Consider the following 144,179-nt stretch of genomic DNA (forward strand, 5'->3'; position numbering starts at 1 on the left):
TCCTCTCTCGCTCTCTTCGTTTCCGAGTGATGGAAGTGAACTCAGGTTTCGTCCCCAGTAACGATTCTTGCAAGGAATCCATCACCTTCTTGTTCAAAGCACCGAAGAAGTTCTTCACAAGCGTCAACACGTCGTTCTTTCATTTCAGGAGTCAGCTGCCGTGGCACCCATCTTGCAGACACTTCGTGAAACTGGAGCACATCATGCACAATGTGGTGTGCTGACCCATGACTAAGCTGTAAACATGCTGTAATGTCATTCAGTGTCACTCGGCGGTTTTCCTTCACTATTGCTTCAACTGCTGCAATGTTCTGTTGAGTCACAACTCGTTGTGCCTGACCTGGACGAGGAGCATCTCCCACACCATTTGCGAACTTCCTACTCAATTCGTAGACTTGCTGCTGTGACGAACATGCAGCACCGTACTGAACCTTCATTCGACTATGAATTTCAATAGGTTTCACATCTTCACTACGCAAAAACCGAATAGCAGAACGCTGTTCTTCCCTGGTGCAAGTCGCAAGTGGGGCGGCCATCTTTATACTGATAACTGCGACAGCATGTGTGCATGTGCACTATGGTGCCACCTACAGGCCATCCTGCACGATGTTGGTAGCACGCTTACCAACTTACAGGATAACGGCGCGAAATTTCGATTTGTTATTACAAATTTAAGGTTTTCATTTGATTCTCCCTCGTTCATCACCACGAAGATTGTGGTACGTACTTCCAGTTACTGGGATAATGGTATTCAGGTATCAGTTGAAATTAAATTAGCAAATGACCTTGAAATAGAGATGGAGGTTTTACTTGAATTCTGCTTGGGATCCTGCTCTCTTCTTAGTCAAAAAGTAGGGGGACAGAGTTAATGCTACCCAATTTTCACCACCGATAACTTCTGACATTGGTAATCTTTGAATATGTGATGCCGCTAGTGTTTACACTGTGTGTTTATGTTTTACTTTCGGAACTGCCCTGCAAACATAGTTTTAAATTCCCTTGCATGACGCTGCAGTTTTGCCTTGAAAATGACAAGGTATGCGCCTGCCGAAATATTGGCGGTTGTCACTCGGCTGCTATGCCGTTTGTTATTTGAACATCGCAGCGCCGGGAGACACTCAAGTGTCGCATGGGCGGCTTATATTGTCGCACGCACCTGTCGGTAGCGTGTGAGAAGGGCACGCCCAGCTCACGACATCTGCCGTTGTGGGCGGCCGGTGAGTGGATAACCGCGCTCACAGCACGATGGACGCTTACGAGAAGCGGCCGACCGTCTACGCCCTGGGCGACAGCGACTCCGACCCCACCGGCGTCGTTCGGTGAGTACGCAGTCCGCACTGCACGTAACAACGAGCAGTAGAGACTCAAAGAGACTCCAAACAGCCGGTACTCGAATGGACTGAATTTATTTTATGGTACATTAGTCTTCTGACTGGTTTGATGTGTGTGTGTACTCTCTTGTTCCAGGCTCTTCATGTCTAGTAGCACGTATTTAATTACTTGTTGTATATAGAGGGCTTAACGGCTATAAGTGCATATATTTCTACTGGTGACTGTGTACGGTGTATTGAACAACGTTACATCAGTATTTACGTCACTTACAGACTAATAATTATAGCTAAAACAAATCGTATGTTTTTGGATTGGTTAGTACCTCCAAGTGCATGTGGCAAGGGTAAACCATTAATGCTTATTTTCCCCTGGACACCAAGTCAGGTGGTGAAGTGTGGTCACGTGGACGCAAAACGGTTAGTCTATTCTAAAGGGTGTTGTCCTCTTAATGGCGCAGTACGACCGTGGACAATACATCAGGTCGCAAGCTTTGTGACGTGTTTGTGAGAAGATTACGGCGCAGAGCAAAAGCAGCCAACTCACTGATGTGTGTACATATTAAGGTACCACATATAGAAATATCTGCACCTGTATCTTTACTTATACCTGTTTCGATCTCTACTAGCAGCTACAGTTTTTGCCCTTCGAGGCTCCCTCTACTCCCATGACAGTTTTCCGCTGATGTCTTAACACATATCCTATGTTTATGTCCACTTTTCTAGTCAGTGTTTCCATATATTTCTCTGCTACCGATTTTGCGGAGGACCTCTTCATTTCTTATTTCATCAATCAGCTTAATTTTCGGCATACTTCTCTAACACCACACGTCAAACTCTTTGGTTTTCTTCTCTCCCGGTTTTCCCACAGTCCTTGATTCACTTTTGTACAATGCAGTGATCCATGCACACATTCTCAAAAATTTCCCCCTCAAATTAAGAACTACGTTTGGTGCTAGTAGATTTTTGTTAACTTTTACCCGTGCCAGTGTCATTTTTATGTAGTTGCTTCGTCAATCATATGTCATTTTGTTTTCAAGGCATCAGTATTCCTTTACTTCTTCCTCAACGACTTGGTCCATAATTTCGATAAGTTTCTCGCTATGCTCGTTTCTGCTGCTCTCCATTACCTTCATCTTGGTTTGGTTCACTCTCAATCCCTAACATGAGGTCAGTTGTCTGCTTATTCCATTTAACAGTTTTTATATCTTTTCTGCTTTCACCAAAGGTAGTTATGTCATCAGTGAATCCTATCATTGGTACTCTTCCACTTCTAATTTAAGTGTCACTCTTTATTTTTTTGAATTTCGGTAATTTTGTCTCTGTTACTGGTAGCATGGGGTTGTCAGGTTCAGTATATAATGCAGTGGAATATCTAAGATCAGTGCACACAAGCAATCTCAGTAAAATGGAATTGACACTTACTTCACCAAAAGAAATAGAATCTATCATAAAGTCCTTGAAATTAAAGCAGTTTAGTGGTTATGATAACATATCAACAAAGTCAGTAAAAGAGTGTTCATGTGAGCTTAATCATATCTTAAGTTATTTGTGCAATCAATCACTTCTCACAGAAACATTCCCAGACTGGCTTAAATATGCTGAAGTTATACCTTTCCACAAGAAAGGGGACAAAGAAATGCCGTCAAATTACCGACCGATCTCACTTTTGCCACCTTTTTCAAAAATCTTTGAAAAGGTTATGTTCAAGCATCTACTTAAGCACCTTAGTGAAAATAACATACTGTCAAAGTCACAGTTTGGGTATCTTAAGGGTTCTGATATTGAGAAGGCTATTTACACTTAATTGAAAATGTCCCTAATTCATTAGACAACAAATTAAAGGCAACTGGCATATTCTGTGAACTGTCAAAGGCTTTTGACTGTGTGAATCACACCATTCTTTTAAGTAAATTAAAACATTATGGCATCACTGGTAGTGCTGCAAAGTGGTTTCAGTCATATCTTACTAATAGAAAACAAAGGGTGTCATTATGTGACACTTAAGCAGTAGGCGATCAGACATCATCTGACTGGGAAGAAATTACATGTGGTGTTCCCCAAGGTTCCATACTAGGTCCACTACTTTTTCTTGTGTATATTAATGACCTGCCATCTGTTACATTACCAGATGCCAAGTTTGTCATATTTGCAGATGATACAAACATTGCAATAAATAGTAAATAAAAGGGTAGCTAGAAAGGGTAGCTAATCAGATTTTTACTGACATTAATAAGTGGTTCATAGCCAATTCACTGTCATTAACTTTGAAAAGACCCACTACATACAGTTCAGAACTCCCAAGAGATTTCCTTTTAGTCGGTGTACAAAATATGATGACATGGAAATAGGAGAAGTTGAGAGTGTAAAATTCTTGGGATTACAACTTGATAATAAATTCAGTTGGGAGCGACATATTAACGAACTGCTAAAGTTCCTAAACAATTCTGTGTTTGCAATGCAAATGATGTCAGATGTAGGAGATATAAACATAAAAAATGGCATATTTTGCTTATTTTCACTCCATTATGTCGTATGGTATATTTTGGGGTAACTCCACAAACTGAGAAAATTTTTTAGAGTACAGAAGCGTATAATAAGAGTAATGTGTAGTGTAAATCCAAGAACATCATGTCGAAACCTATTCAAAGAATTGGGCCTACTAACCACAGCTTCTCAGTATATTTATTCCTTAATGAAATTTGTTGTAAATAATACATCTCTTTTTCCAACTAACTGCTTAGCACACAGTATCAGTATAAGAACAATATACATAAATATTTAAAATCACTTACTCTTGCCCATAAAGGAGTCTAGTATTCAGCAACGCATAATTTCAATAAGTTACCAGCAACCATTAAGAGTTTAGTTTCAGACAAGGCACAATTTAAACATAATTTAAAAGAATTTTTGGTGGCCAGCTCCTTCTATTCCATTCATGGAATTCTCAACAAGTGCAGAAGACCATTTTAATGAAAATTTATTATACTTTAATTTTTGACATGTAAGTTGTAAGTCTGTAAATAGTGAAAGTTTAATTTTAAATCTTGTACATAATTTGACTGTTCTTAACTGAGGATCATTGAAATTAATAATTTACTTTAATTTTTGACAATAGTTGGTTGTAATAGCCAAGTAACTAGCTACTGTGTGAATAGTGGATTTAATGAAAGCAGATGTAAATATTAAACGAGTAAATATTAGAAGTTCAGTTTTAATTCATGTACATAATTTTACTGTTTATTGAGTGAGGATCATTAAAATAAATGAAACTGAAGTTTTCTTAATTACATATTTGTAATGTGTTTATCTGACATGTTCCACACCCAGAGAATTCCCTCTTTTGTGTGTCTATGGAATGAATAATTAATTAAATCAAATCAAATCAGTATCTTCGCAGTTGCATGGGTGATATTCTTTGGGCTTTGAGCACTATGGGAGTTAACAGCTGTGGTCATCAGTCCCCTAGAACCTAGAACTACTTGAACCTAACTAACCTAAGGACATCACAAACATCCATGCCCGAGGCAGGATTCGAACCTGCGACCGTAGCAGTCGCGCGGTTCCGGACTGAGCGCCTAGAACCGCTCGGCCACCGCGGCCGGCGGTGATATTCTGCCAAAGGTCCGACGCTATCTCTCCTACCTCATTGATTGTATTACACTTGCCTGAATAACTTTTCGTAGGCTCTCTCAAACACTGACTCTAAATACAGTATTCCCTATGTCTCCAAATAGATACCATATCTTTCTTCTATAACGTCAGCAAACAGTTCCTTCTCCTCGTAAAGGTTCTCAGTGTAATCTTTACATATCAATGTAATCTTTACCTCTTTTTTACACTCGTAATGATGACACCCTCGCTTTAAATTTGGTCGAAAGTTGTTTTGACTTTTCTTGTTTCTGAAACAGCCCCTCTGACCACCATTTCCTTTGCAGTTTCTTCACATTTTCCTGCAGACATTTTGCTTCAGCTTTCCCTCTTCCTCCCAGCGAACAGCATTCAGTACGCCACTCTCTATGGAGAAACATCTAAAGATATCATTGTAGTGTCTAGATACCCGAAGAAAATGTGATTAGCCTTTACTGTCTATCACAGCTATGCCATACAGGGTGTTTGAAAATTCTCGTTACAAATTGCGAGGCCTTGTAGAGGGGAGTGAGTAGAAAATATTTTGAACTGGAACCCACGTCCGGTAACGTACCGTTTTCCTGCTACAGCCATTCGATGCCGTGTTGGTAAGGTGACCAATTTTACAAGCAATCGATTAGACGTCACCCAGAACGTCACTTGTTTTACAGTTCCATTCTTCATTAATGGCCAAAGAAGACGGATTCTGTTCAACGTGATGCAGTACAGCGCTTCCACTTCGGGTGTTCGGCGTCTTCTTAGGACACCACAGTCACGCCTGCTGACGGTGAAGTTATACATTCTCGAAGCTGTTGCGTAACTGTGGTGAGAAGGGCATGTGATGCAATGAGACGTTGTGGACCGATCCGACGTAAGCACCCCCAGCTATGGCTACCCTGTTACATGCCTACCTAGTAAACATGTTTTCAGTCGCCTATAGCACGGAGACAGTACGTTTCCGAACATGGATTTCTGTCCAAATTATTATGTACTCACTTGCCTCTTCAAGTCCTAGACGTTCGTAATGATAATGTCCAAACATCCTGTATAAAGTGCGAACCTTCAATATTATATTAATAGCTCGAGGTGTTGTAAAGCGGTTTCAAGCATATGGTAATAAATAAGGGGCGAGTATTTCTGCTGCTCTTTTCATAAACATAACTTTTTTGCCTATCAAACGAACAAATGTTTTCTCAAAATTCAATATATATACGAGGGTGAGTCAAATGAAAACCTTAAATTTGTAATAACAAATCGAAATTTCGCGCCGTTATCCTGTAAGTTGGATAAAGGTGGCCGTCCCAATTGCGACCAGGGAAGAACAGCGTTCTGTTATTCGGTTTTTGCGTAATGAAGGTGTGAAACCTATTGAAATTCATCGACGAATGAAGGTTCAGTACGGTGATGCATGTTTGTCACAGTAGCAAGTCTACGAATGGAGTAGGAAGTTCGCGAACGGTGTGACTTCAGTGGAAGATGCTCCTCGTCCAGGCCAAGCACAACGAGTTGTGACTCCACAGAACATTGTAGCAGTTGAAGCCATAGTGAAGGAAAGGGATACCATTATACGCCGTGTATTCGATCTGCTGACGATAGAACCCTACTTTTTTGGGCTTGCTCCAGCCTGACGTGGGACATAGCTGGCTTCTGAAAAGGTCATGTGTGTCGGCAAGCCTCCGTTACATTTTCAGCAGGACCAGCACCTCAGAATTATTAATTATCGAGATCAGTGTCGCACCCTATGTTTTCTCTGGTCCCAGTCTCCATTGTATAGAGCACGTAGACTTACCGCTGGCCCACCACTCACAGTAAAGTCGACGAACGGTGAAGCGCCCTTTATTGCCTGCAGAGCAGATAGTATCCGCAGAACACAGTCGTTCGCATCAGCTTCCAATCACTTGACAGCAGCTGCTTACGTACAGCAATTTACTCATCCCGTCCCCAAGAAGAGCGCCGACAGTAGGGGAACATTATGACGGGTGGAATATTTTTGTGAACAAAGAACTTAAAATTAACCTCACCGATTGAAGGGGCTGTGCAGCATCAAGGATTGCAAGAACTGGAGCTGCAGAGTCATTCTCAGCAGCTAACTTTGTCTATTGAAAGTTATGCTCACTAATAGACTCGCATAGCAGACATTAAAACAGTGGCAATTTGCGACAAAGTACACAGCTGTTGAAGCGGAACCTAACTGTAACATGATAGGACAGTTATAACATACACAAAAAACAGTATTACGTGACAGCAGTCGCCTTTGTGCATATGCTTTCAACAATGCCCTTAACAAACAGGTCAGTGAGCGGAGTACAGTGTAACTGTTGCACTAATCACTTAAACATCTACACTGTAACTGCGAGAAAATGATTTTCTCAACAAGAAATTGTAGCTAAAAATGTTTAGAATACGCAGCCGTAGCTCACAGTCGTTGATACTACAAATATGTTACAAGCAACATGCGTGGGCATCCGAAAATTCTGAAAGAAGTGTTTTAAATTACCTAGATACCGTACATATGTATAAATCAGGAGAACGACGGTCTGGGCGAGGATTTAAAAAGACAAATTTTATTGAAGCACAAGTGTAGTTTACGATTGATGATATGTGCTGAAGCGCCAAAGAAACTGGTATAGCCACACGTATTCAAACGCAGAGATATGTAAACAGGCAAGAATGAGGAACTGCGGTTGGCAACGCCTATATGAGACAACGAGTGTCTGGCGCAGTCGTTAGGTCGGTTACTGCTGCTACAATGGAAGGCTACCAAAATTTAAATGGGTTTGAACGTGGTGTTATAGTCGGGGCACGAGTGGGATATTCCCGTACGACCATTTCACGAGTGTACCGTGAATATCAGGAATCCGGTAAAACATCGAGTCTCCGACATCTCTGCGGCTGGAAAAAAATCCTACAAGAACGGGACTAGCGACGACTGAAGGGAATCGTTCAACGTGACAGAGGTGCAACTGTTCCGCAAATTGCTGGAGATTTCAATGCTGGGCCATCAACAAGTGTCAGCGTGCGAACTACTCGACGAAACATAATCGATCTGGGCTTTCGGAGCCGAATGCACACTAGTGTACCCTTGACGACTACATGACTCAAAGGTTACCCATCGCCTGAGCCCTTCAACACCGACATTGGACTGTTGATGATTAGAAACATGTTGCCTGGTCGGGCGAGTCTCCTTTCAAATTGTATCGAGGGGATGGACGTGTACCGGTACGGAGACAACCTTATGAATCCATGGACCCTGTATGTCACCAGGGCACTGTTCAAGCTGGTGGAGACTCTGTAATGGTGTGGAGCGTGTGCAGTTGGAGTGATGTGGGACCCCTGATACGTCTAGATACGACACGTACGTAAGCATCCTGTCTGATCACCTGCATCCATTCATGTCCAGTGCATTCCGACGGACTTGGGCAATTCCAGCAGGACAGTGAGACACACCAGACGTCCAGAGTTTCTACAGAGTGGCTCCAGAAACACTCTTCTGAGATTAAATACTTTGGCCACCAAACTCTCCAGACATGAACATTATTGAGCATATCTGGGAATGCCTTGGAACGTGCTCTTCAGAAGATATCTCCAGCCCATCGTACACTTACGGATTTATGGAAAACCCTGCAGGAATCATGGTGTCAATTCCCTCCATCGCTACTTCAGACATTAGTCGAGTCCATGCCACGTCGTGCTGCGGCACTTCTGCGTTCACGCGGGGGCCCTACACGGTATTAGGCAGGCGTACCAGTTTCTTTGGCTCTTCAGTGTAGAAATCAGAGGAACGCTAGTCTGAATAAGGATCCAAAAAGCCAGATTTTGTAGAAGCACAAGTGTATTTTGCAACCGATGATATAGTGTGAACTATGTTTTTCATGGCTCTCAATATTCGGAACTATACAATACTTCACGATGCACACAGAGTTTTGAAGCGACCAGTAAAACATAGGGGCGAAATAACACAACCAGTTCATTTAGGTTGAACGTAAAATGTAAGAACCTAAATGTTCGAAGAGAATTTGTCTGACATGTGATCTCACACGAATATAAAAGGAAAACGCAGACGTCGACCAATATGTATACATAAACGTAAGGTTTGCACGTGACAGCTTCTACAATGGCATGCCAAAGATGAACACTGCACCGTCCGTTTATCCCACAAAACAGGCGAAAATCGTGAAGTGCCGACAAAGCACGTCTTCCCCTTGGGGCGGCTAACAAGGATTGGTCTTTGGAGATCGTTTCAGACTTCTTCTTTGCGAGACAGGTACGAGGGTGAGTCAAATGAAAACCTTAAATATTTTTTTAAATATTATTTATTGTGCAGAAGTGGTACAAAGCTGTATCACTTTTGAACATAATCTCCCCCACACTCAATGCAAGTCCTCCAGTGCTTACAAAGGGCATAAATTCCCTTAGAAAAAAATTCGTTTAGTAGTTCGCGCAATCACTCATGCACCGCGTGGCGTACCTCTTCATCAGAACTGAATTTCTTTACGCCCATTGCGTCTTTGAGTGGTCCAAACATATGGAAATCACTTGGGGCAAGGTCTGGTGAGTATGGTGGATGAGGAAGACACTCAAAATGCAGGTCTGTGATTGTTGCAACTGTTGTACGGGCCTTGCACTGTCATGTTGCAAAAGGACACCTGATGACAGCAATCCATGTCGCTTTGATTTGACTGCAGGCCGCAGATGATTCTTTAGGAGATCTGTGTATGATGCACTGGTGACAGTGGTTCCTCTAGGCATGTAATGCTCCAAAATGACGCCTTCTTCGTTCCAAAGCAGAGTCAACATAACCTTCCCTGCTGATGGTTCTGTTCGAAACTTCTTTGGTTTTGGTGATGAGGAATGGCGCCATTCCTTGCTCGCTCTCTTCGTTTCCGGTTAGTGGAAGTGAACCCAGGTTTCGTCCCCAGTAACGATTCTTGTCGTTCAAAGCGCCGAAGATGTTCTTCACAAGCATCAACACGTCGTTCTCTCATTTCAGGAGTCAGCTGCCATGGCATCCATCTTGCAGACACTTTGTGAAACTGGAGCACATCATGCACAATGTGGTGTGCTGACCCATGACTAATCTGTAAACATGCTGCAATGTCATTCAGTGTCACTCGGCGGTTTTCCTTCAGTATGGCTTCAACTGCTGCAATGTTCTGTGGAGTCACAACTCGTTGTGCCTGACCTGGACGAGGAGCATCTTCCACTGAAGTCACACCATTTGCGAACTTCCTACTCCATTCGTAGACTTGCTGCTGTGACAAACATGCATCACCGTACTGAATCTTCAATCGTCGATGAATTTCAATAGGTTTCACACCTTCACTACGCAAAAACAGAATAACAGAACGCTGTTCTTCCCTGGTGCAAGTCGCAAATGGGGCGGCCACCTTTATACTGATACTGCAACAGTATATGTACATCTGCACTATGCTGCCACCTACAGGCCATTCTGCACGCTGTTTGTAGCAGGCTCACCAACTTACAGGATAACGGCGCGAAATTTCAATTTGTTATTACAAATTTAAGTTTTTTCATTTGACTCACCCTCGTAAATGCGCAGACGCAGTGCTACAGTTCTTTTTCCAGCTGACACTGGTCTCGCCCCTGTTAAAGCGAGCTCCTTCCACCTGTCTCCAGGACGCGCGGCGGCTGCCTGCTGAGGGTCTGGGACTACTTCAGGGAGTTCTGCGAAAGCACCAGCCTGCACGGCCTCAAGTACGTGGGGGAGCCGGGGAAACCGCACGCTCAAAGGTACCGTGTCTCCTGGAAACTACTGTTAACCTTCTTCCTGTGTTTACAACTGTGACATTTATCAATTGCTAAGATTCTGCCCACAGGTGCACGCAGATATTCATCCAAGAAAGGACAAGATACTGAAATTGATATTTTTGATTTAACTAATTCGGGAAGTTTGAGAACATGTCATGCTGCAAGAACTTTATGTGATGGGCGGTACACAAAACGGTCTCAAACCTTTATTTGTTATCCATTCAACATACAGTACTGGCCATTGAAATTGCTACACCACGAAGATGACGTGCTACAGACGCGAAATTTAACCGACAGCAAGAAGATGCTGTGATATGCACATGATTAGCTTTTCAGAGCATTTACACAAGGTTGGCGCCGGTGGCGACACCTACAACGTGCTGACATGAGGGGAGTTTCCAACCGATTTCTCATACACAAACAGCAGTTGACCGGCGTTGCCTGGTGAAACGATGTTGTGATGCCTCGTGTAAGGAGGAGAAATGCATACCATCACGTTTTCGTCTTTGATAAAAGTCGGATTGTAGCCTATCGCGATTGCGGTTTATCGTATCGCGACACTGCTGCTCGCGTTGGTCGAGATCTAATGACTGTTAGCAGAATATGGAATCGGTGGGTTCAGGAGGGTAATACGGAACGCCGTGCTGGATCCCAACGGCCTCGTATCACTAACAGTCGAGATGACAGGCATCTTATCCGCATGGCTGTAACAGATCATGCAGTCGCGTCTCGATCCCTGTGTCACAGATGGGGACATTTGCAAGACAACAACCATGTGCACGAACAGTTCGACGACGGTTTCAGCAGCATGGACTACCAGCTCGGAGACCATGGCTGCGGTTACCCTTGACGCTGCATCACAGACGGGAGCGCCTGCGATGGTGTACTGAACGACGAACCTGGGTGCACGAATGGAAAACGTCATTTTTTCGGATGAACCCAGGTTCTGTTTACAGCATCACGATGGTCGCCTCCGTGTTTGGCGACATCGCGGTGAACGCACATTGGAAGCGTGTATTCGTCATCGCCATACTGGCGTATCACCTGGCGTGATGGTATGGGGTGCCATTGGTTACACGTCTCGGTGACATCTTGTTCGCATTGACGGCACTTTGAACAGTGGACGCTACATTTAAGATGTGTTACGACCCGTGGCTCTACCCGTCATTCGATCCCTGCAAAACCCTGCGTTTCAGCAGGATAATGCACGACCGCATTTTGTAGGTCCTGTACGGGCCTTTCTGGATACAGAGAATGTTCGACTGCTCCCCTGGCCAGCACATTCTCCAGATCTCTCACCAATTGAAAACGTCTGCTCAATGGTGGCCGAGCAACTGGCTCGTTACAATACTCCAGTCACCACTCTTGATGAACTGTGGTACCGTGTTGAAGCTGCATGAGCAGCTGTACCTGTACACGCTATCCAAGCTCTGTATGACTCAAGGCCCAGGCGTATCAAGGCCGTTATTACGGCCAGAGGTGGTTGTTCTGGATACTGATTTCTCTGGATCTATGCACCGAAATTGCGTGAAAATGTAATCACATGTCAGTTCTAGTATAATATATTTGTCCAATGGATACGCGTAACGCACTTCTTTTTATATTGATAATATCAATACGGGTGCAACTTTTTTGATTTAACAGCCAGAAATCATATCATCATTTGATTAAATCCAGGACAGCCAATGAGTTACACGGTGACAATTATTGAACATATGAAAAAAAAAAACATAAATTAGTTACAAACTACGGAGTGCATATACTTTATTCAACATGTAAACGTCACTACAGATATTCGGATTTAGGTAATGACATATTCGATATGTCTGCCATCATTGGCGATTATATGCCGTAGATGAATAGCGAAATTCTGTATGATCCGCTGAAGTGTCGGAACATCGCTGCTGTCGATGGCTTCCTGAATGGCAGTTTTCAGTGGTTTCGGTGATGTTGCTGTCCACCTTGTCTTTAATATAGCTGCACAAAAAGGAGTCGCATGTGTTCAGATCCGGAGAATACGGCGGCCAATCGAGGCCCATGACAGTGGCCTCTGGGTGTCGCGGATTCTATAAACTGTGGCATCTAGTTCACTTAAGGTACGTGTTGTTGAGAGGCATATGTTACTGTATGATATGTCATTGGCCATTTGTTTGTCTGACTACCAAGTTAGCAGTACATTTATCTGTAAGGTTATGTTACTGTGGTGTAGTGTGAACAGATATAAGGAAAGAGTTTAGGGTGTGTGTCAAGGAATGTTAGGTTATCCTTAGCACTGCCTACTGCTTTATTATATTGCTTGATACAAGAATGCCTAAGTAGGCTGGCGACCAATATCAATATGTAATATTACAATTTGCTTTTGTGCTGTAAGAACGTCTGTTCCTGACCCAATTTTTTACGCCGGCCGAAGTGGCCGTGCGGTTAAAGGCGCTGCAGTCTGGAACCGCAAGACCGCTACGGTCGCAGGTTCGAATCCTGCCTCGGGCATGGATGTTTGTGATGTCCTTAGGTTAGTTAGGTTTAACTAGTTCTAAGTTCTAGGGGACTGATGACCTCAGCAGTTGAGTCCCATAGTGCTCAGAGCCAATTTTTTACTGTTGGTTATACTGTCCTGGAGTGTTTTGGAAATGAATCTCAACCTGATTCTTCTTTTCCCATTAGGTTATCTCAAGGACGCAACTTTCTCAAACATTCATAGCAGAGGTTTAACGTTAGCGTGGATTACCGTTTAAGGTGGTCGGTGTTACCGTTACAATGTGTGCGTAGACATGTAATGCTACATACCTTCATAAACCCGCCAACAAACAGTCGGATCCCTGATATGCAGTATCAGTGAGGTATTTCGTTCCAAAGACGGACAAACAAGCTATTAAACAGGTGGTAATAACGTTTTGGCTGATCAGTGTACAAGAGAAAAGCGTTAGGGCTTTATCTAGACTGAAAACGTACACCTATTCAAACACTGAAGCTCCCAGCGACAGTGAAGAGCTCCGCTAACCAACTGGGGCTCATCCTGAAAGTTTCTTTCAAACTCTTGTTCGTAAGTGTCAAGCTGGAATTTCAGAAATGTGTAAAAATTATTTATGTAAACTCAGTGCAGGGCAACAGAATAATGTGAAATATATGCGGAGCTCAGACTACGAGATGTAAAATCCAGACTAGCCGGTACATCGAACAATTCGTTGTGGGAAAGCAAATTGTTTTCAACCAAATTTACATAAGCCATCTGAATACAAAACAAAATGACTCAGTTTAAAATGTCGTCCCTGAATACTGCTAATCTGTATCTTTAGTCTTGCAAACAGTAACTGTACAAGAACTGTCATTACAGTTACATAGCGAATGAACATAAAAATTAACGCATCTGACTTTCTGATAAAATTGCTTTAAATTCACAAGACAGCACTTTACCAAATTATTTTACTGATGTTTAACCTCTGAACTGATACTAACATTATTTTCACAAATACACACTACCCATCACTGGCCTTTACAATGGACATCAACATTGTTGTTGTTGTTGTGGTCTTCAGTCCTGACGCTGGTTTGATGCAGCTCTCTATGCTACTCTATCCTGTGCAAGCTTCTTCATCTCCCTGTACCTACTGCGATCTACATCCTTCTGAATCTGCTTAGTGTATTCATCTCTTGGTCTCCCTATACGATTTTTACCCTCCACGCTGCCCTCCATTACTAAATTGGTGATCCCTTGACGCCTCAGAATGTGTCCTACCAACCGGTCCCTTCTTCTACTCAAGTTGTGCCACAAACTCCTCTTCTCCCCAATTCTATTCAATACTTCCTCATTAGTTGAGTGATCTACCCATCTAATCTTCAGCATTCTTCTGTAGCACCACATTTCGAAAGCTTCTATTCTCTTCTTGTCCACACTATTTATCGTCCACGTTTCACTTCCATACATCGCTACACAAAATCAAATAGGGGTAATGCAGGAGTAGGTTTAATAATGAATAGGAAAATAGGAATGCGGGTAAGCTACTACAAACAGCATAGTGAATGCATTATTGTGGCCAAGATAGACACGAAGCCCACACTTACTACAGTAGTACAAGTTTATATGCCAACTAGCTCTGCAGATGACGAAGAAATTGAAGAAATGTATGACGAAATAAAAGAAATTATTCAGATTGTGAAGGGAGACGAAAATTTAATAGTCATGGGTGACTGGAATTCGAGTGTAGGAAAAGGGAGAGAAGGAAACATAGTAGGTGAATATGGATTGGGGGACAGAAATGAAAGAGGAAGCCGCCTGGTAGAATTTTGCACAGAGCACAACATAATCATAGCTAACACTTGGTTTAAGAATCATGAAAGAAGGTTGTATACATGGAAGAACCCTGGAGATACTAGAAGGTATCAGATAGATTATATAATGGTAAGACAGAGATTTAGGAACCAGGTTTTAAATTGTAAGACATTTCCAGGGGCAGATGTGGACTCTGACCACAATCTATTGGTTATGACCTGTAGATTAAAACTGAAGAAACTGCAAAAAGGTGGGAATTTAAGGAGATGGGACCTGGAAAAACTGAAAGAACCAGAGGTTGTACAGAGTTTCAGGGAGAGCATAAGGGAACAATTGACAGGAATGAGGAAAAGAAATACAGTAGAAGAAGAATGGGTAGCTTTGAGGGATGAAGTAGTGAAGGCAGCAGAGGATCAAGTAGGTAAAAAGACGAGGGCTAGTAGAAATCCTTGGGTAACAGAAGAAATACTGAATTTAATTGATGAAAGGAGAAAATATAAAAATGCAGTAAGTGAAACAGGCAAAAAGGAATACAAACGTCTCAAAAATGAGATCGACAGGAAGTGCAAAATGGCTAAGCAGGGATGGCTAGAGGACAAATGTAAGGATGTAGAGGCCTATCTCACTAGGGGTAAGATAGATACCGCCTACAGGAAAATTAAAGAGACCTTTGGAGATAAGAGAACGATTGGTATGAATATCAAGAGCTCAGATGGAAACCCAGTTCCAAGCAAAGAAGGGAAAGCAGAAAGGTGGAAGGAGTATATAGAGGGTCTATACAAGGGCGATGTACTTGAAGACAATATTACGGAAATGGAAGAGGATGTAGATGAAGATGAAATGGGAGATATGATACTGCGTGAAGAGTTTGACAGAGCACTGAAAGACCTGAGTCGAAACAAGGCCCCCGGAGTAGACAATATTCCATTGGAACTACTGACGGCCGTGGGAGAGCCAGTCCTGACAAAACTCTACCATCTGGTGAGCAAGATGTATGAAACAGGCGAAATACCCTCAGACTTCAAGAAGAATATAATAATTCCAATCCCAAAGAAAGCAGGTGTTGACAGATGTGAAAATTACCGAACTATCAGCTTAATAAGTCACAGCTGCAAAATACTAACACGAATTCATTACAGACGAATGGAAAAACTAGTAGAAGCCAACCTCGGGGAAGATCAGTTTGGATTCCGTAGAAACACTGGAACACGTGAGGCAATACTGACCTTACGACTTATCTTAGAAGAAAGATTAAGGAAAGGCAAACCTACGTTTCTAGCATTTGTATACTTAGAGAAAGCTTTTGACAATGTTGACTGGAATACTCTCTTTCAAATTCTAAAGGTGGCAGGGGTAAAATACAGGGAACGAAAGGCTATTTACAATTTGTACAGAAACCAGATGGCAGTTATAAGAGTCGAGGGACATGAAAGGGAAGCAGTGGTTGGGAAGGGAGTAAGACAGGGTTGTAGCCTCTCCCCGATGTTGTTCAATCTGTATATTGAGCAAGCAGTAAAGGAAACAAAAGAAAAATTAGGAGTAGGTATTAAAATTCATCGAGAAGAAATAAAAACTTTGAGGTTCGCCGATGACATTGTAATTCTGTCAGAGACAGCAAAGGACTTGGAAGAGCAGTTGAATGGAATGGACAGTGTCTTGAATGGACGGTATAAGATGAACATCAACAAAAGTAAAACGAGGATAATGGAATGTAGTCGAATTACGTCGGGTGATGCTGAGGGAATTAGATTAGGAAATGAGGCACTTAAAGTAGTAAAGGAGTTTTGCTATTTGGGGAGCAAAATAACTGATGATGGTCGAAGTAGAGAGGATATAAAATGTAGGCTGGCAATGGCAAGGAAAGCGTTTCTGAAGAAGAGAAATTTGTTAACATCCAGTATTGATTTAAGTGTCAGGAAGTCATTTCTGAAAGTATTCGTATGGAGTGTAGCCATGTATGGAAGTGAAACATGGACGATAAATAGTTTGGACAAGAACAGAATAGAAGCTTTCGAAATGTGGTGCTACAGAAGAATGCTGAAGATTAGATGGGTAGATTACATAACTAATGAGGAAGTATTGAATAGGATTGGGGAGAAGAGAAGTTTGTGGCACATCTTGACCAGAAGAAGGGATCAGTTGGTAGGACATGTTCTGAGGCATCAAGGGATCACCAATTTAGTATTGGAGGGCAGCGTGGAGGGTAAAAATCGTAGAGGGAGACCAAGAGATGAATACACTAAGCAGATTCAGAAGGATGTAGGTTGCAGTAGGTACTGGGAGATGAAAAAGCTTGCACAGGATAGAGTAGCACGGAGAGCTGCATCAAACCAGTCTCAGGACTGAAGACCACAACAACAACAAACAACATCGCTACACTCCATACAAATACTTTCAGAAACGACTTCCTGACACTTAAACCTATACTCGATGTTAACAAATTTCTCTTCTTCAGAAACGCTTTCCTTGCCATTGCCAGTCTAGATTTTATATCCTTCCTACTTCCACCATCATCAGTTATTTTGCTCCCCAAATAGCAAAACTCCTTTACTACTTTAAGTGTCTCATTTCCTAATCTAATTTCCTCAGCATCGCCCGATTTAATTCGACTACAATTCATTATCCTCGTTTTGCTTTTGTTGATGTTCATCTTATATCGTCGTTTTAAGACACTGTCCATTCCGTTCAGCTGCTCTTCCAGGTCCTTTCCTGTCTCTGGAAGAATTACAATGTCATCGGCGAACTTCAAAGTTTTTATTTCTTCTCCATGGATTTTAATTCCTACTCCTAATTTTTCTTTTGTTTCCTTTACTGCATGCTCAATATGCAGATTGAATAACATCGGGGATAGGCTACAACCCTGTCTCACTCCCTTCCCAACCACTGCTTCCCTTTCATGCCTCTCGACTCTTACAACTGCCATCTGGTTTCTGTACAAATTGTAAATAGCCTTTCGCTCCATGTATTTTACCCCTGCCACCTTCAGAATTTGAAAGAGAGTATTCCAGTCAACAATGTCAAAAACTTTCTCCAAGTCTACAAATGCTAGAAACGTAAGTTTGTCTTTCCTTAATCTTTCTTCTAAGATAAGTCGTAGGGTCAGTATCGTCTCACGTGTTCCAACATTTCTACGGAATCCAAACTGATCTTCCCCGAGGTCGGCATCTACCAGTTTTTCCATTCGTCTGAAAAGAATTCGTGTTAGTATTTTGCAGCCGTGGCTTATTAAACTGATAGTTCGGTAATATTTACATCTGTCAACACCTGCTTTCTTTGGGATTGGAATTATTATATTCTTCTTGAAGTCTGAGGGTATTTCGCCTGTCTCGTACATCTTGCTAACAAGATGGTAGAGTTTTTCAGGGCTGGCTCTCCCAAGCCTATTAGTAGTTCTAATGGAATGTTGTCTCCTCCCGGTGCCTTATTTCGACTTAGGTCTTTCAGTGATCTGTCAAACTCTTCACGCAGTATCATATCTCACATTTCATCTTCAATTACCTCCTCTTCCATTTCCATAATATTGTCCTCAAGAACATAGTTTTTGTATAGACCCTCTATATACTCCTTCCACCTTAGTTCTTTCCCTTCTTTGCTTAGAACTGGGTTTCCATCTGAGCTCTTGATATTCATGTAAGTGGTTCTCTTTCCTCAAAAGGCCTCTTTAATTTTCCTGTAGGCAGCATCTATCTTACCCCTAGTGATATACGCCTCTACATCCTTACATTTGTTCTCTAGCCATCCCTGCTTAGCCATTTTGCACTTCCTGTCGATTTCTTTTTTGAGACATTTGTATTCCTTTTTGCCTGCTTCATTTACTGCATTTTTGTATTGTCTCCTTTCATCAATTAAATTCAATACCTCTTCTGTTACCAAAGAATTTCTATTAGGCCTTGTCTTTTTACCTACTTGATGCTCTGCTGCTTTCACTATTTCATCTCTCAAAGCTACCCATTCTTCTTCTACTGTATTTCTTTCCCCCTTTCTTGTCAGTCGTCCCTAATGCTCTCCATGGGAGTCTCTACAATCTCTGGTTGTAGAACATGATGGCAATTAAATTTATTGGCCTACCTGTGCGCACGGAGCTCTCGTCTGCTCTGCAACTTGCTGCTGTTAGGAATAATAATGTGGCTATCAAAACTCAAATTTCAGTTTCCGTACTTGTGACGTGGCGTGCAAGGCGGTATCTCACCAGTTTTCATAATTGTTTCTCACAAGGGAAACTCCCTATAGCACCTCTCTCAGATTAAGTGGTAAGATGGCCCCATGGACAGCCCGCGGACACAGATCAAGCACGAAAACAGAAAGAAGTTGTACTGAACTACAAAACAAGCGTAATAGAAACAGTGAACGCTCCTTGCTTTACATGTGCAACATAGAGACAAAACAGACGCCGCGTATTGGTTACGTGGTTACGGTGTTGAACTGCAAAGGGAATATCTGTGCTCCAACCTCCCTCGTGCCCAATATTTTTTTTCTCACAAAGTTGTGAACTGTCCGTCCGTTCATTGACGTGTCTGTTCTCTGTATTCCAATTTGTGTCTTTCTCGTGGTGCAACGTCCGTTTGGAACAGCGACTTGTAACGAAGGGATCTCAATATGTACGGACCTCCTATTTGTTCTACTCATATACCACATGTTATGGCTCTTGCGTTCCGTTTTGGAAGTTTTGACTCTTGAATTCCTTTATTGTAACACAGTTCATACCTGTTTATTTGTTGTTTTCATTTCTGTGAGAGGTCTACAGGGCATCTCGCCTGCTCTCATTAGTCATCACATTTACTTGCGAGGATAATACACACATCTCGGTTCCGAGAGTTTCAGAGGCTGTACAGAAAACTTGAATAGATATCAACATAAACATCATTTCCGCGCTTTTAATTGATCTTGAAAACCACACATTGCATGTTGTACCACCATACAGCGAGACCTTCAGAGGTAGTGGTCCAGATTGCTGTACACAACGGTACCACTAATACACAGTAGCACGTCCTCTCGCATTGATGCATGCCTGTATTCGTCGTGGCATACTATCCACAAGGCGCTGTTGGTCCAGAATGTCCCACTCCTCAACGGCGGTTCGGGGTAGATCCGTCAGAGTGGTTGGTGGGTCATGTCGTCCATAAACAGCCCTATTCAGTCTATCCCAGGCATATTCGATAGGGTTCATATCTGGAGACCATGCTGGCCACTCTAGTCGAGCGATGCCGTTATCCTGAGGAAGTCATTCACAAAATGTGCACGATGGGGGCGTGAATTGTCGTCCATGAAGACGAATGGCCCGCCAATATGCTGCCGATATGATTGCACTATCGCTCGGAGGATGGCATTCACGTATCGTACAGCCGTTATGGCGCCTTCCATGACCACAAGCGGTGTACGTCGGCCCCACACAATACCAACCCAAAACAGCAGGGAACCTCCACCCTGCTGCACTCGCTGGACAGTGTGTCTAAGGCGTTCAGCCTGACCGGGTTGTCTCCAAACACATCTCCGACGATTGTCTGGTTGGAGGCATATGCGAAACTCATCGGAGAAGAGAACGTGATGCCAATTCTGAGCGGTCCATTCGGCATGTTGTTGGGCCCATATGTACTGTGCTGCATGGTGTCGTGGTTGCAAAGGTGGACCTCGCCATGGACGTTGGGAGTGAAGTTGCGCATCATGCAGCCTATTGCGCACAGTTTGAGTCATAACACGACGGCCTGTGGCTGCCCGAAAAGCATTATTCAACATGGTGGCGTTGCTGTCAGGGTTCTTCCAAGGCATACTTCGTAGGTAGCGGTCATCCGCTACAGTAGTAGTCCTTGGGCTGCCTGAGCGAGGCATCTCATCGACAGTTCCTGTCTCTCTGTATCCCCTCCATGTCCGAACAACATCGCTTTGGTTCACTCCGACACGCGTTGTTGACAGCCCTTGTTGGCACATAGTAACAATGCGGACGCGATCGAACCGCGATATTGACCGTCCAGGCATAGTTGAAGTATAGACAACACGATCCGTGTACCTCCTTCCTGGTGGAATGACTGGAATTGATCGGCTGTCGGATCCCTCCGTCTAATAGGCGCTGCTCATGCATTATTGTTTACATCTTTGGGAGGTTTAGTGACATCTCTGAACAGTCAAAGGGACTGTGTCTGTGATACAATATCCACAGTCAACGTCTATCTTCAGGAGTTCTGGAAACCGGGGTGATGCAAAACTTTTTTTGATGTGTGTGTATTCTTACCGCATGATTCTTGTTCTATAACCAACATATAGCATGACCATTGCCAAGGTTACAGAAGGAGAACAGACACGCTAATGACCTGACGGACAGCTCATAATTTGAAAAAAAAAAAAAAGAGTTGGGCATCATGGGGAGTTGAACACGGATCTCCCCCTGGGCAGTCTAACATCGGGACCACACAAGCACGACACAGCGGTTCTTGTAACTCCTTCGATGTTGCACATCTTGTGCTTGGACCCTTCACTGTTTCTATTTTGCTTCTTCTCTCACAGTTCAGTACACAATCTTCCTGTTTTCGTGCTTGATCTGTGTTCGGTTTTCGACGGGCTACCCAATGGACTCTGAAGGGAGAGGAGCAGAGGGTGCGATGGGAACTTTCCCTTGTGAGTACAAACTCGTGATGAGCAAACAGAGTCATGAAAGTAACTTGAAATGGGCTTCATTAACCAATAACAACTTTTTCATAAAGTTCTCATACCTAGACAAGTTAGCAATTCTTAATAACTCTCCTGTGTACAACTACCTCCCCTGACACTTGTTTCTACTATAATACAAGAATATATGCTTCATTAAAAAATTTCTACAGCGAAGTTCAACCATACGCAGTGTTCTAACAATGACAAGCTACACAGTTACAAATATTAAGAAAATGGATGTCTTAAAAGTTAGCTGTTATTAGTCTTCCATTTCTATAATCTCATTTGCTCAATATGTTTCCTCAAAACATATTATTACAAAATCCTTTTTACATACTGCTGCCCCCACTACACAGAAGGCCAGCTCCCGTCTTTTTTAAACCAAGTACATCGCCAGACTGTTCAACACACTCTGCTACTGCTACTCTCTGACTTAAATCTGACAGAGCAAAGTTAACCTCTCTGATCAACATCTCTGGTCTCAGACACAGTCTTACAAAGAGTGATTATATCGATATTACAGAGATTGAGTACATTTATCAAATTCACAACTTCATTGACGTTTATGCCCAAAACTTCCTTAAAATCGTCGTGGCAAATAGGACAGTCCCTTTCAATCCCTCCAATGGAAATGACCAGAGAGCACGCCTAATGTGTTGTGCCAGCCTACACGAAAGGTTCGACCAAGGCAAACAGAAAGTTCTTTGTTACCCACCAAGCATCTACTGAAGTTGGGCATACTGTCACAGTATCAGACTACTCTATTCCCACGGATATGCACATAGAATTCGTAACTGCACACACAGAGTCATTCGTTTTACGTATTACTCCAGGTGGGAAAGGCAAGAACAGGTACAGTGGAATATGGCACTGAGACATTGTAAATATTTCAATTAATTTTTTTGGTTCATTCGTTCCTATATCGAAACAATACAATGAATTACAGTAATGAATATTAAATATATATCAATTAAGTTTACGGATTGGTAAAATATGTTTCATACAGAATCACGGCGTTCGAGCACGGCACTTTCGTTAAAGGGACGTTCATGTATTTTTAGCCATGTTTCTTCTCTCTGTGGTGAATCGGACTTCGAAGAGGACGGTGGATCGAGCTGGACAACTTTTTGCTTAAAAGTACGGAACCTTTTGCCATGCCAAGCCACCCAATAAATTTACAATGACTAAAGACACAAAATAAAACATGCATAGGTTAGTAATAACAATATATTCTGAAATAAAAACACATTTACATTATTATACTTACTTTATTCAATTACAAGTGCCGTGGGTTGCAATTCGTGAATAAAATAATGAAATAATGGAGTATTAATGGCGGTATGCCACATAGTCCGATCTGGACAAGACACAGAAAACAAAAGGTGCCTCTTCGTCTAATCTGAAGATGATGAAAAATCTTGAAATGTTTTCAGCGGCTGCATACAATATTTATACAGGCGTGGACTATACCTACGGCTCAAATTTTTCTTTATTTTATTACTTATAATTACGTTTTCTGCTAATAAAAGCTCAGCATGGAAATGTGCCTTTAAAATATGTGTGTGGAACTCAGAGAAGTGGCAAAACTTAATGCACTTTGCACAAGTACATCCGAGCCGGGCAAACAGCAGATAAGTTTAGTTTAAAATATGAAAAATATGTAAACTGTGGTTGATATGAACGCACCTAGTTGCTCACTCTTTTTATACCCGAGGAAATTTATTAACAGAAACGTAATTTAAAGTGCCGGATATACTGGTACGAGTTGAGGTTACTTTAAATAAAATGTCATGAAGAGCCTCACAAAGAGACCCTTCACAGCTACTAAACTATTAGCCTTAGCAAAAAATTAACCGGAATTTTTTTTCTAGGAAATTTAATATAGTTTAATTCTGTACTGGGAAACACTTCGCTAGAAGTAGAGGCTTTCGGATTATTCAAGAAAAAAGGTTACCTTTAAACGCCCCACACCCCCATGTTCACACCCTATCGGTCAGGATGTTTAGTACGTTGTCTGCGGCCGTCCGTCTTACCACTACACAAAAATTTGGGACTATATGGGTTTTTCCCGTATCCGACCAGTTTTGGTCTTTGTTAACTGTGCTGATCGACCAGCGACGTCAATCAAGGCGTGCGTCACCGAAAATGGTTTTACAGAATCTCGTGTGGTCAAATGAAGCTCACTCTTGCCCCTACCTTTGCGCCCAATGGATGCAATATAGAGGTTGTCTTGTGAGTTTCGATTCACGCATTCGATCTGCTGTATCACAGGATTTGGTGATGTCGCCGCTTGGTTTGCGTATTCGTGTTCCATTTACGATGCTCTAAACTACATATGCTTCACAGCTGTACAACATAGAACTAACTTCTCGTGCAGCGTTTTCATTCGTATCACTAAGGGGGCAGAAAATTTTGTGGGGTCCATTGGATTTCACTAGGGCATGTTGAAGAAGGTATCAAAGGTATCAGATTTTATTTTGTGAATCCGTGGATACAAGAGACGTAATTGGCGGACCTCACATCCAGCCATGTCTATGTCTGTCTCTCTCTCTCTCTCTCTCTCTCTCTCTCTCTCTCTCTCTCTCTCTCACACACACACACACACACACACACACACACACACGTACACGTACACCCGCGCGTAAGGCCACGATATTCAGTTTTGTAATATTATTTTAATATTATCTTGAGTGTCGATACAAAGTTGAGAGATTGAAGATGCTGGATGTGATGTGATAAGTCATTCTGTATTATCACTTTATTCTTTACAATGGTTTTCCACTGCTTTTGGCGTTCGTAAATTCACTGCCTAATCTAGTAACCTTTTTCTATGTTTCCGACCATGTACTCCCCCACCTGTTCATGCCCATACTTAGAATTCGTGGAAACGTGTCCGTTTCACCTACTCTGAGTGACCTCCATGTGTCATAGTACTTAATTATGGAGCGTTTTCTGTGTTCTCTTTCTCAGAATGTTCACAGCATTACCGATATAGCCATGCATTGCAGTTTCTGTGAGAAATGTAGTTACAGAAACCGAGTTATCACAATCCACTTTCTTTATCACACTAGCTCACAGATTAGTGTTTATTGAGGCTAAAAATGGCACATTTCACTGCGAAAGGTGAGTCTATGCGGCAAGGCGTAATACACAATGATAGTTTGCCGTTAGTATCATTTCAGAATAGCCCTGAAGTTGGGCTTGTGAGAGTTCTCCCACATAGGTATACTTTTGTTCAACTCAGTTTGCGTTTCCAACGGTCCGGATTTCAGGGTAGACCATGTTCAGGAATTTCATGAAGATCCAGGTTTAAATTTGTAACATGTGGTCGCCTTCAAGTCTCGTGTTCATTAATTTGTATTATTCGTAGATGCACCACATGGCCTAACACGTCCGTCTGCTATGACTGGCAAACTTAGTGTGTAATTCTTGTTTTGTTAGGTGAGCAGGGGGCCTCTGTTTTTTGTTACCCAGCCAATCGGAAGCAAGAAAAAAGCTACACTTTTCTGTAAGATAATGCAGTATGTCTGTTGCTCTGATAATGATTTTTTTTCCAGCAGTGGAAGACGTGGGTATGTCACCTTATAAGCCAATATCACGTCACAGCATGACTCTGATTTTTTTTAAACATAAGCTACACTATTACTTCTTAAAAAAAGTCTTCACCTGAAACAGCATGACCTCTATAGTGATGTAAAGGACTAAGTAGTCATATACGCTACATGCTATCTGAGGTTGTTCCCAGGGCATCTCATATGGAACTGGACACTATCATAAAGCAAACATTTAAAACGCCGTAATGGGAGAAGAACTAGACTAACTACGATCGAGTGATGTGGGTAATTGGTTAAATCCCCCACGACTTTCTTTTGGATGATGGCGGTTCAGACGCCTGTTGTAGCGATCCAGCTACATACAGCTAACCTACTATGTTATCTAGTTCAGTTATGAATCAACCCATTTGAAGTGATCGTGACTCAGCTTGCCACTAAATTTGCGCCAAACTACCATAAAACACAGTGAATCCTGCTCGTTGCAAATCTGATGTGGTGTGAAAAAAAAGTCTCTGATTTGTGCTAACAAAAATTTGACCGTTTTCCTAATATTTATCTCTGCATACACAGTTAAGTACGATACAACTGTATGCGTATATGGTTATGATGATGTGCCAGTAGGAAATCTGATTGTAAGTGAACACACAGTGCGCGGTCCGACACTTGTTATGTTTACTCGCATCTGCGTATGTTGCACCAGTCAGGCGTAAGTATCTCTGCTGTCATTGTCCGTTGCATTCAGCTTAATGGTGGGGGCCACAATTCGAACAAATACAATTCCCTTAATAATTGCACATTAAATTCACTGCAACTGTGGTGCACAGATGTTTCACGCTCACCGAAAGATACTTAAAATAACAGCAGCACTAAAATCATGAATGACAGAAATAGGAACAGGATTCGAAACAACTACACTAATGGAGGACAACAATGTCTACATTAATAACAAAATTTCGCTAACATGACATTTATTTTTGAAGAAGAAGCAAATCAAAGATTAGTTTCTTTGAACAAATTCAAAACAGAACGTTTACAATTTTAATAGTTGTTTTAATCTTTGATGAGGTCTAAAGCAGCAGTTGTTATCTGTTACGATGCAGGCGGTGAGGTGCAATATTGTTGGCAGCCTATCGTTGCAGTCGGCGTGTTGAAATCAGGCCAGTCTTGTGTAGATGCTCCAGATGGATTATCTGATGTGGAATTCTACCTCAACAGTGACGTATTATAGGCCACTGTACAGTTGGACATCGTTACAGTTGTTGCCAACATTCAGCTTTACAGAATGATTTATTACGTCCCTCATGCACAACGCTGAAGTAACTCAGTTCAGTAGAGGGTCTTACAGTTATTTCGATCGCAGAATTACAGTCTGTTCGTTTACCACGCGAATAACGCGACCGCAACTCGCCACTGTTGGCGGTAACACGCACACTCATAATAAAAAGTTTCTACACGCCTGTGACACAATTAACGGTCCATGCACACGGTAGTAAGTAAACTATTTAAAATGCACACGGCACGGTCACAGCGAACACATTTCATTCCAGAACACCGTAACTACAGTGTTGTCTGTCCATAGCTATAGTGTCGTAGTTAGGCGACACAGTTCGTTTGGTGGTTTTACACAGTGCAGCTTCTCTGTCCACTTTAAACCTTTTTACATTCAATTACAGGAAGGAGCAGGAATGTATCTCGTCGTTAATCAGTATCGTTCGCACCAATTGTTTCACGACACGACATAGTCCACCTTCTCGGTACCAACATCAGTGCTACGCACGCTCTACTCACACTGTTTGACCCACAATCGATATTTTGATCGCTTTCACTTTGCTTGTACAATATCCCAGTATACATTTAACTTTAAAAAATCATTCCAATCAAAATTAAGGCAATAAATGATAAACGAAGACTCAAAATATTTTACATATTCAATAGACGAGAAAACCTAATTACTAATGTCCAAAAAGGGACATAATATCACTTGCTTATTATTATTTTCAACAAAGAGTTACTCATTACATTCTAGAACAAAATAAACACTATGCTGTATCACTAGAAATTCATGTACAGCTAGGAAGAAAGAAAGAAAGCAAGAAAGAACGTAGAACAAGAAACCTCTTATATAGGTTGCAACCAAAGATGTCTTCATACCGTTGCCGGCTTTCAAAACGACTACGCACCCTCCGAGTCAACGTGGAAATATTAAAAGTTCTGGCCGATTTCGTTGTCTCGGGGCTGGAATACGTAGTTGCCGCATTACAGACCAAATACTGCTGAGTCTACAGTATACGATAAGAATACGCACATGAATCGAATGGTCGAAGGATTCTATCACTCGGCAATTCCGAATTATGAATGTAACATATAAATTTATAGATGAAAGACTGCAATTAAATAAAATCTGAAGGTATTATCTTAACGACCTCAAATGATGAGTAAGATAATAGAAGTACTTTTGACAATGCGGTATATTTCTGCAAAACATTTATTGGTGTCGATGGTCCAGCAATGAAATAAAATATAAGTTGAATAACAGGGAAACAATAGATTCCTTCTGCAAGTTATTAGTTATGAACAACATAGCTCGCGAGATATTCACTTCTAAGCGCACACTGCGTCTTCACTGCAGACGCCACGGAAATCACACAAGAGCACAGGTCGGCACTCCGAAATATTTCTATCCTCCGCGACCTCGCGCAAACTGCTCCACTGTCCAAGTCTTTCCGCCGACTGTGCGTCCGCCGCGCTCTACAGTCCGTGTCCAGCACTCACTCCAGTTTCCAGTGCCGTCCTCCCAGGACTACCTCTGTGTCCTCTCCGAAAAGTCGCTTCCATCCAGTCTCCCCATTCACGAGCGCTGTGATTGGCTAGAGCGCTCGCGCCATGTCTTCATACCAACGCACAGTCACACAAACATGTGAAACATATTCGAAATATTGGATTTACATTCAAATACTTGAAATTGAAGAAATATTCCTACGGCTGAACCATAAACACGCTCTAACATACATTATTAAATACATAAACAATTAAATAAACATATATCAGAAGAAAAGAAGCAAAAGGTAGACCAGGAGCCTAATGTCTCTGTGCTTTCTAAAACACAGTAAATATTTAACCAATTTCTTCATGAACAGTATATATCGGATATAAACAAAGACATAGATGAATATATATATATATATATATATATATATATATATATATATATATATATATAAGCATGCTGCTACCGTTACTTCGTGTAACTGTGGAGTACTTATGGCCTGACGCGATCGATAATAATCTGCCACTTTGACCTCCAATAACTCATGCACTATTCAAGATACATGCCTGTAATTTATACCAATTTAGGTTTACACTAATAGCTTTCTAAAGACACGTCGATCGACGAAATCGGATGAAGCGTTTAAATTTTGGAAATTCGTTGCTTGGTGTTACTTCTATAATTTACCGTCAGATACTAAGCTTTAAAGTAATAAAGATATTGAAAATCTGATTACACCATCAGAATCGTCGTGCAAATAATGGTAATGTACATGTTTCTTTTTGAGGTATTATGATTCATCTGGCTAGTATTAATTTCTGCACGAACTGTGAAATGTCTGCCGGACGAGTGGTTCTAGGCGCTACAGTCTGGAACCGCGCAACCGCTACAGTCGCAGGTTCGAATCCTGCCTCGGGCATGGATGTGTGTGACGTCCTTAGGTTAGTTAGGTTTAAGCATGCTTCCCACTACAGTGAACTCGCTCCTAGTCCTGTGGGATTCAGTTCCCACCTCTGTATGGCGCTACCACCTAGTGAACAGTATAGGGTACTACTTCCAATTGGAAGTTCCCGCCGTTTTTGCTGTATCTTCGCGCATTGTATAGCTGAGTGTTGCTCTGTAGAGGAGCCTTTCAGTGCTGTTTGTGTGACATTTTGTGATTTTTTCCTCAAAGCTATAGTATAAGGTAAATACTTTTGATTTACCCAAATTTATGAAGGAAAACGTAAAATTTGAACGAGGAGAATTCCAGTTTGAAACAAAAGGAGCCATTCTGCAGTAAAATGGACGGATAACCGTACCGTCACTTTCCTGTCCTCAATTCATGACCCATGAGAAACAGCCACAGTGAAAAGGAAAAACAAGGATGGTACTAGTACAGAGATTTCTTGTCCTGAAGTTGTGGCAGAATACAACAAAATAATGGGTGGTGTCGATAAGTTTGATCAATTACGAGAAAAGTATGCTATTGGCTGACGTTCTGTAAAATGGTGGCACAGAATATTTTATTTCCTGCTGGACGTTGCTGCAGTGAACAGATTTATCCTGTGGAAAATAAGAAAAAGAGAAAGTGGACAGCATGATCAGCTCACATACAGGATCCATCTAGCCCGACAATTGATCGCTGGCTTCTCATCCCAAAAAAGGCGTGGACAAAAACCTGTCTTTCTGGCAAAGAGGGGTAAAGTACCTGAAGATTTTCGTCATGTGGCTGTAGGGGAGCATCAACCCATTTTAGGAAAAACGAACTGGACGTGCCGTCATTGTAGTACCAAAGTTGTGGAAGAGAGCACTCGCTGTGTTTGTACATATTGTCAAATGCCACTTTGCATATACCCATGTTTCAGAAAATTTCATGGCGAGTAATTGTGAACAATCATTGTAACAAGAGAAGTAAATTTATCAAATAAATATGACATACATAAGGGCAGTGGGGAGAATACTTCCCACCTTGTTGTGTGACCCCACCTTCACAGTTGGAGCAAATTTGGTATTCTGTATGATAAATATACCTCTCTGTTAACTACTATCTGCTCTCCATTCATTAAAAAAACTGCTCAATAATTTTTCCCACGAAAGGGTTAAGTAGTTCTAAGTTCTAGGGGACTGATGACCTCAGCAGTTAAGTCCCTTAGTGCTCAGAGCCATTTGAACCATTCTTGTGAAATGTCCGCCATTAAGGTTTCACAAAGTCCGCCATCTTTGGCACTCCCGGCATAGACATCTCCTTCACCGACACAAAGCACCGTCCTCGTCACAGCGGAATTCCCAGCCACGCGGCCGATGGACCACATGCTGGGGCTACCCCTCCTGCAACGGCCGATGTCCGACACCACGCGGCCGGGCTGCCGAGCCGCCGCTAGCCGAACGACCCGAGCGGTGACCGCCAACTCTGAACTTGGAATATTTTCAGGGCCCGACTACTCGCCCGTTACTTCACACCGGCGACCCATTATGATTTTGATTTTCAGTCATTTTCTTAAATCGATTACGGTAGAAGCCTGGGTGGCTCTTTTCAAAGAAAAAGAAGAAGAATGAGTAGGTTTTCATGTCCCATCGGCGACGAGGTCATCAGAGGTGGAGCACAAGCTCGTAGTGGCGAAGTATGGTGAAGGAAACCGACCCTGTTCTTTTCAAAGGAGCCCTTACGGCGTTTGCCTTAAGGGGCTCCGGAACGCCCTATACTTGCAATGTTAAAATAACGCTTATAAATTACATCTTTCCTCACAAAGTATTTGAGGTAGGAAGTTGAACTTTTTACAGATTATTTATTGGAATATGGGCTACAACTTAACACAGGGATTTTACAAAATTTTAGTTCAGTTATTAAAGATGATTTTTTTTTCAATTGTAATGAAAATTCACAACTTTTTTTTGCAATTTTTTATTTATATATTCAAAAATATACAGTTTTTTGGAAAAAGGCTGTGTTAAATTATGCAGAAGGTACTGTGTAACATTTACTGAAAGTTTGAAACAAATATGTTTGGAAGATCCTTAGAAAACATGCAATTAGTATGAGAAAATAAAAGTTTTGAGAATCGAGCGACAAAGATTGGATTAACTTTTTAGTGCATTCCAGGTCCATAGGATGTATTATTTTCATCCTCTGCAAACTCCTCCTCCAGCTTCCTCTTGTTCCTCCTCCTGTTTACTCTTGCTTGTATTTCTAGACTCTTTACAGCCCTGTCTGCAGCCCGAAGGCGTTCCTTGTCTAAAGCAAGCATCGCTCGTTGTTGTGTTCGTAGATTTTGCTACCATTTTCTTCAGTTGCAGTTACTGCAACACTGTTCCAAAAGGTGGTTATGTATGAACACTTATCACATTTCAGTTGTATTTCACTAGCAAGTCCTACGTGCTTTATTATGGAGAGTTCCAGACCAACTTCCCTACAATGAATACATCTTACACAGTTTGAAAAAATCCCTTTGAGAACCGACATATCAAATATTTCATTCACATCCGATTCGCCCATAAAACATTCATAGTTTTCACTCATTGAACCAAGCTTCTTCTGTGAAGTATTTTCTTTCCCACTTTGACTGCTATGGGCAGGTGTACTTGAGAGGTTAGGTTCACTCACTTGGTTATCGTCTTTATTGTTTACAGTAATAACACATACCTTTGGCTTTCCAACATTTCTCCTTTTCTTAAAAGCCTTCAGAGGATTTCTAATAACTTTACTTTTACTCATTATTATACTTCAACAAAACAGAGACTCAAGAAACAGAATTAATTACGAATATTTTCGAGATAACGACGGAGTAAATAAACATGAAACAATCGACAATCACACCAGCGATATATATTGTACCGTCACAGGTTAGCCACAACACATACTTTATCTCAAATCGCTAAAATGTACCTGATGAACACGGACGTTAATAATAACACCATTTGACAGCAGTTTAACAGCGCCACAGTGGGTCACGCCCATGTAGAACACATTTCAAAAAAAATTAAAAATAGTTGTAGTCTTCGGAATTGAATAAATTATATATCTATTAAAAGGTAACAGTTTGCAGATTCAGAAAACGCAAAAAAGTAAAAATTGAACTTTTCATGATTTTGAGCCTTTCCGGAGCCCCTTAAACTATTTAAGAAAATCGCGGATGATATCAATCTGGATAATCCACTGAGATTTGAACCGCTATTCTCCCGAGTGGAGAGATGGAGCCCCTCCACGCCCGCACCAACGTGGTGACCAAACCGAAAGTCCTACTGTCTTCTCCGTCAACATGCTAGTTATCTAATAGGTGGCTCACAGGATGCTGGACTGTGTTGATATCTTTGCGTCTGGGTAAAACTACGCATTAACACGGTCCATCAGGTGATAGATAGTGGACGAAACGTGAGTGAGGGTAGCAATTTGAAGAGCAGAGGGAAAAAAGTGACAAGGCTCGTGCCGTGGGAAAAAAACCTCTGCGGCAGTAGGATGGGCAGTAAGAGCAGTAGTGGCTTACTACCTGCGATAGTTCGTGCGAGGTTGGGTTTGTTAGTATGAGTATCATGTATCATTACCGTGGCAAGCGATGGAGATGTATCCGAGTTTGCTGCAGCCGCTGCATTCCTGGAACAATCAGGATCGTTATATACTAGTAGGAGATCGGCCATAGATCATCTCACTGTGTGGGGGAGGGTGTGAAACTTGTCTGCTTGTAGTGTACGGTACGGCTTCCCTGCGTGGTGCCAGTTATTCGGTAAGTGTGTTCCAATTCGATATCCAGTAATGGTGGCTGATTAACAGGGGCTCACTTGTACCGTTGTGTTTGCGTGTACTTGGCCATAGATGTTAGGTCCTTGCAAGTACGTCTTTTGGTCTTTTATGTTTCCATCTATTGTTGTGGTCGTAGTTCCCCAGATTCAGAATAAACGGGTTCTGCGAAAGGCTCAAATGGCTCTGAGCACTATGGGACTCAACATCTTAGGTCATAAGTCCCCTAGAACTTAGAACTACTTAAACCTAACTAACCTAAGGAAATCACACACACCCATGCCCGAGGCAGGATTCGAACCTGCGACCGTAGCAGTCCCGCAGTTCCGGACTGCAGTCCCAGAACCGCTAGACCACCGCGGCCGGCTTCTGCGAATGTCTGGAGTTCCTGTATAGTCTTGTGGTGGGTTTATGGATTACCTCCGTGAGAGCCTCAACTCGGTTTTCCCAGTGAAAGACCGCGATGTGTGTGTATCGTGGAGCATTGCTTATGATTTTGAGTATTTTGTTTTGTATAAGCTGCAGACGGCGCAAGCGTGTGGGCACAGCGTATCCCCAGACAGGAGCTGCGTACGTCATCAGGGGTCGAATAAGTGTCATGTGCATGGACCTCGACACCCTTCTGTTCAGTGTGCTACGCCTGTTGAGCATAGGGCAGAGCTGTTTGAGCCTCGCGCTTGCTCTGTTGGTCATGTGTTGTATGTGGTCCCCCCAGAGTAATTTCCGGTCCAGCCAGACACCGAGGTATTGGGCGTGCATGTAGAGTTATTAGTCTGCAGTATCGGTGTTTGGGCAGTTGCTTCGGTCTTCTAGTGAACAGAACGGCTTCGCACTTGTCGACGTTTACTCTAACACGCCATTTCTCTAACCAAGGCTCAGCCATTCTGACAAGGGCACCTCCCCATCCCACCCCCCTCAGGTTTAGTTATAAGTTGGCACAGTGGATAGGCCTTGAAAAACTGAACACAGATCAATCGAGAAAACAGGAAGAAGTTGTGTGGCGCTTCAGTCTGGAACCGCGCGGCCGCTAGGGTCGCAGGTTCGAATCCTGCCTCGGGCATGGATGTGTGTGATGTCCTTAGTTAGGTTTAAGTAGTTCTAAGTTCTAGGGGACTGATGACCTCAGATGTTAAGTCCCATAGTGCTCAGAGCCATCTGAACCATTTTTTTTTTTGAAACTGTGTGGAACTATGAAAAAAATAAGCAAAATATACAAACTGAGTAGTCCATGCGCAAGACAGGCAAAATCAAGGATAGTGTTAGCTCAGGTGGCTCGTGGTCCCGTGGTGCCGCCATGGTAACTCAGCGTGTTCGGTCAGAGGGTTAGCTGCCCTCTGTAATAAAAAAAAACTGAGTTAATGGGTCAACGACGAACTTAAACGGGTGTCTTGCGATGTCCACACCGAGCAGATACAACGAACGAAAACGAACAAAATGAGATTAAAAACAAAACAAAAAAAAAGTGGTTAGCGTGAGGAGCTGTGGAACGAGAGGTCCTTGGTTCAAGTCTTCCCTCGAGTGAAAAGTTTACGTTCTTTATTTTCGCAAAGTCCGTTCGTTCATTGAGGTCTCTGTTCACTGTAATAAGTTTAGTGTCTGTGTTTTGCGACCGCACCGCAAAACCGTGCGATTAGTAGACGAAAGGACGTACCTGTCCAATGGGAACCTAAAACAAGGTCATAGGTCAACCGATTCCTCCACAGGAAAACACGTCTGATATATTCTATACGGCATGAGCGTCACATGACAGGAATATGTTGTCGACCCACGTAACTTGTACACTTGGCGAAAGGGTAAAAAGATTCTTCTACCTTGCCCGATTTAGGTTTTCTTGTGGATGTGTTAATCACTCCCGAAAAAATGATGAAAACATAAGAGTTTGTCACATAAACTACAACAAATCAATGCAACAGTTTCACAGTCGCATCAGACGGACGGACGGACAGATAATAATTGTCTGAAAATAAAAAATAAACTTTTCACGCGAGGGAAAACTTGAACCAAGGACCTCTCGTTCCGCAGCTGCTCACGCTAACCACGGGACCACGGCGCTCCTGAGCGCCCACTGTCCTTGATGTTGCATATCTTGCACTTGGACCACTCAGTTTGTATATTTTGCTTATTTTTTTCATAGTTCCACACAACTTCTTCCTGTTTTCTCGATTGATCTGTGTTCAGTTATTCAAGACCTATCCACTGCGCCAACTTATAACTAAATCTGAGGGGGGTGCGATGGGGAGGTTCCCTTGTGAGTGCGGTCTGTAGACGTATACGAGTGCAGTGGCTTACCACTGCGCCACCACGCCCGGTGGGATCCTTTGAAAAGTACACCGGGAGGTTCCACATCTGCAATGACCTCTGAGTCGACGTGATGACAATCCTGCTTTTCTACGACTACGAAACTGAGGTGGGCGTGGCCCCCTTTTGTTGGCAGAGTATGCTGGGTGCTGACCTTCCTGCTGAGCCTCTCCGTGTGCTGCGTCTTCATCTGGCAGGCCAAGCACAAGTGGGACACGACGCCCGTCATCGTCACCTTCGCCGAGTCCTCCTACCCGGTCAGCAAGCTGCCCTTCCCCGCCGTCACCATATGCGGCGAGGCCAAAATCAACCACGTTCTCTTCTCCTACCAGCAGATGTATGAACGGAGGGACAACATCACCGAAGAACAGTAAGTCTTGGTAGATCTCAGTGTAATAATTCTGTAGCTGTATGTATGCTTACCCGCACTCGGACCTTTCTTCTACAATTGTTGACAACTACGCAACAACTACGGGAAAAAATACGAGGGTCGTTCAATAATTAATGCCCCACATTTTTTCTCAGTACATATTTATTGTTAAGAGTCAGCATTTGGTGACAACATACATCAACATGTCTTGCGCATGTCCTATTTTTCTATGTAGTAATCACTAAAGACCAAAACTTTCATGGATATGACGGGGTACCTAGCAGAATACTGAAGTATTGTTCTATGTATGTTAGCCCAGTACTTAGCCATATCTGTAACTTTTCCCTTGGGAGTGGTCGGTTTCCTGACTGATTAAAGTACTCGGTAGTGAAGCCGCTTTATAGAAAGGGAGACAAGGATAATGTTGACAATTTTAAACCTATTTCTATACCATCGCTGTTTGCTAAAGTTATCGAGAGGGTTGTATATACAAGGTTACTGGAGCACTTAAATTCACATAATTTGCTGTCAAATGTACAGTTTGGTTTTAGAAATGGTTTAACAACTGAAAATGCTATAGTCTCTTTTCTCTGTGTGGTTTTGGACGGATTAAATAAAAGGTTGCGAACGCTAGGTGTTTTCTTTGATTTAACGAAGGCTTTTGACTGTGTTGACCACAAAATATTACTGCAGAAGTTGGACCATTATGGACTAAGGAGAGTAGCTTACAATTGGTTCGCCTCTTACTTTAAGAACAGAAAGCAAAAGGTAAATCTCCGCAATATTGAGAGTGGTAGTGATGTTCAGTCCCAATGGGACACTGTTAAGTGGGGGTGTTCCCCAAGGGTCAGTGCTGGGGCCACTGCTGTTTCTTATTTATATAAATGATATGCCTTCTGGTATTACAGGTGATTCAAAAATATTTCTGTTTGCTGATGACATCGGCTTGGTAGTGAAGGATCTTGTGCGTAATATTGAAACAGTATCAAAAAATGTAGTTCATGAAATAAATTCGTGGCTTGTCGAAAATAATTTGATGCTAAATCACAGTAAGACTCAGTTTTTATAGTTTCTAACTCACAATTCAACAAGAACCGATATTTTGATCAGACAGAATGGGCATATTATAAGCGAGACGGAACAAATGGTTCAAATGGCTCTGAGCATTATGGGACGTAACATCTGAGGTCATCAGTCCCCTAGACTTAGAACTACTTAAACCTAAGTAACCTAAGGACATCACACACATCCATGCCCGAGGCAGGATTCGAACCTGCGACCGTAGCGGTCGCGCGGTTCCAGACTGTAGCGCCTAGAACCGCTCGGCCACACCGGCCGGCCGAGACGGAGCAGTTCAAGTTCCTAGGCATTCGGATGGATAGTAAGCTGTTGTGGAAGACCCATGTTCAGGATCTTGTTCAGAAACTAAATGCTACTTTATTTACCATTAGAACAGTATGTGAAATAAGTGACAGTTTAACATAAAAAGTAGTCTACTTCGCATATTTTCATACGCTTATGTCGTATGGTATTATTTTTGGGGTAATTCTTCTGATTCAGAAATGGTATTTTTGGCTCAAAAACGGGCTGTTCGAGCTATATGTGGTGTAAGTTCGAGAACCTCTTGTCGACCCCTATTCAATAGTCTGGGAATTCTGACATTGCCCTCACAGTATATATTTTCTTTAATGTCGGTTGTTGTTAGCAATATTAGCTTATTCCCAAGAGTTAGCAGCTTTCGCTCAGTTAATACTAGGCAGAAATCAAATCTGCATGTGGAATGCACTTCCTTGACTCTTGTGCAGAAAGGAGTGCAGTATTCTGCTACATCCATTTTCAATAAGCTACCACAAGAACTCAAAAATCTTAGCAGTAGCCCAAACACTTTTAAGTCTAAACTGAAGAGTTTGCTCATGGCTCACTCCTATTGTGTCGAGGAGCTCCGGGAAGAGCTGAAAAATGAAGCAAATTCCAGTGTTACATTGTTGATTTTCTTTATTTGAACTTACGACTTGTCGCTTGAATATGTTTCTTATATTTCATTTTATCTGTTTCTACTATCGTGTTATAATTTCATGTATTGACTCGTTCCATGACCATGGAGACTTCTCCCTAATTTGGTCCCACGGAACAATAAACAAACAAATAAATAAATAAAATAAAAAAATCACGTTCTATGGCTATACAGCAACGTTGTGAAAGAGCATGTGTTCCCTGCTGGTAAAAACTCTTGTCCTATAGGTGTAACCATGTTTTCACTGCACGACCGACACTCTCGTCATCTTCAGAGTGTGTTCCCAGTAGAGAAAGGCCTCTCCGTCTGTCTCAAAACGCTCCAACATTTCATATGGAAAGGCCTTTATTTGAACCGAATGGTCCGCTGTGACCATTCGTGGAATCCATCGTGAGCCTCTCTTTCAATATTCGAGAGTCTCGATCACAGCAGACGCACTTCCAATGCTGACCGACAGCTGTAGAGCCAATCGTCGAGTTGTGATGCGCCGGTCGTCAAGTATAATGGCATCTGCACCATTCAGCATGTCTGGAGCAGTGGCTGTGACAGGATGTCTCGAGCGTGGCTAGTCATGGAGCTCTGTTTCTGCATTTCCTAAGGCTGTAACTTTCTTTACCCATCGCCCAACTGTACTATCAACTGCAGCATCGCCATATACTGCACACAAACGTTTATGGATGTTCACCACCGTTTCTTTTTCTGCACAGAAGAATTGGATAACAGCACGCTGCTTGTAACGTGAGTCGAATGTAGACGCCATTTTGACGCCGTGCTGCGGCTCTGCCTTCTGACAGAACTGTTCGAAACTTCATCGGCGCTCAGAACAAACATCAAACGTGAAACACCAACAAGGATATTTGTCTGTGTATATTAATGGCTTTTTTAAAAAATGTGGGGCATTGCTTATTGAACGACCCTCGTACTTCGACAATACGAATGGTACAGAAGCAATATCATCTTGAGACCACTTGACCTGATGTATTCCAGCAACAAAATTTGCCCTCAGCCCAGATTCCATGAGTGCTTTTTTAGGCATCAAGAACAAGCACTCTCCCATGAAACCAGTTTTGAATATTCAGAAAATCCTCCTTTTTCCAACTCATTCTCGTAAATAACATGATCTTCCGTATGATACCAGGACATGTGTTGTAAGCTTTGTATGAAGTATTGTCTGTCTAAAATGAAACTGAATACATTGATTTCGAAACCTTTCTCCTCATGTAACGTGTACATTAGATATTGCACACAACTGCTGAACAAAACTGACCTTGGTTGGCCCTGTGTTCAGCATGTGAACAGAGTCATGGAATGAAACTTTAAATTTCATGAAATGCAAAATTTCAAATAAAGAAAATGACTCCAATAAAATGCCAAAAGACTAATCGTGTCCTTAATGAAAACTATATTCACACATCAAAAAAAAAAGTTTTGCATCACCCCAGTTCGCAGAAATCCCGAAGACAGACGTTGACTGTGGATACTGTGTCACAGACACAGTCTGTTTGACTGTTCAGGGATATCATTAAACCCGCCCAAAGATGTAAACAACCATGCATGAGCAGCGCCTATTAGACGGAGGGGGTACGACAGCCGATAAGTTCCAATCATTCCATCAGGAAGGAGGTACATGCTAGTGTTGTCTATGGTTAACCATGCATAGACGGTCAATACCGCCGTTCGATCGCGAGCGCATTGTTACTTTGTGCCAGAAACGGCTCTCAGCGAGGGAAGTGTCCAGGCGTCTCGGAGGGAACCAAAGCGATGTTGTTAGGACATGAAGGAGATACAGAGAGTCGACCGGTGTGGCCGTGCGGTTGTAGGCGCTTCAGTCTGGAACCGCGCGACCGCTACGGTCGCAGTTTCGAATCCTGCCTCGGGCATGGATGTGTGTGATGTCCTTAGGTTAGGTAGGTTTAAGTAGTTATAAGTTCTAGGGGACCGATGACCTCAGATGTTAAGTCCCATAGTGCTCACAACCATTTGAACCATTTGAAGATACAGAGAGACGGGAACTGTAGATGACATAGCTCGTTCACGTCGCCCAAGGGCTACTACTGCAGTGGACGACCGCTAGCTACGGATTATGGCTCGGAGGAACACTGCCAGCAAAGCCAACATGTTGAATAATGATTTTCGCGCAGTCACAGGACGTCGTGTTACGGCTCAAACTGTGCGCAACTTCACTCCCGACGTCCATGGCGAGGTCCATCTTTACAACCACGACACCATGCAGCAAGGTACAGATGAACGAAACGACATGCCGAACGGACGGCTCAGGATTGGCATCACGTTCTCTTCACCGATGAGTGTCGCATATGCCTTCAACCAGACAATCGCCAGAGACGTGCTTGGAGGCAACCCGGTCAGGCTGAATGCCTCAGACACACTGTCCAGCGAGTGCAGCAAGGTGGAGGTTCCCTGATGTTTTGGGGTGATATTATGTGGGGCCGACGTACACCGCTGGTGGTCGTGGAAGGTGCCATAACGGCTGTACGATACGTGAATGCCATCCTCCGACCGATAGTGCAACTATATCGGCAGCATATTGGCGAGGTATTGTCTCCACGGACAACAATTCGCACCGCCATCGTGCACATCTTGTGAATGACTTCCTCAGAATAACGGCATCGCTCGACTAGCGTGGCCAGCATGTTCTCCAGACATGAATCGTATCGAAAATGCGTGGGATAGATTGAAAAGGGCTGTTTATGGACGACGTGACCCATCAACCATTCTGAGGGATCTACGCCAAACCGCCGTTGAGGAGTGGGACAATCTGGACCAACAATGCTTGATGAACTTGTGGATAGTATGCCACGACGAATACAGGCATGCGTCAATGGAAGAGGACGTGCTACTGGGTATTAGAGGTACCGGTGTGTACAGCAATCTGGACCACCACCTCTGAAGGTCTCGCTCTGTAGTTGTACAACATGCAGTGTGTCGTTTTCACGAGCAATAAAAAGGACGGAAATGATGTTTATGTTGATCTCTACTCCAGTTTTTTGTACAGGTTCCGGAACTCTCGGAACCGAGATGATGCAAAACTTATTTTGATGTGTGTTACTAAAATACATGGCCGAGCGGTTCTAGGCGCTACAGTCTGGAACCGCGCGACCGCTACGGTCGCAGGTTCGAATCCTGCCCCGGTCATGGACGTGTGTGATGTCCTTAGGTTAGTTAGGTTTAAGTAGTTCTAAGTTCTAGGGGACTGATGACCTTAGAAGTTAAGTCCTATAGTGCTCAGAGCCATTTGAACCATTTGAACTAAAACTCAATACCAAAGTGCGTTATGGACGTTGCGTTATATGAAGTGCAATGTTAGGATCCACAAATATAAATTATTGCTCTAAAACTAAACTCCGTCCGAACAGGACTCGAGGGCCCAAAGGAACTGACCGACCGCCGTGTCATTCTCAGGCTACAGGCCTGGCTGGATGCAGATACGGAGGGGAATGTGGTCAGCACACCACTCTCTCGGCCGCTGACAGTTTTCGTCACCGGAGCCGCTACTTTCCCATCAAGAACCTTCTCAATTGGACTCACAAGGGTTGAATGCACCCCACTTGCCAACAGCGCTCGGCAGACAGGACTATCAACCATTCAAGTGCTAGCCAAACCCAGTGACGCTTAATTTTGATGATAAGACGGGAAACGGTGTTACCCCTGCGTCAAGGCCGGTGGGTAAATTGCTGCTCTCCTCGGAAGAAAATAGCTGTTTGATACTACCAATACCGTTAACCAAGAATTGAAGTACTTGCCAGCACGACACCTGACAATCCTGACTACACACTGTTTGGACACTAATGCAAGATGAGAGCTGTCCTGAAATATAAGTTACTTACCTCTTGGTCAGCATGTTTCTTTTCTTGTGTCTGGAGTACTGACGTTCTCGAAAGCAAAAACATGTCAGCAGATGCAGCAGCAAAAGTTAATAATCTATTCTCTCTTTGATTTGGTCAGAAACAGTCTGTCGCTTCATGTGACGTAAGGTACAATGCGCACATGATGAAAATTCAAAACTTTACCATGAATCGTGGAAGCAACTTTTACTTTAAAGAAAACCGATTTTGAGAAATCAAACTCTGATTATTGACAAAAAAAAACTGCACAGCATAAGAAGACTCTAACAATTACGAAATTCTCTCATTACAAGGAAACTACGGAATGGATAGTGTCTTGAAAGGAGGGTATAAGATGAACATCAACAAAAGCAAAACGAGGATAATGCAATGTAGTCGAATTAAGTCGGGTGATGCTGAGGGAATTAGATTAGGAAATGAGACACTTAAAGTAGTAAAGGAGTTTTGCTATATGGAGAGCAAAGTAACTGACGATGGTCGAAGTAGAGAAGATATAAAACATAGACTGGCAATTCCGAGGAAAGCGTTTCTGATGAAGAGAAATTTGTTAACATCAAGTATAGATTTAAGTGTCAGGAAGTCGTTTCTGAAAGTATTTGTATGGAGTGTAGCCTTGTATGGAAGTGAAACATGGACGATAAATAGTTTGGACAAGAAGATAATAAAAGCTTTCGAAATGTGGTGCTACAGAAGAATACTGTAGATTAGATGGGTAGATCACATAACTAATGAGGAGGTATTGAATAGAATTGGGGAGAAGAGAAGTTTGTGGCACAACTTGACTAGAAGAAGGGATCGGTTGGTAGGACATGTTCTGAGGCGTCAAGGGATCACCAATTTAGTATTGGAGGGCAGCGTGAGGGGAAAAATCGTAGAGGGAGACCAAGAGATGAATACACTAAGCAGATTCAGAAATATGTAGGTTGCAGTAGTTACTCGGAGATGAAGAAGCTTGCACAGGATAGAGTAGCATGGAGAGATGCATCAAACCAGTCTCTGGACTGAAGACCACAACAACAAAGAAACTGCAAACACAACTTTAAAATTTCTCCAAAATCTTTTCTATCAATAACATGAACAAGAAAGCATTATATGTCAGTTTTCAGCTCCATAATAAAGTATTCGAGGTAGCATCTCCCAGATTCACAGACAGCAGATCTCATTCTTTGCCGGCCGGGGTGGCCAAGCGGTTAAAAGCGCTACAGTCTTGGACCGCGCGACCGCTACGGTCGCAGGTTCGAATCCTGCCTCGGGCATGGATGTGTGTGATGTCCTTAGGTTAGTTAGGTTTAAGTAGTTCTAAGTTATAGGGGACTGATTACCTTAGAAGTTAAGTCCCATAGTGCTCAGAGCTATTTCATTCTTTGAAAAACTCAACTGTTCGCTCCTATGCTTCAAATAAGAATGTCCCAACGTTGCACAAGTGGCAGGGCAGCAAGCCAACCACAGATAAAACTAAACACAGAGTCAAGGATCTTATACACTGCTCTACAGTGCACTCACTCATGTTTGTCCCAGTAAAAGCGAATTGCTTACGCCAGCAGAAAACATGTGAGAATCTTACAGTAGTTATTCCATGTAACGAACTGACGGATATGGCAGTCAAGTAGATTGGGATACTTCCTTCTGTGACACGTTGCTCTGTCCTCCTGCATGTTGTGAATTCACACTTGAAGCCAGACTACAGAAGAGTGATTGATAAGAATTTCTTCTACTGGGTGTGTATTATGTCCCGTTTATTTCTTTCCCAGCAACAGTGTGGTGGTCGAAGTTTGCTAACGTCAAAAAAATGGCTCTGAGCACTATGGGACTCAACTGCTGAGGTCATTAGTCCCCTAGAACTTAGAACTAGTTAAACCTAACTAACCTAAGGACATCACAAACATCCATGCCCGAGGCAGGATTCGAACCTGCGACCGTAGCGGTCTTGCGGTTCCAGACTGCAGCGCCTTTAACCGCACGGCCACTTCGGCCGGCCTGCTAACGTCAGTCAAGCCACATTTTGTTAGAATACACATTATTTTCTGATAGGAAGTTAACCCAGTGTTCAGCTAGATACATACTCTCTATTTTGCATGATTTCTTTATAAACATCAAATATCTTACACAGTCTTGGATAGGAACCCCATCTCCCTCTCCTTTTATCAGCTAATTTCAGCAAACATTCCATTCATAATTTTTATTAATGAAATGTATGCAGAATTTTGTTGACTTTCTCAGATATTGCCCATCTGATATTATTTGATTAATTTATTGTGGTTGTTTATTTAATTCCTTACTTTTGTTTTCTTTTTACGACCTTACCTTTCATTGTTGCTTGCGTTATAATAGTCACATTGTCGTGCATTATACACCTCAATATCAACATCTTTAGATTTTCACCGAGCGAGGTGGCGCAGTGGTTAGCACTCTGGACTCGCATTCGGGAGGAAGACGGTTCAATCCCACGTCCGGCCATCGTGATTTAAGTTTTCCGTGATTTCCCTAAATCGCTTCAGGCAAATGCCAGGATGGTACCATTGACACGGCACAGCCGACTTCCTTCCCCATCCTTCCCTAATCCAATGAGCGCGATGACCTCGCTGTTTGGTCTCTTCCCCCAAACAACCCAAACCGTACTAGATTTTGAGCTATTGATCGACTGGCTAGCACAATAACATTCAACAAGTTCGTAAAATGGACACACTGATGTGCATAAAAACAAAGTATCTACAGCAAAAACTGAGAATTATTTAGTGTTCTGTTAAGTAGGTATTAGAATCACCAGCACAAAAAATATCTTTCTTGTGGGCAGAATTTGTGCTTCTACGAGATAGCTGATGTCCGATTTCTAGACCATGTTGTGAGGAAGACTTGCATAGTACTTCTTTAGCCAATGCAAACAGATCTCTTTACCTTTCCCAGTTATAAGGAGAATGTTGTTTACAGGATGTGTGTGTGTGTGTGTGTGTGTGTGTGTGTGTGTGTGTGTGTGTGTGTTTGGAGCTTACGAGCGCTCTACAGGATATACTGTACATGTCACATATATCTTAATGATGCAGTAGTGTTATACTGTACAAACCACGAGTAATGATCACAGTTGTCATTCCTCAAAATTTTGCAATGTGCTGGATCATTTGCACACACAATTCTTTGAGGCAACAGGATAATCATGACGGGACTGTTGAACAAGGGTGTAGCTACTGAATAGCCAGTACTTCGTAACTCCTAATTGGGAACACATTCACAACGTTTATTCCTTCAACGTATTGAACGGGGGACTACTTGACGCGCCACCGCGGCCGTGTAGCGAACTACGACGTATCGTAACAGGCAGTGTACCGGAGCTCTCACGTATCGTGTAGACGTAGAACAGAGAGCGGCTCTAAATATTAGATTAGCTTAAAATTACTTTCATTCCAATTGCTCCATAGTGAGGAGGTCCTCCAGGATGTAGAGCATGTCAGAAAACCAACAATACATGACAAACATTTACAACTCAAAAAAATAAGCTAATGTACCATTCCACAGGTCCCAAGTGGCATGGTCGTCATTACAATACTTGCGCAGTGTTTATAGCCTGCACACCTACCTACCATTTGGAGAACAGACGTGCAAGCGGACAACGCATGTTGCAACCACAAAAGAAAAAAAAGAAATGTTCCTGGTTTACGGAGAATGTAGGAGGAATGTTGAGGCTGCTGTTGCCTCGTGTGTAATGCTCGTTCTTTTCGTTCTTTTACAAGGTTGTGACCGCCTTTATGCCGGATGGCAGCGCACAGACCGGCAAAAGGAAGCAAACGTGTTACAGGAAAAGCTAATGAAATAGCTGTACTAGCGGCAGTGCACCAAACCAGCGGATAAACGCCAGGCAATTACACCGTGATCCTGGTATGTCAACAGACAGTATTGCCTCAATACTGCGTCGTCGTATCATTCATGCCACGTGTCACTGCATCAGGGACTTCATGGTGCCGATTTTCATAACCGGATAGTATTTTGTGAATCGTATCATCAAAAAATACAAACGACACCAACTTCCTTTGCCGAAATACCATTTTCCGCTGAGTCTACGTTCACAAACCACGGTGCTGTTGGTCTCCCTCTAGGATTTTTACTCTCCACGCTGCCCTCCAGTACTAAACTGGTGATCCCTTGATGCCTCAAAACATGTCCTACCAACCAATCCCTCTTTCTAGTCAAGTTGTGCCACAAATTTCTCTTCTTCCCAATACTATTCAGTACCTCCTCATTAGTTATGAGATCTACCCATCTAATCTTCAACATTCTTCTGTAGCACCACATTTCGAAAGCTTCTATTCTCTTCTTGTCTAAACTATTTATCGTCCATGTTTCACTTCCATAAATGGCTACACTCCATACAAATAGTTTCAGAAACGACTTCCTGACACTTAAATCTGTACTCGATGTTAACAAATTTCTCTTCTTTAGAAACGCTTTCCTTACCATTGCCAGTCTACATTTTATATCCTCTCTACTTCGACCATCATCAGTTATTTTGCTCCCCAAATAGTAAAACTAATCTACTACTTTAAGTGTCTCATTTCCTAAACTAATTCCCTCAGCATCACCTGATTTAATTCGACATGGCATTATGGGGAACAAAGTCATTGGTCCGTATTTTATCGACGACACGTTGAATGGACGGAAAAATCGAACGTTTTTGGAACAGGAACGACCGCTACTATTGCAGGATGTCGCTATGGATGTTCGACAACGTATGTTGTTGCGGTATGACGATTGTCCAGCGCATTACGCAATTGAAACACGGGAGTTAGCTTAGGCGTTTGAGTAAAAAGTCTCGTTTGTTGACTCATAATTATTATACGGTAATACGTTTGGCCCTTTATACCCATAGCAACAGTCACTTCCGACGTTTGCCCACGCATAATGCATTTCGTTAATTTTGAGAATCAGTCGTTATTAAGAAATGAAAATTAAAAAATTCTATCAGTACTTTATAATCTACATGTGGATGACTGTTCAGGATTACAACTTCACTATCTCGACTGGGGTCTCCACAGATAAGTGTCTGACAACTAACCAGTTACATTTTTCACGAATGGTTTGTTCGACTTCTTTCCGTACGATGTGGAACGAGTCAGTTTACGGAGTATGTATACGTTATTCGTTGCATGCTGGCAATTGATATATTAGCATATACAGGGTGACCTCTGAAAACGGACATTTTCATATTGGCTAGTATACCGTTGTCAGAAGTGGAAGGGCGCAGCACCTACGTCATTCACTTCAGGACTCTTTGCCATTTCGGTAGCAATGGAATAGTGGGCGACAGAGCATCGGGTATTCGCGTACGACAACTTTATCCTCAATGTTGAGACTGTTGTTGCAACACAGCAGTTATTTCGACTCCGTTTTCCGCACAGTTCATCAAGAGTCTGTGATCAAAATGTTACGTTTGGATTTAAAATTCCATCCGTATAAAAGACTGGCGGTTCAGCAGACCAAGGACACTGACTTTCAGCAACGAAAAGACTTCTATGTGCATATTCAGGTGGTCGGATAAATAAGACATGTGTTTATTTTCAACAGGCTTGGCAGTTGGGGAGAATTCTAGATTAATTCACGTGACATGGTATTACGGTCGCCAGACTTGTCAGCTTTTTTGCCTCTGTGTGTGTTTTGGGGGGAGGGGGGGATTTGAAAGAGCGTTATGTACGTAGACAAACTCCAAAGTTTAATGGAGCTAAAAACTGTCATTAAAGATGAAGTAGGTTTTATTGACCAACACCTGTTGGCCCGAGTTATGAGTAACTACTTGTGGCAGAGTTTAAAATTGCAGTCGAGAAAATAGTAGTGATATGGATGACACTATATTTCGTAAGTGACTACGTAAATCAAATGGAAAATGTTAATCTTTTGCTTTGTATAAATGGAAGTACATTACCGGCCATTAAAATTGCTACACCAAGCAGAAATGCAGATGATAAACGGGTATTCATTGGACAAATATATTGTACTAGAACTGACATGTGATTACATTTTCACGCAATTTGGGTGCATAGATCCTGAGAAATCAATACCCAGCACAACCACCTCTGGCCATAATAACGGCCAAGATATGCCTGAGCATTGAGTCAAACAGAGCTTGGATGGACTGTACAGCTACAGCTGCCCATGCATCTTCAACACGATACCACAATTCATCAAGAATAGTGACTGGCGTATTGTGACGTGCCAGTTGCTCAGCCACCAATGAACAGATGTTTTCAATTGGTGAGAGATCTGGAGAATATGCTGGCCAGGGCAGCAGTCGAACATTTTCTGTATCCAGAAAGGCCCGTACAGGACGTGCAACATGCGGTCGTGCATTATCCTGCTGAAATGTAGAGTTTCGCGGGGATCGACTGAAGGGTAGAGCCACTGGTCGTAACATATTTGAAATGTAACGCCCACTGTTGAAAGTGCCGTCAATGCGAGCAAGAGGTGACCGAGACGCGTAACCAATGGCACCCCATACCATCACGCCGGGTGATACGCCAGTATTGCGATGACGAATACACGCTCCCAATATGCATTTACCGCGATGTCGCCAAACACGAATGCGACCATCATGATGCTGTAAACTGAACCTGGATTCATCCGAAAAATTGACGTTTTGCCATTTGTGCACTCAGATTCGTCGTTGAGTGCACCATCGCAGGCGCACCTGTCTGTGATGCAGCGTCAAGGGTAACCGCAGCCATGGTCTCCGAGCTGATAGTCCGTGCTGCTGCAAACATCGTCGAACTGTTCGTGCACAAGGTTGTTGTCTTGCAAACGTCCACATCTGTTGACTCAGGGATCGAGACGTGGCTGCACGATCCGTTACAGCCATGCGAATAAGATGCCTGTCATCTCAACTGCTAGTGATACGAGGCCGTTGGGATCCAGCACGGCGTTCCGTAATACCCTACTGAACCCACCGATTCCATATTCTGCTAACAGTCATTGGATCTCGACCAACGCGAGCAGCAATGTCGCGATACGATAAACCGCAATCGCGATAGGCTACAATCCGACCTTTATCAAAGTCGGAAACTTGATGGTACGCATTTCTCCTCCTTATACGAGGCATCACAACAACGTTTCACCAGGCAACGCCGGTCAACTGCTGTTTGTGTATGAGAAATCGGTTGGAAACTTTCCTCATGTCAGCACGTTGTAGGTGTCGCCACCGGCGCCAACCTTGTGTGAATGCTCTGTAAAGCTAATCATTTGCATATCACCGCATCTTCTTCCTGTCGGTTAAATTTCGCGTCTGTTGCACGTCATCTTCGTTGTGCAGCAATTTTAATGACCAGTAGTGTATTGTCCTTAATATTTCGAGTACTGCTGTTCACTTGAAGGCCATCTATTTATTTCAGGTATCAATGTAGCACAGTGGCTGAAATTTAATAAAAATGAACACAGCAGTTTTCGCTCCAATCCATGCTGCAAATGAAACACAAATTTAACACCAAAGTAAACACATTTTTCAACTGTACTACACGAGCATCTATAGGTCAAATAAATATTCTAGTATAGATAGAGATGACCAGAAGAAATAATTTTAAATCAGACTTTAAACTGCTTTTTTACCTTTCAAACATTTATCGACACGTCGGCTGTCACAGCAAACTTCGTGCTAGCGACCAGTTTAGTTCACTAAGGTTACCCATTATCCCTCAGAACATGTTTCAGACCCAAACACCCGTGTACTAATATTGTTGCTTTGCTTCTTACGAGAATAAACAAACTAATGTAAACAGCAGATATGTAAGCTGACTACAGTTGCAGATGCTATTCTGGAAGAGTGACAGGTAGTATGCTGAATGAACGCTTGTTGTTTCTCACAGGTTCTTACACTTTTCGTGGCTGCCATTACGAACTTCTTTCTTTTCACTTATATTCTGTTTCAGGATGAAGCAGATCCAGTATGCCGCACTTGTCTGCGACGAGGACGTGGAAGTACAGGCTAACGATACTACAGATGACAGTGCTATTGACTTCCTTCTTGAGGTAGGTCTGCTGCAAGTGATCAAGGTAATAATTTGTTTTAGTGGCGCACTGTGGATTTTGGTTTCAATAAAAGAAACTGAACAATAAGATAATGATCCACAGCATTTTGTATGTTGTGTACGATATTTAAAGTACATTTCTTAAGACGTAATGTATCATAGACAGCTACATCATATCACATACATGAACATGGGTTCTCTGTCCTTTGGTGATGTCTTTGTTCAGGACGATGTCACTTACCACATGTTTATGTCATTCAGCAGTGAATTGACAAAGAATGTAATGCACTCCAATGCACTCCACTTTTGTATCAAGGGCAACACGAACTTTACTAGTGCAGGTGACTTGCTATCAGAAGGCGCTACAAACTGGTGATGACAGTGATCAGCTCGTGCCAGGTCTTCAAAAATAAAGATGCAGTCGGGCACACCCGTAATTCGGTCAGTAGAGCGCATGCAGAATATCGTGGCCGGTAGATGCACAGTGGACAGAGCGGGTGTTGGGAAAATGGTAGTGGTGGGGGTAGTTGGCAAGCACTTTAGGGGAAATGCCAAGCACTGGAGGGGAAGTGCCATTGTAAACCTGCTCATGTGCTCACGTTTTTTGTAAATATTAAGTGGAGTCTCTCCACGCTCACACTTCCATGGTGACCATCAAAAAAGATCTACTGTCACCTTTGCTTTGGTTAGTCTCTAAACAGAATTCCACTGAAAATGCAACAAAAGCAGCGATTTATTTTCGCCTGTCTTCTTAACCATTTGCGACTGAAGCATCATGAGGGGCGAATTTTGAGTAAAAGCTGCATCTCTCTTGTTACCATATTAAAACTTGCTTCTTTTGCCAAAACACAGCACAATTTGCACAACATCACTTCACTAACATATTATCCAGACACAGTTGCGAGAGAATTATAAAACAGTGGTTTACGAAGTTCATTAAGCAAGGCACTGCAGACAAGTACACTCCTGGAAATGGAAAAAAGAACACATTGACACCGGTGTGTCAGACCCACCATACTTGCTCCGGACACTGCGAGAGGGCTGTACAAGCAATGATCACACGCACGGCACAGCGGACACACCAGGAACCGCGGTGTTGGCCGTCGAATGGCGCTAGCTGCGCAGCATTTGTGCACCGCCGCCGTCAGTGTCAGCCAGTTTGCCGTGGCATACGGAGCTCCATCGCAGTCTTTAACACTGGTAGCATGCCGCGACAGCGTGGACGTGTACCGTATGTGCAGTTGACGGACTTTGAGCGAGGGCGTATAGTGGGCATGCGGGAGGCCGGGTGGACGTACCGCCGAATTGCTCAACACGTGGGGCGTGAGGTCTCCACAGTACATCGATGTTGTCGCCAGTGGTCGGCGGAAGGTGCACGTGCCCGTCGACCTGGGACCGGACCGCAGCGACGCACGGATGCACGCCAAGACCGTAGGATCCTACGCAGTGCCGTAGGGGACCGCACCGCCACTTCCCAGCAAATTAGGGACACTGTTGCTCCTGGGGTATCGGCGAGGACCATTCGCAACCGTCTCCATGAAGCTGGGCTACGGTCCCGCACACCGTTAGGCCGTCTTCCGCTCACGCCCCAACATCGTGCAGCCCGCCTCCAGTGGTGTCGCGACAGGCGTGAATGGAGGGACGAATGGAGACGTGTCGTCTTCAGCGATGAGAGTCGCTTCTGCCTTGGTGCCAATGATGGTCGTATGTGTGTTTGGCGCCGTGCAGGTGAGCGCCACAATCAGGACTGCATACGACCGAGGCATACAGGGCCAACACCCGGCATCATGGTGTGGGGAGCGATCTCCTACACTGGCCGTACACCACTGGTGATCGTCGAGGGGACACTGAATAGTGCACGGTACATCCAAACCGTCATCGAACCCATCGTTCTACCATTCCTAGACCGGCAAGGGAACTTGCTGTTCCAACAGGACAATGCACGTCCGCATGTATCCCGTGCCACCCAACGTGCTCTAGAAGGTGTAAGTCAACTACCCTGGCTAGCAAGATCTCCGGATCTGTCCCCCATTGAGCATGTTTGGGACTGGATGAAGCGTCGTCTCACGCGGTCTGCACGTCCAGCACGAACGCTGGTCCAACTGAGGCGCCAGGTGGAAATGGCATGGCAAGCCGTTCCACAGGACTACATCCAGCATCTCTACGATCGTCTCCATGAGAATAGCAGCCTGCATTGTTGCGAAAGGTGGATATACACTGTACTAGTGCCGACATTGTGCATGCTCTGTTGCCTGTGTGTATGTGCCTGTAGTTCTGTCAGTGTGATCATGTGATGTATCTGACCCCAGGAATGTGTCAATAAAGTTTCCCCTTCCTGGGACAATGAATTCACGGTGTTCTTATTTCAATTTCCAGGAGTGTACATAACATCAGTAGCTTGTGAGAAAGCACCTCCTTGGTGAAAAAATTAACATGTAATTTCACTTAGTTGTTCCAAAGCTCACAGCATTTCTCATGTCACCAGCTGCTGATGACAGTTAACGATTACACTCTTTCATCGAAAAAGTCTGTAGTTAGTGAAATAACAAGTTGACAACGAAGTTTCGGATAATAACCATATGGTAAAATACTCTCCTCTTTGCATACTGTCATTTGCGAAAATCTCATCTCGGTATCTCAAACCGTTTACGAGATATGAGGAATGCTGTGGATATTTCAAAAAAATGGTTCAAATGGCCCTGAGCACTATGGGACTTAACTTCTGAGGTCATCAGTCCCCTAGAACTTAGAACTACTATAACCTAACCAAACTAAGGACATCACACACATCCAAGCTCGAGGCAGGATTCGAACCTGCGACCGTAGCGGTGGCGCGGTTCCAGACTGTAGCGCCTAGAACCGCTCGGTCATCCCGGCCGGCGTGAATATTTCATCTAGCGCCCGCGATCACAAGTGAGTGTGCTACATAAGATCAGTTTTCTCGAGACTGGTGGCAGATGGATATCCCCAGTCAAGTCTAAATAAAACTTCAATACGTTAGACAAATTTCATATGCAGCAACATGTTATGTAATGTGCACCAAATGCTAAATCACAGTGAACCCTATTTTTCATTGCAAACTTTTCCCAATTTCACGCAGTTTCTTACTTAAATAGCAATATCACAATAACTGTGACCATTAAAGAGATGATGGGCATCTCGTCATGAAGCTGTCATATAAATAAGTAATGCAAAAACGAAAGTTTTTTACCGGTTTGTTTCTGTAAAATCGTTTGAGAAAAATTGCGCCTCGATTCTGTTATAGCAGCGCGGCAGCAACAAGCCTAAATTAGGCAAACAATGTCGGCCTCCCCTTCCGTATGAACGAATGGACTCGCCCAGTGCTTTGAACGAAAACTGCTCACTGCAGATCGGCTACTGTATCCTGCACAGACACTACTGAGTCAAAAAATAGGAAACCAAACTAGAATCCAAATTTCCATCTGCCAGGCCAAGTCACAATGCTCCACGCACGATACTAGCAGAATGAAAACTGAGTAAAGTTTGTAACACATAATCCACGGCGACTGGTTTTGATCGCTCCTTTAGGACTCTTTTACCTGGGAGGCTGTGCATCAAGACGCAGACAGCTGAAGCGATTCGCTTTATACAGAACAAACCTGACGCTCCCTTTCATGTGAGTTCTTTGGCCGGCTCATCACATGTCAAAACTCTAGCGCCGGTGACGTTAATGATTTTGGAACAACGCACCGATATCATGGTACCCCTTTCCCGACACACCACAACAACAAATTACGCCTCACGTGTTTTTGAAAGGACATTCATTTTAAGCGCTGATAACCACTAGAGCCGAAAGCACACTGTCATCAGCTTTGAGATTTTAGCATGCATGGGTGCTCATGAAATCTGTTAATTTTATCATGAACCAACTTTAGCTATATACAGGGTGTTACAAAAAGGTACGGCCAAACTTTCAGGAAACATTTCTCACACACAAATAAAGAAAAGATATTATGTACACATGTGTCTGCAAATACTTAATTTCCATGTTAGAGCTCGTTTTAGTTGCGTCCACCTACGCTCAATGGAGCACGTTATCATGATTTCATACGGGATACTCTACCTGTGCTGCTAGAACATGTGCCTTTACAAGTACGACACAACATGTGGTTCATGCACGATGGAGCTCCTGCACATTTCAGTCGAAGTGTTCGTACGCTTAACAACAGATTCGGTGACCGATGGATTGGTAGAGGCGGACCAATTCCATGGCCTCCACGCTCTCCTCACCTCAACCCTCTTGACTTTCATTTATGGAGGCATTTGAAAGCTCTTGTCTACGCAACCCCGGTACCAAATGTAGAGACTCTTGGTGCTCGTATTGTGGACGGCTGTGATACAATACGCCATTCTCCAGGGCTGCATCAGCGCATCAGGGATTCCATGCGACGGAGGGTGGATGCATGTATCCTCGCTAACGGAGGACTTTTGAACATTTCCTGTAACAAAATGTTTGAAGTCACGCTGGTACGTTCTGTTGCTGTGTGTTTCCATTCCATGATTAATGTGATTTGAAGAGAAGTAATAAAATGAGCTCTAACATGGAAAGTAAGCGTTTCCGGACACATGTCCACATAACGTATTTTCTTTCTTTGTGTGTGAGGTATGTTTCCTGAAAGTTTGGCCGTACCTTTTTGTAACACCCTGTATGTACCCCACAATGCATACATGGTGAATCACCTAAAACTTGCACCGCAAATATTTCTATAACGGAAGGTGATATGCGTATTTCACAGACAGGAATGGTAGGCAAGGATCCGCGTATGCATCCCATACACAGATGTCTACATATTAAAAAAAAGGTACAATTATTTCAATGAAACAATGTATATTGACAGTACTACAATCGAATTTGACTAAAATAGAACGTCAGTGGTGTTCGTTGCAGGACTCTCGTGCAAGTAGTTTTAGCATAAACGAACGTGAATTTCACGTGGGTGCATATGTGCAGCCCTCTACACATGTTGAATAAGTCTCCAGACGTATCGTGTTGTTAGATGTGACATCAGCTAGGACAAACGAAAGACAAAGGTGTATTCAGTACCTCTGTGAGATCCAACAGGTAAATAACCAACGGAGCCTCAAAGCCTGTGCTCAAAATGACCTCCACCAGCGTCAACGCAACCTTGCAGTCTGCCATGCAACCCTTGCTGCACATGTTCTAGCATTTTAGTGGAAATTGCAACGGAGGCAGCAGTAATACATCTTTTCACATCATCTGTAATTGTTTGAAGAGGATTACGGCTATTGGGATGCCTTTCGGAGTACACGGTACATGAACGAACAGCATACTTCCTATATTCATCATAAACCAAGAGCACGTCCACTTTTTTCACGTTGGAAAATACCATCTTTCAAGCACGTCCTACTACGTCCACTATTACACAGTAAGTGGCAGTACCGTTGCAATGCAATCAAAGTATACACACAAAACAATGTAAACGAACATAACATCGTAGCCTACCATTTAAACAACAGAAAGGAACAAACAGCTGTCGACATTTACAATGTTCACAACACAATAACTTGTAAACTACTTGCACTAGGCTCCTGCAACAAACACAACTGACATTCTCATTTACGCTACTTATAGGATCTTACTGTCAACAGGCACTGTCCCATTTGAAAATTAGTAGCTGTTGTAAAAAACCAGCACTTTCGTCAACGTCTCTTTAACTGCGTCTGTTCTGTAAATACGTGCCCTTGCTTACAATTAAGTTTTGCGATAGTGCCTTCCATGTCCGAAATATTTGTGGAGCAGTTGTTAGGTGATCCACCCCGTATCTGAACATTCACGAAAAGCTGTATCACCGATTTCGAATAATCATTTCCAAATGGGCCCAAAGCAAAAAGTAAAATTTTGTTGTTCTGCACTGCTCAATTGTTATATAGAGTACACAACATAATTAGTGTCTACATTATGTATGCAGTATTAATACTTCGTAATCGAAGGTGTATCGGCAGTTTCATCCGAATCTCAAGCCACAGAACATACTTAATTAAAATGATAGTAGCGGGGACCATGAAGTGTTGGAGGGGTAGTAATTGTATGTGTCTGTGGTGTATTTAGCACCAGCTCTGATCTAGCTTCACATTAATTACAAACTTTACAATTGTGAAAAGACGCTATTGTCACTAGCCTATGCATGTAAATATTGTGAAGTAACATTAAAAATAAATGTAAACATAAATATTAATTAATGCTTCATTGCCTGGAGTGGGTACACTAGAAAGTATAATTGTTGAGATCTGGTTAAGAAACAATTCTTACCTATGAGACCGATAGTTTGTCCATAAATTTGATTTTCACAAACATCTATTTTTCTCAAAATTATGTTTCTGTGCTTTGGGCGCTTACGGTTCTCAGTGTCTCTTTCATTTACATGTCTTGAACACAGTTTCTTAACTTACGGTGTTTCGCGATAGCTGTCTCAAAAATTTCCGTTGGAAAATTCTGAGACGCTGTTACTAAGGAAACAATGTTCATCACAAATAAATACAATAATCTGAAGATGGGCTGACAGGCATCTTGGACTGTCACCATGTCTAAATAAGCGCCTATTAAGGCAGTTGGTTGCAGCTAATCCTCTTTAAATTACCTTCAGTTTTAACAGTTGCTGTGTTCTAGTACGTCCGCAATGGAGAAGAATTATTTACTAATGTTAATATGAAAAGTAACAGAGAAACAAAATACGACAATGAGACAGCCACCCTATAAGTCGACAAGCAAGTAAGAGTAACTCTGCGATTTTTGGCCACAGGAAGGTCATTAGAGCGTTTGAAATTTAGCGTGTTAATATCCACAAATAGTATTAGCTTGCATTTTTTAAATATTTGTCCAAACATACTTTTGACGACTGGCATATGTTGTTTCTCTAACCCTGAATCAATTGAGCCATCATTTCTTTGTTCATTTTAAGAAGTCTAAACCGCTTGAACTTTGCATATATCGGCTGCATTACACAAAAGCCAAACTAGAATAATGTGAACAACAGAATGGCGAATATACGAAATTGCATCATTGGTGGAGTACAATGTGAGATCCTCTCTCTCTCTCTCCCTCTCTCTCTCTCTCTCTCTCTCTCTCTCCCACGAATTTCTTCCACGGTCGGATTGAAACCACATCACCCACCGTTGGTACTCAGTGTAGTAAAGTTTTTGTGTATGTGTCTGGCAATGAAGAAAAACGTGACTATATTCGACACAGAACGTCGGAATTGCAAATTAGGCCAGTACTGTCGGGACTGTTACGAATAACTATTCAAACAAGTTAAAGAAAGCTGAATCTTGAAATGAAATATGTAGATCATGTAACAGGGTGTAAGCGCCTCTCTCACTGTATTGTTACTATTGTATTATGATATCTGACTGTTTATCCCACACCAATAAGTGGCGCATTACGAATTAATACATGCATAGTGTTTGTATATGCACTAATGTGCAATCAGAGCAAGACACACTTCATATCACTCACTTACTGTTCGATGGCACACAGAATGTAAATGTTCACTGTCTGCGCTACAACAGATCGTACTAAGCAGCTAGCAAGGCGAGTTCCAAATAGCCTACCACAGAATCGAAAACACAAACGCATATATCTTTAAAATCCTTCACTGAAAATAACCAGTTATAATTCACATTTGATAACTGTTAGGCATACGTGTCTTGCCAGAACTAGGCATTTATTTTCCTTTATTGTATCAGCAATTTCAGATTACTTTTGTGACCTAGTACGACAATAAAGTGGTGCCGTACTGTTCATAAACTCGGCTATACGCAGGGAGCAGAGTTCAGTTTATTAATGTTGCTGATATATCGGTGACATACTCTCAAATACACTGCCGGGGAAAAAATTAGTACACCATTTTAGACGTTTCCAATTCAGTCGAGATTTATTGTTGCAACAGTGCATTTGTAGTTGTTATTGTGGTCTTCAGTCCTGAGACTGGTTTGATGCAGCTCTCCATGCTACTCTATCCTGTGCAAGCTTCTTCATCTCCCAGTACCTACTGCAGCCTACATCCTTCTGAATCTGCTTAGTGTATTCATCCCTTGGTCTCCCTCTACACTGCCCTCCAATACTAAATTGGTAATCCCTTGATGCCTCAGAACATGTCCTACCAACCGATCCCTTCTTCTAGTCAAGTTGTGCCACAAACTCCTCTTCTCCCCAATTCTATTCAATACCTCCTCATTAGTTATGTGATCTATCCAGCTAATCTTCAGCATTCTTCTGTAGCACCACATTTCGAAAGCTCTATTCTCTTCTTGTCTGAACTATTTATCGTCCACGTCTCACTTCCATACATGGCTACACTCCATACAAATACTTTCAGAAACGACTTCCTGACACTTAAATCTATGCTCGATGTTAACAAATTTCTCTTCTTCAGAAACGCTTTCCTTGCCATTGCCAGTCTACATTTTATATCCTCTCTACTTCGACCATCATCAGTTATTTTGCTCCCCAAATAGCAAAACTCCTTTACTACTTTAAGTGTCTCATTTCCTAATCTAATACCCTCAGCATCACCCGACTTAATTCGACTACATTCCATTATCCTCGTTTTGCTTTTGTTGATGTTCATCTTATACCCTCCTTTCAAGACACTGTCCATTCCGTTCAACTGATCTTCCAAGTCCTTTGCTGTCTCTGACAGAATTACAATGTCATCGGCGAACCTCAAAGTTTTTATTTCTTCTCAATGGATTTTAATACCTACTCCGAACTTTTCTTTTATTTCCTTTACTGCTTGCTCAGTATACAGATTGAATAACATCGGGGAGAGGCTACAAGCATTTGTAGTACACGAAATGATTACATTTACATATCAACAGGTACCACGTATCAACTCGTGCTGAAACATCCGTATTAGCACTTGGTTTAGCCGCCACGGGAGTCAATGGAGGCGCTGACTCTTGCATCCAGTCGGTCGTACAGATGGCGAATACTATCTGGGATACGTTATGTCACATCTGATCGACCAGTTCTATTAGAGTTGTAACTTCCTGGCAGATTAAAACTGTGTGCCGGACCTCGCAGAACTAGCACTCCTGGAAGAAAGGATATTGTGCAGAGTGAAAATTTCATTCTGGAAACATCCCCCAGGCTGTGGCTAAGCCATGTCTCCTCAATATCATTTCTTTCAGGGGTACTAGTTCTGCAAGGTACGCAGGAGAGCTTCTGTAAAGTTTGGAAGGTAGGAGACGAGGTACTGGCAGAAGTAATGCTGTGAGGACGGGGCGTGAGTCGTGCTTGGGTAGCTCAGATGGTAGAGCACTTGCCCGCGAAAGGCAAAGGTCCCGAGTTCGAGTCTCGGTCCGGCACACAGTTTTAATCGGCCAGGAAATTTCACATCAGCGCACACTCCGCTGCACAGTGAAAATCTCATTCTATAACAGTTGTTGGTTGATGAGTCGCACGAATCACTTCTCGGCCATCATATCCCGAAAGTGCTCGACTGGGGACAAGCCGGGAGATGGTGCTGACCACGGTAGTTGCTGCACTTCTTGCGGGGCGTGTTGAGTTTCACGGGCAGGTTGCGGACGAGCTTTGTCCTGTTGGAACAACACATCACCATCTTGATGTAAAAACAGAAGAAGAACGGATCTAACAACATTCTACACGTACCGACTTCTGATTAGCGTCCTCTCCGGAAGAGAGTTGTAGCTTATCGCACACCGGACTATAAGGCCAGGGCAGGGGCCAGAATGTGGTGGACGAATGCACTTTAAGAGACAGAGCTCAGCAGGTCTACTTCATCAGCACAAACGATCATCACTCGCGTGCAGGCAGAATCTGCTTTGATCGCTGAAGACCACGGCATCCCATTCCATCTTCCGCGTGATCCTCTGACGACGTGAGTCGAGCCGTGCATATCGATGGCCAAACTAGAATAATGTGAACAACAGAATGGCGGATATACGAAATTGCATCATTGGTGGAGTACAATGTGAGATCCTCTCTCTCTCTCTCTCTCTCTCTCTCTCTCTCTCTCTCTCTCTCTCACTCTCTCTCTCTCTCTCTCCCACGAATTTCTTCCACGGTCGGATTGAAACCACATCACCCACCGTTGGTACTCAGTGTAGTAAAGTTTTTGTGTATGTGTCTGGCAATGAAGAAAAACGTGACTATATTCGACACAGAACGTCGGAATTGCAAATTAGGCCAGTACTGTCGGGACTGTTACGAATAACTATTCAAACAAGTTAAAGAAAGCTGAATCTTGAAATGAAATATGTAGATCATGTAACAGGGTGTAAGCGCCTCTCTCACTGTATTGTTACTATTGTATTATGATATCTGACTGTTTATCCTCCACCCATAAGTGGCGCATTACGAATTAATACATGCATAGTGTTTGTATATGCACTAATGTGCAATCAGAGCAAGACACACTTCATATCACTCACGTACTGTTCGATGGCACAGAATGTAAATGTTCACTGTCTGCACTACAACAGATCGTACTAAGCAGCTAGCAAGGCGAGTTCCAAATAGCCTACCACAGAATCGAAAACACAATCGCATTTATCTTTAAAATCCTTCACTGAAAATAACCAGTTATAATTCACATTTGATAACTGTTAGCCATACGTGTCTTGCCAGAACTAGGCATTTATTGTCCTTTATTGTATCAACAATTTCAGATTACTTTTGTGACCTACTACGACAATAAAGTGGTGCCGTACTGTTCATAAACTCGGCTATACGCAGGGAGCAGAGTTCAGTTTATTAATGTTGCTGATATATCGGTGACATACTCTCAAATACACTGTCGGGGAAAAAATTAGTACACCATTTTAGACGTTTCCAATTCAGTCGAGATTTATTGTAGCAAGTGAAGTTGAAGACGGAGTAAAGGTATGCGTGCCCGTAGCCCCATTCCTAATAACTGGTTCGCAACAGTTGGTGTTGACTCGTCTGGACTCACAAGCCCTGTTATCTGTGCTGCTGCAGCTGTACGATCTGCCACTGGTGCCCTTATAATACAACAACGCTGGTGGGCGTCTGTGCTGCTTGGACGTCCAGAACAACATTTACAGGTGGGAGAATCTTTACGTGACCGCTGATACCAGCGTCGTTGCCAACTGATGCACCACGTCCAACTTGCATGGCAGTTCTCCGAAAGGACCATCTCTCCGTTCGGAAGGCCACAGTTTGATCTCTTTCAAACTTGCTCATTTGGCAGTATGAAGCACGAGTGCCTTTCTGTGGCATGGTTCCCTGCTTGCCTCACACGTTTGCACCACACACAACCTTCTGGCTGTGAGCACTCCCTATTAAAGGGTAGACAAGGACGGTGCTCTTGTAGTTACGCCATTATGCTATGTGTTGGCGGACGACGTTGAAATCATTATAAGTACATCTACTATACCCCAGGTGGCACATGCCGTCATCGGATCAAAAATTGTTGTGTCTAGACAAGACAGCCTAGACACAATGAGAGGAAGCCGAAGGGCACGCGCTAAGTTAAAGGAGGATGGCGTGAGGTCTGAAACAGTATACGTAATGAATGCTATAAAGAAAAGTACGTAGCTTCTGGAATACTTAACTTTAATCCATCCTTTTGGTACATCTGGAGATTGTGGCTATACAAGTGAGACTTTTTAGATACATGCAATGTTACTAATGGCGCCTTGCTAGGTCGTAGCCATTGACTTAGCTGAAGGCTATTCTAACTATCTGCTCTGCAAATGAGCGAGGCTTCGTCAGCGTGCTCGCTAGCAAAGTCGTCCGTACAACTGGGGCGAATGCTATTCCGTATCTCGAGACCTGCCTTGTGGTGGCGCTCGGTCTGCGATCACACAGTGGCGACACGCGGGTCCGACATGTACTAATGGACCGCGGCCGATTTAAAACTACCACCTAGAAAGTGTGGTGTCTGGCGGTGACACCACATTCCTCCCCCGCAAATCGGCGAACGGTCGTGTTATAAGGCTTCCGCCCGCCGTGGGTAGGACCCCATGTTGACGTATGCGATGAGGTGGGGAGCCTAACAACAGGCGAGGCTGTGCCACCCGCACCCGGCCATTCGGTCCGAGGGGAGCTAGGAAACGCCTGAAAACCTAGTCCAGGGTGCACGTCAACATGCGGTGTATGCGCCCGCAAAGAGACAGGAGGGGCCGAAGGGTCGACCTCCATTGCGTCGGGGTACCCGACGCGCGAAGACGTCATGTGGTCCAGAGCGGGCAAGAGTTCCAAGGCGGAGGACAGCTGGTCACGGGAAGCGATCGGCGGCGCGTGACCCAGGGAGGCGCTTGGCGGCTGCAGCGAAGCGTCCACTGCGGGCGGCGCCGGCTGGAGGACAGGCGGCGGAGGCGGCGGCGGAGGCGGCAGCGGCGCGTCGCCATGTGGCAAAATGGAAGGCATCGTCGGTAACACCTGGGGATGAGGCGAGCCAGTATATGGGTCCCCAGGGCACTGACCGGACGGCACCGTCGCTGAAAGCAGACGGGGAGCGGCAGAACCCGTGCGACGACAGAGGCGCAGCTGATTGAGATGCCGACGCACCTCACCAGAAGCCCCCAAAACAAAATACATCGCGCGGCCGAGGCAGCGAAGAATGCGCCCTGCGAGCCAACGCCGTGAACCTCGATAGTTGCGATAGAATACAACGTCGCCTGGAGCAAAAGCAGAAGTCTGCCGCTGCGCAGGAACCTGATGCGGCGGATGCAGCAAAGACATCAAGGTTCGCTGAGGACGACCGTGGAGCAACTCAGCCGGCGAGCGACCATCTCGGGGCTGAGAGCGATACGATGACAAAAAGAGCAACAACGTGTCCTCCCGAGAATGCGACTCTTTCAACTTCAACATCTGTGACTTGAAAGTCCGGACCAATTGTTCAGCGGCACCGTTTGACTGAGGCGAAAACGGCGCGGATGTCAGATGTTGAATACCATTGGCCTGGCAGAATGACAAATTCTGCAGACATGAATTGTGGACCATTGTCGGAAACAATAGTCTGCGGAAGACCTTCAATGCAAAAGATAGCAGACAACGCTTGGATGGTGGCAGTTGACGTCGTGGAAGACATCCGGACAACAAAAGGAAAATTACTGAAGGCATCTACCAGAACCAACCATCGAGCATTCCAGAATGGACCAGCAAAATCGATGTGCAAGCGTTGCCAAGGGGAAGTACCTTTCGGCTTCCTCTCATTGTGTCTAGGCTGTCTTGTCTAGACACAACAAAATCGACACCTCCTTTCCAGGTGTACTAATTTATTTTTTTCGGCAGTATATCTTGACAATACTTCATGTTCACGTGTACATTATCACTATGAGTAACAATACTTCCCATTTGTTAGCGAATACAGTTCGCTTCTATTAAAATACTTTCATCTGGTCCTTCATAATATTCAAACAACATTACAATAAAACATTAGTAGAAACATTACCACTATCAGCATAACACGATTCACTTGACGATACTGCAGTGCCTGGTTGATTACGAGGATCGCAATATACGTCCTCTGGCTCGTGTCTTTGCTGGCGACAATCACCTGCCCGGCAATAATGCGCGCTAATCATATGTTCACACATTGCTTAAGGTGGAATGACAGTAAGCTCACAAGAAATTTTGGTGTCTTGCCATGACAGGAGATAAAAATTATAGGTAAGTACCTTCAAAAATTCTTATTAATCTTTAGTGAGGCATTTACCGTACAAACGCCTATGACTGATACACTCTAGTGCAATTCTTTTCCTTGATTAGTGACCAAGTTACGAATTTTCGTAAGAATGCTTTTCAAATGCTGTACTTCTCTGAACTGCAAATTTTCGGGATGTTATGTTAAAGCGATGTACTATGTACTGATGCAAAGCAATCATCATAATTATTATTATTACATTAAAATATTTTATGTATTTTGTTGTTATTAACATTAAAATGGTAGCCGTCTGTGGCACGTTAAACATGTGGGTGACCGATAGTAATATTCGCAGGACAGGAGGGGGTGGGAGACGGAAACAAACTGTGATCCCCCGCCTACTCGCAGAATCGAACCCTGGAACCTCGACTGTCTGTCCCTGCAGCTAGATAACGGCTGTACATAGAAGCATCAGAGATAAGACTGTGGACTATTTTGGCACTGTTCTGTGACGCCGTGACTTCTGGCCAGCATCCAAACTGCCGCGACAGTGAAACGGCACAGAGAAGCAAACGTATTATGTACAGGGTGATTCGTGGGTTTAATGTATGAATCAAAATAAGAGTGAAACGTTGAATAAAGTTTTTTGTTACACTGTTAGTTTCCGAGTTATTATGCAGGGTGTCGTTTGCGGTAGGCATTACATCACTGGTCAGTACTGGCTTTTTGCGTGTCGCGTTCTTCTGCATAACGACTCATGTTCCTTTGTCGACGGTGGCCCCGCACTTTTCAGCCGGGAGGCAAGAAAGTATCTCAGAGTTGCTTATCCTGATAAGTGGACAGGTCTTACAGGACGAGTTACTTGGCTCCCAAATCTCTGGACCTTAACCCCCCCCCCCCCCCCCCCCCCCGTACCTTTGGGGCTACAAGAGGGAGTTCGCGTATAGAGTTGGAACTAAGAATGCAGCACAACTTCAGCAGCGAATTGAAAATAGCTGCGCAACTGTGCAGAATGATAAAACAGAGCGTGCAACATTCCGAGAGCGGTGAGAAGTCTAGCACATCAATGTCTACGTTTACATGGATATCATTTTGAACATGCCCTGGGGGAAGCGTACAGTAGATACTCGATACATCTACACGGATACTCTGCAAATCACATTCAAGTGCCTGGCAGAGGGTTCATCGAACCACCTTCACAATTCTCTATTATTTCAATCTCGTATAGCGCGCGGGAAGAATGAACACCTATATCTTTCCGTACGAGCTCTGATTTCCTTTATTTTAACATTGTGATCGTTCCTCCCTATGTAGGTCGGAGTCAACAAAATATTTTTGCATTCGGGGGAGATAGTTGGAGATTATAATTTCGTGAGAAGATCCCGTCGCCTTTCTTTTAATGATTTCCAGCCCAGATCCTGTATCACTTCTGTGACACTCTCTCCCATAATTCGCGATAATACAAAACGTGCTGCCTTTCTTTGAACTTATTCGATGTACTCCGTCAGTCCTATCTGGTAAGGATCCCACACCGCGTAGCAGTATTCTAAAAGAGGGCGGACAAGCGTAGTGTAGGCTGTCTCCTTAGTATGTCTGTTACATTTTCTAAGCGTCCTGCCAATAAAACGCAGTCTTTGGTTAGCCTTCCCCACAACATTTTCTATGTGTTCCTTCCAATTTAAGTTGTAAATAATTGTAATACCTAGGTATTTAGTTGAATTTACGGCTTTTACATTAGACTGATTTATCGTGTAGCCGAAGTTTAACGAGTTCCTTTTAGCACTCATGTGGATGATCTCACGCTTTTCGTTATTTAGGGTCAACTGCCACTTTTCACACCATTCAGATATCTTTTCTAAATCGTTTTGCAGTTTGTTCTGGTCTTCTGATGACTTTATTAGTCGATAAACGACAGCGTCATCTGCAAACAACCGAAGACGGCTGCTCAGATTGTCTCCCAAATCGTTTATATAGATAAGGAACAGCAAAGGGCCTATAACACTACCTTGGGGAACGCCTGAAATCATTTCCGTTTTACTCGATGACTTTCCGTTAATTACTACGGACTGTGACGTCTCTGACAGGAAATCACAAATCCAGTCACATAACTGAGATGATATTTCATAAGCACGCAATTTCACTACGAGCCGCTTGTGTGGTACAGTGTCAAAAGCCTTCCATAAATCCGGAAATACGGAATCAATCTGAAATCCCTTGTCAATAGCACCCAACACTTCATGTGAATAAAGAGCTAGTTGTGTTTCACAGTAACGATGTTTTCTAAACCGATGTTGACTGTGAGTCAACATTCATAATATTTGAATACAATATACGTTCTAAAGTCCTGCTGCATATCGACGATAACGATATGGGCCTGTAATTTATTGGATTACTCCTACTACCTTTGTTGATTATTGGTGTGACCTGTGCAACTTTCCAATATTTGAGTACGGATCTTTCGTCGAGCGAACGGTTGTATATGATTGTTAAGTACGGAGTTGAGGCATCAGCAGACTCCGAAAGGAACCTAATTGGTATATTGGACCAGACTACTTGCTTCTATTAAGTGATTTAAGTTGCTTCACTCCGAGGATATTTACTTCTACGTTACTCATGTTGACAGCTGTTCTTGATTCGAATTCTGGTATATTTACTTCGTCTCCGTTTGTGAAGGCATTTCGGAAAGCTGTGTTTAGTAACTCTGCCTTGGCAGCACTGTCTTCGATAGCATCTCGATTGCTATCGCGCAGAGAAGGTATTGATTGTTTCCTGCTGCTAACATACTTCACATACGACCAGAATCTCTTTGGATTTTCTGCCAGTTTTCGAGAAAAGTTTCGTTGTGGAAGCTGTTATAGGCATCTCGCATTTAAGTCCGCGCTAAATTCCGAACTTCTGTAAAAGATCGCCAATCTTGGAGATTTTGTGTCTGTTTAAATTTGGCATGTTCGTTTCGTTGTTTCTGCAACAGTGTTCTAACCCGTTTTGTGTACCAAGGAGCATCAGCTCAGTCGTTTCTTAATTTATTTGGTATAAATCTCTCAATTGCTGCCGATACTATTTCTTTGAATTTAAGCCACATCTGGTCTACACTGATATTATTAATTTGGAATGAGTGGAGATTGTCTCTTAGGAAGGCGTCAAGTGAATTTTTATCTGCTTTTTTGAATAGGTATATTTTTCGGCGAGTTCTCGAGGATTTGTAGGATTTCGGCTCCCTTTGTATTGTTGGTTTCTGAGAAGAATAGATTTTGTGTTCTACTTGTGATCCCTACTCTACTGCATAAGTCTGAAATATATCAATGTCAGATAAAATTTAATTAACATATTACTGTTATTTTGATAGATACATTTAACCAAGAGGTGTGTACAGTTATTTTGAATCACGCTGTATAGAAACTGCTACAGTCACAGTGTTTCCTGATGCTCTCTAAGCGCTAAATCAGCAGTTTAACAAAATTGTAGACATTTACTTCTAGAAATTCGTGGGAATTTTGTAATTTTTTATGAGTTTCTACCGCAGATGGGGGGCGAGGACCAGTAATCCCTGTTGACAACTCTCTAGTGACCCCCATGTGGTGACTATCAAAACATAATCACTTTACAGAAGATATCTGACATTGTAAGAATAGGAGATGGTGACCGTAAGCAGATAATCAAATATTAAATTATATCAAAATCTCTAAAACTTATTAAAATTCTCAAAACGTTTCTATACATTGGCTCAATTGCATTTAACAAACTCATGACCAGTTTCGGTAGCTGAAGTACCGTCTTCAGATCTGAGAGCAGACAAACCGAAAGAAAAATTTCCGTAAGTCACAAATTACGTAAAAGTTGCTGTTATCCAACTTTTAAAAATTTACAGGGGGTTAAGATACCACATGTAGTATTCTAAATGCAAGACTCGAGATTAAAAATAAGAATGTTGCGGACCATGCACACTGCTAGTTACATTTATAATACCACATGTGATATCGTAATTCGCCGTAAAGTTTTAAAAGTAGGCCAATAGAAAATTTTACATAACTGGTTACTTACGGCAGTTTTTTAATTGGTTTGTCTCTTCTCAGGTCTGAAGATGGTAGTTAAGCTACCGACAATGGTCGTCACTTTGCAAACATTTTTTAATGTTAAATGCAGTATATGTAAAACTTTTGAAGATTTTAAAAGGTTTTAAAGAAAGTTTTTACAATTTATGTAATTTTATATTTGACTAACAATCACCTTAGTTCAAAGCTTCCATATGTGATACTGTGAGGCTGCTACACGTGGTAAAGGGGGAACCTGGTGCGGTGACTGGGTTGACGGTTGCAGGTGGCTCCTAGCCTCTGGGACACTGTACGTCGCTGCCGGTGGCAGTCCAAGGACATCTCGTGTGGCGAGCTTTTCGACACGATCATCACAGACGAGGGCGTCTGCTACACGTTCAACGGCATCGAGTACGAGGACTTCTTCACCGAGAATGCGTAAGGCTTGACTTAATTGCAACCCTGTCTGCTATCTCTAACATCACTTTCAAAGTCACCAAACGACATTTCTCTTGATGCTTCTTGTTGCTGTGATCTGTTCAAGTCACAAAGGTTGTAAGACTGCAGTCTACATTTACAAGCAGAAGGGTACCATCTGTAATGAAATGGCTTAGCATTTTTTCGAGTCAGCAGACTTTCTTTTTAAGTACACACAAGGAAACTGAAACTGTAGAAATTCTTATATTAGGAGGCCTCTGAAGCCCACCATATTTTTGATGAGCCACAAAGAGGGCAAGTTGTACCACAACACATAGACTGCGGAGGTCAATGAACTGTGCGCCATCCGAAGCGTTGCTTGCTCAGGTAGTAGATGAGCATAAACACGGCACTTGATCAGCTGCACATCAAATCTATGTTGCGCATGGTAATAAGTGGACAGTAGTACGGGAACAGTAACTGCACCCTCACAATTCACATAATCTGGAAGCTTCAAATACTACTTAATTCATTCCTTTCGTCATGATGATATAGTAGGTATTGCAATATTCTATTGTTGACTTTCATTTCTCCACATATGTATTTTTATCCGTTGAAACCTTCTTCGCCAGATAAGAAACAGTAGTCGCAAAAGACACGTATGACATGTTCAGCATCCACACCATTCACTTGTGAATGGTCATCAACAAGGACCTGAAATGAACTTTTGGGCAGCATAGCCAGTGATTTCTCCCCCCATGATCCATGAGCCTTGCTGTTGGTGGGGAGGCTTGCGTGCCTCAGCGATACAGGTCAGTGAACTGTATGCCATCCGAGGCAGTGCTTGCTAAGGTAGCAGATGAGCTCTGACTCAGCACTTGATCAACTGCACGTCAAATCCAAACCATAACGGAGGGCTGTCTGTTCAGAGACCAGACAAACATGTGGTTCCTGAAAGGGGCAGCAGTCTTTTCAATAGTTGCAGGGGCAACAGTCTGGATGATTGACTGACCTGGCCTTGTAACATCAACCAAAACAACCTCTCTGTGCTGGTACTGCGAATGGCTGAAAGCAAGGAGAAACTATAGGCGTAATTTTTCCCACGGTCATGCAGCTTTAGTGTGTGGTTAAATGATGATGGCGTCCTCTTGGGTAAAACGGATAGGTTAAAGTTAGATATAGTGGGAATTAGTGAGGTTCGGTGGCAGGAGGAACAAGACTTCTGGTACTGAGTTATAAATACAAAATCAAATAGGGGTAATGCATGAGTTAGTTTAATAATGAATAAAAAATAGGAGCGCAGATAAGCTACTACGAACAGCACAGTAAACGCATTATTGTAGCCAAGACAGACAAGAAGCCCACGCCCACCATAATAATACAAGTTTATATGTCAACCAGCTTGGCAGATGATGAAGAGATTGAAGAAATGTATGATGCGATAAAAGAAATTAGATAGTTAAGGGAGAGGAAAATTTAATATTCATGGGGGACTGGAATTCGATACTAGGAAAAGAAATAGAAGAAAAAGTAGTAAGTGAATATGGACTGGGGGGTAAGGATTGAAAGAGGAAGCCGCCTGGTAGAATTCTGCACAGAGTATAACCTAATCGTAGCTAACACTTGGTTTAAGAATCATGAAAGAAGGTTGTATACGTGGAAGAGGCCTGGAGACATTGGTCGGTTTCAGATAGATTATAAGATGGTAAGACAGAGACTTAGAAACCCGGTTTTAAATTGTAAGACATTTCCAGGGGTAGATGTGGACTCTGAACACAATTTATTATTTATTAGATTAAAACTGAAGAAACTGCAAAAAGGTGGGAATTTGAGAAGATGGGATCTGGATAAATTGAAAGAAACAGAGGTTGTAGAGAGTTTCAGGGAGAGCATAAGGGAACGATTGCTGGAATGGGGGAAAAAAATACAGCAGAAGAAGAATGGGTAGCTTTGAGAGATGAAATAGTGAAGGCAGCAGCGGATCAAGTATGTGAAAAGACGAGGGCTCGTAGAAATCCTTGGGTAACTGAAGAGATATTGAAGTTAATTGATGTAAGGAGAAAATATAAAAATGCAGTAAATGAAGCAGGCAAAAAGGAATACAAATGGCTCAAGAATAAGATCGACAGGAAGTGCACAATGGCTGAGCAGTGATGGCTACAGGACAAATGCAAGAATATAGAGGAATATATCACTAGAGGTAAGATAGACACTGCCTACAGGCAAATTAAAGAGACCTTTGGAGAAAACAAAACCACCTGTATGAATTTCAAGAACGCACATGGAAAAACAGTCCTAAGCAAAGAAGGGAAAGCAGAAAGGTGGAAGGAGTATATAGAGGGACTATAGAAGGGCGATGTACTTGAGGGCAATATTATGGAAATGGAAGAGGGCGTAGACGAAGATAAAATGGGAGATATGATACTGCGTGAAGAATTTGATAGAGCACTGAAAGACCTAAGTCGAAACAGGGCCTCGGGAGCAGACAACATTCCATAAGATAGCCTTGGGAGAGCCAGCCATGACAAAACTCTACCATCTGGTGAGTAAGATGTATGGGACAGGTGAAATACCCTCAGACTTCAAGAAGAATACAATAATTCCAATCCTAAAGAAAACAGGTGTTGACAGGTGTGAAAATTACCGAACTATCAGTTTAACAAGTCACAGCTGCAAAATACTAACACGAATTCTTTACAGACGAATGGAAAAACTGGTATATGCCGACCTCGGGGAAGATCAGTTTGGATTCCGTAGAAATATTGGAACACGTGAGGCAATACTGACCCTACGACTTATCTTAGAAGGAAGATTAAGGAAAGGCAAACCTACATTTCTAGCATTTGTAGACTTAGAGAAAGCTTTTGACAATGGTAGAAGCAGACCTCGGGGAAGATCAGTTTGGATTCTGTAGAAATATTGGAACACGCGAGGCAATATTGACCCTACGACTTATCTTAGAAGAAAGATTAAGGAAAGGCAAACCTATATTTCTAGCATTTGTAGACTTAGAGAAAGCTTTTGACAATGTTGAATGGAATACTCCCTTTCAAATTCTGAAGGTGGCAGGGGTAAAATACATGGAGCGAAAGGCTATTTACAATTTGTACAGAAATCAGATCGCAGTTATAAGAGCCGACCGCTGTGGCCGAGCGGTTCTAGGCGCTTCAGTCCGGATCCGAGCTGCTGCTACCGTCGCAGGTTCGAATCCTGCCTCGGGCATGCGCGTGTGTGATGTCCTTAGGTTAGTTAGGTTTAAGTAGTTCTAAGTCTCGCGGACTGATGACCTCAGATGTTAAGTCCCATAGTGCTTAGAGCCATTTGAACCATTTTGAGAAGTTATAAGAGCCGAGGGGCACGAAAGGAAAGCAGTTGTTGAGAAGGGAGTGAGACAGGGTTGTAGCCTGTCCCCGATGTTATTCAGCTTGTAGGTTGAGGAAGCAGTAAAGGAAACAAAAGAAAAATTTGGAGTAGGAATTAAGATCCATGGGAAAGAAATAAAAAAGGTTGAGGTGTGCAGAAGACATTGTAATTCTCTCAGAGACAACAAAGAACTTGGAAGAGAAGTTGAGCCGAATTGGCAGTGTCTTGAAAGGAGGATACAAGATGAAAATCAACAAAAGTAAAAAAAAAAAAAAAATGACGGAATGTAGTCGAATTAAATCAGGTGATGATGAAGGAATTATATTCGGACATGTGACACTTAAAAGAGCTGTTGAATTTTTCTATTTGGGGAGCAAAATAACTGATGATGGTCGAAGTAGAGAGGATATAAAGATGTAGATTGGCTATGGCAAAGAAAGCGTTGCTGAAGAAGATAAATTCGTTAACATCGAGTACAGATTTAAGTGTCATGAAGTCTTTTCTTAAAGTGTTTGTATGGAGTGTAGCCATGTATGGAAGTGAAACATAGACGATAAATAGTTTAAACGAAAAGAGAATAGAAGCTTTCGAGATGTGGTGCTACAGAACGATCTCGTAATGTGGATCAAGTAACTAATGAGGAGGTACTGTATAGAGTTTGGGAGAAGAGGAATTAGTGGCACAACGTGACTAGAAGAAGTGATCGGTTGGTCGGACACATTCTGAGGCGTCAACGGATCACCAGTTTAGTACTGGAGGGAAGCATGGAGTGTAAAAATCGTAGAGGGAGACCAAGGGATGAATACACTAAACAGATTCAGAAGGATGCAGGTTGCGGTAGGTACTCGGAGATGAAGAAGCTTGCACAGGATAGAGTAGCACGAAGAGCTGCATCATACCAGTCTCTGAACTGAAGACCTCAATAACAACAGCCAATGATTGGTTAGTAGGCCCGTATCAGTTGGATTTCCACCTAATTACCGCATTTTAGTGTTTACAAAATTGTTGAGGCTTTCGTGGCCACTTGTTGACAAACTGCCTACTGGCTTCTGTCTCGGGTTCTTCGGCCGACGTTCATCTAATGATTTTTCTGACGTTTCGCCAGCACGAGTGGCTGGCATTGTCAAAGCTTCACCCTCCATTGCCGGTGGTGAACTGGAGCCTAGCTCGCGGGCGCAGACTATATGTACCTGGCGCGCCAACGTCCGAGGGCTTCTCCTCGGTCATTTCCGGTGCGGTTCTCCTCTTCCTACCTGCGCCGGTCGTTCGCTGCAGTACGGGAAGCCAGGATCCGTTTACCTTAAGGCTTTCCTCTTTCTTGTTCAAACTGTTCGCGTGTTTTTGTATTTCTACAGCTTCTCTGAACAAGCGCGTGTGATAGCGGTTCTCTACAGCCAGAACTTCCGTGTCGGCGAATTTTATTACGTGGTCGGTCTCATTCAGTGCGTGTTCTGCCACGGCCGATTTCTCCACCTGCCCCAACCTGCAATGTCGCTTATGCTCCTTGATCCTGGTGTTAATGGATCGTCCAGTCATTCCGACATAAACTTTTCCGCATGTGCATGGTATGCGGTATATTCCCTACATTGCAAGTGGGTCTCTTTTCTCCTTCGCCGATCTGAGCCAAACACTCGGCGAAGTAAGAAACCAGAAAAAGAAATGTCGGGTACGGCCTTTCTGCCATAGATTCCCAGAGTGACGGACAGAATCGGCCGTATATTGCGCAAACATGGCGTAAAGACGATTTTCAAACCGACAAGGAAGATCAAAGAGTGTCTTAGATCGGCGAAGGAGAAAAGAGACCCACTTGCAATGTCTGGCTTCCCGCACTGCAGCGAACGACCGTCGCAGGTAGCAAGTGGGGAACCGCACCGGAAATGACCGGGGAGAAGCCCTCGGACGTTGGCGCGCCAGGTACATATAGTCTGCGCCCGCGAGCTCGGCTCCAGTTCACCACCGGCAATGGAGGGTGAAGCTTTGACAATGCCAGCCACTCGTGCTGGCGAAACGTCAGAAAAATCATTAAATGAACGTCGGCCGAAGAACCCGAGACAGAAGCCAGTAGGCAGTTTGTCATTTTAGTGTTTGTTTCTGAGGAATGTACTACCCACATTGTTCAGAGATATCCCATTTGATCTTGCTCATGTATGTGGTTCCATTATAATGGAGTCCTGGCTCACATTGAGAAGTGACATGCCGCTCTCTCACTTTAAAAACATTGTCGCTCAGATCAATATACTTTAGTTCATGATCTCGGTGTTCCCCAGTGCCACTTTTGCTATATATGGTTTACGACTTTTTTACATGGGGAAATTGTGTGCAAAATGTCTGTATAACTGCATGTGTAGCCTGTAGAGAACCTGCACCCAAGGGTTCACATTGGAGGCGATGGATAACAGGGAGAGAAATGAGTTGGGGCATAAATTCTAAGTGCACCAACCTGGCCATGTGAGTCATTCTGGGAAGCAGCACCAGTGGATCTTATCAGCAGAGGGACTTCTGGCCAAAGCTCTCTCCCCCTTCCACTTATGGTCGGACAGAAGGGCGCCAGTTCCCAAAACATTTTACGGAGCCAGGTGGCAGTCCATTGTGACGGCAGGTGGATGGCAGAAAATGGGTGGGGAAAGCCATTTAAGAGACACTGCTGTAAACTGAGCCTGGGACTATACGGATGGAGTAGCTGGTCTACATGTTTAGTGGAGGCAGAAATGTAACCCCCCTTTGACGCCAGGGAGTTACCAGCTTCTTTTAGCGAGCAGCAAAAACATATATTTCATGTGCACATCTGTCTGGGAAGCTTAACACTTCTTTCAGGAATTGGAAGTGGTCGTCCTCTAAAGATTAGATCACTCCGTAAATGAGGGACTGTGGTCCCGTCCATGTAGATATTTTTTGCCGAAACATGGCCATGCTTACTGTGAGAGAGACAGGAGAGATTTGGAGTCGCTGATTGGATCCTCTCAGGATGTGTAAAGTTGGGGCTTGCTCCCCCAGCATGGGAACCCCAGTGCTGTGTCTGGATTGGCTACCAGGCTAGCAAAACAATCAAGAGGGGAGATTCAATGGGTAGGGTATAATTTGATTGGTTTGTGGAATGTGGTGGCGGTTTCGGTTTTGCTAATTCGGCTCCTGTACCGAGGCTTAGTGGAAAGTGGTTGTGATTCTTTGTTTTTTTTTTTTTCATCTCCTGATTCCATCCTGGTGTAAGACTTCAGGTCTATCCTTGTGGATGAGACTGGTGGTCTGTATCTTACGATGGACTAAGAGCCAGTGGTAGTTTCCAACTGTGCTAACATTGTGTAACCTCCCCCTCACTTATCGACCTTAATGACAGTGAAAAATTAAACCGCGTGTACCTAATGGAAATTTGGGAAAAGCAATCGTCACCGAAGTTAATCTATCGGTAAAGAGGGAGGAAAGGGTTACATCTAAATGAAAGGAAAAATGCAAGTGAAACTGGTGGAAATTAATTTTGAAATAGGGATAAAGTTAATAAAGAAAGTAAATGTGCGGCCGTTACGTTAACAATTAACTAGCGGTAATTAGATATTTGAGATTTGGGGGAAATCACGGTCGCCAGTCCTAAGGACAATTACTATAGTAACTGAAAAAGCAAGGTAATTACACATATAATTTGCACTAGAAGCGTGGCAACTGAAGGTTGACACGTGTACTGTGAAAACTGAAAGTTTGTCAGAAGTAATAAATTTCGCTACACTCTGACTTTATTTAGCAAAAGAATTAATAAAACTGGAAAATCGAAAGTTAATTTAGTGACTGAAGTTAATAGTGAGCTTTCTTTCTGAAGCACATCGACATTAAGTAAAATAAGGTTAGTCTTGGACTACCTCAACAATCATTTCAAAAGCTACTTGAATCTACGCAATTTAGAAATAAGAGAATTAACTTTGAACTTGAATTAAATGATTCTGAACAATTAACAATAGTAAAATTTAGTACGTACCAAGCTGAGCTGCAGTCACAGGTAACTAAAATACGGTAACAAAACTCGCACTCTTAATTTGTGCTTGTGCAATCTAAATATTGTAGCCAGCTGAACTTTGAAATTAAAGCAGTGAAATCGAATGATGCTGGCGTTTGAGTTTCAACGACGCTCGGGCTCATTTCGGAAAAGGAAGGGACCCTGCTTGGCAGTGCAATTGGGACAATGAGCAACAAAGGTTCATGCTAAGTTGCTGTAATTTTGCGAGGCAAATGGAACAATTTGAAAAGCTGAGGTCTGCCATACAGTTCTGAAACTTTACGTGCTTTTAGTCTTCCTTGTTGGTTGATTGAAGGTTTGAAGCCGTCGATCGAGGAGGTGGCGACAGTCACTCATTGTTGGCCGTCGCTGTTGCAGAAGCTGGATGTAGGCGCGCCTTCTTCTCGACACGGTCACCAGGCGAAACGGGCTCTTGATGTGCGCCAGCTAATGCTTCCTGTCCGCGACACCATGTCAGAAACTATCATCGCAAGTCGAGCGCAATTACATGCTGCCAAACCCCGAAAGCGCAGCAACTCGCGGGAGCTTCACACCACACACCTGCTCCACTCGCTACTCCAGCCAGACTCCCCCATGCTCTGCCCGCGCTCCACGCGGCAGAGTTAACCCTACCAAAGATCCTACACACTTTGATTCTTCACACGACCTATCGATGTAATCGTTCGATAGCAGTTTTCCCTAGGCAAGACCCAGCGTAAAAATACAAATAATATTTACGAAACAAACCAATTATACATCGACATAAGTGCATAAATATATATATACAAACAGTAAAACAATTACAATATATAAAGAGACAGAAATGTCATATCTTGAGGTAACAAAACAAGGAAAAAAAATAATAGTACAATAGATGGAAATAGGAGGATATGCATTTCCGGCGTTACAATTGGTACATTTTTCATCTCCTGATTCCATCCTGGTGTAAGACTTCAGGTCTATCCTTGTGGATGAGACTGGTGGTCTGTATCTTACGATGGACTAAGAGCCAGTGGTAGTTTCCAACTGTGCTAACAGTCGTACAGCATGCCATCTCAGCCATCAAATGTGTCATGAGGGTGAACTTATTTGTCGTGAGTCGGCTGTCGGACGTCTGACAATTCCCGCACGCACTCTCGTGTTTGTGAGTCAAATTGGTTTGGCCAGACCAGTGAACGGGTGCACCTCACACTGAAATCTGCTCTGATAGGGAAGTTTCCCACAGTCTGATAATCAGGACGCCAGACTGCGTGGTTCGCATATTTTCGTGGACGCATCAGAACATACAGCTGCCGCAGCGCACCGCTTCTCGCCCACAGCGCACCGTTTTCTGCAGCTGCCTGAATCAAAGTAAAGGAGTAAAGTACTGCTGCACCGCCGTAGGTTTGTTAAATGACATTCACAGCTCCCTGTTCTCACGTGAATCACAGTTTGTGGTATACTTGGTCGTAGTTGATTCCATTTGAATAGAGATGGGCCTCACAGCGGACTTGTGTAAACAAAGCCAGATTGCGTTGTAAAAGGGCTTCATTAAGAGGAAAACTTGTATAGCTTCCACTCCAATGTATGTGAGAAGCCCTGCTAAACCCACAGGACAGGACAAGTAGTAGGAATTGTGGAAGGGGGCCAGTATGAGCGGCTGTCAGTTACACTTGCCCGCAGCTCGTGGTCGTGCGGTAGCGTTCTCGCTTCCCACGCCCGGGTTCGATTCCCGGCGGGGTCAGGGATTTTCTCTGCCTCGTGATGGCTGGGTGTTGTGTGATGTCCTTAGGTTAGTTAGGTTTAAGTAGTTCTAAGTTCTAGGGGACTGATGACCATAGATGTTAAGTCCCATAGTGCTCAGAGCCATTTGAACCATTTTCAGTTACACTCCAAACATAACACTTTCTTTAGTTGTCCAAACATAACAGCGCAATTTCTAAGCTTGACTATCGACAGAAAACGTCTTTAATTCTAAAACAGCTGAAGGCCCATGAATTAAATACAACTGCTATATATATATACATAACTTTTTTTTTTTTTTTTTTTTTTTTTGAGACAGAAGTTCCAAATGGTTCAAATGGCTCTGAGCACACTATGGGACTTAACTTCTGAGGTCACCAGTCCCCTAGAACTTAGAACTACTTAAGCCTGACTAACCTAAGGACATCACACACATCCATGCCCGAGGCAGGATTCGAACCTGCGACCGCAGCGGTCGCGCAGTTCCAGACTGTAGCGCCTAGAACCGCTCGGCCACTTCGGTCGGAGAGACAGAAGGCTGTAGGCTTTAACCTTAAATAGTATTTAAGGCCAAGCGATGTAAGACTTGACTAGTCAGATAGATTAAGTTTTTTTAAAGCGGCTCTAAAGGCCGCTAAATTTGAAACAACATAACTACAATAACCTTTCAATAGGCAGAAGGCCCAAGCTTTATCTTCAGACAATGTAAAACTTGCCCAATTTAGAAAAACTTACTTTTAAAACGGCTGAAGGCCTTTGATTTCAAAAACACAATTACAAGCTTACAAATTCCAACCATCGGCTATGAACCTTAGAAATACACAATTTAACGCCAAGAAGAAAGGCAGTACAGGCAACGGCGCTCAGAAGTTTCCATGGGGCTCGGTCTGCCCATGAAATCTTAACGTTCGCTTAGGTGAGACAAGAAGTCGACCCAACTGTACTCGATCCACCGGCAACACAACCAAGAGACAGTCAGGGACCCACCGACAAGACGACTTGCTAACCACCGACCAGTATACGAGAATTTCAAAACCAAAACGTTACAGACATAGCCACCCACACCCAAAATACATTAAGCTGTCAAAAACTACACACCATGTTGGACAGCGACAACAGGTGAGGAAAAGACACTGCCTGATTTTACGTCATCGACCAGGGCAGGTAACCGGAACACTAACGGCCACAAGGCAGAAAATTTCGCTGGTGCACTTGATTTTCAAACCGACAAATACAGTTAATTCCACGACACGGTGGCTAAATCTTCACCAACTCGAACACTCGCTGTTACTCCCAGGAATACCGCCAACAGCGAACCACCAACCAAGGGGACAACGTGAACAGATGTGGCTTGGGCAATTAAATCACCACTCAACTTTCATGTCCTGGGTCTGTGAGCCACAAACCTCGGTAGCACTCGGAACAGCCCCCACATGCTGCGACACTGCATAGAGACAGCCAGCAGGCCAGGCGAACTGTTCGGCGTGGAGACTCGCTTGCTGATCCACTCCAGCCGGTGGGAGTGGCAGAGCGGGTCTAGGCGCTACAGTCTGGAGCCAAGCGACCGCTACGGTCGCAGGTTCGAATCCTGCCTCGGGCATGGATGTGTGTGATGTCCTTAGGTTAGTTGGGTTTAATTAGTTCTAAGTTCTAGGCGACTGATGACCTCAGAAGTTAAGTCGCATAGTGCTCAGAGCCATTTGAACCATTTTTGATCCACTCCAACCGACGGACTGGCTCCACACTGCCAAGCCGAAACTATAATTACCAGACCAAAGATGGTATAGGGTGCAAATATCGATACACACCGCTGCTGCCACACGTAGAAAGAGGAGGAACCATAGCATAACCGCAATAACTGCGGGAAACCAAACGCAGAATAACAGCCAAGTTTCAAAGCAACGCATTAGCTGGGGTCAGCAAGACTCATTTTGCTTTGCCTATCAAACACCATTCCTCAACTAACTTGTCGTGTGTCATTTTTGTTTAAGATTTATCAGCTAGTTGTAGTAAGTAAAGGTTTAATAAAACTAGTCATGATTTTGTAAACTTAAATACGCCATTCATACTCCCTCTACTGTTCACTGTTTTTATACATGATCATTCTTATTAATTAGTTAATTTGATTATTAATTTCAGTTCTGGAAGTGATTATAGGCATAGGGCAACAAAACTGCCACGAATAAATTCACTAATCCATAAATGAAAATTAAGGATGTAGAACACGATTTGAAGGTTATTGCAACGAAAATAATTTTCTTTATGTAAAGATAATAACATTTAGCTTCACTCACACATATATTTATGTTTAATGCAAGCGACGGGTTGCAACATGACACACCTTCTTCGAAGAGATTTCGAGACTGCAGCCGGTAGTCGTAAACTTCACACCACGATATTTCGACTGGAACCTGCCAGTCACCTTCAGATGAGCCATGGATGATTGACGAAGACTTTTTATTTTTTCTTTATTGTTATTTTAGCACCTTATACAAAAGGTGGACTGGCAGCGGCAATATTATGCCGCTCTTCGGCCACAGTCAGTACAAAGAGAAACAATGAAGACACAGAAAAACATAACATAACGGTGGACCAAAAACAGTAGAGACAGGAGAAAAAACACGGAGCCGTTCACAGGTGTAGTAAAAAAATAAAAAAAACGATCAGCACTGTACACGAACACTGATGACTGAGAGAACATACGTGAACGATGGAGTGTGGTCTGGTGAAAACACGGAAGCACATACACAGAACTGATGGCGATGATCTCCGGCGAATTTTCACTTGACGTGTGCGAGTCCGGGGACCTGCCAAAAGGGGAAAAGGTGGGGGAGGAGGGAGAGGGGAGAGTGTAGATGCCAGTGGCAGTGGATGTGGGAGGGGGAGGAAAGAAGGGACGGGGGTAGGTGAAGCCCGGGGGGAGGAGGGAGGGGGGAAGGGAGGAGGGAGAGAAGGGAGAGAGGGTGCCCCAAGGAAACACAGGGAGGGGATAGGGAGGATAAAAGTTGATAGGAGGGAGGAGGGGTAGATGAAGGGGATGAGGGCATCATCAGGGAGGGGGAGTTGGTGGAAGCCACCTTGAGGGAGGGTATGGAGAGTGGAGAGATGGAGAGCAGGTGGGATGTGGGAATACAGGCACAGCAGCAGATGGCGTTGGGAGAGGATGGGAGAGACAAGAGGGTGAGGGGGATCAAGTTTACGGGAGGTGTAGAGGATCCGTATCCGTTTGAAGAAAAAGGAGGAGGTGTGGCAACGGAATAAGGTCATACAGGATCCACGTGGGGGAGGGGAGACGGATGCGATAGGCAAGGCGGAGAGCATGGCGTTCTAGGATTTGGAGGGATTTGTAAAAGGTAGGAGGGAAACGAAGACGTTCTCTGCTCCACCTTATATAGAGCACTGATAGTATTGCCGCGCATGCATCAGAGTCAACGGTGACGGAAGGACCACACCACCCGGCGGCAGCGTCCTCGCTAGTGGAACTACGAAGAACAGCTGTCTTTGGCGTTGTCGCTCACTGCAGTAATTGGAGTATTCTGGCGTCTTTGTCTGGAGAAAATTTCGGAGATGACGTTATTCCACACATTATCCAGCTGGTAGCCACTGTCACGGTTGATTAGCCGGCCGGTATGGTCGAGCAGTTCTAGGCGCTTCAGTCTGGAACCACGTGACTGCTACGGTCGCAGGTTCGAATCCTGCCTCGGGCATGTATGTGTGTGATGTCCGTAGGCTAGTTAGGTTTAAGTAGTTCTAAGTTGTAGGGGACTGATGACCTCAGATGTAAAGTCCCATAGTGCTCAGAGCCATTTGAACCATTTTTGAACAGTTCCTTAGATTTTCCGCGATGCGTGGTCCAACGGTGACGATAACCTGCAGTATATGTCTGGAGGTAGTGTATGGCGATTCCCAATAACGTTAGACATACCCAGTAGCCACCATTTTGTAACTGAAAACAAGGTCGCACAAGGACGAATATTTAGCCAACATTTCTCAAAGCCGTGGGAATACTGGATGTTGGTACCATCTGGTAGCGTTCAGTCAAGGCGCTCATGGTGGAGCACTTCCCATTTCTGTCAGCGAACAATGTTCATTTACTTTTACCTAACGTGTGCATGTTCCAGACCATAGCTTATGTACAGGGCAGCAACAACAACCTCATTGAACCGAGTAGTACTGTTACTTACACCTAAACTATCTACACTCCTGGAAATGGAAAAAAGAACACATTGACACCGGTGTGTCAGACCCACCATACTTGCTCCGGACACTGCGAGAGGGCTGTACAAGCAATGATCACACGCACGGCACAGCGGACACACCAGGAACCGCGGTGTTGGCCGTCGAATGGCGCTAGCTGCGCAGCATTTGTGCACCGCCGCCGTCAGTGTCAGCCAGTTTGCCGTGGCATACGGATCTCCATCGCAGTCTTTAACACTGGTAGCATGCCGCGACAGCGTGGACGTGAACCGTATGTGCAGTTGACGGACTTTGAGCGAGGGCGTATAGTGGGCATGCGGGAGGCCGGGTGGACGTACCGCCGAATTGCTCAACACGTGGGGCGTGAGGTCTCCACAGTACATCGATGTTGTCGCCAGTGGTCGGCGGAAGGTGCACGTGCCCGTCGACCAGGGACCGGACCGCAGCGACGCACGGATGCACGCCAAGACCGTAGGATCCTACGCAGTGCCGTAGGGGACCGCACCGCCACTTCCCAGCAAATTAGGGGCACTGTTGCTCCTGGGGTATCGGCGAGGACCATTCGCAACCGTCTCCATGAAGCTGGGCTACGGTCCCGCACACCGTTAGGCCGTCTTCCGCTCACGCCCCAACATCGTGCAGCCCGCCTCCAGTGGTGTCGCGACAGGCGTGAATGGAGGGACGAATGGAGACGTGTCGTCTTCAGCGATGAGAGTCGCTTCTGCCTTGGTGCCAATAATGGTCGTATGCGTGTTTGGCGCCGTGCAGGTGAGCGCCACAATCAGGACTGCATACGACCGAGGCACACAGGGCCAACACCCGGCATCATGGTGTGGGGAGCGATCTCCTACACTGGCCGTACACCACTGGTGATCGTCGAGGGGACACTGAATAGTGCACGGTACATCCAAACCGTCATCGAACCCATCGTTCTACCATTTCTAGACCGGCAAGGGAACTTGCTGTTCCAACAGGACAATGCACGTCCGCATGTATCCCGTGCCACCCAACGTGCTCTAGAAGGTGTAAGTCAACTACCCTGGCCAGCAAGATCTCCGGATCTGTCGCCCATTGAGCATGTTTGGGACTGGATGAAGCGTCGTCTCACGCGGTCTGCACGTCCAGCACGAACGCTGGTCCAACTGAGGCGCCAGGTGGAAATGGCATGGCAAGCCGTTCCACAGGACTACATCCAGCATCTCTACGATCGTCTCCATGGGAGAATAGCAGCCTGCATTGCTGCGAAAGGTGGATATACACTGTACTAGTGCCGACATTGTGCATGCTCTGTTGCCTGTGTCTATGTGCCTGTGGTTCTGTCAGTGTGATCATGTGATGTATCTGACCCCAGGAATGTGTCAATAAAGTTTCCCCTTCCTGGGACAACGAATTCACGGTGTTCTTATTTCAATTTCCAGGAGTGTATTTCCCGACGTCACGCAAAACAAGTGGAGCGAGAACTGAGAACCACGATGACAGAATATTCACACTATAGCCCGTATTTTTTCTCATTCACTCCTGAAGACATTTCTACAGCTTTGCATTAAATCAGATAAACCTCCACATTTTGATGACATACAACCTGAATTCTTCTTGTACTGTGATAAACATGCTAAAAACATTTCTAACCCAAATTTTTCTAATATTCTGAAGCAGGATTCATTCCATGGTTTACGAAACAGAGAATATCGGCATTTGAAAACCTCGAAGTTATCGCCCTATCGGTCTTCTGAGTATAATTTACAAATTACTTGAGAGACAGCTATGTTATGCAATACGTATCGAGATACTTAGAAAGATTTGTGCCGAATAGGTGAGATTCCAACCAAACCTTAGCTGTGTGGATCAAGCACTTTCATTGACAACTTACTCTCAGAAGCTGGCTTCCAGAAATATAAGAAAACAAGCAACAACAAGCATCTGGCAATTCATGAGAACATACCTACTGTCCCAATCAACAGACTCCGCTACAGACATCTCCCACTCAGAACAGCTAACAACCTGGCGAACCAGAACTTAAATCTGCACGACGTTTGGAGGCAAGATCGGTATAATGAGGTGCATCAGAGTTCCAGAGCTTTCTCCAAGCCGACATCAAGCCTTGGAAACCTGATCTGCTGCGGAGAAGATTTAACATCATCTGGGCCAACAACAGCAGTTCTGTGACCTACTATACATTTACAAAATTACTCTGCAATTCACAGATAAGTAAAGGGTTCATCGAACCGCCCTTGAATTATCTCTCTACCATTCCATTCTCTAATAGCGCTCGAGAAAAACGAACACTTACATTTTTCCATGCGAGCTCTGATTTATCTTATTTTACTATGGAGATCATTTCTCGCAGTGTAGGCCCAACAAAATATTTTCACACTCTGATGAGAAAGTTGGTGACAGAAATTTCATGAGAAGGTCCTGCCGCAACGAAAAACGCGTTTGTTTTAATGCTGCCACCCCAATTGCTATATCATATCCGTGGCATTATCTATGTGATCTTCCCCATTTAAGTTATTCGTGATTGTAGCCCTTAAGTTATTAGTTGAGTTTGCAGCCTTGAGATCTGTGAGAAATATCATGTAGCTGAAATTTAGCGGATTCTTTTTAGTGTTTATGTGGATGAGTTCGCACTTTTCATTATTTAGATGGCCACTATTTACACCAATTGATATCTTGTCTAAATCATTCTGCAATTCGTTTTGATCACCTGATGTCTTTACATTACGGTAAATGACGGCATCATTTGCAAACAGTCTAAGAGGATTGCTCAGATTATCTCCTAAATCGTTTATATTGATCAGGAACAATAGAGGGCCTATAAAGCATCCTTAGGGAACGCCAGAAATTGCTTCTGCTATATTCGAAATCATTCTGTCTGTTACTATGAACAGTGACCTTTCTGACAGGAAATCATGGATCCAGTCGCACAACTGAGACGACACCCCAATAAACACGTAATTTGATTAGAAGTTGCTTGTGAGGAACAGTGCCAAAAGCGTTCAGGAAATCTAAAAATGTGGAATCAATTTGACATCTCCTGTCGATAGCATTCAGAGAGTTAGTTGTGTTTCACAAGAAAGATATTTTCTGAATCCATGCTGTCTATTTGTCAACAAATAGTTTCTCTCTACCGTTACATTCTCTAATAGCGCTCGAGAAAAACGAACACTTAAATCTTTCCATGCGAGCTCTGATTTATCTTATTTTACTATGGAGATCATTTCTCGCAGTGTAGGCCCAACAAAATATTTTCACACTCTGATGAGAAAGTTGGTGACAGAAATTTCATGAGAAAGTCCTGCTGCAACGAAAAACGCATTTGTTTTAATGCTGCCACCCCAATTGCTATACCATATCCGTGGCATTATCTATGTGATCTTCCCCATTTAAGTTATTCGTAATTGTAGGCCCTAAATGTTTAGTTGAGTTTGCAGCCTTGAGATCTGTGAGAAATATCATGTAGCTGAAATTTAGCGGATTCTTTTTAGTGTTTATGTGGATGAGTTCGCACTTTTCATTATTTAGATGGCCACTATTTACATCAATTGATATCTTGTCTAAATCATTTTGCAATTCGTTTTGTTCGATTCCCGGCGGGGTCAGGGATTTTCTCTGCCTCGTGATGACTGGGTGTTGTGTGATGTCCTTAGGTTAGTTAGGTTTAAGTATTTCTAAGTTCTAGGGGACTGATGACCATAGATGTTAAGTCCCATAGTGCTCAGAGCCAATTCGTTTTGATCACCTAATGTCTTTACATTACGGTAAATGACAGCAACATTTGCAAACAGTCTAAGAGGATTGCTCAGATTATCTCCTAAATCGTTTATATAGATCAGGAACAATAGAGGGCGTATAAAACATCCTTAGGGAACGCCAGAAATTGCTTCTGCTTTATTCGAAGTCATTGTGTCTGTTACTATGAACAGTGACCTTTCTGACAGGAAATCATAGATCCAGTCGCACAACTGAGACGACGACCCAATAAGCACGTAATTTGATTAGAAGTTGCTTGTGAGTAACAGTGTCAAAAGCCTTCAGGAAATCTAAAAATGTGGAATCAATTTGACATCTCCTGTCGATGGCATTCAGAGAGTTAGTTGTGTTTCACAAGAAAGATATTTTCTGAATCCATGTTGTCTATTTGTCAACAAATAGTTTTCGTCGAGGTAATTCATAATGCTCGAGCACAATGTATGTTCTTAAACACCAGTGCTAATCAACGTTAGTAACTTGGGTCTGTAATTCAATAGAGTACTCCAATTTCCCCTGTTGGTTATTGGTGTGACTTGTGCAAGCTTCCAGTCTTTAGGTTCGGGTCTTTCTACGAGCGAGCAGTTTGTGAGGTAACAGGCGAGTTGTCGAACCCTGAAAATCTTCTAAGTTCAGAGTTGGCGTGGCCTAGCTGGGGACTCGCGGCGGGTCACGGCCCGGCACCAGCCATGTGGTGCCGAACATTAGCAACTGCGTGATGCCGCACAATGGCAGTCCAGCCACGTGGCTGGGAATTCCAATGTGACGCTGTGCTGATGAAGGAGACACACTGGGAGTGCCAAAGATGGCGGGCTTTGTGATACCTTAATGGCAGACATTTCACAGTTTGCATAGAAATTAGTAGTAGCCAGATGAATCATGATACCTCAAAAAGAAACATGTACATTACTATTATTTGCACAATGATTATGATGGTGTAATCAGATATTCAATACCTTTATTAGTTTAACGTTTAGTATCTGACAGTAAATTATACAAGTAACAGACAGGAACGAATTTCCAAAATCTAAACGCTTCACCCGATTTCGTCGATCGACGTGTCTTTAGAAAGCTATTAGTGTAAACCTAGGTTGGTATAAATTACAGGCATGTAACTTGAATAGTACATGAGTTATTCGAGGGGAAAGTGACCGATTACTATCGATCGCGTCAGGCCGTTATTACTCCACAGTTACACGAGAAAACGGTAGCAGCATGCTTATAGATATATTTATTCATCTATGTCTTTGTTTATGTCCGATATATATTATTCATGGTTCAAAATGGTTCAAATGGCTCTGAGCACTATGGGACTCAACATCTTAGGTCATAAGTCCCCTAGAACTTAGAACTACTTAAACCTAACTAACCTAAGGACAACACACACACACCCATGCCCGAGGCAGGATTCGAACCTGCGACCGTAGCAGTCCCGCGGTTCCGGACTGCAGCGCCAGAACCGCACGGCCACCGCGGCCGGCTATTATTCATGAAGAAATTGGTTAAATATTAACTGTGTTTTAGAAAGCACAGAGACATTAGACTACTGGCCTACCTTGTGTTCTGTTCCTTTAATATATGTTTACTTAATTTGTTTATGTATTTAATAATGTGTGTTAGAGCGTGTTTATGGTCCATCTGTAGGAATATTTCTTTAATTTCTAGTTATTTAAATGTGAATCCAGTATTTCGTATGATTGTGAGTGTACATCGGCTTGGAGACATGGAGGGAGCACTCTAGCCAATCACAGCACACGTTACCAAGAGAGACGTATGGAGGTTGTGGAGGAGCATCGTTTCCAGAGAGGACACCAGGTAGTTCTGAAGAGTTCGGCGCGAGGTACGGTCGCACAGGACACAGGAAGTGCTGGACGCGACGGCGCGACGGACGCACAGTGGCGGCGGGAGAGACTTGGAGAGTGTGGGGCGGTTTGCGCATGGTCACAGCAGATAGAAATACTTTGAAGTGCCGACTTGTGCACTTGTAAGATTTCCGTGGCCTCTGCAGTGAAGATGTAGTGTGTGTTTAGAAGTGAATATCTCACGAGCTATGCTGTGCTTCATAGCTAATTACGTGCAGTGGGAATCTATTGTTTCCCTGTTATTCAACTTATATTTTATTTAATTGCTGGACCATCGACACCAATAAGTGTTTTGCAGAAATGTACCGCATTCTCAAAAGTACTTCTACTATCGTCCTCATCATTTAAAGTCGTTAAGATAGTACCTGCAGATTTTATTCAATTGAAATCTTTCATTTATAAACGTCTACATTACGTACAAAATTCGCAATTTCCGAGTGACAGGAACCTTCGACCAATCGATTCGTGTGTATATTCATATTGTGTACTGTAGACTCAGCAGTATTTGGCTTGTAATGCGGCAACTTCGTATCCCAGCCCCTAGACAACGAAACCAGCCAAATTTCAATTCTGAGTCAGTGGGTGCGTAGTTGAAGGCCACCACATCACACCACCAACATGTTGTTGTTGTTGTGGTCTTCAGTCCTGAGACTGGTTTGATGCAGCTCTCCATGCTACTCTATCCTGTGCAAGCTTCTTCATCTCTGAGTAACTACAGTGACCTACATCCTTCTGAATCTGCTTAGTGTACTCATCTCTTGGTCTCCTTCTACGATTTTTACCCTCCACGCTGTCCTCCAATATTAAATTGGTGAACCCTTGATGCCTCAGAACATGTCCTACCAACCGATCCCTTCTTCTTGTCAAGTTGTGCCACAAACTCCTCTTCTCCCCAATTCTGTTCAATACCTCCTCATTAGTTATGAGATCTACCCATCTAATCTTCAGCATTCTTCTGTAGCACCACATTTCGAAAGCTTCTACTCTCTTCTTGTCCAAACTATTTATCGTCCATGTTTCACTTCCATACATGGCTAAATTCCATACAAATACTTTCAGAAACGACTTCCTGACACTTAAATCTATACTCTATGTTAACAAATTTCTCTTCTTCAGAAATACTTTCCTTGCCATTGCCAGTCTACATTTTATATCCTCTCTACTTTAACCATCATCAGTTATTTTGCTCCCCAAATAGCAAAACTCCTTTACTACTTTAAGTGTCTCATTTCCTAATCTAATTCCCTCAGCATCACCCGAGTTAACTCGACTACATTCCATCATCCTCGTTTTGCTTTTGTTGATGTTCATCTTATATCCTCCTTTCAAGACACTGTCCGTTCCGTTCAACTGCTCCTCCAAGTCCTTTGCTGTCTCTGACAGAATTGCAATGTCATCGGCGAACCCCATTTTCTTTTTTTGAAAACCCGCAAGTTTTATGTGATCGCTAAGTACGGAGCTACTGTATCATCATATTCTGAAATGAACCTGACTGGTACTGCTTTTATTAAGAGTTTTAAGCTGCTTTGGTACACCGGGTGTATCTACTTCTAGGTTACTCACCTTTGCAGCTGCTCTTGATTCGAATTCAGGGGTATTTATTTCGTCTTCTTTTGTTAAGCAATTTCTCGAAACCTTGTTTAATAACTCAGCTTCAGTGGCACTGTCATGAATAACGTCACCACTATACAGATGTCGAAAGATTACCATTGCAGAATTCACCTTTGATTTCCAAGGTAGAGTCTCAGACACATTGTGAAAGGGTCCACTCAAAATTACTACCGTGGAAACCCTTCGTACTTCTTGTACATTACAGCAGACGTGATACAGGGGATAGGTAAAACAATGTGAACGCCTGTACTTAAGTGGGATTGATTTATTAACGAGGGGCTGGACTACAATCTGCTGCGATTCTTCTTGGAATACTGGCATCTAATGATTGTATACTCTCCAGTGGAATGTTATCCCGCTCTGTTCTAACCCATGTAGTTACGAGGGAGGCGCAAATCTGCTCCAGAATCTGCGCTCCTGTACCGCCACAGGGATTCGATAATGTTGAAGTCCAGGGACTGTGCTGGCCAGGGAAGACGCTGCAGTTTAGTTGCATGTCCTGATACCACCATTGTACTGTCCTGGCTGTGTGAGTGGGTGCATTATCGTCCTGAAATATGGCATCGTTCTTGGGGAACAACATTTGTATCATGGGGTGCACCTGCTCATCTAAAATGTTCACATAATCGTTGGCTGTAACACGGGCTTTGACAGTAATGATCAGACTGGCAAAATACCATGACATGGCTGCCCACACCATCACACTTCCACCTCCATGCTTAACCGTTGGAATCAATCAATCAGAATTGTAGGCTTCTTTTTGTGTTCTCCAGACGTAAACCCGGACAGATGTTTGAAATAACGAGAACGTTGACTCGTAGGGCCCTATGACGTGTTTCCACTGATCAGCCGCCCAGGAATCATGCTTCTGACACAATGTTTTACGCTTTTTTGCTTTGGATGTCGTCGCTAATGGTTTCGCTATAGCAGCTCGACCATGAATATTCGCTTTATGGAGATCTCGGTACACAGTGTCGATAGATACGGGGTCTCGATGGTGGCTATTGAGCCCTGCGGTCACTTTAGTCTCCGTAGTTTCCTGTTGCTTTGAGACAATTCGTGTTAGCGTACGACAACGTCTGTCTTCTTCTAACGCCGGAAATGCATATCCTCCTATTTCCATCTATTGTACTATAAATTTTTTCCTTATTTTGTTACCTGAAGATACGACATTTCGGTGCCTTTATATATTGTAATTGTTTTACAATTTGTATATATGTATATTTATGCATTTATGTCGATGTATAATTAGTTTGCTTTGTAAATATTATTTGTATTTTTCGTTGCGTCTTACCTAGGGAAAACTATGGTATCGAACGATTACATCGATAGGTCGTGTGGAGAACCAAAGTGTTTAGGATCTTTGGCAGTGTGAACTCGGCCGCGTGGAGCGCGGGCAGAGCTGAGTCTGGCTGGGGTAGGGCAGTGGAGCAGGTGTGTTAAGTGACGCTCCCGCGAGTTGCCGCGCTTCCGGGGTTTGGCAGCATGTAATTGCGCTCGACTTGCTATGATAGTTTCTGACACGGTGTCGCGGACGGGAAGCATTAGCTGGCGCACATCAAGAGCCCGTTTCGCCTGGTGACCGTGTCGAGAAGAAGGCGCGCCAACATCCTGCTTCTGCAATAGCGACGGCCGACAATGAGTGACTGTCGCCACCTCCTCGATCGACGGCTTCAAACCTTCAATCAACCAACGAGGAAGACTGGAAGCACGTAAAGTTTTAGAACTGTATGGCAGGCCTCAGCTTTTCAAACTGTTTCATTTGCATCACTAAAATACAGCAACGTAGCATGAACCTTTGTTGCTCACTGTCCCAATTGCACTACCAAGCAGGGTCCCTTCCTTTTCCAGAATGAACCCGAGTGTCGTTGAAATTCAAACGCCAGTATTAAAGTAATATCATTCGATTTCACTGCTTTAATTTCAAAGTTCAGTTAAAGTATTCATAGCTGGCTACAATATTTAGATCACGCAAGCAGAAATTAAGAGTGAGAGTTTTGTTACCATATTTTAGCTTACCTGTGACTGCAGCTCGGCTTGGTACGTACTAAATGTTACTATTGCTAATTGTCCAGAATCATTTAATTCAAGTTCAAAGTTAGATCTCTTATTTCTAAATTGCGTAGAGTCAAGTTGCTTTTGAAATGATTGTTGAGGTAGCCCAAGACTAACCTTATTTTACTGAATTTCGTAGTGCTTCAGAAACAAATCTCACTATTAATTTTAGTCACTAAATTAACTTTCAATTTTCTGGTTTTATTAATTCTTTTGCCAAATTAAGTCAGAGTGTGGCGAAATTTATTACTTCTGAAAAACTTTCGGTTTTCACACAACACGTGTCAACCTTCAGTTGCCACGCTTTTAGTGCTAATTATATGTGCAATAACCTTTCTTTTTCAGTTATTGTAGTAGTTGCCCATAGGACTGGCGACCGTAATTTTCCCCAAATCTCAAATATCTAATTAACGCCAATTAATTGTTAACGTGACGACCGCACATTTACTTTCTTTATTAATTTCACCCTTTTCTCAAAATTAATTTCCACCAGTTTCATTTGCATTTTTCCTTTCATTTACATGTAACCCATTCCTCCCTCTTTAACGACAGATTAACTTCGGTGACGATTGCTTTTTCCCAAATTTCCATTTGGTACACGCGGTTTAATTTTTCACTGTCATTAAGGTCGATAAGTGAGGGGGAGGTTACAATCTAGTTTTGATTTGCGCCCACTATTACGTTTACACGATGATGTCTCTCCATGTTTTGTGTAGGCTGTCATGACTGTTGAAATAGTTGCTTTTGAAACATTCAATAAGTTGGCTGTCTTGGTTACTGATGCTCCAGGTAATCGGACCCCCACAATCTGCCCTCTTTGGGACTCTGTTAGGTCTTTTATTGCACGTCGACCTCGGCCTCTGAATGCAAACACAAAATGTGCGCTAGTCGTAAACAACCTGCACTGATGCCTATTCCGTAATGAACATCCTCAGTGCAGAGCGACACGTGCCTTACCTGCCTTGTTGACCATCAAACACAACCATCCCATTACTTCCACTGTTCACATTATTTTGCCTATCCTCTGTATATTATATAAACAATATGTCTGTAAATTCGTAAATTATGTACGTATTGTGTTTGCATCTTTAAGGGGATACGGAATCGGATTTTGGGTTAAAAAATCGATTTTCGTTTTATTGACGTATTTTTTCCGCCAAGTTTCCTATTTAAAAAGACGTATCATACATAGCTCTACTACAATTATAACTATTTTATTTTTATATATTTGTGAGAGCGGGTATTGCGCTTTAGTTATACACGTCTCTCATGGCTGACCATAAACTTCTTGGCAGTACACTTATGTGACATGAATTCAAATATCCCGCTTTCCAGCGACTCTTTCTACACTATTTGTCCGAAAATGTTTCCCTCTGGTTTCCTCAAGTTTTTTTATTTTTTTTTTTATTTGGCCTTTGAGTGTGTACTCAATTTAGCCATCGGCAACACATAGTGACAATGTACACATAATTGAATAAACTCATACAGAAATGCATATTTACAAGAATAAAAAGCTTAACTGTTAAAGGTTTGTACATAATGTTTTAAAAATTGAATTGAATTGAACTGAAAAATAATTAAAAGTGCCTTGGCTTACAGTTCACACCAATTCTGAAATATCTTCATCAGCAAGACATATTTATAATTTACGTACACCATTAAAACCTACAGATTGTGACCAGCACCCTTGATGAAGTTAACTATCACTTTATATAGACGAACGTCTTTAGTACACAAAAGAGAAGAAGCTGATTGAGGAAGATGGTAGCCCATACTCAGCAATGTCTTCAGAAAGACCAACCGTTCACGGTCAAATTTGGGGCATATAAATAAGTTGTGGTTGACATGAGCTTCCGAATCAGGATCACACTCACATGTTGGTGAACTGTAAACGTTGATCCGATGTAGATGTTGTGGGAAAGAGGCATGAAGCGGAGTCTTCTGATGGTAGAAATCGTGGATCGGTCCAGATGTGTCCTCATGAACCACGGCTGTGAAGGAATCCGAGGTTGTAGCACTGCGTAATAACCGCCTTTTGTCTGTTGAGAAACGTTCCACATTTCCTGCCATTGTTGTCTTGCGTGATCCTTGACTTCACGTAAGTAGTCTGTATAAGGAAGGTGCAGGACGGTGCCTAAGGTTACCGCTTGTTTGGCTAATGCATCAACTTCATCATTATAGAGAATACCAGAGTGGGAAGGTACCCACAACAAATGGATCGTCCGGCCCGTGCGTGTGCTGCGAATATATTCAGATATCACATCCAAGATATAACTGTTGGTTGTTTTGTTCCATCGACTGTACTGAATATTTTTAAGAACGCTTTGCGAGTCAGATACTATCAATATATTGGGGAAGTAAGTGCTAGAGACAAACTTAAGTGCTTCCAAAACTGCCACTGTCTCCGCCGTAAAAATAGAAGTGCTCGTAGGAAGTTTGAAGGTTTAGCCGATCTGGATCTGAGGGCAGAAAAAAGCGCATCCTGTACACTCTTCTTGCGGAATTTTGGAGCCATCGGTATATACACAGAGAAAACCCGGCCATTGTGCTTGAGCGAGACGATTGAAGCCAACGTTGACATTAGAACTGTCCAGCCAGGTCGTACTTAAATAATGGACTGGGATCTGGGAGCAGAGCGTTTGAAGATCATATTCAAAAACAGGTAGATGCGCTGAACGTCGTATAGAATGTATGACAGGTGACCAAGTGTCAAAGCTGGCACAAACGGTTGGCACTTTATTCCTTCTGTGGGATGCAGTCCACAGTCGATAAATGCAATCTCTACTTTGATAGACGGAATTGTCCATAATGGCCATGCCTTGAATGTGGAATTTGTCCGATAACATTTGGCGCCTAATGCTCAAGGGCATCTCCCCTGCTTCTATTAAAAGGGCGTTGGTGGGCGTCGATCGCATGGCTCCAAGACAGGTGCGAATGGCTCTATATTGAAGAGTATCTAATTTGGAGAGCTGAATCTTTGACGCAGTGTGGTAGAATTGACAGCCATAGTCTAATCGAGATCGAATTATCCCTCGGTACATGGTGAGTAAAACACTCTGGTGCGCTCCCCACCAGACACGAGTGAGTGATCTGATTACATTTAAACCTTCTTCACGCTTGGTAACGGTGGATCGGATGTGGGGCGCCCAGCTTAACCGAGAGTCAAAAATCATCCCCAGAAATCGAACGTGAGATTTTATTTGGAAGATGTACTTGCCACAGGTAATGTGATCTTCAGTGCGAGCTGTCGTCGACTTGGAGAAGAGAACGACTGCTGATTTCTCAGCCGAGATCTCCAGCCCATTGATAGATAGCCACTCATCGATGTGTGCGATGGTTGTGGTTAATGTCGTTTTGGCCTGAAGATATGAAGTTTTGGCCTGAAGATATGAAGCAGCAGTAGAATAAACACACATATCATCAGCATACTGCAGGATTTTTGTGGGGGGAGTAAGTATGCGTTCTAGGTCGTGCGTATATAGAGTATACAGGAGAGGACTTAAAATTGCACCTTGCTGCGAGCCCTGGGAGACGTAAAAAGGTCCGATCATGGTACCTTTGAAACGGACGTAGATCCTTCTTTGAGTAATCAGGGTACTGTTACCGTAGATCATCCTTGAAGGAATTCCTAATCCTCCCAGCTTGTCCAAGAGTATCGGTATTTGTACGTGATCATATGCACCCTTAACGTCAAGAAAAGCTGCCACTACTGTCTCTTTCGTTTGAAAGGCTGACGTGATATCCATATTAAGCAAAAACAGGTTATTCATGCTCCCTTTGCCTTTTCTGAAGCCGTATTGACTCCGAGGTAACAAATTACTTTTTTCAAGCCATCATTCTAGTCTCCTTTTTACCATTCGTTCCAGTGTTTTTGCAACACACGACGACAAGGCAATAGGTCTATAATTAGTTCCGACATTTGGATCTTTACCACTTTTGAGAATTGGAATTATTACTTGCGTCTTCCATGTTGATATGAGGTCTGTCTTCATCCAGTACTGATTAAAAATGTTCAAGAGAAAGTTTTTCGCTTCTATAGGTAGGTGTGCAAGCATAGAGTAGTGTATATGATCAATGCCAATTGTCGCTCGATACTTTAATAGCTTCGTTGAGTTTTTCTTTAGTTACGATTTGACTTTGTGACAGGATTGTTTGTAAACAGTGTGCTATACGAAAGTTGTTGTTGTCGAGTTATTTAGTATTTAGTGCTTCATTTTTTGCAGTGAAAGTGCCTAGAGCTAGAGCAAAAGTGTTTAAAAAGCGTGTGAACTGGCAAAAGAAAAGAAATCATGATTCATTAGCAAAGCAGTTCTTCATCATCACTGTTGGAAAATGTGAGTCCACTTACAACTGATTTGCCGAACGAACTTACTCCAAATGAAAACAGAGCTTCAAATAAAAAAGTAAGAGATTTGCAAAAGAAATATAATTTACTTGATAAAGGGAAAGAAGTTTTTGGACTCATTGATACGAGTATATTGTGCGAAGCTCTTGAAAACAGTGTGTGCTGCAAAAATTGTCAAGAAAACATTTCACTGAGAGTAGAATCGCTTGTTGACCTGGCTGCCCAGTTTAATTTAACATGCAGCGTTCGTAAGTATAGCAGTAAGTTTCCAATTTCTGTTTCTGTAAATAATAGATACAAGAAAACTGAACTTTACAGTGTAAATACTACGTTAGGTTATGGATTGCGAGCAATTGGTAAGGCCAAAGCAGATGGTGATATGCAATGTGATGTTCCAAATCTTCCAAGTGTACCTTCAAAGTTTGATGCTTACAACTATGTACTAGGATCTGCAGTTGAAGATGTAGCACGGAAGTCAATGCAGGTAGCTGTGGAAGAAGCAGTGAAAGAAAATGATGGCAGTCGTGACCTCACAGTAGTTTTTGATGGCACGTGCCAAGAAAGGGGTCACAACTCCAACAATTGTGTTGTAACAGCAACTAGTGTTGACAGTGGCAAGGTTATTGATGTCGCAACAATGTCTAAATACTGTAGATGCATAGACAGGCTGAAAAATGAAAATAGTGATGTCTGTGTTGCTAGTTATTATGGTAGTACATCTACATCTACATCCATACTCCGCAAGCCACCTGACGGTGTGTGGCGGAGGGTACCTTGAGTACCTCTATCGGTTCTCCCTTCTATTCCAGTCTCGTATTGTTCGTGGAAAAAAGGATTGTCGGTATGCCTCTGTGTGGGCTCTAATCTCTCTGATTTTATCCTCATGGTCTCTTCGCGAGATATACGTAGGAGGGAGCAATATACTGCTTGACTCTTCGGTGAAGGTATGTTCTCGAAACTTTGACAAAAGCCCGTACCGAGCTACTGAGCGCCTCTCTTGCAAAGTCTTCCACTGGAGTTTATCTATCATCTCCGTAACGCTTTCGCGATTACTAAATGATCCTGTAACGAAGCGCGCTGCTCTCCGTTGGATCTTCTCTATATCTTCTATCAACCCTATCTGGTACGGATCCCACACTGCTGAGCAGTATTCAAGCAGTGGGCGAACAAGCGTACTGTAACCTACTTCCTTTGTTTTCGGATTGCATTTCCTTAGGATTCTTCCAATGAATCTCAGTCTGGCATCTGCTTTACCGACGATCAACATTATATGATCATTCCATTTTAAATCACTCCTAATGCGTACTCCCAGATAATTTATGGTATTAACTGCTTCCAGTTGCTGACCTGCTATTTTGTAGCTAAATGATAAGGGATCTATCTTTCTGTGTATTCTACATTGAGATTCAATTGCCATTCCCTGCACCATGCGTCAATTCGCTGCAGATCCTCCTGCATTTCAGTACAATTTTCCATTGTTACAACCTCTCGATACACCACAGCATCATCTGCAAAAAGCCTCAGTGAACTTCCGATGTCATCCACAAGGTCATTTATGTATATTGTGAATAGCAACGGTCCTATGACACTCCCCTGCGGCACACCTGAAATCACTCTTACTTCGGAAGACTTCTCTCCATTGAGAATGATATGCTGCGTCCTGATATCTAGGAACTCCTCAATCCAATCACACAATTGGTCTGATAGTCCATATGCTCTTACTTTGTTCATTAAACGACTGTGGGGAACTGTATCGAACGCCTTGCGGAAGTCAAGAAACACGGCATCTACCTGTGAACCCGTGTCTATGGCCCTCTGAGTCTCGTGGACGAATAGCGCGAGCTGGGTTTCACATGACCGTCTTTTTCGAAACCCATGCTGATTCCTACAGAGTAGATTTCTAGTCTCCAGAAAAGTCATTATACTCGAACACAATACGTGTTCCAAAATTCTACAACTGATCGACGTTAGAGATATAGGTCTATAGTTCTGCACATCTGCTCGACGTCCCTTCTTGAAAATGGGGATGACCTGTGCCCTTTTCCAATCCTTTGGAACGGTACGCTCTTCTAGAGACCTACGGTACACCGCTGCAAGAAGGGGGGCAAGTTCCTTCGCGTACTCTGTGTAAAATTGAACTGGTATCCCATCAGGTCCAGAGGCCTTTCCTCTTTTGAGCGATTTTAATTGTTTCTCTATCACTCTGTCGTCTATTTCGATATCTACCATTTTGTCATCTGTGCGACAATCTAGAGAAGGAACTACAGTGCAATCTTCCTCTGTGAAACAACTTTGGAAAAAGACATTTAGTATTTCGGCCTTTAGTCTGTCATCCTCTGTTTCAGTACCATTTTGGTCACAGAGTGTCTGGACATTTTGTTTTGATCCACCTACCGCTTTGACATAAGACCAAAATTTCTTAGGATTTTCTGCCAAGTCAGTACATAGAACTTTACTTTCGAATTCATTGAACGCCTCTCGCATAGCCCTCCTCACACAACATTTCGCTTCGCGTAATTTTTGTTTGTCTGCAAGGCTTTGGCTATGTTTATGTTTGCTGTGAAGTTCCCTTTGCTTCCGCAGCAGTTTTCTAACTCGGTTGTTGTACCACGGTGGCTCTTTTCCATCTCTTACGATCTTGCTTGGCACATACTCATCTAACGCATTATGTACGACGGTTTTGAACTTTGTCCACTGATCCTCAACACTATCTGTACTTGAGACAAAACCTTTGTGTTGAGCCAACAGGTACTCTGAAATCTGCTTTTTGTCACTTAGTAGCGGTGTCATGGAGGCGGCTGGGGTGAAAAAAAATTCTCATCGCTCTTCAGAGTGGTATAATGTTCGCTATGTCAAGTATCTGGGAGATGGTGACTCTTAAGCACTCAAAGAAGTTTTGGAAAGCAAACCATATGGGAACAGTGTAAATATAAGCAAACTTGAATGTATCGGACATGTGCAGAAGAGAATAGGTACCAGGCTGAGAAGGTTAAAATCAGAAAACTAGATCATGGGAAAACCTTGCATAGCAAAGGAAGATTGACTGATTCCATAATAGACCACATTCAGAATTGCTATGGCCTTGCAATCAGACAAAATACAGGCAATCTTGAAGAAATGAGGAAAGCTATTTTGGTGTGTATGATGCTACGGCAACCTTCGATCTTGGGAATATAACTAAATGCCAGGTCCTTCAATAGTTGGGTTTGCGTGTTGGTTCCCACACAGTACGTGGTATTTTGACTTTAGATCAGCACAGAGTAAGGCTTCTTGACAATATAATGAAGATATTAGTGAAAAAAGCATGACAGGTGAAGAGGGGGGCCAAAAGAAGACTTGAAGATGATTATGAAGACTGGGAAGGGGGTATTAACTATGGATCAGAAATATTTTAATCTTTTTTCTCTGTTTCCTGTTAGTTTGTTTTTTACTTCTCCTAGGAACATTATCTCAGGAACTGGTGAACCTATAAGTCTGAAATTTTTATGACTTAGTCACATGGTTTTCTTTTACACACTGAAACAATGATTTTTTAATTACTTGCTTTAAAAAAGACTTAGGGGTGATAATCTTGTAAAAATGATGGAAAAATTTACTTAAAAATAAATGTAAAATACCTCTGTAACAAAACATTTTTACAACAAACTGTTGTAACTCTTCAGCCTTTCCAGGCGAGTTCATGACATGTCGAATAATCAGGTCTACTGCCGGATGTTTGTGTCACTCTGGCACAATATTTCGGCCACGTAAATCGTTGCCTTTTTCAGGTGCTACCTGAGACTGCCATATTGGAGGATTTATGCCCAGAGGGCGCTGGGTGCTCTCTCTGCCATCCACGCCCGACTGGCGCTGCTTGTAATGTGTTGTCTCTTCCCCGGTGCCCCCTCGGACGTCCGCGTCCGACTTGGTCGCCATCTGTGGCAGCTGTCTGAGGCCTGTCCTGTGTCGGGCATTCCGTTTGCGGTCCGCACCCGCCTGGTGCTGCTCCTGAGGTTTTGGCCCTTCTCTGGTGCTCCCACGGACGTCCGCGCCCGGCTCGTTCACCATCTGTGGTCGTGACAGCTGTCTGTGGCCGGATCCGCGTTTGGCGTTCCGTTCATGGTCCGCGCCCGCTCGGCACTGCTCCTGAGGTGATGGCACTTCCCTGGTGCTCCCACGGACGTCCGCGCCCGGCTCGTCCACCATCTGTGGTCGTGACAGCTGTCTGGGGCCGGAACCGCGTTTGGCGTTCCGTTCATGGTCCGCGCGCGCTTGGCACTGCTCCTGAGGTGATGGCACTTCCCTGGTGCTCCCACGGACGTCCGCGCCCGGCTCGCCCACCATCTGTGGTCGTTACAGCTGTCTGGGGCCGGAACCGCGTTTGGCGTTCTGTTCGTGGTCCGCGCGCGCTTGGCACTGCTCCTGAGGTGATGGCACTTCCCTGGTGCTCTCACGGACATCCGCGCCACGGCTCGACCACCAACTGTGGTCGTGACAGCTGTCTGGGGCCGGACCCGCGTTTGGCGTTCCGTTCATGGTCCGCGCGCGCTTGGCACTGCTCCTGAGGTGATGGCACTTCCCTGGTGCTCCCACGGACGTCCGCGCCCGGCTCGCCCACCATCTGTGGTCGTTACAGCTGTCTGGGGCCGGAACCGCGTTTGGCGTTCTGTTCGTGGTCCGCGCCCGCTTGGCACTGTTCCTGAGGTGATGGCACTTCCCTGGTGCTCCCACGGACGTCCGCGCCCGGCTCGTCCACCATACGTGGTCGTGACAGCTGTCTGGGGCCGGACCCGCGTTTGGCGTTCCATTCATGGTCCGCGCGCGCTTGGCACTGCTCCTGAGGTGATGGCACTTCCCTGGTGCTCCCACAGACGTCCGCACCCGGCTCGTCCACCATCTGTAGTCGTGACAGCTGTCTGGGGCTGGAACCGCGTTTGGCGTTCCGTTCATGGTCCGCGCGCGCTTGGCACTGCTCCTGAGGTGATGGCACTTCCCTGGTGCTCCCACAGACGTCCGCACCCGGCTCGTCCACCATCTGTAGTCGTGACAGCTGTCTGGGGCTGGAACCGCGTTTGGCGTTCCGTTCATGGTCCGCGCGCGCTTGGCACTGCTCCTGAGGTGATGGCACTTCCCTGGTGCTCCCGCAGACTTCCGCGCCCGGCTCGCCCACCATCTGTGGTCGTGACAACTGTCTGGGGCCGGAACCGCGTTTGGCGTTCTGTTCGTGGTCCGCGCCCGCTTGGCGCTGCTCCTGAGGTGTTGGCACTTCCCTGGTGTTCCCACGCACGTTCACGCCCGCCTCGTTCATCATCTGCAGTTGTGGCAGCTGCCTGAGACCCGTCTCGTGTCGGGCGCTCCGTTCGTGGTCCGCGGCCGCCTGGCGCTGCTCCTGAGGTGTTGGCACTTCCCTGGTGCTCCGACGGTCGTACGCGCTCGGTTCGTCCATCATCTGCGGTCGTGGCGGCTGTCAGAGTCCCGTCCTGCGTCGGCAGTTCAAGTAGCACCTGAAAAAGGCAACGAGTTACGTGGCCGAAATATTGTGCCAGAGCGACGCAAACATCCTTCAGTAGACCCGATTATTCGACATGTCAACAAACTGTTGTTACAATATTGTTATAACATATCGATGCATATACAGTAAAAATCTTATCTCTCTGTCTCCAGCAGTTTGTGAGAAAATGTTCCCTATAGTGGGCGTATTTTAACTTTCCGTATCCCCTTAAAGTGGTGTTTGTCATTAAATCGTTTTCTTTGTGGTAATCAATAATAGTAATTAACAGTAACAATAAATGCAGCTGTGGGATTAAGAAGTGCCTGGTGAGCAGCCGCACTTTGTGCATGTGTGCTGCAGGTACAGGAACTCGAGCGCCCGCAGGTCCCGCAGCCGCGCCGTCAGCCGCTGGTCGGTGGACGACGGATACGTCACCGACGAGGGCAGCGACGAGGCCGGCGACGACGAGGCGGTGTACCCCAGGCGCACCAGCGCCGCGGGCGCCATGGCCGGGCTCGACTTCATCCTCACCACCGACGAGCAAGACGTCGACGCCTCCTGCCGCTGGCCCGTCCAGGGCTTCAAGGCACCGACCCATTTATTTCCGTAGAAACTACAGCAAATACAGCAAGCACAGTAATGCAGCTGAACAGAGCTACGTGTTATCATTTTACCACACGGTCACATTGTCGTTAAGCACTTCTGTGAACGACGAATAAGGGGCTGCATGCTGGCTTTACGAAAACCTGAACTTGTTCAGACGAGGCACTGGCTTACACCTTTGAGAATAGCAACTGGGTCTGGAGAAGCCCACGCATGCGCGTCCCAAGGAACTACATAGTAATCCGGAATAACACCGCCTTTGCAATATCGTATTTATCCGACGACACCGGGCAACTGACTTTCAAGTAAAACGTCTCAACTCTCCGGCAATATACTGCGTGATCAAAAAGTCAGTATAAATTTGAAAACAGTATAAATCACGGAATAATGTAGTCAGAGACGTAAAAATTGACACACATGCTTGGAATGACATGGGGTTTTATTAGAACCAAAAAAAAACCAAGTTCATAAAATGTCTGACAGATGGCGCTGGACAGCAAAACGTCACTGCGCATGACAATCGTCATGCTTGGCCTCCCAGGTCCCCAGGCCTCAGTACGTGCGATTATTGGCTTTGGGGTTACCTGCAGTCGCAAGTGTATTGTGATCGACCGACATCTCTAGGGATGCTGAAAGACAACATCCGACGCCAATGCCTCACCATAACTCCAGATATGCTTTACAGTGCTGTTCACAACAATATTCCTCGACTATAGCTATTGTTGAGGAATGATGGTGGACATATTGAGCATTTCCTGTAAAGAACATCATCTTTGCTTTGGCTTACTCTGTTATGCTAATTATTGGTATTCTGATCAGGTGAAGCGCCATCTGTCGGACATTTTTTGAACTTTTGTATTTTTTGGTTCTAATAAACCCCCATGTCATTCCAAGCATGTGTGTCAATTTGTACCTCTCTATCTACATTATTCCGTCATTTATTCAGTTTTCAAATTTATACTGACTTTTTGATCACTCGGTAGATTGAAGAGGCAAAGAAGCTGGTACACCAGCCTATTATCGCGTAGGCCGCCGCGAGCACGCAGAAGTGCCTCGACACCACAGGGCATGGACTCAACTAATGTCTGAAGTAGTTCAAAAATGGCTCTGAGCACTATGGGACTTAACTTCTGAGGTCATCAGTCCCCTAGAACTTAGAACTACCTAAACCTAACTAACCTAAGGACATCACAAACATCCATGCCCGAGGCAGGATTCGAACCTGCGACCGTAGCGGCCGCGCTCTGAAGTAGTGCCGGAGGGAACTGACGCCATGAATCCTGTAGGGCTCTTCAAAAATCCGTAAGAGTACGAGTGGTGGAGATCTGAACAGCACGTCGCAAGGCATCCCTGATACGTTCCATAATGCTCATGTCTGGGGAGTTTGGTGGCCAGCGGAAGTGTTTAAACTTAGAAGAGTGTTCCTGGAGACACTCTGTAGCACTTATAGACGTGTGGGATGTTGCATTTCCCTGCTGGAATTGCCGCAGTCCGTCGGAATGCACAATGCACATGAATGGATGCAGGTCATCAGACAGAGTGATTACGTACGTGTCACCTGTCAGAGTCGTGTCCATCAGGGGTTCCATATCACTCCAACTGCACACGCTCCACACCATTATAGATCCTCCACCAGCTTGAAAAGCCTCCTGCTGACATGCAGGGTCCATGGACTCATGAGGTTGTCTCCATACCCGTACACGTCGATCCGCTCGATACAATTTGAAACGAGACTCGTCCGACCAGGCAACATGTTTCGAGTCATCAACAGTCCAAGGCCAGTGTTTACGGGCCCAGTCGAGGCGTAAAGCTTTCTGTCGTGCAGTCACTGCAGCCATCAAGGCTATACAAGTGGGCCTTCGGCTCCGAAAGCCAACATCGATGATGTTCCGTTGAATAGGTTCGCACGCTGTTGATTACCAGCACTGAAATCCACAGCAATTTGCGAAAGGGTTGCACTTCTGCCACGCTGAGCGATTCTCTTCATTCGTCGTTGGTCCTGTTCTTGCAGGCTCTTTTTCGGCCGCAGTGATGTCAGAGATCTGATGTTTTAGCGGATTACAGATATTCATGGTACACTTGTGAAATGGTCGAACGGGGAAATCCGCACTTTATCGCTTACCTCGGAGATGCCGTGTCCCATCGCTCGTGCGCCGACTATAACACCACGTTCAAAGTTACTTAAATCTTGACAACCTGCCAGTGTAGCAGCAGTAATCAATCTAACAAATGCTTCAGGCACTTGTTGTCTTATACAGGGTGGTCCACTGATCGTGACCGGGCCAATATCTCACGAAATAAGCATCAAATGAAAAAACTACAAAGAACGAAACTCGTCTAGCTTGAGGGGGAAACCAGATGGCGATATGGTTGGCCCGCTAGACGGCGCTGCCATAGGTCAAACGGATATCAACTACGTTTTTTTTAAATAGGAACCCCCAATCTTATTACATATTCGTGTAGTACATAAAGAAATGTGAATGTTTTAGTTTGACCACTTTTTTCGCTTTGTGATAGATGGCGCTGTAATAGTCACAAACGTATAACTACGTGATATCACGTAACATTCCGCCAGTGTGGACGGTATCTGCTTCGTGATACATTACCCGTGGTAAAATGGACCGTTTACCAATTGCGGAAAAGGTCGATATCGTGTTGATGTATGGCTATTGTGATCAAAATGCCCAACGGGCGTGTGCTATGTATGCTGCTCGGTATCCTGGACGACATCATCCAAGCGTCCGGACCGTTCGCCGGATAGTTACGTTATTTAAGGAAACAGGAAGTGTTCAGCCACATCTTAAACGTCAACCACGACCTGCAACAAATTATGATGCCCAAGTAGGTGTTTTAGCTGCTATCGCGGCTAATCCGCACGTCAGTAGCAGACAAATTGCGCGAGAATCGGGAATCTCAAAAACGTCGGTGTTGAGAATGCTACATCAACATCGATTGCACACGTACCATATTTCTATGCAACAGGAATTGCTTGGCGACGACTCTGAACGTCGTGTACCGTTCTGCCACTGGGCACAAGAGAAATTACGGGACGATGACAGATTTTTTGCACGCGTTCTATTTAGCGACGAACCGTCATTCACCAACAGCGGTAACGTAAACCGGCATAATATACACTATTTTGCAACGGAAAATCCACGATGGCTGTGACAAGTGGAACAATAGCGACCTTGGCGGGTTAATGTATGCTGCGGCATTATCGGAGGAAGGATAATTGGCCCGCATTTTATCGATGGCAATCTAAATGGTGCAATGTATACTGATTTCCTACGTAATTTTCTACCGATATTAGTACAAGATGTTGCACTGCATGGCAGAATGGCAATGTACTTCCATCATGATGGATGTTGGGCACATAGCTCGCTTGCGGTTGAAGCGGTATTGAATAGCATATTTCATGACAGGTGGATTGGTCGTCGAAGCCCGCACGTTCACCGGATCTGACGTCCCCGGATTTCTTTCTGTGGGGAAAGTTGAAGGATATTTGCTATCGTGATCCACCGAAAACGCCTGACAACATGCGTCAGCGCATTATCAGTGCATGTGCGAACATTACGGAAGGCGAACTACTCGCAGTTGAGAGGAATGTCGTTACACGTATTGCCAAATGCATTGAGATTGACGGACATCATTTTGAGCATTTATTGCATTAATGTGGTATTTACAGGTAATGACACTGTAACAGCATGGGTTCTCAGAAATGATAAGTTCACAAAGGTACATGTATCGCATTGGAACAACCGAAATAAAATGTTCAAACGTACCCGCGTTCTGTATTTTAATTTAAAAAGCCTTCCAGTTACCAACTGTTCGTATAAAATTGTGAGCCATATGTTTGTGACTATTACAGCGCCATCTATCACAAAGCGAAAAATAGTGGTCAAACTAAAACATTCATATTTCTTTACCTACTAGACGAATATGTAATAAAAAATGGGGGTTCCTATTTAAAAAAACGCAGTTGATATCCGTTTGACCTATGGTAGCGCCGTCTAGCGGGCCAACCATAGCGCCATCTGGTTTCCCCTTCAAGCTACACAAGTTTCGTTCTTTGTAGTTTTCTCATTTGACGCTTATTTCGTGAGATATTTGGCCCGGTCACTATCAATGGACCACCCTGTATAGACGTTGCCGACGGCAGCGCTGTACTCTATCTGTTTACATACCGCTGTATTAGAATACGCTTGTCTATACCAGTTTCTTTGGCGCTTCAGTGTAGATAATGGATGTACGAGTGCAGGTTGTAGACATATAGTTGACGAAATATAAAAATTTGGGTCTGACCTCGAGGTGTTCTCGGATAGGCTAATGGTAAGGCGAGCGCTCGCAATAAGCGGAAAATCCGGGTTCGAGTGGCGGTAAAGCACAAATTTTCATTGTCGTCATTCCGTTATATAGCTGATAGTAGTTCGTATTCGCAAACTGCGAATACATGTCATGTAAATCTTCAGGTTTTGGCGGCGCAAAGACTGTTCCATTAAGTTTCGGGTGTGCAGCCGCAAGAAATCTCCTTCTTCTAATATTTCGGCTGTATACCGTCCAGTCATCTTCAGCTGGAGAGGCAGTCTAGCGACTCACTCTGAAGATGGCTGGACGGTATACAGCCGAAATATTAGAAGAAGGAGATTTCTTGCGGCTGCACGCCCGAAACTTAATGGAACATTTCATGTAAATTATTCCTCCTGCTCCCTGTGGTATTTTCTGAGGCTGATCAATTTGTACATCGACTCGGAGGGTTTGAACTGATCCATCTGTCGTGTCGATCGATCCCACGACGTCAGCGTTCCATTGAGTACGACCTGAAGAAAGAAGGTCGTAGTTTCTACAGCCGAGTCGGATCCTTCTATAAGTGACAAATATCTCTGCCCCATTAGCGGACAAAAAATCAGATCCGCCGTAGCACGATTCGTCGTTTGAAACTACTTACACCCTCGCTATGTATTTTTATTTGCCTAAACATTTTTTTGCGTCAACCTGTCTGTGTTTACGTGACTTCCCGCCGTTTAACCGATGCACCTTTGACTGTTGCAATCTTAACTTATCCTTTTTGTCAACATAACACCACACTAGTGGAGTCAGTCTTCCTGTGTTGGTTAGTTTGTTGACTTGAGGGAGGGAACCAACAGCGAGGTCCTCGGTTCCATCGGATGGGGAAGGAAGTCGCCCGTGCCTCGAAGAAACCATCCCGGCATTTACATGAAGCGACTTAGGGAAATCACGGAAAACGTCTTTCAGGATGGCCGGGCGCGTGTTTGAACCTGTTCCTGTGTTAATAAGTGGCTTGATCTATCGGCCACGATGTATAGCACATATCAGAAAGTCATTTTCGACCTCATTTTCGGTGAAACTAACAGGAATCCCTGCCTCGGGCAGGGAGTAGAGGGTGTGGTGGCACGTACGTCCCAGTACTCGTTTAACGATCTGCCAGGTTGCCTGCTGCTCGCATTATCTTTTCTTCTATTGCGGCAACCTCTCGTTTCGTGACCCTGTACCCCACAATTGTAGCAAATTTATTTCTGCTTACAGTCTTTACGTTTGTGACCAGGCTTCTTAGATCAGTAACATCAACCACTTGCGTTGAATAAGCTACTCTCTCCTTTTCGCATATCATTCGGCCATCTTAGTGCTTCCTTAAAACCAACAGCTGCTTGTACTGTTCCTGAAAGCTATTATATAGCGCTAGTTGGACTACTTTATTTAGTTCCTCCCCGCACAACCCATGGATGAATGTGTCTAAGGCTCTCTGATCGGCTTCAAACACCTGTATGCGGTTCTTGTTCTCGGCTTCTATCAACTCGTATATTTCAGCGTTAACGCTTCGAATTCTGTCGGCAAACTGCTCAGTAAATTCGTTTAGTCGCATCCGCAGACTATGAAGTTGTTCTCAGTAGAATCTGAGAGAAATTTTTCGTTTGAATCTCTGAACAACTGTCGCTTAGAATTCATTTTAATCTTCTGATTTCACGCAAGTGGGCTCCTCGCTAATGAAACCTTGTACGGCTCCCTGAATTCTTAATTTAGCAACTGATAATCTATCGAATCAGTCCATGAACCCAACAAGGCACCTCCTTCAAGTTTTCGAAAGAATTTTTTGTACTTCTTCCTCTGTTTTCCTACTAAACCCCGGTATTGTTGGGAATAATGAGAAATTCTTCATGGGACCAGAACTTCAAGTGCATTTGATCACTCATGTTGAAGGCTGCGCTCACTTTTCACTGTTTTTTCCACTGAATTTCGTTTCGCAACTCGTTTACGACGGTTTGGTGATCGACCGCGTTACTAGGATTAGATTCTGAAACTTCCTGGCAGATTAAAACTGTGTGCCGGACCGAGACTCGAATTCGGGACCTTAGCCTTTCGCGGGCAAGTGCTCTACCAACTGAGCTACCCAAGCTCGACTCACGCCCCGTCCTTACAGCTTTACTTCCACCAGTACCTCGTCTCCTACTTTCCAAACTTCACAGAAGCTCTCCTGCGAACCTTGCAGAACTAGCACCCCTGGAAGAAAGGCAAAGGTCCCGAGTTCGAGTCTCGGTCCGGCACACAGTTTTAATCTGCCAGGAAGTTTCATATCAGCGCACACTCCGCCGCAGAGTGAAAATCTCATTCCACGATTAGATTCTGTCGTACAGATTAATATACGCCGACAAATCCACTCTAGTACAGTAACCTGAATTCCAGCGTTGGACGACCTCGTGTTGTCGGATGACGTCGAAGCTCCTGCAGATGCTGCTGCTGTTTTTCCATGGGATGACGGAAGGAACTTGGAATTCTCGAGAATTCACACATCGCTGCACCTCCTCAGGACTGTAGGATTTCCTTAATTGATGCCCACGCTGACACCACTTCTATGAGGCAATTACGGGTGTTGTGTCCACGACTGAGGACATCCTTTGGTATTTGTCAGGATTATCCAGGCACTTGATCCATAGGATACATAAATACGCGACACCGAGTTATTTATTTGCATCACTTTATTTCCATAAGAACACTTGCACTGATCAGCTACAACACTACGACCACCTACCTAATAGATGGTGTGCCCACCTTTGGCCCGGACAACAGCGGCGACACGTCGTGCGATGGAAGCAATGTTGGCTTGGTACGTCGCTGGAGGGACGCGGCACCACAACTGCACACACAAACCACCTAATTACCCTAAATTCCGGGGAGAGGCGCGATGATCACTGACGACACGTTCAATCACACAACAGGTGTGTTCCATCGGGTTGGGGGGAGGGAGGGGGGCAACAAATCAATTGGAAACTGCCACTGTATTCCTCGAACCACTACATCGAGCTCCTGGCGTTGTGACATAGCGTATTATCTTGCTGAAAAATGCCACTGCAGTCGGGAAACACGATCGTCATGAAGTGGTGTACGTGGTCTGCCACCAGTGTACCCTGGTCATCATGGTGCCTTGCACGAGCTCTACTGGACCCACGGATGACCACGTGAATGTTCCCCAGAGCATAATAGAGCTTGTCTGCATCTCACAGTACATGTCAAGGTGCTGTTCCCCTGGAGGACGAAGGACTTGCGCCCTCCCATCGGCATGATGAGAAGTTATCGGGATTCATTAGACCATGCAATGCTCTGACACTGGCAAAACGTCCTGTCCGATGGTTCACGTGCCCATTTCAGTCACAGTTGCCTATGTCGGGGTGTTAAGATTGGCACATGTGTGGGTCGTCTGCAGTGAGGGCCCATCGTTAGGAGTTTTCGGTGCAGTGTGTGTTCAGACACACTTGTACCCTGCCCAGCATTTAATTCTGATGTCAGTTCCGCCACAGTTCGCCGCCTGTCCTGTTTTACCAGTCTGCCCAGCCTACGACGTCCGACATCTATAATGAGGGGTGATCGCCCAACACCACGACGCATGGATGTGGTTTCACCTCGGTTTCGCCACGTGCTGAAGACACACACCACAGCACTCCTCGAACACCCGACAGGTCGCACAGTTTCCGAAATGCTCGTGCCGAGCCTCCAGGCCATCACAGTCTACCCTCGGTCAAACTCAGATAGATCGCACACCTTCCCCATTCTACACACGGACAGCACGCTCACTGATACCACTTGAACCGCTGAGAGCCGAAAAAGACGTAAAGCTGAGATGCGGTAATTCATCCTCGAGCTCCCATAAACCAGACCTGGACGGTACAAACTGTGTGCTTTCTGTCGTTTTGAAACGTTTTGTCACCATTGGGAAGTAAATGTCGTACCATGGGTGGGACCTGTTCAGCCAAAATGGTCACATTATCCTGCGAGTACTCATGAAGCCATGGAAAACCACGATACGGCTGTCCAAATCATTACCGAACGCCCTCCATGTTTTACATTTGGAACGTAAACTCGCCGAGAAGTTAGTGTGAAACAAGACTAGCCTGCGCAAATAACATTCTCTCAGTGATAAGTTCATCTGCATCACTGATGAATGAAACTGGAACGCCAGCACCCCCTCCAATTCTCGGCCTATGGAGCTACCTTCGTGTTGTTTCGGTGCTGACGCCTTCGCGAGTGTATTTCGCAGGTGTCCTCCTCTTATTTTCTGCCACGTTCCTCTTCAGTGCACTCCCAATCCCTCCCGATCTCACCTTACGATCATACAGAACATCTAATATTTCCTGTCCTCACTCCATGGTTTTCAGTTCAGGTCAATCATTTTTCAGTGCACGTTGTTGTTGTTGTTGTGGTATTCAGTCCTGAGACTGGTTTGATGCAGCTCTCCATGCTACTCTATCCTGTGCAAGCTTCTTCATCTCCCAGTACCTACTGCAACCTACATCCTTCTGAATCTGCTTAGTGTATTCATCTCTTGGTCTCCCTCTACGATTTTTACCCTCCACGCTGCCCTACAGTGCTAAATTTGTCACCCTTGATGCCTCAGAACATGTCCTACCAACCGATCCCGTCTTCTGGTCAAGTTGTGCCACAAACTTCTCTTCTCCCCAATCCTATTCAATACTTCCTCATTTGTTATGTGATCTACCCATCTAATCTTCAGCATTCTTCTGTAGCACCACATTTCGAAAGCTTCTATTCTCTTCTTGTCCAAATTATTTATCGTCCAAGTTTCACTTCCATACACTCTATACAAATACTTTCAGAAACGACTTCCTGACATTTAAATAAATCCTGGATGTTAACAAATTTCTCTTCTTCAGAAACGCTTTCCTTGCCATTGCCAGTCTACATTTCATATCCTCTCTACTTCGGCCATCATCAGTTATTTTGCTCCCCAAATAGCAAAACTCCTTTACTACTTTAAGTGCCTCATTTCCTAATCTAATTCCCTCAGCATCACCCGACTTAATTCGACTACATTCCATTATCCTGGTTTTGCTTTTGTTGACGTTCATCTCATATCCTCCTTTCAAGACACTGTCCATTCCATTCAACTGCTCTTCCAAGTCCTTTGCTGTCTCTGACAGAATTACAATATCATAGGCGAACCTCAAAGTTTTTATTTCTTCTCCATGGATTTTAATACCTACTCCGAATTTTTCTTTTGTTTCCTTTACTGCTTGCTCAATATACAGGTTGAACAACATCAGGGAGAGGCTACAACCCTGTCTCACTCCCTTCCCAACCACTGCTTCCCTTTCATGTCCCTCGACTCTTATAACTGCCATCTGGTTTCTGTACAAATTATAAATATCCTTTCGCTCCCTGTATTTTACCCCTGTCACCTTTAGAATTTGAAAGAGAGTATTCCAGACACCATTGTCAAAAGCTTTCTCTAAGTCTACAAATGCTAGAAACGTAGGTTTGCCTTTCCTTAATCTTTCTTCTAAGATAAGTCGTAAGGCCAGTATTGCCTCACGTGTTCCAGTGTTTCTACGGAATCCAAACTGATCTTCCCCGAGGTTGGCTTCTACTAGTTTTTCCATTCGTCTGTAAAGAATTTGTGTTAGTATTTTGCAGCTGTGACTTATTAAACTGATAGTTCGGTAATTTTCACATCTGTCAACACCTCTTTTCTTTGGGATTGGAATTATTATATTCTTCTTGAAGTCTGAGGGTATTTTGCCTGTTTCATACATCTTGCTCACCATATGGTAGAGTTTTGTCAGGACTGGCTCTCCAAAGGCCGTCAGTAGTTGCAATGGAATGTTGTCTACTCCGGGGGCCTTGTTTCGACTCAGGTCTTTCAGTGCTCTGTCAAACTCTTCACGCAGTATCGTATCTCCCATTTCATCTTCATCTACATCCTCTTCCATTCCCATACTATTGTCTTCAAGTACATCGCCCTTGTGTAGACCCTCTATATACTCCTTCCACCTTTCTGCTTTCCCTTCTTTGCTCAGAGCTGGGTTTGCATCTGAGCTCTTGATATTCATACAAGTCGTTGTCTTATCTCCAAAGGTCTCTTTAATTTTCCTGTAGACAGTATCTATCTTACCCCTAGTGAGATAAGCCTCTACATCCTTACATTTGTCCTCTAGCCATCCCTGCTTAGCCATTTTGCACTTCCTGTCGATCTCATTTTTGAGAGTTTGTATTCCTTTTTGCCTGCTTCATTTACTGCATTTTTATAATTTCTCCTTTCATCAATTAAATTCAATATTTCTTCTGTTACCCAAGGATTTCTACTAGCCCTCGTCTTTTTACCTACTTGATCGTCTGCTGCCTTCACTACTTGATCCCTCAAAGCTACCCATTCTTCTTCTACTGTATTTCTTTCCCCCATTCCTGTCAATTGTTCCCCTATGCTCTCCCTGAAACTCTCTACAACCTCTGTTTCTTTCAGTCTATCCAGATCCCATCTTCTCAAATTCCCGCCTTTTTGCAGTTTCTTCAGTTTTAAGCTAATAAATAATAAATTGTGTTTAGAGTCCACATCTGCCCCTGGAAATGTCTTACAATTTAAAATCTGGTTCCTAAATCTCTGTCTTACCATTATATAATCTATCTGATACCTTTTAGTATCTCCAGGGTTCTTCCATGTATACAACCTTCTTTTCAGTGCATGTGTAGCACTTAAATTCCGGTTATTCTCTCTTTCTCCATTTTCATTTTATTAACAAAACGAAAAAATCAACATTTTGTTTTTAGTACCTTGAAAGAATCTCCTAAAACAAATGTAACTGTTTCCGCTTTTTCAATTACTTTCTATAGACTGAAGCAGTATCATTTTTGTACACGTGAGAGTCCATCCCCGTCCTCATGGGATAAGGCAGACGAAAAAATAATAAATAAAACAAACAGTAAGTGCTGGTCGTCGACGTAGTATATACGAAACAGGGAAAGTGGAGGGGAGGGAAGTTGAAGAGAGAATAAAGCGAAGGAGAAAATGGAGGAAGAGGTATGCTTTGGAAATGCAACAGAGAAGAGGGCTATGGATTATTCTGCTCGAATTACTGACATATTCTTGTGGATGTAAATTTGATTCTTAATCGAGAATAGTTAGAATACGTGACCAGCTGCAGCAATTCGATAAACTCAGTCGCCTCCTGGCTCGAGACTTCTTTGTGTTTAAGGAGATTGTTTCTTAATAATAGCAATCGCCACATCCTTTGGAACGTTACCGCACAAGTTCTTAATATCCAAGGATACCCTTCTAGAGTAGTTTGTAATTGTTCTGTCTTTAATTTTACTGACAGAAATCATACTGGCACACACCGAGTAGTTGCTGTTGTACACGTACCTTTCACTTGTAATAGGTGAACAAGGACAGAGACACTGTCGCAGAAAAGGAGGCACAGTGGTGAAGTAAGGGATGTGCAGTGCGACGTCACAGATGGACACAGGTTGAAAATTTTATAGTAGGATAAGTAAAAATTTTATCAAGATTATTTTATGACCTCCGCTTTGAAAAATTCAAATACACTGGCAGAAAAAAGTCACAACATCAATAAAGAGTTGTGAGACATAAACGATAGTTGTTAGGGGTGTTTCTACATCTGAAAAATTCTACATTTGAAAAATTCTATTCAAATTTCGCACCAGTGGCAAAAGAGTAACGCAAGTAGCGCCTCTATGATGATGAAAATCAGGTTTGCATTAAATGCACGATGTAACGCTAGTGAGCGATAGTTACCTTTACCGTGTGTTGATGTTAATCAAGAATGCCTTTAAGGCGACAAAGGAGCTACTATCAACACCCTACTAAGTTTGAACGAGGTCGTGTAACAGGGTTACGAGAAGCTGGATGTTCCTTCTGCGATATTGTATAAAGACTTGCCAGGGATGTAGCCACTGCACATGATTATCGGCAGCGATTGTCGCGAGAATGTAAGGTAACAAGAAGACCAGGCTCCGAACGCCCACGTCATACTTCCAAGGCGGGAGATCATTGCGTTTGGCGTATGGCTCCGGTGAGTCGTACTGTACCTGTAGTAGAAATCTGAGCAGCAGTTGGCACCACACTGACACAATGAACTGTTACAAATGGGTTACTTTAAGGACACTCCGAGCTAGATGCCTTCCAGCGTCCAATCCACCGAACCCCGAAGCACAGCCAATGGCGAGTTTAGTGGTTTCAAGCGATAGCTCATTGAAGGGTAGGATGGACGTCGTGTTTTCCGATGAAAGCTGGTTCTGCCTTGATGCCAGTCATTGCCATGTGTTGGTCAGAAGGAGGCTAGTTGAGGGCCTGAAACCAACCTGTCTGAGTGCTAGACACACTGGACATATACCTGGAGTTGTGGGCTGGGGTGCGATTTCGTGTGACAACAGGAACACTCTGGTGGTTCCAGAATGAGATTTTCACTCTGCAGCGGAGTGTACGCTGATATGAAACTTCCTGGCAGATAGAGCACTTGCCCGCAAAAGGCAAAGGTCCCGAGTTCGAGTCTCGGTCCGGCACACAGTTATAATCTGCCAGGAAGTTTCTCTCGTGGTTATCCCACAAACACTGACAGTAAATTGGTACGTCAGGTGATTCGACCTGTTCTGCTGCCTTTCATGAACAACATTCCAGGGGATGTTTTCCAGCAGGATAACAGTCGCCCACATACCTCTGTTGTAACCCGAAATGCTCTACAGAGTGTCCACATGTTCCCTTCACATGTTCGATCACCAGATGCGTCTCTAATCGAGCACAGATGGGACATCATTGGACGACAATTCCAGTGTCATCCACAAACAGCGTTGACCATTCCTGTATTGATGGACCAAGTGGAACAGGCATGGAACTCCATCCCACAAACTAACATCTTACAACTGTACAACACAATGCATGTGTATTCATGCTTGTATTCAACAGTCTGGCCGTTACACTTAATGTACCAGCATTTCACATTTTCAATGGCTTATACCGCAGTTCCATTGGCTTGTGATACTGTAGTGTTAACCACTTATACAGGGTTATTACAAATGATTGAAGCGATTTCACAGCTCTACAATAACTTTATTATTTGAGATATTTTCACAATGCTTTGCACACACATACAAAAACTCAAAAAAATTTTTTAGGCATTCACAAATGTTCGATATGTGCCCCTTTAGTGATTCGGCAGACATCAAGCTGATAATCAAGTTCCTCCCACACTCGGCGCAGCATGTCCCCATCAATGAGTTCGAAAGCATCATTGATGCGAGCTCGCAGTTTCGGCACGTTTCTTGGTAGAGGAGGTTTAAACACTGAATGTTTCACATAACCCCACAGAAATAAATCGCATGGGGTTAAGTCGGGAGAGCGTGGAGGTCATGGCATGAATTGCTGATTATGATCTCCACCACGACCGATCCATCGGTTTTCCAATCTCCTGTTTAAGAATTGCCGAACATCATGATGGAAGTGCGGTGGAGCACCATCCTGTTGAAAGATGAAGCCGGCGCTGTCGGTCTCCAGTTGTGGCATGAGCCAATTTTCCAGCATGTCCAGATGCACGTGTCCTGTAACGTTTTTTTCGCAGAAGAAATAGGGGCCGTAAACTTTAAACCGTGAGATTGCACAAAACACGTTAACTTTTGTGAATTGCGAATTTGCTGCACGAATGCGTGAGGATTCTCTACCGCCCAGATTCGCACATTGTGTCTGTTCACTTCACCATTAAGAAAAAATGTTGCTTCATCACTGAAAACGAGTTTCGCACTGAACGCATCCTCTCCCATGAGCTGTTGCAACCGCGCCGAGAATTCAAAGCGTTTGACTTTGTCATCGGGTGTCAGGGCTTGTAGCAATTGTAAACGGTAAGGCTTATGCTTTAGCCTTTTCCGTAAGATTTTCCAAACCGTCGGCTGTGGTACGTTTAGCTCCCTGCTTGCTTTATTCGTCGACTTCCGCGGGCTACGCGTGAAACTTGCCCGCACGCGTTCAACCGTTTCTTCGCTCACTGGAGGCCGACCCGTTGATTTCCCCTTACAGAGGCATCCAGAAGCTTTAAACTGCGCGTACCATCGCCGAATGGAGTCAGCAGTTGGTGGATCTTTGTTGAACTTCGTCCTGAAGTGTCGTTGCACTGTTATGACTGACTGATGTGAGTGCATTTCAAGCACGACATACGCTTTCTCGGCTCCTGTCGCCATTTTGTCTCACTGCGCTCTCGAGCGCTCTGGCGGCAGAAACCTGAAGTGCGGCTTCAGTCGAACAAAACTTTATGAGTTTTTCTACGTATCTGTAGTGTGTCGTGACCATATGTCAATGAATGGAGCTACAGTGAATTTATGAAATCGCTTCAATCATTTGTAATAGCCCTGTATGTGTTACCCAGACAAAGACATTCCCAAAATTTCATTACTCTGCATTAACTATTTCCTGGGGTTGGTATTTTTTCGTCAGAATATTAGTGATTGATCGGTTAGACATGAACGGTCTAATGATGAGGTTCTAACACTCGAGACAAGTATGCCAAATAAATATAATGGAGAGTAAATACTGTGGTGTTAATTAAGGACCCAAGATTGAGCCCTGTGGTACAGAGTTTTCCTCGATGCCTTTTGACGCTGCAGATGTCGCAGTGAGAACAGGTTGTGCCCGCTGTTCCCGGACAGATGCTGCTGCACAACCCAGTGGCGTTCCCCGACATGAGCTCGCAGTTCTTCCGCGTGCCCGTGGATCGTGACCTGGTGGTCACCGTGCGGCCGGCCGTCATGATGACCTCGGAGAGCCTGGTGGACTACCCGCCGGAGCGGCGGCGCTGCTACTTCACGAGGGAGCGCAGCCTCTACTTCTTCCGCTACTACAGCGAGGAGAACTGCCGGGCGGAGTGCCTGGTCAACTACACGGTCCGTGAGTGCGGCTGCTCCGCCTACTACATGCCCAGTGAGTACTGGCTGATCGCACAGTCTGATGACACCAACTCCTGCGCTCAACAGTGATTTAGATGCAACAAGTGCAACTTTTGTGCGATGCTCTTCTCCGCCGGTTTCGACAAATCGAGTTTCAGCGTTTAATAAACCCACAGCATACCATAACAAAGCTGTAGATGTCGAAAAACACTCTCAGAGGATCTTGCTAAGTCTGACCACACTGTTGTCAAGTTTCGGCATTTATTATTTTTTCTAACCTTCCACCAAGAACTTGTATGATGACTGTTCCATCGTCGTCGAAGGCCCTCCATTTCAAAAGTATAGTAAATTGATAAAAAGATCACAGTTAACTAGAGGCATCAAATTCGGACAAAATCCCAATACGTGAAGCCATACCATATCTACGGTATGCATCCAAATATTATATTTACAGCGGAGATGGAGAAGCACAGTAAGTTGCCTTTCTTAGATGTGCTGGTCGAACGGAAAAATGGTTCAAATGGCTCTGAGCACTATCCGACTTAACATCTGAGGTCATCAGTCCCCTAGAACTTAGCACTACTTAAACCTAACTAACCCAAGGACATCACACACACCCATGCCCGAGGCAGGATTCGAACCTGCGACCATAGCAGTCGCGCGGTTGCAGACTGAAGCGCCTAGAACCGTTCGGCCACATCGGCCGGCGCCCACGATCAATAAGTTTAGCAAGGCAATAACAATTATTGGATTATAGGCCCAGTGACAGTGGATTAACGATGCGGACGTCTATGACTCGCCAACAGCTAAGTGGAAACTATTGTGAGGCAACACTATCTAAGACACACCATGAACTACATTGTTCTAACAGTAACGTAAAAACTTTATTAGAAACAACAATAACTTTCTCGTTCATTGATTTTACATGATTGTAAACTGTCACATTGTAGTGATATTCAGATTCATTTTTAATAACATTCAAAAGAGTAGTTAAAGTTAATTTTGTTCGTTGAATTATATCTTTCCATAATCATAATAATTTTGGGAACTAATTAACTTATGGCACAGTCCTTATTTTTCATTTTTTCCATATCTTGCAGCTTCAGACGTGACTGTATTCAATACACTGGAAATATGAATTGAAATATACCTCCACATAATCAAAAAACCAGAATCTATGTTAAATGAACAAACAGATTTAGCAAGCCACAGTTATTTCAGTAATTTTAAAGACCTATTGTGAAGTTATGCCATGCATTTATCTATTGTTTAATAATTAGATCTCTGGCACTATGAGTAAATTCATCTTTGATCATACCGTGTACAAAAACATCTGTGAAGCGTTTATAAACATGTGTATGCCAGTGTGCTTCTTGAGTGAAGTGATATGTACGAACAGGATGGTGAAAAGAATGTATGACGATGCTAAAAAGTTAAAAACGTTTCTCTTGGATTATATAGTAAGTCTACACTGTTCATTTTTTCAACTATTTCGCACATATTTTCCGCCTTTGGTTCAAATGGTTCAAATGGCTTTGAGCACTAGGGGACTTAACATCTGAGGTCATCAGTCTCCTAGAACTTAGAACTACTTAAACCTAATTACCCTAAGGCCATCACACACATCCATGCCCGAGGCAGGATTCGAACCTGCGACCGTAGCGGTCGCGTAGTTCCAGACTGAAGCGTCTAGAGCCGCTCGGCCACAGCGGCCGGCATTTTCCGCCTTTGACTTACGAAATTTCTAACCTAACATAAAATATTTTCATGATAGGAATACAACACGAAAAGTAGTGACTGAAGGCTTTTTGTAATTCATGCTTCCAGTGCACAGTTCTTATTATTACAAACGATTACTATTTATACTAATGTGATAAAAGTTACACAGTTTTGTTTCTTTTCATTTGCTGTTATTGAAAATGTTTCGTTATTTATATATTATGTAAGTGTTAATCTGCATCTGTATGTTTCATTGCTCTGCACTTAATTTCGTACGAATTACTGTGGTGTATCAATGCATTTTGTGTGCTGTGCATTATCCTCCCTTACAATAGTAGGCAGAAGCGCTCCACGAATTGTTCACTTTGTTTAGGAGAATACTTTACCAGTGACAATCTCTTTGATTTGTGCTAATGGTTGCGTTCTGTTAACTCAGGAAATGTAAAAAGTAAAGTCTTCCTGGTTTCCGCTACCTTAAAAATTGCCAGGCACAGTCAATTTAGGGGAGATAGATCGGGTATTGTCTGAGTAAAGGACCACGGTCCGTTCTAGCTCACTCGATGTGGCCGCGCTATACATAGCTCCATAATGGCATCTCCAAAGCAGGTGCACTCCAAGCAGAAGGCTATTGTTACTTTCTTTCGGCGGAGAACCAGAGCATCACAAGTTTTTATAGGCGCCTGCAGAATATCTACAGAGTACCGGTAGTGAACGAAAGCAGTAAATCGTTGGACAAGACATCTGATATCATCTCAACTAGATCGTCTAATATTGTCTGTTCTCCCACATTACGGCCGGCCGAATGTACCTGTGACTCCAGCAATACTGGAAAGTGCGGACACTTCCATTCGAGGTGATCGATAGATCACAATGAAACACCTCACTGCACAACAGGATGTCTCTGTTGCTAGTGCTGGCACATTCGTCCACCAGTTCGAGTACTCGGAGGTGTGTTCCCCGCTGGGTTCCTCGCCACCTAACAGAAGCTGATAAAGGAAAACGAAGGACTATCTGCGGGGAATTGCTTATGCATTACGAGGTTGATGGTGACAATTTTCGTCAACATTGTCTCAAGCAACGAAACATGGGTTCATCACTTCGAACCAGAAACAAAACGGCAAATCGTGGTGTTGTGGCATCACTCTACCTCTCCTTCGAAAAAGTAGATCAAAGCTGCTTGAAGTGTGTTGTGCTATCCACAGGAAGTTGAAGAAACGACTTCAGCTTGTTTGTCGCTACGGAAGTGCAAACGGTATTCTTCTCCATGACAACATTAGGCCTCACACAAGTCTGCGCACCCAATAGGAGCTCACGAAACTTCATTCAACTGTTCTTCCTCATCCACCTTACAGCCTGGATATCACACCTTCCAGCTTCCGTATGTTTGGCCTAGTGAAGGATGCACTCCATGGGATGCAGTACGTAAGTGATGGGAAGTTATTGATGCAGCGAGCTGTTGGCTACGACGTCGACCTCGCAGGCACACAGACCCCCTCAGTAAGTTGGCATAAGGCTATTGCACTGAGAGGAGATTGTGTTGAAAAATAGGGGTTTTGTAGCCAAAAGAGAGGGAAGTAATATGGTGTATTAGACTCCTGAATAAAAACAACCTGCTTTCAGAAAAAAATGTGTTGCATTACTTATTGCATGCCCCTCGTAGCTTTAATATGTTGCACTTAAATGCGCAAAAATCGAAATATTTAAGAACGCCACGCAAAACACAATCTCATGTCTAACAACACAGAATAAATTCTGGCATTACTTATGGTGGTCTCTAGTGTGCATCCCTTCAAGTGCTCCCAAAACCAGCCACTGGACTGAGATAACGATAAAAAAAAAAACTTCGTGTGTTCGTAGGTACACTAGCCGCCAGGTACAACATCCTCATCTACCACAAGAAGGCCTGTATTGCATTGAGATATACATTGATACCACGAAATTGTTACTCGTTTATATCTTTACAGAAGTGATTTGGAGTGGCAGTCATTAAAAGAAAGGCGTATTTCGTTGCAGCGACATCTTTTTACAAATTACAATAATCAACATTCTCCTCCGAATTTCAAAATACTTTGTACACTCCTTTCACTGAGAGAAATAACCATGATGATAAAACGAGAGAAATCAGAGATCTCATGTAAAGATTTAGGTGTTTATTTTTACCACGTGCTATTCGATGAAGTCTTAAAGTGATTCTATGAACCCGCTACTAAAAACTTAAATGTTAATTGCAAGATAATAATGTAGACGTGCGTAATTTATGTTTAAATTTCTACTACTAATAAACAAGAGGTGTTTTAAACGAAACTGATAAATCGTCTCCTCATTCGTTACTTTTAGTTGGAATCTCAGAGGTGTAGGCACCTCGGGCCAAATGAAACTAAATGTCCTCCAAAATCTCCACTATTCAATTAGAATAATTGTTCTTTGATAAAAATTTAATTAACTGTTGTTTTGTTGTTTCTAGACTTATTTGCAAGGACGGTTGATAGCGTTTTTACTTCTCTTACATTACAGGAGAGAAGGAGGTGCCGATCTGCGGAGGTTCAAAAATGCCCTGCGTAAAGGAAGCGCAAAGTAAGCCTGCAGAAAGCCCGTTTACATTGCTTGAACCTCACGTGCTCCTGAGCTGTAACGTTCTCTCCGAAAGATAAAGTTTGTTACATGTGTCGCAATGCACTGCAAGCTAACGCTGTACTGAAAATTAAATATATGCATGAGGGACGTTACAACCCAGACATGATAGCCTTTGGGTTTATGTTAGCGTCTGCTGTGTAACTGAAGCTTTTAAGGTTTCGTTTATGTTTTTGTTTCCAAATGAATAGACTAGAATATTTATTCAGCTTAGAACATGTTTACCTGTAGTTGGTGTCGTCATATGTTTTATAGTTACAGCATTACAGTTATTTTACAATTATCCTTGCCTAATTTTGTTGCAAGGAGGCTTTTACGTAAGTATCTACGTACTTCAGAAAAGTGCATTGTAACACAAACTGATCACTTTTTGCAAACCAAATGCAATATGCCACAATGAACCAGCATATCATGTTAGTGTCTTTGTATCTAAATAATCCGTACACAATTATAATAATCATAAATTTTATCTCTATATTGCCTTATACAATATGGCACAGTGAATCAACATACCACACTGTTAGCTTCATAAAATATTAGGTTACGATTTATAATTTAGTATAGCCTCATGTCAAAATTCGGAATCATCTATTAAACATTCTTCAAATTCTTTCACTGTATAGAAGGCTTTGCTTTTTATCCACTTTGTTATTACATTTTTGAATTTATTCAGGGACACTGGATGGGCATTTTTAGATAGTTTGTTAAAATATGTGTCACCAAGATATTTATAGCTATTGTGAATCTTTGCTAATCTGGCATGGGGCTGGCATGACCTTTTTTTGCCATTTAAATACAGACTTAGATCCAGGTGAGTTTCCTCATAGCAAAATTCCATATGTCAGAAGGGAATTGAAGAAAGCAAAGTATGCATAGAGCAACAGAATTTCACTTACATGGCCTCTCAGCTTGTACAGCTGATAAATCGCACGTGTGAGTCTGGAGCATAACTTATCTGTTTATGTATCCCAGCTCAAACTTTGATCAATATGGAATCCAAGAAGTTTCACTGGTGTATTTTTGTTCTTGGGGGCATTCAGATTAAAAACAATGTTCTCTCTTATGCTATTATTTATGCATAGTGTGTTAGCCTCAAACCATGAGGTACGCACATCTACTGCTATTGCTACATTCAGCTGTAATCATCCATTTAGCATTCTGAGCTATTAATGTGGTGTCATCTGCATATAGTGCAGTATCACAGGGCAATATGAAAGGCAGATCATTTGCATATATAATGAACAGAAAGGCCTTGAGAACGGATCCCTGCGGCATTCCTTTTTTAACGGGTAAAGGATCTGATTTTTATATCATCTGCGACATAAAGCTACACTATAATATTGTAAATAGCTTTTTTAGCTATTTTAAGCCAGTTATTATTTATCACCTTTTCTAACTTTCTTTTTTATGTTTGTGATGGTTCATTTATTTCCTTAATTAGCATCTGTGTTTTAATTGGTAGCAATAATTTTCCGATACTTCTTGCTTTTGTACGACTAGCAACGTGTCTGATCTTCTGTTACACACAGCAGCCAAGAATTTTTAAGAAATAAAATGCCTGGTGTTGGCTTATAAGACGCATAATTGGCTTGTGGCACTTGACTACATCACAAGTTGCCTCTGAATTACAACTCTTAACTTGTATTTTGTTACCGTGCCGTCTTTCTGGGTGCATCTGAACAACTAGTGATTGTAATTATTGCCTGTGGACACTCTGGATGGCCGTAGTGACTGAGAACTTTACTAAGCAGCTTTAATTTTTAGTTGATACAATGAATGTCTGTTTACCTTCTAGACACGAATACCTTTTACTCGTCTTATTACATTAAATTACAGTTTCTTTATGATCTTCAGTGTTCTACAAATGCCTGTTGTTGGAGTTGCTGCCATGTTACAGAAACGTGTTGTGTTTTCCACAGGTAGGTTCTACGGTGACACTAAAAACCTCACAGCTTGTCAGTGTCTACCGGGCTGCGTTGAGATAAACTACAACATTGAGACCTCACAGTCTCAAATTTTATGGAGGAAGTACCTGGATTTCAACCCTGACGCGATGCAATATTTTCAGAAGTTAGTGCTCCTTCAAATATTTTTTATTTTTTGAAAATACAAACTTGCCATAGATTTCCTCCTGAACGAATGCACTTTGTATCTGGCTACAAAGAATAAATGAATTCTGTAACGTGCTCCAGCCACTCTTTTGACAAATGAGTGTAAATATAAAGGAGACTGAGGCGACGAAACTCATGGGGGTGCCATATGCACATATACAGGTGGTGGTAGTACCGTGAACACAAGGTATTAAACAGTAATGCGTTGGCGTAGCTCTCATTTGTGCTCATGTGAGTCACGTGAAAAGGTTTCCGACGTGATTATGGTCGCATTACGGGAATTAACAGACTCTGAACGCGGAATGGTAGTTGGAGCCAGACGCATGGGACATTCCATGTCGGAAATAGTCAGGAAATTCAATATTCCTGGATCCATAGTGTCAAGTGTGTGCCGAGAATACCAAATTTCAGGTGTTACCTCTCACCACGGACAACGCAGTGGCCGACAAGCTACACTTAAGGACCGAAATAAGCCGCGTTTGCATAAAGTTGTCAATGCTAACAGACAAGCAACACTCTGTGAAGTAACCGCAGAAAACTATGTGAGGTGTACGACAAACGCATCTGTTAGGACAGTGTGGCGAAACTTGGCGTTAATGGACAGTGGCAGCAGACGATCGACGCGAGTATCTTTGTTAACAGCACGACATCGCCTGCAGAGCCTCTCCCGGGCTCGTGACCATATCGGTTGGACACTAGACAACTGGAAATGTTGACCTGATCAGATGAGTCCCGATTTCAGTTGGTAAGAGCTGATGGTAGGGTTAGAGTGTGGTGCAGACCCCGCCAAACCATGGACCCAAATTGTCAACTCATGCTAACTACACTCCTGGAAATGGAAAAAAGAACACATTGACACCGGTGTGTCAGACCCACCATACTTGCTCCGGACACTGCGAGAGGGCTGTACAAGCAATGATCACACGCACGGCACAGCGGACACACCAGGACCCGCGGTGTTGGCCGTCGAATGGCGCTAGCTGCGCAGCATTTGTGCACCGCCGCCGTCAGTGTCAGCCAGTTTGCCGTGGCATACGGAGCTCCATCGCAGTCTTTAACACTGGTAGCATGCCGCGACAGCGTGGACGTGAACCGTATGTGCAGTTGACGGACTTTGAGCGAGGGCGTATAGTGGGCATGCGGGAGGCCGGGTGGACAGGTGCACGTGCCCGTCGACCTGGGACCGGACCGCAGCGACGCACGGATGCACGCCAAGACCGTAGGATCCTACGCAGTGCCGTAGGGGACCGCACCGCCACTTCCCAGCAAATTAGGGACACTGTTGCTCCTGGGGTATCGGCGAGGACCATTCACAACCGTCTCCATGAAGCTGGGCTACGGTCCCGCACACCGTTAGGCCGTCTTCCGCTCACGCCCCAACATCGTGCAGCCCGCCTCCAGTGGTGTCGCGACAGGCGTGAATGGAGGGACGAATGGAGATGTGTCGTCTTCAGCGATGAGAGTCGCTTCTGCCTTGGTGCCAATGATGGTAGTATGCGTGTTTGGCGCCGTGCAGGTGAGCGCCACAATCAGGACTGCATACGACCGAGGCACACAGGGCATCATGGTGTGGGGAGAGATCTCCTACACTGGCCGTACACCACTGGCGATCGTCGAGGGGACACTGAATAGTGCACGGTACATCCAAACCGTCATCGAACCCATCGTTCTACCATTCCTAGACTGGCAAGGGAACTTGCTGTTCCAACAGGACAATGCACGTCCGCATGTATCCCGTGCCACTCAACGTGCTCTAGAAGGTGTAAGTCAACTACCCTGGCCAGCAAGATCTCCGGATCTGTCCCCCATTGAGCATGTTTGGGACTGGATGAAGCGTCGTCTCACGCGGTCTGCACGTCCAGCACGAACGCTGGTCCAACTGAGGCGCCAGGTGGAAATGGCATGGCAAGCCGTTCCACAGGACTACATCCAGCATCTCTACGATCGTCTCCATGGGAGAATAGCAGCCTGCATTGCTGCGAAAGGTGGATATACACTGTACTAGTGCCGACATTGTGCATGCTCTGTTGCCTGTGTCTATGTGCCTGTGGTTCTGTCAGTGTGATCATGTGATGTATCTGACCCCAGGAATGTGTCAATAAAGTTTCCCCTTCCTGGGACAATGAATTCACGGTGTTCTTATTTCAATTTCCAGGAGTGTATTTGTATGTTTGTATAATCGTCACCAAATTTAATTACTGTTTTTCTCTCATTACTTTTCATCTGAAGCCATGAGATCTTTCCTTCATGGTAACAACTGTTTCTTAATACTAATGTTACGTAAACATATGCGCACAATATTATTTATAGAACTCAACATAAAATCATAAAATTACTTTACTGGTTTGCCAAATGACTACCGCATCACGAAACAAACTTCTTTACTCCAGAGTGTCGATTCCACTGCACGTATTCGACCGGGGATACATTATTTTTGACATGTTTCAGACGTAAAAGAAACAGTCACGGACGGCGCATAAAATACCTCTCTATAACATTTCGAGGCTTCCATCGCTAACGCAGCTTCGTGCCCCGGTTCTCGATTTGGGGATAGCCAGTTCGGATTCTTGTGGTAGACGTAATTTTCTCCGCTATTAATTAACTATTAACATTCGGAGAGATGGCGGCGAAAAGCTCCTAACCAGCAGATTTTGTACTAGTGTCCCTCTACGCAATGATCCACGGAATGAGGACAAGTCGATAGTCGTACACCTTCTGATTGTGGTGTTAAGCTTGTCGGTTGCATTGTGCTGTTCGATTAAGTGTGATAATCTAGAGCGGTTTTCATCGGTTGCGGCTCAGCCATCAAATCGACCGATGGCAAAAATACCGCGGGCCTTCGTCGAAACATGTTACACAAAATTTTTAAATGCTTATACTGCTCGTCATCTGAATATATATATGTATATATATATATATATATATATATATATATATATATATATATATATTATTTCAAATATCGCGATGTTGGCTTTTGAGCAATTATGAAGCGTAACTGGGAAACGCCACAGTTCGCTTCGCTGCTTCGGACTTCGCCTTTGTTTCCAAACTAATATATGTAGGAATGACATTGACCAGCACTTCTTGTTAAATCCAGTATACTCAGTCGTATTTACCAGCTTGATCTTCATGCGCTGATAAAGAACAAGATTACTTAATATGCTGTGGCAAGAGCTGGGAACGCAAAATTCTTGCATTAGCTTGACAGTGATGCTATCTAAAATGTAGAACAATTGTGTCCTGCTTGATAATATGGACAGATGGATAGGCGTGACTGTACTGCTCAAAAGCTCCGATCTTTAGCTCATCAAAATGAAGGGAAAGCAGGTTTAGTTTGAAAGTCCCGTCGACAACAAAGTCTTTGGGGACGAAGCGTAAGCTTGTATTGGGAAGGGATGGAGAAGAAATACGACCGCTTCCTTTCCAAAGGAACCATCGAAGTATTCGCTCATACTAAATTAGGAAAACCACGGAAAACGTAAATGTGGACGGTCGGATGGAGACTAGAATCCACATCCTTCCAAATGCGAATCCAGAGCCTTACTATTGCGTCACCTCACTCGGTTTTCGCCCTTCCCAATTGGAGAGAATGTTCCCCTGTTGCCTTTCTAACGGAAATGAATAGTTTTTTTTTAAATGAAAACAGTCTCATTTGCAAAATTGTTTTTATTGAAAACAATTCCGCGTTTCGCCCTTGCGAGGCAGCATCATAATATGTAAAAATGTTATAGGATAATCGAATAAACTTATTTGACCAAAAACAGCTTGTCCTACAAAGCTAGTGAAAAAGGATAATAAATGTAACTCTAAGCCTGCACTCTAAAATAAACTACAGATACAAATAATGTATGATGGTCTATTATTATCATAATTGTAGATAGAACTTACTCCCTAATATCTAAGATATGTTGTTCTTTTACAGCTTCACTTTCGGAAGGGTGGTGATATATTATCAAAACAGCCAGTTCATCCCCAGTTTCCGCACTGAGCTCTATGGGTTTACCAGTTTCTTAGGTAAGATCATACGTTTAATCTTCTTTAAACAATATTTCCTCACACTATTAGAAGTTTCTGTCGCATGCGACACTAAGATACGTAACAAAACCCATTACATTACTGTTTTTGACATCAGTGTGTCGATGTTAACCGCCGAAATACATTATTATGATCACCTTCTAGCAACAAAAATAAGTTTAAATGTACAGACCACCTAGACAAGCTGCAAAGACACAGGTTCTGATAGGTTCTCACAGGTGTCTGGAGGCAGTAAGTGGAGAAAGGTACGTGGAAGGAAAGGGGTGGTGGTGGAGGAGAGACTCTCTCAGTGAAAGCACCGATTGAAGGGTGACGTTACTCAACTGGATCAAGAGCTAAGGTATTTGAAAAACTGATCGTGATCCTACGTTCAGTTGCAGGCAATTGTAGACATCTGCCGAGCCGAGGTGCCTTGCTGGAAAACCTCGTTCCTTTTTAGGAATGGGCCCTATGACATGCTGCAACTGCAAGTAATACGACAGACACCCGTCTCAAGAAAACCATGTTCATCCTTTACAAATCCGAAAGGGCTCTAATCTCAGATGGCGGTCGAACAATACATTTCGCATCATATTTCCGTAGAAAACGACCAATGCTGTTGGAAATACTCCCTATGTAAATCAAAAAGAGCGTAAGCATTTGTGCCACCTCGTAATCATCATGACTCCCCGGCGCGTGGTTCGTCGATATCGCAGCGCCCGTCTGATCTGTCGTTCACTATAAGTATTCTGATGAAAGATGACGTCAAGGTGGGAGCGAGGTGGCGCAGTGGTTAGCACACTGGACTCGCATTCGGGAGAACGACGGTTCAATCCCGTCTCCAGCCATCCTGATTTAGGTTTTCCGTGATTTCCCTAAAATCGTTTCAGGCAAATGCCGGGATGGTTCCTTTGAAAGGGCACGGCCGATTTCCTTCCCAATCCTTCCCTAACCCGAGCTTGCGCTCCGTCTCTAATGACCTCGTTGTCGACGGGACGTTAAACACTAACCACCACCACCACGTCAAGGTAGGATATCTCAGTTCTGGTGAAAGATGACGTCAAGGTGGGCTATCTCAGTTCTGGTGAAAGATGACGTGACGGTGGGCTATCTCAGTTCTGGTGAAAGATGGCGTCAAGGTGGGCTATCTCAGTTCTGGTGAAAGATGACGTCAAGGTGGGCTATCTCAGCTCTGGTGAAAGATGACGTCAAGGTGGGATATCTCCGTTGATAAACTCTGAGGGTCTGAGATGACGTGGACTCTGTGAACCAACGTACGAAGTATCCCTTCACGCTGTGCCGGGTGGTGACAACTGTTAGCAGGTAGATACAAATCAGTGTGAGTTGGATGCCTGTAAAAATCATGTCCCAATGTCCCATTACCCTTCCTCCTGACAAACACATCAAGGATGGGAAGGCAGCTATCCTTTTCCATCTCTATCGTGAAGCGAATATTCGGGACGATACTTCTGTTGTTTGGCCCCACGGAAGTCAGAATTTGTTCAAATGTTCAAATGTGTGTGAATTCTTATGGGACTTAACTGCTAAGGTCATCAGTCCCTGAGCTTACACACTACTTAACTTAAATTATCCTAAGGACAAACACACACACCCATGCCCGAGGGAGGACTCGAACCTCCGCCGGGACCAGCCGCACAGTCCATGACTGCAGCGCCTTAGACCGCTCGGCTAATCCCGCGCGGCAAAGTCAGAATTTAAACGGCTTTTTAGAACAGCTGAATTCAATCCATCCGAATATTCGTTTCAGGATGGGCGTGAAAAAGGATGCTGACTTCCCTTACTTGACTTGATGGTAAGGAAGAAAGTTGATGATACACTGGGACATTGTTGTTTATAGGAAGCCAAGTCAAACTGATATGCAGCTACAGCCGGACTGTTGTCGCCACCCAGCTCAGGTGAAGGGGTACTTAATACCTTTGTTTACGGGACCCACGTAATCTCAAAGCCCGAAAATTTGTCAGCTGTGCTGCACCACCAAGAAGTCACCATTCATCAGGATAGTTGTAATGAAAGACAGACCAGATGCACATTGCACTTCGAGCTATCAACCACGCACTGGGTGATTATGGTAATAAAGATGTGGGACCAGAGTCTACGGCCGTTTTGCCTTACTCTGGAAATACTTCCAACATCAGTGGTCGTATTCTGCGGGAATACAGGGTGGTCCATTGATAGTGGCCGGGCCAAATATCTCACGAAATAAGCATCAAACGAAAAAACTACAAAGAATGAAACTCGTCTAGCTTGAAGGGGGAAACCAGATGGCGCTATGGTTGGCCCGCTAGATGGCGCTGCCATAGGTCAAACGGATATCAACTGCGTTTTTTTAAATAGGAACCCCCATTTTTAATACATATTCGTGTAGTACGTAATGAAATATGAATGTTTTAGTTGGACCACTTTTTTCGCTTTGTGATAGATGGCTCTTTAGTAGTCACAAACGTATAAGTACGTGGTATCACGTAACATTCCGCCAGTGCGGACTGTATTTGCTTCTTGATACATTACCCGTGTTAAAATGGACCGTTTACCAATTGCGGAAAAGGTCGATATCGTGTTGATGTGTGGCTATTGTGATCAAAATGCCCAACGAGCGTGTGCTATGTATGCTGCTCGGTATCCTGGACCACATCATCCAAGTGTCCGGACTGTTCGCCGGATAGTTACGTTATTTAAGGAAACAGGAAGTGTTCAGCCACATGTGAAACGTCATCCACGAACTGCAACAAATAATGATGTCCAAGTAGGTGTTTTAGCTGCTGTCGCGGCTAATCCGCAGACAGATTGCGCGAGGATCGGGAATCTCAAAAACGTCGGTGTTGAGAATGCTACATCAACATCGACTGCACACGTACCATATTTCTATGCACCAGGAATTGAATGGCGACGAATTTGAACGTCGTGTACAGTTCTGCCACTGGGCACAAGGGAAATTACGGGACGATGAAAGATTTTTTGCACGCGTTCTGTTTAGCGACGAACCGCCATTCACCAACAGCGGGAACGTAAACCGGCATAATATGCACTATTGGCCAACGGAAAATCCACGATGGCTGCGACAAGTGGAACATCAGCGATCTTGGCGGATTACTGTATGGTGCGGCATTATGGGAGGAATGATAATTGGCCCCCATTTTATCGATGACAATCTAAATGGTGCAATGTATGCTGATTTCCAACGTAATTTTCTACCGATGTTACTACAAGATGTTTCACTGCATCACAGAATGGCGATGTACTTCCAACATGATGAATGTCCGGCATATAGATCGCTTGCGGTTGAAGCGGTATTGAATAGCATATTTCATGACAAGTGGATTGGTCGTCGAAGCACCAAACCATGGCCCGCATGTTCACCGGATCTGACGTCCCCGGATTTCTTTCTGTGGGGAAAGTTGAAGGATATTTGCTATCGTGATCCACCGACAACGCCTGACAACATGCGTCAGCGCATTGTCAATGCATGTGCGAACATAACTGAAGGTGAACTACTCGCTGTTGAGAGGAATGTCGTTACACGTATTGCCAAATGCATTGAGGTTGACGGACAACATTTTGAGCATTTATTGCATTAATGTGGTATTTACAGGTAATCAAGCTGTAACAGCATGCGTTCTCAGAAGTGATAAGATTACAAAGGTACATGTATCACATTGGAACAACCGAAATAAAATGTTCAGACGTACCTACATTCTGTATTTTAATTTAAAAAACCTACCTGTTACCAGTTGTTCGTCTAAAATTGTGAGCTGTATGTTTGTGACTATTACAGAGGCATCTATCACAAAGCGAAAAAAGAGGTCCAACTAAAACATTCATATTTCTTTACTTACTACACGAATATGTAACAAAAAGTGGGGGTTTCTATTTTAAAAAACGCGGTTGATATCCGGTTGACTTATGGCAGCGCCATCTAGCGGGCCAACCATACCGCCATCTGTTTTCCGCCTGCAAGCTAAACAAGTTTCATTCTTTGTAGTTTTTTCATGTGACGCTTATTTCGTGAGATATTTGGCCCGGCCACGATAAATGGACCATCCTGTATAATTTGAAATGCGTTTTTGACCACCATCGAAGATTAGGGCTGTTTTAGGATCCGTAAAAGATGAACTTGGTTTGCGTAAGACGGGTTATGGCATGGCATATATTGGTTAGACCATCAGGACCATGGAGGACAGGTGTACTGAGCATAATCGTCACACACACTTATAACAGCCGAGCAAATGTGCCGTTACAGAACACGGCTAACCCATGGAATATATCTACTCGGAGATTCCAGATATTGGACTAGTGTTATAAAGGAGACACTTGAAATTAGTGACTTTGTGAATAGAGATAGAAGCTTTTTCTTAAATTCGGACTGTAATTTTGCTCTCTTTCTGATGAAACAACAGAAGAACAGAGCTAATGCTGTCTGTCTTTAATATTCGCTATCAATAACTTCCAGCGTTGGTCATCTTTGGTTGTGTTGTGGCGCTAATTTATGTACGTACGTATGTGTGTGTGTGTTTGTGTGTATGTGTGTGTTATCTTTCCAAAATTGCTCTGCAACACGAGGTTTTAAATTCCCTTGCTCGACTCTTACTTGCTGCAGTTTGGCCTTGAGAACGACAGGGTGTGCACCTCTCTAAATATCGGCGGTTGTCGACGTCACCCAGCCGCATTCAAGTTATCTGAAGAGTATGTCTTCATCTTCGGGTGGAGAACAGGGGAATTTGTTTGCCTGGAGACGAGGATCGGGCAGTTGTGTGGGTACTGAGTGGTGTGATTTCGCTGACCTTTGATTTGTGGGAAAAGCTGAGATGGTGTAATATGGATGTATTGTTGGTTGCCGATAAGGAGATATAAGAAGAGAGAAACAAGGCTAGAGACTGACACTTACGGAGCGCCTGATAGTTTCCTCCGAAGCCAAGTTTGTCAGTTCATCCCATATGATATGTAACATGCGCTATGCTACTCACGTTCTCATAGAATGTGGCTATAATAATGTATTTCGACAGCGTATATTTCACGTTGCGGTAAATATGCGGCGTTGTGTGCGTCAGGGGTGAACCCACCGTACTCGATGTGCCAGATTTCAGTGTGTGGTGAGAAGACTTACACGTCACTGTGTTGGACAGCCAACTGCGGCGGGCTGCTGGGTCTCTTCCTGGGCTTCAGCGTGCTCAGCCTGGTGGAGTGCCTCTACTTCCTGACCGCCAGGGCCTACCTGCACTTCCGCTGACTGCCGCCGCTGCCACTGCTGCTGCTGACGTCATCGGCGACGCTCCACTGCCCACTGCCGGGTGTTAGAAACTCTTCCCGCGACAGTTGCTCATCTCACAGTGTACCTAGAATTTTATATTTTGTCATCTTGAGGATGAAGCGTCTCTGCTTACAAGTAAGAGTCGTTCCCAGAAAGTAATGCACTGCATTTTTTTCTTCAACAATTCTTAATTGAACGTAATGAGAATTTCACACACGAAAGAATGGTGCTTTATCTACACACCCTATTTTTACACGTAATCTCCATGCCGTTCTGTGACTTTCCTCCTATCGGTACTAATCGTTGTCCTGGTGGCGGAGCCAGTGTTTCAATGTGTGAATCACCTCCTCGTCGTCCTCAAAATGTCTTCCACTTATGGCATCCTTTAATGGCCCAAACAAGTGGAAGTCCGAGAGTGCTGGGTCAGGGCTGTAGGGTGAATGGGGTAACAATGTCCAACTCCGTTTTGCAATATGTTCGGCAGCCCTCAGACTTGTGTGGGAACGAGCGCTATCGTGTTGCAGCAAAACATCTCCTGGGTCGCTGTGGCCCCGAAGTCTCCAGAAGCGCGTCTTGAGTTTTGTCAAAGCGCTGACATATGCTTCCGAATTAAACGTATCGCTCCTTGGCATCACATCAATGAGAATCACACCTTCACAGTCCCAGAACGCGGTGATCATGACCTTACCGGCGGAAGCAGTTGCTTTGCATTTTTTTCTTCTGTGAGGAGTGGGTATGTTGCCATTCCATGCACTGTCGTTTTGTTTCGGGCTCAAAATGGTGAACCCAGATTTCATCACCTGTCACAATGCGGGACAAGACGCCTCAAAACGTTGCAACAAATCAAGGCAAATGTTTTTTCTGGGCGACTTGTGATCCACCGTTAGACACAGCGGGACCCATCTTGCACACACTTTTGAGTATCCAAGAGTGCTGATAATTGCATCCACACTTCCTTTGCTGATTGTCAGACGCAGCGCTAACTGCCGAGTCGTAATGCGTCTGCCCTCGCGAATGACAACATCAGCTCGTTGCAATAAGTCAGGTGTGACAGCCGTGGTTGGTCTCCCCGACCGCTGCAAATCGTGGAGCTCCACCGAACCGCCTTCTGATCATCTCACCCTACGTGCCCAGCGACTAACTGTTCATCTGTCGACAGCAGATGCTCCACAGACTTTGCTCATGCGTTTGTGAATATTCCCCACAGTTTCTTTTCTGCAGTGAGAAATTCAATGATGGCACGTTGCTTGTAACCTACAGACGCCATTTTGAAACAGTCCTACAGCTATGCCATCTGTCGGAAGGGACGGAAACTTGGCACGCTGACTCAGGAGACTTCAAATAATACATACGTAACGTTTCGCATTCTTAGCATTATTTTCGGCTGAGAAAAAAAAATCCGGTACATTACTTTCTGGGCTACCCTCGTAGATTTGGTTATAGAGAGAGTCCGTCTTGAGTAAAACACAAAATGGTTCAAATGGCTCTGAGCACTATGGGACTTAACATCTGTGGTCATCAGTCCCCTAGAACTTAGAACTACTTAAACCTAACTAACCTAAGGACATCATACACATTCATGCCCGAGGCAGGATTCGAACCTGCGACCGTAGCAGGCGCGCGGTTCCGGACTGAGCGCCTAGAACCGCGAGACCACCGCGGCCGGCAGTAAAACACAATTCTTAGTTTTATTTCCCAGACTTGTTTCGCTGAAATCTCAGCATCATCAGTGGATTTTCTGTTATCTTTCTATAGAACAAGAAAAATGCTCTTTACTGTTTATACACATATAAATTTGCGTTTTTAAGACAGTATTTACATATTTGATAAACAGTCTAAGTTTTCTGTATATACCTTGTTGCCACATGCTGTGGTTTTCCTGGACTTTTATGTTTTTCATTGCAGTTGTTTTGTTCCACAGTTTGTCATCAGCAACCATATAGAACTTAATGTAGAACAGTAATTTACTTCGAAATTTTGCGCCTGGGAATCTCATAGTTATGCCTACCATCAACTAATTCTATATGGAAGATTGTGTACGTTTGTGTGTGTGTGGGGGGGGGGGGTGAGTGGATGTGTTTCTCTGGTTTTCCCATTACCTTTACTGTGAAGGCCTCCACTAAGTACTTAGAGCAGTCCTTCGCAGTGAAGATGGTGAGAAACCTGAAAAATTAAATGGCTCAAATGGCTCTGAGCGCTATGGGACTTAACATCTGACGTCATCAGTCCCCTAGAACTTAGAACTACTTAAACCTAACTAACCTAAGGACATCACACACATCCATGCCCGAGGCAGGATTCGAACCTGCGACCGTAGCGGTCGCGCGGTTCGAGACTGTAGCGCCTAGAACCGCTCGGCCACTTCGGCCGGCTTGAAAAATTAAATGAAACATATTGCAAACACACACACACACACACACACACACAAGTATTAAAGAACATTTTTCTTGTTTTATAGAAAGATAATAAGAAAATTCGCTGATGATGCTGAGCCTTCAGCGAAATAGGTCTGGGAAATAAAAACAAAAAATCGTGTTTTGCTCAAGGCAAACCCTCTCCCAAACCGAATCTATTAATATTTAGTATTTGTACGTCTAATGTAGAATGATTTTACAGAGCGTTTCCGCATTTTTAGCTCTATCCCTCTTATCGAACAGAGGAGGTGTGTATGAGGACTGTAACAGATAGTGTTAGTATTCAATAAAAATTATATCTCTAGGCACAAAAAATACTTAAAAAAACCTCAAGATGCGTTCCAGGCATAAATATAAATTTTCAACTTTGAGCAAGTTTTACTGCATTCTGGTGCGATGAAGTTTGTGAACTTTGCGCTAGGACTACGCACCTATAGCTCAAGCGAACCTACTGTTACTGTGATGGTACAACTGTAACGTACATTGGTCACGCCCGTATGCAGACGAACATCATAGTAGAGTGATAGCTGCGTAATATTGGACAGCTAATGTCGGGTATTTTAGATCTTAAGAGATATCTGTTGATTTAACACTCATTTTTAGCTTTTCTGTTACACTGCACAAATAATCTCTATGGATCCAACCGACAGAAGTCTCTAGAATGCGAGAAGTAAAAGATGTACATTATATTTAAATGCACCACAATTTGTAAAATACTTTAAGAGCAGTGTTAATATTAATTATGTTGTATTTAATAATTTAATTGTAAACGCTTATGTAAAGATGGAATAGAAAAAAATTTCTCCACTGTGTTATCCACAAGACTCTTAATATGCTGTGACAGGTTGTTCAATGTCCCTCACTCCTTCCTTTACTAATGCTGAAGCCCTGAAGTATTTGTGAAGACTGTTTTTAACCTTATTGTTGTTATAATTTTTTGAGAAAAAAAATAAATAATAACAATGAAGAATAGTAATAGAATTCCCTATTGGGGTAAAAGTACTCATAGATTTGTCTAAAACGCGTTCTGGGAACTAACGCCAGACATAATTCTTAGAACACGCTTTTGTATTCCGACAACGTTTTCAGAATTTTCCCAAACACATGACCCCAGGCACAAAAGAATTACAGATATTGGATGCCAGAGTCCATTTATTTAAATCAATGGGGAAGTTGAGTATCTGTGCCGTACCGGAATCCAAACCGAGTCTCCCACTAACTAGTCAGTTGCTCTGACCACTTTTTTTTAATATCTGGATACAGCTCTTTTTCTTCATTTTGTTCACCTTTGTTTTCATCATTTAGGCTGGGCGGACGTCACATGATACCCCTTAAAATTCATCGACGAATACTTCACCCAGTTTATTTTTTTATACAGTGCTGCCGCCCCCGCACTGACCAAGCTGAGCTACCACGCCGGAACCACTACGCCATCCGGACACAGTGGTCATCTCACCTGCGTGAATCACCCTAGCACACCACCCGTTAGACCCAAATTCTCAACTTATAACGTCCACTACTGATGTAGTGCCCCTTGTCAATTATCCTCATTACTCGCGGTATTTCGCCGTTCCCGTAAGAGTTCGAGCCTGCGTGAATCCTCACTGAAGAGATCACTGGACGTCCTCGCCTTAATTATACACTGAAGCGCAAAGGAACTGGTATAAGCATGCGTATTCAAATACAGAGATATGTAAACATGCACAATACGGCGCTGCGGTCGGGGACGCCCATATAAGACAAGAAGTGTCTGGCGCAGTTGTTAGATCGGTTATTGCTGCTACAATGGCAGTTTATCAAGATTTAAGTGAGTTTGAACGTGGTATTATAGTCGGCGAGCAATGGGACACAGCATCTCCGAGGTAGCGATGAAGTGGGGATTTTCCGGTACGACCATTTCGCGAATGTACCATGAATATCACGAATCCTGTAAAATATCAAATCTCCGACGTCGCTACGGCCGGAAAAAGATCCTGCAAGAACGGAACCAACGACGACTGAAGAGAATCGTTCAACGTCACAGAAGAGCAACTGTTCGGAGATTGCTGCAGATTTCAATGCTGGGCCATCAACAAGTGTTAGCGTGCGAACCATTCAACGAAACATCATTGATATGTGTTTTCGGAGCCGAAGACCCACTGTTGTACCCTTGATGACTGCACGGCACAGAGCTTTACGCCTTGCCTGAGCCCATAAACACTGACCTTGGAGTGTTGATGACTCAAAACATGTTGTTGGTTGGACGAGTCTCGTTTCAAATTGTATCGAGCGGATGGACATGTACGGATGTGGAGACAACCTCATGAATCCATGGATCCTGCATGTCAACATGGTACTGTTCACTGTAACGGTGTGGGGCGTGTGCAGTTGGAGTGACAGATGATACGTTCGTAAGCATTCTGTCTTATCATTTGCATCGATTCATGTACACAGTGCATTCCGACGGACGTGTACAATTCCAGCTGGACCATGCGACACTCCACACGTCCAGAATTGCTACAGAGTGGCTCCAAGAACACAGTTTTGAGTTTAAACACTTCCGCTGGCCACCAAACTCCCCAGACATGAACATTGTTGAGCACATCTGGGATTTCTTGCAACGTGTTGTACAGAAGAGATCTCCACCCCTTCGTACTCTCACGGATTTATGGACAGCCCTGCAGGATTCATGGTGTCAGTTCCCTCCAGCACTGCTTCAGGCATTAGTCAAGTCCATGGCACGTCCTGTTGCGGTACTTCTGCGTGCTCGAAGAGGTTCTACGCGATTTGGCTCTTCAGTGTATGTATGTGACGGTAGGAATTTACAAATTACTGATGTTCCATTACTTACTATTTATAGTAAAAGAAACTGATTAAAATTAAGATAAACAAATAAAACAGTCCGTTTGTCATAAAGTGATACAGTAGTGATAGTATGTAAGAGTTATTGCATACATTGGAATCATAAAGTATAAGGGATAGATGCACGTAAATAAATATTACAATTGTAGACATATCATGTAAATATTATGGCATACATCAGAAGCAAAGTAGATGATTGGAACTGATGTACAGAAACAAGTATTACAATAGTGGACATTACAACTTTTTTAGACGTAGCTATTTGAAGGTATTGTATATCAAAGCAAGCAGCTGTATATTATTCACTATTTTATGTTGGGTTAGTGATATCTGTTGTTATTGTTAAAGGGAAAGGGAGTAGTGTTTACTTTACGCTGGAGAGCAAGTGAATGAAATTTTGAAGAAAGGCTGCATTGGATAACTCACTGTGTTCACTTAGGAGAGAACACCCTGTATGTACCAGACTTGGGTTCAGTTTTTTAAATTCAAAAACAAGTTTAATTAACTGTTTGTCTAATCTAACGTCTGAACGGGTATTCGCGATAAAATTTTTCCAATCGTAAGTGATTTGCAGGACACCCAAAACAGGTGCTCTTTGGCGTTGCCACAGTGTAGCTTCGACAGCTTCACTGCAATGAACATGTGTTACTAGTAATGTTCTCTGTGATTTGCAAGTGAGAGTCGTAAAGTTTTTTTTTATTATTCTGACGTGAATGTCCTCTTACGCAATATCCCTCACAAGTTAATGCTTACGTTCACTGTTTTCGTGCTCTTCAGATGCACGCACACAAAAAAGACAAGAAAAACAAATACAAACACGTGATTTCAAAATTTGTCAACAGTGTACGGACACACTATCGACCTCATGCCGGCGGAAAGTTTCAACGGGAATTATTGTGATTAGTCGCATGAATAAACAATTTAAAAAACAATTTTGTCGTTAGAAGAGATATGACGTTCATTCCAAAACTGTTTGTTGTTAGTTTTGTCTTTTATTTCTTAGCGAAGAGGGAAGGGTAAGAAGATGATTTTTCTTTTCAACCGAATATCAGTTCTACATTGGGAACAGTTTGTAGAGGATTTCCAGTTACGGCGTTTACCTTATAACCAAAACCTTGGTCAGAACTGGGGACAATGTGTCCCCGACAGAAATATAAAGGCCTATAGTGTGTGTACGGCTATATATACACTACTGGCCATTAAAATTGCTAAACCAAGAAGAAATGCAGATGATAAACGGGTATTCATTGGACAAATATATTATTCTAGAACTGACATGTCATTACTTTTTCACGCAATTTGGGTGCATAGATCCTCAGAAATCAGTACCCAGAACAACCATCTCTGGTCGTAATAACGGCCTTGATACGCCTGGGCATTGAGTCAAACAGAGCTTGGATGGCGTGTACAGGTACAGCTGCCCATGCAGCTTGAACACGATACCACAGTTCATCAAGAGTAGTGAGTGACGTATTGTGACGAGCCAGTTGCTCGGCCACCATTGACCAGACGTTTTCAGTTGGTGAGAGGTCTGGAGGATGTGCTGGCCACGGCAGCAGTCGAACATTTTCTGTATCCAGAAAGGCCCGTACAGGACCTTCAACATGCGGTCGTGCATTATCCTGCTGAAATATAGGGTTTCGCAGGGATCGACTGAAGGGTAGAGCCACGGGTCGTAACATATCGGAAATGTAACCTCCACTGTTCAAAGTGCCGTCAATGCGAACAAGAGGTGACCAAGACGTGTAACAAACGGCAGCCCATACCATCACGCCGGGTGATATGTCAGTATGGCGATGACGAATACACGCTTCCAATGTGCGTTCACCGCGATGTCGCCAAACGCGGATGCGACCATCATGATGCTGCAAACAGAACCTGAATTCATCCGAAAAAATGACGTTTTGCCATTCGTGCACCCAGGTTCGTCGTTGAGTACACAATCGCAGGCGCTCCTTGTTGTGTCTAGACAAGACAGCCTAGACACAATGAGAGGTAGCCGAAAGGCACGCGCTAAGCTAAAGCAGGATGGCGTGAGGTCTGAAACAGGATACGTAATGAATGCTATAAAGAAAAGTACGTAGCTTCTGGAATACTTAACTTTAATCCATCCTTTTGGTACATCTGGAGATTGTGGCGATACAAGTGAGACTCTTCTGATACATGCAATGTTACTAAGGCGCCTTGCTAGGTCGTAGCCATTGACTTAGCTGAAGGCTATTCTAACTATCTGCTCTGCAAATGAGCGAGGCTTCGTCAGTGTGCATCGCTAGCTACGTCGTCCGTACAACTGGGGCGAGTGCTAGTCCGTATCTCGAGACCTGCCTTGTGGTGGCGCTCGGTCTGCGATCCCTGACAGTGGCGACACGCGGGTCCCACATGTACTAATGGACCGCGGCCGATTTAAAACTACCACCTAGCAAGTGTGGTGTCTGGCGGTGACACCACACTCCTGTCTGTGATACAGCATCAAGGGTAACCGCAGCCATGGTCTCCGAGCTCATAGACCGTGCTCCTGCAAACATCGTCGAACTGTTCGTGCAGATGATTGTTGTCTTGCAAACTTCCCCATCTGTTAACTCAGGGATCGAGACGTGGCTGCACGATCCGTTACAGCCATGCGGATGAGATGCCTGTCATCTCGACTGCTAGTGATACGAGGCCGTTGGGATCCAGCACGGCGTTCCGTATTACCCTCCTGAACCCACCGATTCCATATTCTACTAGCAGTCATTGGATCTCGACCAACTTGAACAGCAATGTCGAGATACGATAAACCTTTATCAAAGTCGGAAACGTGATGGTATGCATTTCTCCTCCTTGCACGGGGCATCACAACAACTTTTCACCAGGAAACGCCGGTCAACTGCTGTTTGTGTATGAGAAATCGCTTGGAAACTTTCCTCATGTCAGCATGTTGTAGGTGTCGCCACCGGCGCCAACCTTGTGTGAATGCTCTGAAAAGCTAATCATTTGCATATCACAACATCTTCTTCCTGTCCGTTAAATTTCGCGTCTGTGGCACGTCATCCTCGTTTTGTAGCAATTTTAATGGCCAGTAGTGTATATTAAGTGTATGAGAGAGAGAGAGAGAGAGCAGAGACATTGACCTTCTCGACACTTGTTTGGCATCTGTTATTTTTCTCGCCATGCACTTTATTTTTCTGTTTACCTTCTTTTATTCCCTACCAATAATGGCAGGGTAGATTTTTGTTGAACTTCGTACTTCTCAGTTAATTCCCAGCCAGCTCGGAGAGAAGGAAACAGGTTCGCTATCGGACTGACTCAAGATTTCTGTTCTTCTCACTGAATCCTATAGAGTTAGTCCTGGATCACTGGGGTTCCAGATCCACTTTATCTATTAGATGATTACCACATCCAACGTTTATCCTACAATCGAAAGCAACCGGTCGAAAACCTTCAACGGAGCTTTGTGACTGAGTCAATTTACTATTTGTTTCTGGGATGTGTCATGTTCTTTTCTTTTTCACTCGTTTAAAGTGTGTATCGTAGTAACCAGCTGCGAAAGTTCCATTAATGCGCTATCAAAACCTGTCGAGTAAAGTAGGCTCGCTGAAGTTGGAAAATTGGTTTCGTTAAAGTTAATTAATACTGTCCCTTAAAATAACCTTCACTGTTGTGGAATGCATTTTGGATATAGGTTTCAGCATTGCTAATGGATCTATGTTCGAGTTATATGCGACAGCTCGTTACTTATATGGTTAACTTAATTAAGTTTTAGAAACTGATTACGCAATTAGTACTAAAGGTCCAAATATGCAAAACTGTAACGTTTCTGTTTAATTTTACATATAATGTTGTACTCAAGCTGCATGTACTGAAAACAAACCGTATTAATAACTGAATATCATTCTGTCTAATTAAATCTCTAAATCAACTGCTCACCATAAGCAGCGTGTTAGGAGCAAAAGCGCAGATATTATGCTGATTGGTACCTTAATATACACCCACCTAATAGTCCTAGTCGGCTTTTCTCTGCGTCTAACACTCTCCTCGCAAACATGTCTCATAATTTAGCATCCAGTGTTTTCTGCACGGCCGTAACTGGACCACTAAGTGGGCTACACCTGTCAGTGTAGACTAACCAGTATGAGCCCACACGATCATACTTTAACACCTGACCTGCTGCCCAGGTGAAAATAAGCGTTAATGACTTGCTCTTTTCCCATGTACTTGCAGGTACCAACCAACTTAAAACATGCTAATCCTAATAGATATAATTACTGGGTCTGCAAGTGAATAAATATTGATGCAATGTTGTTCAGTACAGTGTCTTGAGTCACAAGTAAAAATAACTGCACTTATACCCACAACGCCCTGTGAATGATGAAGAATCCAGTCCATTCCCTTACAACAAAGCAAAACTTTAACTTGTTTCGTATGTCGTAAATAATTCAATATTCCTGATAACAGCCTTACGGAGATTTTAATAGCAGAGTAGGGAAAGAGAGGAAAAGTAAAGCTAGTGGGATATATAGGAAGGATGTCAGGAATGACAATGGGAAAAGGTTTGATTGGTTTATTGGAGCAGTAGGAAATACATTTTTTGGTCATAAAGATAAACATAAATTTACATTGTATAACCATACAAGAGGGTGTAAAACAATTGTTGACTACCTTATCATGATGCAAAAGGCCAGTTTCAAAATTCAAGATGTCAGACACGAAAGAGATTCAGATTGTAGAAGTGACCATCAACTGGTGGAATGTGAGATTTATATCCCCCATACTTTCAGGAGTAGTGGCGAACGGAAGAAACTGCAGTAAGCTGGCAAGCCTGAGAGCATAAGATATAACTTCGTTAGTTTAAGAGAAGATAGTACTAGGTACTTATACCACCAGCGACTAGCAAGTAAACTGGAGAGCACAGAGAGAACAGTAGAAGAGGAATACGAGCATATAAAGAAGGGCATAGGTGAAGCAACGAAGGAAGCGCTTGGAGAATACGAGAAGAAGATGAAACAAGTTTGGTGAGATGTAGAAATAGCAGACATGACCGAAAAGAAAAATAAAACTCATTAGACGTTCCTTAATGTGTGTGACAGTGAAAGTAAAGATATATAGGATACTAAATAGACAAGTTAAAAAAAGTGTTGAAAAGAACCAGCCGCTGAGGTCGAGCGGTTCTAGGCGCTTCAGTCCGGAACCGCGCTACTGCTATGGTCGCAGGTTCGAATCCTGCCTCGGGCATGGATGTGTGTAAAGTCCTTAGGTTAGCTAGGTTTAAGTAGTTCTAAGTTCTAGGGGACTGATGACCTCAGATGTTAGGTCCCATAGTGCTTAGAGCCATTTGAACCATTTTGTTAAAAAGAAAAAACAAGGCGTGAGAAGAAAGATGTGAGTGTGTAGAGAGGATGATTGGTGGGGCTCGTAGTGGTGAGGCAAGGAGAACAATCATGCCAATGCAATTGTCAACTAGTGACTAGTTACATAATAATAATATTAATCATGGTCAATGGTCAGTGTATTTTGAGGATTTGTTCAAGGAAAATCGTCCTGAATTTTAACACAGATGCGCGGTGAGGATTCAACAGGAGTATATATGGCGTTTAGATATAAAAGTTCTTCAGCAGGCTGTGAGGAGCTGTAAGATGAAGAAGGCACAGGATATGGAACAATATATCCAGATCAGGTGAAGTTTGGTTCTCAAAAATTGTTGAAGATGCAATGGAGGATATTTGAAAGAGTATTAAATGGAGAAGATGTTCCATGAGAATGGAAAACATCTTACATAAGACCGGTGCATAAGGATGTGTCGCATAATGATCTAAATAATTTTAAGCGATTGGCATTGATTCCACTAATTGCAAAACTGTACTCGAGGGTAGTGAAAAATCTGCCAGAGAAAGAAACAAGTCACAAGCAGCAAATAGGATTCCGATCTTGAAGATCGGTAATGGACAACATCTTCACAGTGAGACTAACATGTGGAAAATACACAGAGGTTGGAGTGGAGACACACGTTGCATTGACTGATCTAGAGAAAGTATGCGTTGATGTACCTACCAACAAACTAGGAGGAAAGCTGAAAGGGGTAGAGTTAGATTGAAGACTGCTAAAGACTGTTATGAAATTATATGAAAATGACATAGCGAGAGTAAGGATTCGGAATGACTGGAGAGACGAATTCGAGGTGAAGAATGGTCTGCGGCGGGATGTGGGCTGTCAGCCACCCTCGTTAAGCTGTATCTAGGAGCAATACTGCAGACTTGGCACAGAAAATGCAGCTTTATCACAGTGACAGTAGAGGAAAGCACGATATTTAGCCTGTATTTTTCTGAGGACCAGCTTGTACTAGCAGAATATGAAGATGGTCTGAGCTATATGATAAGAAAGCTTAAAGAGAAATACAATAAGGCCTGCCTGAAGATGAACATGAGTGAATGTGAATACTTGGTCGTTGGAACAGAAGAGTTAAGTAATTTGGATGTAGATGGAGAAGTAATTGTAGGTGAGAAAAAGACAAATTATCATTGAGTATTATTTCATAAACAGGGCACAAGTAGGAATGAAATCACTAGGAGGATTAATAAAGGAAGAGCTGTAACAAGAGCAAAGAACCCTTTTCTGTGGAACAAAAAAATAATAAGAATCACGAAGAACCGAACGTATAAGGCCATAGTCCAGAGTGTAGCTTTGTACGGAGAAGAAGCCTGGGACATAAGCAAAATAAATAAATAAATAAACTACTTGCCACTGAAATGGATTACTTATGACGAAGTGCAAGATAAGGATAAAGAGGACAAGAAATGACCTGATCCGACAAAGGATGAAAATTAATACCAATATACACAAATCAAAAAAACGTTTTGCATCATATCGGCTCCCAGAACTCCTGAAGATAAACGTTGACAGTGGATAGTCTATCATAGACAGCGTCCCTTTGATTATTCAGAGATGTCACTAAACCCGCCCAAAGACGTAAACAACCATGCATGAGCAGCGCCTATTAGACGGAGGGGGTCCAACAGCCGATCAGTTCCAGTCATTCCACCAGGAAGCTCTCTAGACGATCAATACCGCGGTTCGATCGCGTCCGCATTGTTACTTTGTGCCAGGAAGGACTCTCAACGAGGGAAGTGTCCAGGTGTCTCGGAGTGAACCAAAGCGATGTTGTTCGGACATGGAGGAGATACAGAGAGACAGACACTGTCGATGACATGCCTCGCTCAGGCCTCCCAATGGCTACTACTGCAGTGGAAGACCGCTACCTAAGGATTGTGGCTCGGAGGAACCCTGACAGCAACGCCACCATGTTGAATAATGCTTTTCGTGCAGCCACAGGACGTCGTGCTACGACTCAAACCGTGCGCAGTAGGCTGCATAGATCGCAGCTTCATTCCCAACGTCCATGGCGAGGTCCATCTTTGCAACCACGACACCATGCAGCGCGGTACAGATGGACCCAACGACTTGCCGAATGTACCGCTCAGTATTGGCATATATCCTCTTCACTAATGAGTTTCGCATATGCCTTCAACCAGATAATCGTCGGAGACGTGTTTTGGAGGCAACCTGGTCAGGCTGAATGCCTTAGGCACACTGTCCAGCGAGTGCAGCAAGGTGGAGGTTCCCTGCTGTTTTGGGGTGGCATTATGTGGGGCCGATGTACGCCGCTAGTGGTCATGGAAGTACGATACGTGAATGCCATCCTCCGACCGATAGTGCAACCATATCGGAAGAATATTGGCGAGGAATTCGTCTTCACAGACGACAATTCGCGCCCCCATCGT

General features: G+C 43.6%; 1 protein-coding gene across 1 annotated transcript; it reads left to right on the forward strand.

The window, feature by feature from the left end:
- The first annotated feature begins 1,245 nt into the window (after nucleotides 1-1,245).
- Nucleotides 1,246-119,796, forward strand: LOC126485043 (pickpocket protein 28-like). Its single transcript, XM_050108645.1, has 8 exons — nucleotides 1,246-1,319; nucleotides 10,572-10,709; nucleotides 35,106-35,339; nucleotides 49,118-49,241; nucleotides 67,147-67,298; nucleotides 99,992-100,217; nucleotides 115,190-115,460; nucleotides 119,660-119,796. Exons 1-8 carry the CDS (start codon nucleotides 1,246-1,248, stop codon nucleotides 119,794-119,796), a joined length of 1,356 nt encoding a protein of 451 aa, XP_049964602.1.
- The last annotated feature ends 24,383 nt before the right edge of the window (nucleotides 119,797-144,179 follow it).

Source organism: Schistocerca serialis, chromosome 6 (genome assembly GCF_023864345.2).
Source record: "Schistocerca serialis cubense isolate TAMUIC-IGC-003099 chromosome 6, iqSchSeri2.2, whole genome shotgun sequence".
Taxonomy (NCBI): Eukaryota; Metazoa; Arthropoda; class Insecta; order Orthoptera; family Acrididae; genus Schistocerca; species Schistocerca serialis.

Coding starts and splice junctions, on each gene's coding strand:
- LOC126485043 (XM_050108645.1), top strand. CDS start 1,246: ATGGACGCTTACGAGAAGCGGCCGACCGTCTACGCCCTGGGCGACAGC. Junction 1,320..10,571: donor GACCCCACCGGCGTCGTTCG/GTGAGTACGCAG, acceptor CCCCTGTTAAAG/CGAGCTCCTTCCACCTGTCT. Junction 100,218..115,189: donor GGCCCGTCCAGGGCTTCAAG/GCACCGACCCAT, acceptor GTTCCCGGACAG/ATGCTGCTGCACAACCCAGT.